At 40.7% G+C, this 144179-nt stretch overlaps 6 protein-coding genes across 6 annotated transcripts in view; 3 read left to right on the top strand and 3 right to left on the bottom strand.

Annotated features, from left to right (window-relative positions):
- Nucleotides 1-18273, top strand: part of slc22a23 (solute carrier family 22 member 23) — a 22189-nt gene extending 3916 nt beyond the window's left edge. Inside the window, exons 3-10 of the mRNA XM_079687109.1 lie at nt 856-1010; nt 11796-11982; nt 12254-12381; nt 13200-13302; nt 13509-13735; nt 14948-14980; nt 15114-15237; nt 16345-18273. Coding sequence (XP_079543235.1) covers nt 856-1010; nt 11796-11982; nt 12254-12381; nt 13200-13302; nt 13509-13735; nt 14948-14980; nt 15114-15237; nt 16345-16765 — 1378 coding nt within the window. The 3' untranslated portion in view covers nt 16766-18273. The remainder of the gene's footprint in view (nt 1-855; nt 1011-11795; nt 11983-12253; nt 12382-13199; nt 13303-13508; nt 13736-14947; nt 14981-15113; nt 15238-16344) is intronic.
- psmg4 (proteasome (prosome, macropain) assembly chaperone 4) lies at nt 18157-20756 on the bottom strand. Its single transcript, XM_079687306.1, has 3 exons — nt 20416-20756; nt 19473-19548; nt 18157-18548 (listed from the first exon to the last, which is right to left on the bottom strand). The coding sequence occupies exons 1-3, from the start codon at nt 20617-20619 to the stop codon at nt 18427-18429; spliced, it is 402 nt and encodes a 133-aa protein (XP_079543432.1). The 5' UTR covers nt 20620-20756; the 3' UTR covers nt 18157-18426.
- Nucleotides 20757-21816: 1060 nt separating this feature from the next.
- On the bottom strand, nt 21817-25712 carry bphl (biphenyl hydrolase like). The gene is made up of 7 exons (XM_079687222.1): nt 25273-25712; nt 23782-23885; nt 23537-23703; nt 22680-22833; nt 22435-22566; nt 22117-22240; nt 21817-22017 (listed from the first exon to the last, which is right to left on the bottom strand). The coding sequence occupies exons 1-7, from the start codon at nt 25353-25355 to the stop codon at nt 21927-21929; spliced, it is 855 nt and encodes a 284-aa protein (XP_079543348.1). The 5' UTR covers nt 25356-25712; the 3' UTR covers nt 21817-21926.
- A 2908-nt stretch (nt 25713-28620) lies between these two features.
- On the top strand, nt 28621-36102 carry LOC307043072 (dual specificity protein phosphatase 22-B-like). Its single transcript, XM_079687292.1, has 7 exons — nt 28621-28862; nt 28965-28998; nt 30677-30759; nt 32931-32980; nt 33493-33567; nt 33900-34071; nt 35314-36102. The coding sequence occupies exons 1-7, from the start codon at nt 28842-28844 to the stop codon at nt 35461-35463; spliced, it is 585 nt and encodes a 194-aa protein (XP_079543418.1). The 5' UTR covers nt 28621-28841; the 3' UTR covers nt 35464-36102.
- Nucleotides 36103-38019: 1917 nt separating this feature from the next.
- LOC307042988 (interferon regulatory factor 4-like) lies at nt 38020-44910 on the top strand. Its single transcript, XM_079687155.1, has 8 exons — nt 38020-38646; nt 39378-39564; nt 39927-40000; nt 40645-40783; nt 40879-40980; nt 41310-41687; nt 42409-42521; nt 43615-44910. The coding sequence occupies exons 1-8, from the start codon at nt 38449-38451 to the stop codon at nt 43777-43779; spliced, it is 1356 nt and encodes a 451-aa protein (XP_079543281.1). The 5' UTR covers nt 38020-38448; the 3' UTR covers nt 43780-44910.
- Nucleotides 44911-49407: 4497 nt separating this feature from the next.
- Nucleotides 49408-104112, bottom strand: exoc2 (exocyst complex component 2). The gene is made up of 28 exons (XM_079687100.1): nt 104039-104112; nt 90246-90395; nt 88151-88327; nt 86378-86504; nt 82570-82683; nt 80950-81074; nt 75024-75104; nt 73142-73287; nt 71606-71687; nt 71411-71513; nt 69858-69976; nt 64206-64319; nt 63703-63827; nt 61243-61311; nt 60966-61123; nt 60725-60846; nt 59256-59317; nt 58833-58913; nt 58141-58200; nt 57305-57366; nt 57160-57229; nt 55553-55669; nt 53878-54019; nt 50925-50980; nt 50720-50842; nt 50357-50418; nt 49985-50044; nt 49408-49910 (listed from the first exon to the last, which is right to left on the bottom strand). The coding sequence occupies exons 2-28, from the start codon at nt 90361-90363 to the stop codon at nt 49817-49819; spliced, it is 2769 nt and encodes a 922-aa protein (XP_079543226.1). The 5' UTR covers nt 90364-90395; nt 104039-104112; the 3' UTR covers nt 49408-49816.
- Nucleotides 104113-144179: the final 40067 nt, after the last annotated feature.

Here is a 144179-nt window from a genome sequence, read left to right as displayed (position 1 = left end):
CTCTTAACTGAAACGTTTTGTGCCAATATTTTTTGTAGATGTGGATATATTTAACTGAAGCTGCTGATGGTTGTAGAGGAAATGTCAAGAGAAACAAAGGAGTTTTCCTCTTGGGACCCTGAATATCTGCATCAAATGTAATGGCAATCCGACTGATTTTGGTTGACAGTGTGGATGAATTTGCTGACTTACAGTGCCACCCCTAAAGACACGTAATGTTTCTACTAGTGTTGCCTCAAAATGTTAATGGCAACAATAGACCTCATGCAAAAAAGTGTATTCTTATACTAAACCTTCTTTCCCTTACTTGTTGTCACTATCAACAGGAAACATTTATTTGTTCGAAAAATGTATGAAAGAAACATCCAAGAGTTACCAGAATATTGTCTTCAGACATGTTGCTACCAAATCATTTGTTTTTAAATTGGAGCACCAAAAACTAAATCGCTACACAAGTATAATCAAAACCCAATCTATCTGCGCTGAACAAATATGTTTATTTGTCATTTAATGATCTGACCCTTCAAGGCACGATGTCCGTTACATTTATTGAGGCCCTGTCTGAAGGCCTGTGAACCCCCCGAGATGCCTCGTGGGAAAAAAAGGCCTTGCATTGTGATTGGGATCAGTAACCATGGAAACAATGTAAAGAAATGTGCTGCCCTAACAGGCCTCAGCTCTGACCTGACCCATTGACCTACTGACCCCCCTTGAAGCAGGATGTCGGCAGCATCTGAAGCTAACAATGAGGGGGGTGATCCCTTTCATAATAAAAGCTTCTTTTTTTCTCAGTTTGTGACAGATTTGAAACACTTTGCTACATCTGTCTTTTTCTTGCTTCTCTCTGTTTCTAAGGTTTGGTCGACACCCGGTGTTGATTATCTCGGTGCTTTTCATGCTGGGGTTTGGTGTGAGTGTTGCGTTCTCTGTAAACGTCACCATGTTCAGCACCTTACGCTTCTTTGAGGGTTTCTGCTTGGCGGGCCTCGCTCTCTCCCTCTACGTGCTCAGTAAGTATACGCTTTCTCCTCCTTATGCCTGTCTGCTTTTTATTTCTGCTTTCCAGCTCCTGTCTTTCCTAATTCATGCTCTGTCATTTCTTGTTTTTTATTCAAATGAATCATTATTTCCCTAGAGTACTGTAGGGATTCCTGGAAGGGACATAGAGGAACACTTTTTGTTTCCTGTCTCTTGCAGAACTTTAGAGAAAAAGGATTGTGTCTTGCCAGTAGCAACAACAATACCTACGAACTGATAAGGAATCTCATTACTTTTATCCTCACATAATACTCATAGGTGGTCAAAGTTAACCCCCAAATGTTTTGGGGGTGTTGTTTTTGTAGGTATGACTTATACTAATTGTAGGAGCCAACAAGCTTAGTTAGCCTGTGTTTATTGTTTTTATCATCATCATTATTGCTTACACAGCACACATTTGGCAATTGTTACATGGGTGTGGTTTATAGTATTCAGTACACCTGTTGTATGTCCTGGGTTTGGGGAAGGCAACGAGGGTGAGCTAGGTTCAGATATGTTCTGTTGACTTGAATGTAGCGACTAAGCTAATAGAAATTGCTGTCTCAGATTTGCATTTAAGCTACCTTATTCTTTAGGGAATATACAGATAGTGGGTTTGACACAGAAGGTAGTAGGGCAGCAGCTTACATGGACTATCACTGCCAAAATATGTTATTCCTATAACCCCTAGTGTTATTCGTCCATTGTTATGGTGTGCGTTGCCTAGTGCTGGATATATCAAACCTATAGAGCCCTGCCTTCACTGTAATGTTATAAATCTACATGGCACTTTGCTTGTGGTTCAAAAAGCGCAAAAAATACATTACAAAAAGCAATGTATATTTCCTTAAATCACAAACCAGTAACATAGGATAATCCACAGACCTTGTTGAGAGCGGTTTCATGTAGGAATTACTTTCTTTCTATCAAACTACATCCTAAATACGTAGATGCACGCTTTGTCTCAGTGCAGTGATACGATATGGTGGTGTAGTTAAAAATACAATAGTTCCAATGGTAAAACAGAGAAGGCAGACAAACTGTCCCTTTAACAGATCTGCTATAATTCTTAAAGTTTGTGGTGCAAATGTGTGCAGAGACAGTAGGTCTGTTTTTCCCTCTCCGTGTAAAACATCTTCCTCTACAGTATGAGCCTTTGCATGATGGCCATTGGCCAAGGAGATGTAAATGACCCAAACTCGCTGATAGCATTCTATTCCTCCTCACCCTCCACCCCCAGCTGCATTACCTGAACTCTCCCTTCTCCCTGCTGCCGTCTCCCATCTTTCTCACCCGCTGCAGTCCTCCTTTCTCTGTCAGGCCAGTAGGGGATTAGTCATACATTATGCGTGAAGCCATGGCAGACTGTGAGCCTGGGCGGTTGGGCGGGTTTTGTCCCTCTCAGCGGGGGCTCCTGATAAATCTCTACTGAACTGCTTAAAAAAACAAACAAACAAAATGGACACCTCCGAGCCGTCTGCCACGAGACTCCTGAGAGTTTAATTTGTGATGTATTCAAAGGAAAGCAAAATGCTAAGAATACTAATAGTGTGTTGAGGCTCACAGGGTGTTGTGAATGTGAAATGAGTGTAATTGATTTATGGTCGATTTGGCAGCTTTTCTAGTATAATTGACAACTTTAAGTGCTTTACAAAAACAAGAGAGCATTTGTAGCCTTTGGATATGATGGGTTTAGGACAAAATTGTATGGGCTTAATAAAGTAAGGAGAATATTTAGCAGTAATTTCTCTGGCCATAATTGAGATTTAAATTGTGATTTGTACAGTATGTACATTTGATCTTCAGCCCAGTATTTATGCTCACTTTACTTTACTGTACGTATATCAGGGGCACATTTCCTCTTCTCCCTCTACAGTATATCTGTCCCTTTAGCACATTCAGTCATGCACACACTTTTCATTTATTTCCGTCTGTTTGTCAAATAACAATATCTGGAGGTGAGGCAATTGTTTTATATATTACTTGTTTGTGTGTGCTTAGGATTGACAATAATGGGGTTGGTAACCGTATGTGTGTGTTGGTCTCTACTGTCTGTGTGAGGTAGCAGATTGTATGCATGTACTTTGAAGTGCTAAAAACGTATTTGTGTGAGCTAGTGTGTGAGGTGTCTGTTGGTTGTGTGAGGTGTAGATGAATACAGTAGACGGTCAAATCAGCTCTCTACCACAGAATGAGTCGCTTTGAAGTAGACTCACACTCTGACAGCAGTTAATACACACTGCCATCGCATCTACAGTAAAGAGACATTTAGAATAACGGCACACACATTTCAATTTTCTAGTAAACGCATCCTGGAAGGCTGAATACATATGAGCTGTGAGGCGATGCAATCCACAATGTTTCATTGTTTCAAACTAAAACACCACAGATACAGAGTGGAATAGGAAACTTCTCACTGTACCTTGTTTCGGCTTTCATTGTTTGCCTGGAGTCACAACAGTCGCTCTGCAGGAGAGAAACAGTCTGTTAGTGTTTTGGCAGTCACACATTGTTTTGTCATGTTGGCTCTGTAGCCATGACTAGTCGAAGTGATTATACTCTATAATTTGAAGTTTTTCCTGTTAATAATACAATACAATACAGCTTTATTTATAGAGCACTTTAAACCTCCAGACCAAGGTGCTGTACAGTCAAATAAACAAAACATACAAAAAGTAACACAGCTCAGCTCACACACCATAAAACAAGTACAAGTAAAAACAATAGACAATTTAAAACCAATAAAAGCAACGCTCTAAAATATGCTAATACGCTAAGGAGAAGAGGTGGGTTTTAAGAAGCGATTTAAAAGCAGGCAGTGTGGCGGCCTGTCTGATGTGCAGGGGCAGATCGTTCCACAGTGTGGCGGCCTGTCTGATGTGCAGGGGCAGATCGTTCCACAGTGTGGCGGCCTGTCTGATGTGCAGGGGCAGATCGTTCCACAGTGTGGGACCCGCTACAGAGAAGCAACGGCCCCCTCTGAGCTTTGACTTGGTTCTGAGCACGTTCAGGATCAGTTGATCCGCTGACCTGAGAGGGCGGTTTGGCGTGTAAGGGTGTAGCAGCTCAGAAAGATATGGTGGGGTCATGCCATTTAGGGATTTAAAAGTAAATAAAAGGATTTTGAAATGATACCTAAAATGTATTGGGGGAAATGTGGTCATATTTCCGTGTGCCAGTTAAAAGCCTTGCTGCGGCATTTTGCTCCCGCTGCAGACGAGCGAGGGAGGACACACTGACCCCCATGTAGAGAGAGTTACAGTAATCCAGCCGAGTGGTGACAAAGGCATGGATTACTGTCTTAACCACTAAAACTGCAAATACTTGCATCTAAGTTGCTATGTACAAATGCTTTGTTACGAGTACAAATCCTTAATTGAATCCAACATTCTAAAAAGGTTTTCAAAATGTTGGTGGAAGTGGGGCACATTTGAACTACTTAACATCCTGTTGGATAGTTCCAACTATTGCAGTATTGAGTATCACGCTTTATAAATGAATCACATGTTTTGTCAGTAAAATCTTAAATATTTAAGTTGTGTACCTCCAAATGGTAATCAAGTACAGTACTGGATTATATGTACTTAATAATGTTTAATTACTGTAAAAGAGGCAACCAAGGAGTGTTTGAATACACATCAGATCCACAGTGTGGAAATGAATCCCTATTTATAGACACTCTCCCAAAAGGCATCTGAAACTCGGATATACTACCTTAATATTTAAAGGGATACTATTATTTATTACAAAAAGGACACATTTCAGTAGTTATGAGCCTTTTCCTTTATTTGCAATAATACGATTGTACTCACTAAGCTTCCAGTATCCCATCCAAGTACTGAACATGGCCGACCTCATCATACGCCTCTGAGATCAGGGCATACTCAGGGTTATGTTGCTGTAAGACCTGGGATGAGATCTGTGGAAAAGCAACATTGTTAAAAATAAGTCCTACAGGGCAAAAAACACGAGCAATCAGTCAAAAACAAAGGTTGTAAATAAGATAGCAGTAGCCAATCCTATCAAGAAAAAACATCCATAACAAATCAACCTCCTTGTTTAACCTTGACAGAAATGCTATGGTTGTTTTCTTGTTAGTGTTTGTCCTTGGTTAACTGTTATGTACTGTATGGTAAGTACCTTTATCCTGCTGCGTTGTGCTAAAATTGGGAGCTGGGCGGGTGTTTACGAAAAAGAGACGGATGTGAAACCCTAAAATTAAGCTTAAAGCCAGCACTTAACGTTGCAGTGTGCTAGACTGCTGAGTGCTAAATAGGCTGCAGCGGGAAGCCGATCAGACCAATAAACATGCAAGTAGCACCGATAAAATATTTGCTGTATTATGGATGATAGTCCAGTGAGCATGCATGTGTGCTACATCTTATCGGGCCCATTTCTCTGCAGAAATACTATTTCTGCCTCCCTCTCTTCTTTCCTTCTGTCACTGTAAATGCAGCACACCATTTCTATTTCTAAAATGCAGCTCTCTGGCCTTTTTCATTTCCCCTGTATGCTTCCCTCAACTCTCTTCTGCCCCATTCAACCCCGTCTCCTCCTCCTCCTCCTCTCCCTCTCTCTCTCAGTACCATTTCATTACTACCAGCACTCTCGCCCTCAATTTCTAATTTTCTCGAGGCTCATTTAAAATCTTTCATCGTTCGGTTATCTCTCTGCAGCACGCAGCCAATAATAAACTCCTCTGGAGCTGCCAGCAGAAGCTTTAGTTTACTCTGCAAATGTGTTGATTTGTGTATTGTGTGCATATTGTGTGCACAGGTTTATGAGTTTTTATTTAGCACCTCAGGACAATCCCCTTTGAGATCGTAGGAAAGAGCTTCTGTGTCCTGGTACCTCGTCCCTTCTTTATCTGCCCATCATCCAAATTCATCTGGAAAACACATTTATATGAATACAAGTGCTGTTAGCAAGTATTAGAACAACATTTTAGGCAATACTAAATGTAACTTTTGATAACACATATTTATTCTCTGTTGGCTCTGAAAGCTGCTTCCTCACAGCAGATCGCAGAGGAAGTTAGTCGGTTCTCAAAACAGTTCTAATGGATTCTGAAAGCTTTAATCATCCATAGAAATTTCTCAAACTATTCAACCCACTAGAATGGAGAAACCGGCTTGAGTGTGCTAGAATTTGAAAATACACAACCGAACAAAATCTGCCACTTTCTTACAGAGCCCCTCCTCCAACACACACGAACGCGCACATGACCAATGAGGGCACAAGATAAGTTTGTGCACAGATGGAAGGCTGACAGGCAGGTAGGCCATCCAGTTATTTTAGCCGGGCTGGCTCAGATAATTGGTCGTGCTTTTTACAGTACCACGGCTTCCACAGATGAAATATTTGTATCTATTTATTGTCAAAGCACTTAATTTATTCATTGCTTTCGGGATGTTAAGAGCATTCCATGGAATATAACAAAAAGTGTTTCTGAAGTGAATGACCTACCCTACCTTTAATCATTTACAAAATGAACAACATGCTGTATTAAAGAATACTTGGAACATGCATTTAAGGCCATACACTCAATTGAAAAATGGTTTACTGAGCAGAAAGAGTATTTTTCTGGGTCAGGGGTAGGAACATTTCTCATAGACTTCTATACAATCAGATATTTTCTCAACTCACTGACCATGTCAAAGTTTAAGGCACTTATGCATTGGCTTTACTCTTTCATCCTTGAGGTTTCAGAGAGAAATAGTGCATTAAGCTTTGTAACTGCTTACTAGACCTGACTGACAATAGACTTGCCTGTTTGGACTCCAAATCATGGAACAATAAAAAAAACGACGAGGCATGATGGGGCAAGGAAATTCTGTCTTGTTATAGTTATCGAGACTTGCAATTTATCACAAAAACGTGTCAGTTGGCTCACATTTCCCTTCAGGGACAAACAAAGCAAGAAGAATAGGTTGTGCTGAGGACGTTTCTAAACATGTTTTTCTCACCAAATTCTGTCAACCTTTAAATTCAGTGTACATCCTATGATTACCAGGGACTATAGTAGCTGTAGAAAGCTTATATCATTTCAGATCCACGTTTCAAGCCATTTGGGGAGTGATCATGTGGTACTCAGGGGATTTCAGTGAACGCAGTTTGCAAGCACCCAGAGGAATTAGGCTGCAGTTGCTTTTACACCGACGACTAAAGGTTAACATATTTTTGTCGTCCTATTTGTCTCTTCTCCTCGGAGACTTTTAGGTAAGGACAGAGACGTACGATTTATATATATATATATATACGCAAGTGTGTGTGTGTGTGTGTGTTTTATGAGCTGGGGGAACAGCTACTGCTGAGTCAGCTGGGGTGAAGTACTGTCCTCTGATGCTGTGCCCTTGTAAAACATCCTCTCTGTTCCCCTCCCTTCCTCTCTATGAAGTCATCCACCTTAAGCAGCTGCAGAAGACTTTGTCATTATGAATGCATTTGTATAGACTAATAAGGCAAAACAAAGTGACAAATGCTCATTATCAGCCATTTAAGGCAACTTGTTGAAACTGTTTTGTCCAAAAGAAGGTCCAATCACAAAGGTACTTACACGATCAGTGATATAGAACAGAGAATAGTCGGCACTAGTCAATGTTTGGCATTTCTTTTACCAAAGGAAGCATCATGGTTTAAGGCAGGGCAATATTTGTCTTTATAGTAAGGCGGTTGGACAGTAATTATTTCATTATGGATTAATCCTTTCATTATTTGGGTTTATAACTCCAAAGGTCCAAAGAAATTCAGTTGAATTTTTCACTTAGATGCAGGAAACCTCCATATTTGATGCTAAAAACAGCATTTTCTGAGATCTTTGCTTAAAAAAAATCAGCATATAAGACTGGTTAGTCAACTGATCGTTGCAGCAATAAACTTATTATTCAATCATTTGTGGATTGACACTACTATTCTTTCTTTCCCTGAATCTAAAGTGCATATTATTACCACCTGCATCCTTCCTACGTATACATCCACATGGTACACACGGACAGACTGTGGTTCTCGCTCTGAATTCATGCTGTTAGAAAGCCAATCGTCCCTGCGCCCTGTTCTCATGCCCCAGGCAAGGTTAGCGAGGGAGCAGCAGTGTGTGGTGCTGCTGTCAGACATTTGTCATCAAAGATTAGTATGGTCATTAGATCAGATGCCTTTTGTTGCATTCTCTTTGTTTTTAGCCTCCCTTTCTTCCATTGTATCTTTTTGTTTTTCACTGCCCTCATCTGCAACTGCTCAGATGGCGGGACAGTGGAGAAGCTGCGTAGTGAAAGAGGGAGGGGGAGGAGGAGGAGGAGGGAGGGTAGAAGTGGGGGATGGTGGCTTTACAAAGGGTGAGGGAGCCACTTCAGCCCTGATGCGCAAGAGGGAAGAGTGGGAGGGGGGGGGGGGGGGGGTGGGTGAGGGAGGAGATCAGCCCACTGGGGGGGGGGGGGGGGCAGTGAGATAATCGGCACAAGGAGAACTATTCTCCCACTCAGCTGGAACAAAAGGTCTTTGCCAGTGTTTGTGTGTGTGTGTGTGTGTGTGTGTGTGTGTGTGTGTGTGTGTGTGTGTGTGTGTGAGTGTGTGTGTGTGTGTGTGTGTGTGTGTGTGTGTGTGTGTGTGTGTGTGTGTGTGTGTGTGTGTGTGTGTGTGTGTGTGTGTGTGTGTGTGTGTTGATAGAGTGGTTCTTGTTTTGTGAGGTAGGTTTGGAGATCAATTGCAAAGCCAAGGTACAGGGTATGTCTCTAGTTGTGTGTGTGTGTGTGTGTGTGTGTGTGTGTGTGTGTGTGTGTGTGTGTGTGTGTGTGTGTGTGTGTGTGTGTGTGAGAGAGAGTGTGTGTGTGTGTGTCTCTGTCTGGTCCTTGCCTATCGACGGCTGTTGATAGCGGCACCACAGAGACACTTCTCTGTGTTGTTTGTCAGAAAGGACGGCAGTGGTGGAAATACAGTAAATTTGCACAAGCCACCGACTTTAGTTGTTAGAACACCATCAAGTGGCCGTTATCAGCTGTTATCAGTTGTATAGACTTGAGGTGGAATGGCCCTACTCTATCTCTTATTTTGCTCAGTAGGCGTTATTATCTCTACGTATATTATTGTTCAAAGATCATGGTACATTTTTTGTGGGTTGAAAGTTAACTTCAAAGGGGCCCTATTATGCTTTTTGTGGTTTCCCTTTCCTGTAGTGTGTTATAGCTAAAAGGTCAAAGTTCACATCATAGGCAGTTTCTCTCCCACACATTCCCCTCACTGCCTGAAACGCCTCCATTGGACGTTGTTTACTTCGGTAACATATTGACATCACTACATAACACTCACGCTTCTATTGGCTAGCGCACCAACACATTGTATGTGATAGGCCAGGGGTCGGCAACCCCTGCCGCGTGCCAATGCTGGCACGCGGCACCGTAACCATTGGCACACTAGGAATAAGTGGAATAAGTGTGCAAAATATTGAAATTGTATTTTCCGATCCTGAACGAGACCGCCGCCAGAGCGCGTCTCCCCGTTACCTGCAGAAGGAAGCCATGCATGCAACGCAGCCCCGCTCTCTTTATCTCCAGGTGACTTTCTGCCGCTTTCCTCCGTGGTGCAGTGCTGATCGTTTCACCACAGAGGAATAAAGCACTTCACTAATTGCAGTACCCACAAGGAGCTGTACAAATGCAGCAGTTTTTGCGTGGCTGTGTATTTAGTTGAAAGCCCAGTGGCGATCTACTCATCTGTTATCGAAATAATACGCTACAAAGGGGCGGACTGGCCATCTGTGTGTTGAACTTTCTTGTCGGCTCCCAGACCGTAGTCGAGGAGGGCAGAAGCAACAAGCTTCAGGTTCAATAACTAACTTTAACTTAAATGACTTGAGAGAGGCGAGCTCTTCTTGGGAGGCTGTTGCATTTATTTAGCTGTTCTTCTGTTTCACAAAATACATCACAGACCTCTGTTTTTCCGCTTCCTCGTTTCACTTCCATGAGCCTAATATCCTAACATGTGTGCTCTGGAGAATCACAGAACGGACGATCGTCCTTATTATTATGCCGTTTAAACCAATTATTTAAAGGTGTTTGTTAAATTCGGCATCATGTAAGTTGCGCTGACAGGTCCACACACTGCTTCCCCGCCCTCCTGCTGATAGTTCACGAGCGTCCAACACCTCAACCCCCCCCTCCCGTTGATAATTCTCGATCGTTGACACCTATGGTTGGCACGCTGATAACAATTTCTTTTTTAAATGGCACTTCATATCAAAAAGGTTGCCGACCCCTGTGATAGGCTAAGAGGCGGGACATCTCCGGTTGGTTGCTGTTCATCATTCCATTTCATCGCCTCTATTTTAATCAAATTGAATACTCTGATCTGGTTCAAGGTTCAAGGTTCTTTATTTGTAATATGAACATAGCTACAGAGTAGTTATGTCGATGACAATCTTAGGTCACAGGCTTCTCCAACGGTGCAACACACAGACAAGGTTTATACCTTGTCTGTGTGTTGAGTGGAGGTGGATACAACACTCCTGTGCAATCCTGTTTTGTATAGTGACAATAATAAGACTTTGAATTCCAACTAGGGATTCGAAAGCGAAGCTGCAAAACTATTATACATACATTCGCCAAAGTTAACAGATCAACATCCTACGTGAACTATGACCTACAATGCATGAGAGACACACACAGTTTTTCCTGTAATACAGGAAAGGATTCTTACCAAGAATGAGCCTCTGGGTTCTTTTTACGTTACCACTTTATACACTAACAGCTGATGGATAGACAGACTTTCTTCTTTCTCCTTTGATGCGTGAAGAGAGGATAAAAGAGATGAGGCAGGTTAGGGATTACGAGTCAGTGTAATTTCCTTTATCTGTTTTGGTTTCTGTAGGGGGGGCTTTTGAAAATATGAACTAAAATTGTACGTCTGGGGCTTGAGAGAACAGAGATGAAGGGATTTCCAGTAATACCTTTCTTTCCGTTTCTTGTAACTTAATCATTCTCCTGTCTTTCTGTTACGTGGAAATCTTTGTCATCTTTCTCTCATTCTCTCCTTCGCCCTGTCTGTGTGTGTTTTCTCTGCCTCGCCTCTTGCTAGTCTTTATTCCTCTGGTGATTCCGCTGATGAATAGGGGGACTTTTCCGTTTCCTTAATGGGGGGAAAGTAATTTGTATTCTGCTCCTGTCTTCCTACTTTCTCCTCTCCCTACCTCCCATCCCTTTTCCTCCCCCTCCTCTTTCTCTTCTTGTCCACAATAACATGCGACTGTACATGAGGCCAGGTTGGCGAGTTTCCCCCCGTCCGCCCGCCCTCCCTCCCTCCCTCCCTCCCTCCCTCCCTTCCACAATGGTCACCTTCAAAAAGACCTTGCCATATGGGCCAGGCCATCTGGACTGTACCATGTCACAGGGGAGGGGATGAGGAGGGAAATGAAAGGGTGGATACAGTAAAACGCTTTCTGAGCAGCTGAACCCTTTCAATAGCTTTGACGTGAAGTGCATCCTAAGTTTATATCGAGGTCTGGTGTTAAACTATAGTGGGTTCTCATGGGAAAGATCAGTAATAGGAGTCTTTAATAATTCACAAAGAGAGGAAATTCAATACGGGCCTCACCATTAAACAAACACATGCATCACACTCTTCCAGGCCATTAAGGCTGCTGTTAGTTCTGATGGTAATCACATAGACACACATAAGGCTTATACATCATTTACTTTTCTCTTCTGGTGCACACACTCTACAAGAATCTGTACTTTATGTGAAACTAAATCTCCCTGTTTCCCTATTCTCTCCGTCTCTTCATTTTTTAGGAATCGAGCTTTGTTTGCCAGCCTGGCGCTTCTCCATGACAATGGTGGCCAGTTTTTTGATGGTGGCCGGGCAACTACTGATGCCAGGGGTGGCTGCTCTGTGCCGCAATTGGCCGGATTGGGATGACTGGCAGGTCCTGCAGATTGTCATAATCAGCCCCTTCGTTCTGATGCTGCCCTACGTCTGGTGAGTCTCGCCCTCTGAGGAAATCCACAGCGGGTGGAGCGCAGATTCTTCCCTCGCTGAGCCAGGCGATGGCTTGTACAGTACACACTGCTCTACACAGAACTGAGCAGCCTCTGCTTCAACTTACAAACAATACTCTCTTTCTTCTATTGTTTATCTTCTTCCTCGCTTTCTGTCTGTTTCTTTTTCTGGCTCTTACACATCTGCTCTCATCCTTCTTTGTGTGTACTTTTCATGTCCTTCCTTTCAACGTATTTATTTCGCTCTGCAGGCTTTTCCCTGAGTCGTTGCGCTGGTTGCTGGCCACCCAGCACTACAAGAGGTCCAAAGTCATGATGCTGCGCATTGCCAGGAAGAACGAGGTTAACTTGACAACTGAGCCCAGTGGAGTTCTTACAGGTGAGGGACATTAAACAAGATGAGTTATACAAAATCCATTGAATACTTGGAATGTATGCACCATTTTGCTTAAAATCACATTTTAGGTCTTCATCCATGTTATGTGATGAAACATGCAACAAACCCAAAGACTCTGACTTGCATACAAAGACCCATAGATCTTCTTTCCGTGTGCAAGCATGTATTTATGAAGAAGCATTTCCCAACTGATTCCATGACGATATGTAATTGCAATAACCCACATACACGCTCTTCAAATAAGTCTGACTTCTGTAGAAGGTTCCCACTAAGGAGCATTTTCATTTAAGTTTAATTCATTTTCCAGAAAAATGCCAGAAAATAGTGAAAACACAAGTTCTAAAAGTCCAGTGTCTAATCTTCAAATCGCTTGTTTTGTTTCAAATAAAAGAACAATGTGCAAATAAATACACTTTAAAATACTGGGCAGTAAAAGATAACATTTATGAAGCTCAACTATTAGATATTGGGGATTTTTATTTATAAATTACTTTTAAAGTTCAAAAGGAAATGTGTTGCAAACATACAGTCCTTAGAAAAAAAGGAAATGTGTTGGATTTTCCTCACTGAGATCTCTCCTTGCTCATACTCCGTGTCTTTGTGATTGAGTACGTGTTTCTGCCTCTCTCAGCAACTGAGTAGACAGATAAATGATGAGTGGCCAAAGGGATGTGCTGTATCTATCTTAAGGCTGACTGACTGCACATAAGCTTCTCTGTGCTGCAGGTCCCTTAGTGGCCGGCCTCTCATTACCTTCTGTAAGGAAAGGTCTGAAGGTGTGCGTTTCATGTTTCTTACAGAGCTGGAGCAGGAGCTGCACAAGAAGCCCCAGAGGACCTGCATTGTCAAGATGATGAGCACCAGGAACCTGTGGAAAAACATTGTGGTGCTGTGTGTCAACTCGTAAGTGTGTCATGGCCGGGCTCCTTTTCTGATCAAAGCCAACATCCGTGGTGTTGAGAGAGCATGATTTACATGAGCTCATCCCCGAGAGGGAAATGAAGACATGCACGTGGGAGTAAACCCCACAGGTCTTCCCCGTGGCAGGCGCATGTCTCAGGTTCCTCCTCCCTGTCCGCTTCTTATTGTCTTATTTGTTGTCTCTGCAGGCTGACAGGTTATGGGATTCACCACTGCTTCGCCCGCAGTATGATGGACCCGGAGGCCCAGCCAATTGCTCTGTGCCATGCGGACTACTACACTATGGCTGGCATCGCCGTGGCAACCTGCCTGGCTGTTTGCCCCGCGGTGGGGTTGATGGGTCGGCGTGGGGGGCTGCTCACCTTCATGATCATAACAGCCCTGGCATCGCTACTGCAGCTGGGATTACTCAACCGTGAGTAATCACAAGTCCCGCTACACTTAGCTAGCATTGCTAAAGTTTTACCTGTGCAGTTTATAATGATAAACTCACTTCAATTTGGGTTGGTTTTATTTGTTTAAACAGATATAAACGAAAGGCAACTTCTAATTTTTAGCTGAAAATCATTGATTTGTATGACTACAAGCAGCGAATTTGCATATTAGCTGTAGATAGCTAGCTACAGTAAATTATGGTAAATAGGTTAGTTGTTGCACAAACCTTAGCTTTAACATCTGTTTGTTTTTGGCTAATTTGGAAATTGAAAACCGCACATGAGAAACTTAACTTCTGACTTGATGTCAAGATTGATAAAGTCATGCTAACTAGATGGCACATTTTGTGTAAAAATTCTGCATTCTACATTGTACTCTAATTTAGTTCTATATCCTTTCAAGGAAACATCAGTATAATATTAGGCTGTTATCTCTTGCTAACATAATGTGATGTTGATTGTAGAGAATACACAATTTATATGAAATTGAAACTTGCATCTCAGCAAATACATTTGTAGTATGAGGAGTAAGCAATGAGTTTAGCATACATCTCAAACTAGTAGCAAATCAGAGCTGCTAAAGTAACATTGATTACAGGTTAGCTTAACACAGGACCGACTCCTAGAACGAAGTTTCTTCTATAATAAGCCAAAACAAATGATACTTACCTAAAGTCATGCTCAGCTTAGGAATTGGAATGTAAGCTAGGTTGCAAATGCAGACAAGCAGCTAGTTAGATAGGCATGCTAAGATTAGCATTTTACCATCAACCTGAAAAACACCGTTATTCTGTTTTGACAAGAAAAAAACCCTCAAAAGTGCTCGGGTGGTGGATTAGTTAAAGTGTCATTATAATTTGGCATAGTGACATTTGAACTCAATTCAGTTCAGACAATCCTGAAAGTTATGTCAAACCAAAAAGAAAGCCAAAATGCAACAGTAATGTTAAGTGAACATGCACATTCCTGTCATTAAAACAGTACAGACTGTATTTGAACTCTCACACTAATAGGAGCCACTTTGTGTTTTATGACCTACATATGCAGTACAGTAGTCCTTATTTCAGACTTCAGTGGTAAACTGTTCAGATTCCTCCTGAAGTCCTCTTGAGTCAGCACCGTGCTGCTCTTTGTGCTTACAAATGACATGATTTCCTCTTTTCTTTTCTCCAATGCTTGCCGATGTAATCCAGTATTTGGGAAGTACGGCCTTCGCCACGACACAGGTACACTCACATCTAGTTGGTTTGTGATATACTGTAGTGCAGAACGTGTCTGTACCCCTGGCTAATGATAAATTAGCTTTTGGTTTCATGTTGATATTTCCGGATAAACATTATCTTCTCCTCTTCTCTTCAGTTCTGCGCGATACCCTGAACAGGAAATTCTCTGTGGCTTTCTCCATCATCGGCATGTTCTCCTCTCATGCAGTCAGCACACTCAGCATATTCTTTTGTGCTGAAATTACTCCTACCGTCATCAGGTGAGCCTGGACGGTCATAAACATGAAAGATAACACTCAGGGGAGCCTTCTGCTGTAGGCGAGCTCAAGGCTGGGTCTGAAATCATTTCTTATGAGTTACTCATAGTGAACCATCTACTATGCACCATTTTATTTTAGTGTCCAAATCACAGGGTCACATTTTTATATAGCAACCAAAAAATTGGCAACAGTTAAAGAAAAATGTAATAAACATTTATGTATGAAACAAATAATACATTCATTATTGTAGATATACAGTAGACCTACTGTGTGGCAAATGATGAATGACATACCCTTTTTAAGTAGATTTGAGTATGTTGTGTGTTAAACACACATGTAGAATTCAATCAATTCAACAGTGTGAAGCCAAAGCTTAACTGATGTCTGTCAGTATATATGTTGGTACCAAATGTTGATGTACATTTTTTTTTTTTTTTAAACATACTGCGACAATTACTATAAAGTCCATACTGGGTATTACATTACTCCAACGGAATCTCCGGGCAGAGCTCTTGTTCTCATGTTGCACATTGGCTCCATCTTGTGGTGTAGTTTTGACTGACAGGGGTGAGTTAGTTACCAAAAGGGCGCAGTATGCTAACTAGTTTGTACAAACATGTCACATAGAAAGAGGAAGAAGTATGAGAATGAAAAAAGAGAATATCAGAGAAAAAGCCGAATATTGTTATCGAAATAAATACCTTTTTATAAATATGAGATGGCAAAGGAACGGTAACAATCTAATTTAACATTTAAAAAATATTTTTGTAATTGTTCTTGACAAAAGAAAAAGGAGACTTAATATAATACTACTTTTTTCAGTGCAGCATTTCCCTTATGTGGTGCTCACATTATAGTTTAAAAATAAACTTGACTTAATAAAGTCCAGGTTGAAACTGATTAAAACTAACAAGGGCACTTGATAGAAAAAAAAGTGACATAATTAACATAAGAGGCAAGTTCATGAAGAGATTGTCGGTTTTGAAAATATACAAAAAAATGTCAGACAATGGAGAAGGGAGGTTTCAGGGCATGTTTGACACTTCAACGGTTGTACGTTTTAAGTCCTGTCAGATTACCTTGGTAACAGATCCTCTCTCTGTGCAGGGGTGGAGGACTTGGCCTGGTCCTGGCCAGCGCCGGCTTCGGCATGCTCACTGCGCCAATCATGGAGCTCCACAACCAGAAAGGCTACTTCCTGCACCACGTGATCTTCGCCTGCTGCACCCTGCTGTGCATCATCTGCCTGCTGCTGCTGCCCGAGCCCCGGGGCCAGCCCCTGCCGGAGAGCATGGCGGACGGAGAGACCTTCACCCGTCAAACGCTGCTCCACCCAGGAGAGCAGCACCTGCTTCTCGCCAAGACTGACGGGGACTACTCCAGAGTCCACGACACGCCGCTACACCTCACGACCACTGGGGGCGCTACGGTGGCAGCAGCAACCGCTCTGGCAGCGGTTCCTGCCTCCTACGCCCTGGCCACTGGAGGGGAGGTGATTGGAAATCATGCCATAGCCAATGGAGTGTGAGCAATAGCAATTGTTGAATACTGTTGCTCAAGCATTAACTTGAACTGGAACATTTTCAAGGGAGAAAATTACTTTTCGAATGAACCAGATGAACTCTGTAACGCTGAGATTTGAAACAGTGACGATAATACATTTGTGTAGTTTGTAGTGACTATGATTCATTCAGGAGTTGCCAAAAATATTGTACTGGACGAATTTCACCTGAAGTCAGTGTGTGTTTGATAATATGAAAGTCTTCAGTGGTGATTTGTCTTGCTCTGTGGTCCGCTTTGTCGAGAATGATTTACAGGTGAATGGAGCAGACGCAGGCAAGTGAGAAGAGAAAAGTGGAGCAGACTAGCTTTCAATAACGTGCTCTGTGACTTTTCTGTTTGACGTTTTGACTCATTGAGAGGATCTCACTGCATCTTATAATTCTTTATAAGTTATTTTTGCACTAAATGTCAGAGGCACAATCAAGTGTTTGGGATTTTCGGCCAACATGTTGGAGAGTGGAGACCCAGGGATTGGCTAAACCACTACCACTGTTTTTTGCATGAAAGGGCACAAATTGTTTTACATGTATTTTTCTTGTTATTTGTGGTCCCTTTGCTAGAAGTCCAACGTGGCACTTTGTCCTCAGAGATGAGGTCGGGGTGGGCACTGATTTTTTAAACAGAGCCTACTGTTTCTGGTGTGGGTGTATGATGGTTTTCTCTTGTGCGGGGAACAGCCGGAGACCTCTGCAGAATGTAAGTGTAGCCTGTAGCGACTGCTGAACAAATCTGAGAGTTGAACGGACATAAGTGTGCACATGTCTTATGACGCATTTCAGCATTTTAATGGCTTTATGATGGCTCTGTTGTTTTTAACTAAACAGAGAATGACCAGTATTTATTTTTGACATGCTGCCAAGGGCAATTTTGTTGCTTGAAATACCTCCTTAACTAGCAAATATATTTCCACTCCAACTCATTCCTTGTTCTCTGTACCGTGGTAATGTTGTACTCCTGCTCCTAGGATGTGTTAGCTCTAGCCAGAAAGCACAATGTTTTACAGTTTTTTGAAGTAAACGTTTGTGAAGATTAGATTAGAGCAGTGTGTTCTGCACAGTCCTGGCCTAGTTGTTATTAGTGTACATTTATACACTTTACTACGTAAGTATCCCTTAAGCCTGCATTAAAATGTAAGGTATGTATACATGTACCATTCATTCATAATGTGTGGACCATCGACTTTTATAGAAGATAAGCACATTGAATAGATACACCATTTCTTTCATCCAAATATACGTGAATCTTTTTTAATCACATTTAGTGTCAGTACGTATTTTGAACACCCTGTATGGTTTGCTAGATTGTATGTTTGACAGTTAAACACTCGCAGAAAAAAAAATAACTCAACTACTAATGTCGTTTTCTAAGTGTTATTTTTTTAATATGATGCATTTGTACAAAAAGCCATAGGCCTACATGTTTTGATAATAAACCTCTTAATTTATTATGTCAATAAAAGAACACTTGATGTGATCATCTGTGGTTATTGTGTTGGAGTTTGATGACAGTATGGGAAGAAAGTATGTAAGTCCAAAGAAGAACTAGAAGAAGAAGAAGAAACCTGCCGTTTCATGTTGCCCTCCTTCCTACATGTCCTCAGTTCTACACAAAACAATGTCCAAGAGTTCAGAAGTGCTCAGGAAGAAGCTCCAGCTCCTTTTTGATCCTCTTCTCCACCAAAAGACTGAAGTTGTTGTCCGTCATCGGGAGACTGTAACTCACGTACACTTGCTTTTTAGTTTTCTTTGCTGCAAAACAGACAATCATATCAATTTATTTTCGCTAACACACTAACTAGTTTGCTATACTCTGCAGAAGGGCAGCTAATAGATGACTTGGAGTCTTGCTGAATGACTTCTTTCCAAGAAATGAATGTGCACATTTGTAGAGAACCTCAGTTTCCCACATCTGACGAATGAAGAAACGTATCGATTAGCTGACAAGATCTTATGATTGGACCCCATCAGTGTTTTGCTTGTTTTAGCCAAACATTTACAAAAGCATGCCAAAGGACTTCTGTGTGTTTCCCCACACATCCCAAGAAGCCACAGGTTTTTTTATTTGATTCTGGTTGGTATGGAGATCGACCTGTTAAGACTTGAAACTCACATCTGGAGCCAAGCATAGTGAATATCATTATCACTTTTATTTTTGTCAAACTCGTGTATCGTTTTGTGGTTACAAAGTACATTTACCCAAGTGCTGTACTTAAGTCAAACTAACAAATAATGTTACACTATTCTATAATAAAATAAAGGGAAAAATACTTTCTGTAAAATACTTTTGATACTTGAGGTACATGTTGGAGATAATACTGTAGGCTTGTTCAAGCAGCATTCAGAATGTAGGACTTTTACTTTTAATTGAGTAGTCTTTGACGGTGCTATTTCTACTTTTACTAAAGATATAAGTACTTCTTCCACCACTGCATAGCAGAGACTTTTTAAATCAACTCACACATGAAACTGTATTAACACAACTGCAGGATTTGGAGAACTGTTAACACTAAAATGAATTACAAGCAGTTTCAAATATATGGGATAAAACATTCAAAATATAAATGAATATAACCACAGCTGAAAATAGCGTTAGTGTTTAATAAGTTATTATAACTTTCTCCATTGACAGCAATAAAAAGACAATACATTTGAAGAAAAGTCAAACATAATTACCTAATCTCTGCGCCAAGGAATTTGCAGCAGTGTTAGATGGGTCCCCCATGACTAATGTTGATAAAGGCATCGAATCCTGCAGACAAAAAGCAATGAGTAGAACAGGGTTATTCTCTAGGCAAGACAAAATAATTAGATATCCGACATAAACAAATAATGCTAGACCTTGTTATTATCTGTTTGTCAGCTTTTGTTCCTAAATGTGTCAGCTTTGTGTTTGTAGTGTTATAGTCAGAACTGTACTTTACATGTCATTTGTTAGTCGCTTTTATCCAAAGCGACTAACAAACATTCAGTACTGTGGACAATCCTCACAGAGGCAATCTGGGGTGAAGTGTCTTGCCCAGGGACATAATGACATGCTGATTGCAGTGGGACTTGAACTTGCTATCCCCTGATTCGAAGTCCATCACACTATCCACTGAGCCACAGCCTCAATTTTATGCAGCAGATGTATTATATTATTTAAGTATAATTTATAACACTGATGGAACAATCATATACAAATCTAACGTTTTTAATGCTTAAATAAATCAGTCCCTATATTTACAATGAAATGACACACACACACACACACACACACACACACACACACACACACACACACACACACACACACACACACACACACACACACACACACACACAGCAAAGTAAAAGGATAACAATACTGTGTAGAAAGTACAAAAAAGTACAAAAAGAATATTCCTTTTAATAAAACAATAAGTATTAGAGAATATACATATAACATATACATTTGTAAAAATAAGTGAAGTAAAACATATACAACATTTCTCTCAGATTTTTAGCGTAGTAACCTTTATATACAGTCTATGGTAGTAACCTATTAGTATAACGTAAACTCAAGTACAGTGGCGGGAGTGTGTACTGAAGTACAGTACTTAGTTACATTGCATCCCTGTTAATTAAATTGTCTACCTACATATTTGCTGCTCATGGAGACCGCCAGGTTGGACAGAACCGGACTCGAACCGACCCACAGGAAGAACCCGCCGCTCAGCTTCATCACGTGAAAGTGTATGGACTGCTCCAAAATTTTCTCCGAAAAATTATACACCGTAATTGCCTCAAAAACCTCTCCGTTTTGTGTCTCACTCATCTTTTTTGGTTTAAGTCTATATAACATTGACTAGCAAACATTTAAACTCGTGCTAGCTGCAAACAGAAACAACTACTTCCGGAGGAGAGAAAAACGGCAGTCCAAAGTAATCGATCGCCAATGCTCTCACGTGCAGCACCAGCACAACCGATCGTGACCATAAAACAGTCCGTGCTGAAGTGTGTATTTAAGATTATCCGTAACAAATTGTTGCAAATGTATTATCTTTTCAATTTACACACGGCATCTATTGCACGTCTGTCCGTCCTGGGAGAGGGATCCCTCCTCTGTTGCTCTCCCTGAGGTTTCTCCCATTTTTCCCTTTAAACTGTGGGGTTTTCTCTGGAAGTTTTTCCTTGTACGATGTGAGGGTCTAAGGACAGAGGGTGTCGTATTGTCATACTGATATTCTGTACAAACTGTGAAGTCCACTGAGACAAATGTAACATTTGTGATATTGGGCTATATAAATAAACATTGATTGATTGATTGAACAAATAAAAGCAATGCATTTAAATCCAAAAATGGCAAAATATACTTTGAAATATACAACATTATTTAAGAATAATTTTTGTGGATTATAATTAATGATGCATTAATGTGTTCATCCCTTTGCAGATGGCAAACAACACGTCAGGCTAATTTTAACTACTTTAAATACTGATTTGTAGATTTGTTTTGTATTTTCATAGTATGAATGTGAGAGTAACTTTTTTAAGTTGTAAAGTTGTAAAATAAAAAGTAAATCAAATAAATGTGCTTTATTGATGCTAAATAATCATTGTAAAATAATTTAAATTACAAGTTAATGTTATCGCCTTTTCTTTTGTTTATTATACATTACTTTGTAAGGACAAAATGAACCCCAAAGTTTAATTTTAAAAGATCGTAACTGTAGTTTTGCAATGTTGAAGTTATTAATACGGTTGTATAATTTAGCTTTGCATTAGTGTTTGATTTCCAAAAGAAAGTAGCTGCAGACATTTTACTTTATTTTGGCAAAATCTTTGTAAAGGCAAAAACTAGCAGCTAATGTTACATCCTTTTTTTCCTAAATGACATAGCTTTACATTAGCAAAAACTACATTTTTTTTTTACCGATTACCTAATGTGGGAAATAACTCACACTTCATTCACAAAAAATGTAATTACAGAAATGTTCAATTAAAATATGAAACATTTTTTACAATTAATGCCTCATGAAAACCAAGTATAAATTAAATGATCAGTAACAAAATCAATATTTTAATTTAAATATATGCAATGATATATACGCAACTCTGTTTTTTCTCGACAAAACGGTCAGTGGTTATTTCACAGTGTTAACTAATGGATCAGTCTTCCAGAAAGTCTTCCACCAGCTTGTTGAATTCATCAGTGTACCTCAGGTGGAGATTGTGTTTACCCTCTGGCATCAGGTGTAATCTAGATTAGGGACAAAAAAAAGAATCACATGTTATATTTCCTCATTTGAGGTTTTAGTATTATTGCTGTTTTTAAATGTTTATGTTTGTAGCATCTCACTGTGATCCCTTGATGTGTTTGAGAAGGTATTGTGGGTGGAAGTTGGGCACCATGGGGTCTTTCTCTCCATGAATGATGAGGGTGGGGCAGCTGATCAGGGGCAGAAGTTCCATGCAGATACTCCCTGACAAGACGACAGTAAAGTTAAAATCTTGACTGCTTTCATTACAACAAAACAAAATAAGGAAGCATCTTCAATGTGTTCTCCATGTTTTCCTTGTGCAAAATAGTAGCGGAGATCTTGATGCAAAATGTATTTTTCCCGCATGGTTTTCCGTTTACGTATGTCCTGAATCTGCATCATCATGGTTTCAGTACCTTCGGGTCTTTTTGCATACTGTGCGATCCCATCCACCCAGGCCTTCCAGGTTTTCGCGAAGACTTCTGCTCCGTAAACCTCCTCCATGGGCTGCCTCATCCTCACACTCCACCTGGAGACGTCACGGACCGCTGCGTGTTTCCAACAGACACCCATCCACACATGAGGATACACAGTATAAACAGTTCACACAGTTTGGGACTACATTGGCAGTTAAAGACAATGAGAGGTAGAGAGCGTGTACCCTCGTAGAGCTCCAGGTCCTGCTGGGAAACGAAGGCGTTGGATCCCCATACAACCATCCTGCTGATCAGGTCGGGGTTCTTAGCTGCGGCCATCATGGCGGTTATTCCTCCGTCACTCCACCCCAGGAGAGAGAACTTGTCAAAGCCCAGTGCCTGACAATTAAATGAAAATTACTAAACATTCCTAACAAAGTCCCTACTTTTTTTTACGTTTGATATGCAACAAATGCAGAAATTACAGTGTTTGATTTCAATATTATTCTCTGTCAGAGAAACAGGGAGAATGCATTAGATTTGAGCATTAATGCTTAGTTCTTAGTTATATAATATGAAAAAGGGGTAGGACTTAATAAGTATTTAACATAATAATACTGGGTTTTGTTTTCTTAATATGTTTTCATAATAAAATACAATTTTAGGTTTCTTCTTTTGAGGATATATTAGAGGAGGTATTTTTCGATATAACCTCATTCTTTAACATTTGAGGAAGAGTTTTGCTTATTTTAAGTCTATTAGGTGCAATAGAAAATATATTATGGTATGTTAATTATTATTCTGATGCCACATGGATTTCACTCCACAATCCTGTGGGTTTTTTAGCTGCTGGGACTATTTAATACTGCATTATTTGTATTTGATATCTCCTTTTTTTAGGTTGTCTTTTAATTATTATTATTATATTTTTTAATCTTGCTTTAAGTTTTCCTTTTTTTTTTTTTAAATGGCACTGAACTAAAATGTATGCTCTGATATTTACACACCATCTGTCTTCCAAACATATGATGCTACAGGCTTCTCTGCAAACTTTGCAATTCAGGTGGTAATAATTACAGTATCAACAGGCTGATCAACAGACCTTCATCAGATCCACTGCGTCCTGTGCATCCCTCTCAAAGAAGTCAGGTGGGAAGTCTCTGTCTGGGGGGCGTGACTTTCCGTAACCACGGGGATCCCATCCCACCACAGTGAAGCGCTCCTTATTCAGAGACTTCAGTTGGGGTCCAAAATCAGTCCGAGTGCACCCTGTGGAGGAACATAAAATAACAAAGTTCTGTAAACGATATAAGGCAGAGAGAAGAAGAGGAATGTTTTTGTATTTACCCAGAGCGCCAGGAAGCAACAGCACAGGGTGTTTCCCGCTGCCTGTCTGCTCGTAGAACAGATCCACTCCATTAACACGCTGCCTGCCCAAGGCCATCGACGAGCTGCAGGGAAACACACAGGTAGACTGATTCAGTAATGGTCCTGGTGATGGATAAGAACAGAATAGCTCTCTATTGAAAACGTTGGCTTTCATTAACAGTCACAGAAAATAACAAATATGACAAGAATTACAACAATCATATAGTTCATCTTAGAAGGTAGCTGTACATAATAACATGACAACACTGTCCTTCATGTTTTTCATTGAACTTGAAAAGGTATGATCAGTGGTTTGATGCCATGCACCATTACCAACAATGACAGCTTCTGTTTGAAATGTTCTTGTGATTTTGACAGCTTATTGCTGTACGACATTGTTGTGTTATTGTTCTCAGTCTGTAGTTAGGGCATTATTACAGCTAGGTTGACTCTAATGTGAATGTGATGATTATCTGTCCTGTTTCTCAGCTTGCGACACTACACATCATTGTGATCTGCTGTTAAACAGGAGTCTTGCTGTGAGGATGTCAGGAAGGGGAATGTAATAAATACATGCTGCACAGATAAAGCGACCGAGTACAACATTTAAACAAAACAAAAGTCACAGAGGAAAATGCTTCAGTTAAGACGAAGTCTTGCTGATTTGTGCACTGTGTCAACATGTCCTGATAGAGAATATTCTGTAGGCATTTGGCAGAACTTCCCCTGAGATATTATTTGTTATTGATTTTATTTGTTATTATTGACTGATGTTATTTGTTTTATGATGTAGAACTTGACGTTATTTAAATAAATGTGATAATTTTAAGCATGGCCTACCATTGATAACACAATTGCATCTTCTATATTTTTGGAACTCAGCCCATTTGAAGCAAGGATTGACATCATTGCACTTTTATTTTCTCTATTTCTGAACTGTTATTTGTTAGTGATTTTCTGTTTTTGAACTGATGTTATTTGTTATAGATATATTGTTATATTGTTATAGAACAATACATTTGACCATTTTAAGCTTGGCCTACCATTTTATTGGAGCGATGAGGGACGGGTGGGGCTTGAAAAGGCCCACCTGTTCAAAGTGGGGAATGACAGAAAACGTTTGAGAACCACTGTACTAGAGATGCTGTATGAGAAACCAATGTGCGTTTGGAAAATTGCACAATATAAATCTATTTTAGTAGACCTCAACAATGGAATTATGATCAGTAGAAATGGCCATGACATGGGACCTTTAACAGTGGACATAATGCGCCATCTAGTGGCTTTAAGTCAAGCAAACCTCGAGAGAGATTGTGCTGAAAAGACGAGGAACATGTTGAGTTGCAATTGCAAACCTAGGTTGCAAACAGCAGGGCATTCATTTCCTGTTTCACACTGCAACGCTCCGTGGTTAAAGTCCAGATTAGGGTGTGGATATTAACATGCAAACATCTAACATAATTCCATTACCAGTACGACTGGACAGCTGTCATGGCTCTCTGTATGTCAGTTCTGGGTTTGAAGAAACGTCCTCTCAGTAAAAACAACGCCATTCCTCACGACTCCAGACTGAGCAGGTCTCCGCTGCAGGTCTACAAACGATAAACTAGTTAAAGATTAAACAGAGTCTCTTTCTGACTGCAGTCATGCATTCCTGCACTGCACATTTGTTGTGGGTAAATAGGAAATTGCAGTCAGTTTGGCACTTTCCACGTAGTCTTTTGACATTTAAAAAAAGAGCGAAAGTACGAAAACGAAACGAAAGGCAATACAACGGGAAGGTGTATAGCAGAGGTCGGCAACAGGCGGACCGCGGTCCGGATCCGGACCCAGACGCCGACCTATACAGACCCGGACCTATAATCAATACATTAATAGGGAATTTCAATTTTGACGGGACGATTCTATTTTTAACCGCCGCCGACAGGGGGCGAAAGAGACGAGTGAGCGATACATCGAGAGAAACACAGAAGAAGAGATGAGAGAGCAGCAGAGAGAAGCGGAGAGGAGAATGAACAGGCGTGTTAGCGGCAGACAGGGAGAGACAAATAATTACACATGGCGCTCTCCAAGAAGAGGAAAGTGGACATTGAGAACAGAGCTTTTAACCCTGAGTGGACTCATTCATGTTCATCCTGCCCACTGGGAGCACAGAACCAGTGTGTCTCATTTGTTCAGAGAACGTGGTGCTCATTAAAAGTGCCAAAACGCAACTATGAGACAAAACACAAAGTGTTTGACCAAACATTCCCGAACAGTCAGAACTGAGGTCACAAAAAATAAGCAGTCTCAGAGCCCAATATGATTAGTCGACCAGGATCAAAATTAAAACTAAATATTGTTCCAGGGCAGGCTAACCGAGGCTAACCAATGAGCACCTGCATGTGTGTATGAGAATGGCCCTGACACCATTTCAGCCCAGATCTAAACTGGCAGGACAAGCTCGAGCTCAATTCTCGCACTGAACAGAAAAAAGTGAGTGAGGGACTGCAATATAAGAGGGAAAGAAAGAGAAACTTTAAAACGGTTCAATTGTTATGATGTGTAAAGACTGATATTGTTCTATAATCGTCTGAAACTGTTAAGTCATGATGTGAAACGGTTAACAAAAAAAAAGGGAAACTCAAGCTGCTGCTACACTTTATTTTATTTATCTAAAATTAAGCACTTTTAAGATGCACATATTTTCAAAAGCTATTTTATTTATTTTCTCTTTTATTTTTAAATGCAGCACGAGAGGAACATTACATATATCCACAGTATTTACTGTATATCTGTATAATTCAATGTTAATTGACAATAAATATTTTTTTTTATGAATTGTACTTTCTTTATTTGATTGGCAGTCAGTTGTTGATGACATGCAAACGTTGATAAAGCTGCAGGCTACTTTAATATATCACACTAATTCATTAAGCAACTAAGACATTTTGAAGTTCCGGACCTTTGCATGGGGAGATTTTCTCTAACTGGACCTCGTTGAATTTTAGTTGCATACCCCTGGTGTATAGTGTTGTAATTCATTAAAACATTAGTTGACAGATCGTTGACATTTTGTCAGCAAGAGACAAAAGGCAGTTGTTATGTTCAGACAATAATTTCCACGTAAAGCTCCATAGAAAGCCCCATTTATTAATTAATACATTATTTAACATTGGACGACCTTAACATACTAACTCTCACATTTTTTGAGTAATCTGTTTGCCTGTAAAATTAAGTATACCTTTCTATGGGCTATGCCAGAATACAAATTCATTTATTTAAAGTTTTTCTTTTTGAATAATTTAGATTCCACCATAAACACGTTACCACTAAGTGACGTTCAGGCCAAATGGTCCATAAAAATACCAAGCCTTCTTTAGACCTTTGATAAACAAACTATAATGAACTTAAAAAAAGATACTTAATTGAGATTTGATAGCACTTGCATTGATAATTTGCTGGGTGTAACAAACAAATTGACAAATTGTTTATGTCTGAGGTCATTCTTATAATTGTTTTTAAAAGTATGATTTAATCTTCATCATATCAACTTTAGTGTCTATTCAACACAGTTCCCATCCCCTCCTCCCACATACACGATTACACACACAGTTATTCTCTGACGGAGGTGCTTTTATACATTTCCTATGTCTGTTTATGAATAAGTTTGACCCCACTGCTGTAGATGAGCTGTTCAGACCTAATTCTCTGAGGCAGACAGGAAGACAGATTTTTGTAAACGCCTCCACTCTCTTTTGCCTGTCAGTGAGTCTGACATATGTGCCACACACTGAACCACACACAGTAACACAACAAAAGGTGACAAAGCCGGGCTAAAAATATCTTGATTAACGCGGAAGGATTTGTTGAAGATAATTTACTGGAAATGTAGTGGCAAGTAATTTGAAGTGAAAGTCCACTGAGAATTTCAAATAAATCGGGAATTCTCTATTACAAGATAACTTACTATAGTTTATTAGCAATTCTCATGACATTAAATAAAGATAATGAATTATCTAGCTGATAAAACAATGATAATGTAATACTTTTCCAAGTTATATTTAATAGTAAACTTAATATCTACTAAATATCTTTGAGGTTTTAGAGATGGCAGTGTGTCAACTGTTTAGTCCAACTGCACAAGACTGAAATAAATCAGCAAGTTTTGGATGGATTTCCATGTTGTTTGGTACAGATATTTATGTTCCAAGATGATGAACGCATTGACTTCGGTGTTGAATGCCACGGCATGTGGTCCATTCCTTGACCCTTACCTCTAGAGCCACCAGCTGGTCAAAGTTTTCACTTTCACTGACTTTAATTTATCTTCAACATAGGTTTGCATAAAAATGCAGGAATATAAAAATACATTTGTGTCAAGAAACTTCACTTAAACTGGAAATATAGTAAGATAATTTAAACTGAGAAAAGACACATTAGCTAAAGCCAATAAACGTGGTCTCAACTGTTCATAATTTAATGTACAACGTCAATATTTTCTATAAATCATTGTTAGATCATGAGGTTTTCCAGGGCCTTGCTAAGGAATTCGAAGCAATGAGTCACTTCATATATACCTCAGGAATATTATGTGGAGACTTATTGTGAGTGCAGTAATTTGAGCTTCTTCCACAAGGGCTCCTTGTACGGTGAAGTACCTCAGCAGATAGTGATAGCCATGCCTAAGCCACTGTTGGATCTGTTATCCTCTGGCCCTCAACCATCTTTGTCTGTATGGTATGTGCCCATCCACAGTCCCATGACCCAACTCCTGGTCTAAATATAAATGCCCGAGTAGCACTCCTAAGGTCACATTACGTCATCCCAAGCGACACATTCTCAATCAAGCAGCAGTCCTTGCACGAGCTGTGGATGCGACAAACCCTTTATGATATCCTGGGTAAAAAAAAAAGTCATCAGGGGTGGCTTGATAACGATGGGACACATTAACAGTGAACTTCTGGGGAGAGGGCTTGAGCGGAGCTAAAGATTAAATAAAAAGAATCTAAATTGTGCTCTAATATTGATGTACTAAATCATCGAGAATTTTTGCTGACATGGGTAATGGAATTAATAAGGTACAGTATCAAATCTCTACAAAAAACGATTCACCTTAATGACCTTGTTGTACGTTCACAGCCTCATCTTACTTATTTGACTCAATTTCTAACTGTCTTTAGGTTCTGCCTCATCTGTATCTCGGAAATATCAAAGGTAAGATGTCCTGCCTCCTGTCATTTGAGTCTAGAATTAATTTATTTTCAGGATAATGTAGTAGAGTGTGTTTCAGTTCCTCATACAGAGGAGCATGTGGTGAGATGGTACACTGAGCTCAGTTTCTATATAGTGGAGAGGTCACAGTGTAGGGCAGAATGATTGAAGTATAGTATTTTGATGAACAAAACAGTTTTTTATCAGAAGCCGGAGGAAAGATATTCAGGGCTGCTGAGTACGTGAGGGTTGGTGTGGGAGGGGATGTCCCACAGCGTGGGGGTGTCCCCTCTGCAAACTGTATCCACATCTTTCCATTTGTTTGTTTTTTCATGTGTGCATGCTTGTAATGGTGACTGCTAAAATGAAATATCTTTCAAATATGTACAATTTAAAGTAAACATGACAATTTCAGGGAACCTCTGTTAAATAGAAAATATGACACACTTGCTCGGCATGTTTTACATCATATGAAACCTTATTGTGAGCAAGTGTGAGAAAGTATGAGGAGACTTAAATTGTCCCAGCCTCTTATAGTGTAAGAAGTTCCCTGGTCTGTTATAAAATGACAATAAAGTAACTACAGAAACAGTGAAGTTACGAAAAAGCTGTGATGGGAGTTGCTAAGGTAGTTACTTTAGCTTGCGCAGCAAGCAATTTGCGTTAGCAGGGTTTCTTATTCTGCATCGACCTAATTGTTGGATTAAGCTAGCCTACTGCCTATTGTGTGTATTGTAGTTAAATTATATATCAAAATAGATATGTAAAGATAAAAGCTAGGAAAATATCAAAAAGTAACTTTAGTTTTAACATTAGCTGAGGATATGTCACCAGCTAACATTAGCTTATTAGCTCTCTTGCGTCTATTTTGCCTTCTTTTTCTAGTTACTGCTAATTTGCCATGGTGTTTTCACAGAAATCCAACATTTATATTACAATTATTGTATAAGGTGAAACACCTTTAAATCTTGAGCATTTAGTGACTGTGTTTCTGGCTTCATTGGGCAGCTTCACTGGCATGTGCTCAGCAGAGACAGTTGTTGGCATTGTGTAGCGCGTGAAAATATTTATCTCATGACCAACCCACTTGTGTTCTTGTCTCTTTATGACCTTCATATCACTCGCTTACAGTTACACAATCAGATTGTGTTTACTTTGCAGCTAGCATAAAGACTTATATTGTAGCCTACTCGGTTATTCATCTATGTTTCAATTGTATCAGGGTTTGTTTTGGTTTTGCAATTTGTACAAACTCATATATGTATTGAATTGGGGTAAGTGTAATTAATATAGCTGACAGGAAAGTTCACATTCAATTATTTTGTAAGGGTTGCATTAGCATCCTGCAAACGTGCAAAGCATGAGAAAAAGTTGCTCAAGACACATCTGTCCAAGGTAGAAAACATTTGGCTTCCTTTTAAAGAACAAAATTTGATTAGAAGAATTACTGTTTCTTGCTTCTGGGCCAAGCTGTTGTACTGTTTTAGAAACATTGGTTTTCCGGTTTTTCTTTCAGTTGAAAAAAAAGGGCAATTTTAAGGCCCTATTTGCTTGGGAGAGATCAGGGGAGGGGGGTTGTTGTAGGGTAGAAACTGCTTTATTTAGATCGGATCTGACATGGGGTGATTTGTGATTGGAAGTAAGGAATATTTTAGATGTCGGATTTCTTTGTGCTCTGCAGATGCACGAGACCGGGAACTGTTGGCGCGGCACAACATTACCCACATCCTGTCCATCCACGACACAGCAGCACCCATCCTCGAGGTGAGCTGTCTTCTCTGTGTCTTACTTCGGCCTGTGGGACTCTCTGACCCCAACCTTGATACAGCTATTACGTGTACAACCTCCCCTGAATTTTCTGTAGCTTTATTTCCTCCTAAGAGCCAATATGCTTGGTCTGAAATTATGAAATGTTTGCAGCATACATGAGATACAATTTTTTCAAAATCAATCTTCATCAGGGCTTTAGCCTACAAAAAAATAATCATTATCTATTCATCTTTCAATTAATTCTCCAATGGCTTAGTCTGAAAAATTGTTAAAAAAGTGAAAAATATCCATCACAATTTTACAAATTCTGAGGTGACTTCACTTGCTTCAGTAACTTGAATCAGCTTTTGTTTCAGCTCTAATATGTATTATATAATTGTTGTCCTCAGATCTATCACATTTAACCACAGATTTAGTTGCATTTTGAAAGGATAAATATGAGACAAAGGGTGGTGTGATAAGCTCTACTCAAAAGTCAGATTTTCAGTTCAGATGGACCACTTCAATTAATGTGAAAGTCAGATGGTCTTTTCAATTCTGCACGGAAAGTCCTTTTATCTTGTATCAGTCAGAAGACCTGGAATTCACCAGGTGTCTCTAAATAAGCAGTTTTCTGATTCACTTCAATATTGTATAGGATTCCATGAATACTTGAACATTTGTTTGCCAATTTCAGTCTTTAGTGCAGCTGTGATGCAGATGCAAGCAACCAAACCTTTTTTTTTTTTTCTCACACAAGATGCTTTTAACTCAGTATCTTGTAGTCCATAAAGTCTTGAAAGTGCAACTGTGTTTAAAAAAAGAAAAAGGCTGCTGACTTTTCACAGCTGCATCTATACGTGGCGATTTGTGTGAAGGGGAGAGAAAGGTGTTTCTTCTTGTGTGTCAGGAGCAAGTGAGTGTCGAAAAAGAGGCGATTCTACTGTGAGAACCTTTGACTGCAGAAATAAGAATATAACATTTGCAAAATCTGTTCTTAGAGATATACAGTTTTATTCAGAGATTTTATTATTCAACGATCCATTTAAGTTTAATTTAATCATCCTTTCAAATTGAATGAAATGTCCATCTCTCTCCGTTTGACTTGTTTCTGAAAATCCTGATTTCCAGTGTTTGCTTTCACAACTTTCATCTTTTCTTGTTGAAAGCGAGCATGAGAAGTTCTCAGAGATATCTGTACACTTTCCCCATCCATGCTAGTATCATTGAACTCTGAAGAGAAACAGCAACTTGTGTTACAGTATCACTACACAAACTGGTCAACCACCAACACTTTTTAAAAGGATTTAAGATTGAAATTAAGCCTGAGTCGCTGAACTGTGCTACTCATGATTCAGCAGCTCCTTACAAATCTTTGATCATGATCGTTAGATTGTTCTCACATTCAAAAGCTATTTTTAGCTTTGTGGCATAATAATGACTCAGGTCTGTTTTTACCAGTTTAGCCCAAATGGCCAGATGGGATGGTGCATTTGCATACCTAACAGTCAAACTGCTGACAGATTGATTTCTTGTAAGAAACGGTGATGGTTCCTGCGAGAGGAAAGTAGAATTTGCAATTTGGTGATTTTAAAAACACTGAGTCATGGTCTTGATGAGTTTTAAGAGCGATGGTGCAAAGATACTTCTCAGCATTTGTTTTACATAACCTCACAATTAAACTAATGTAAGAGTTACATGCTGGGTCAATATGTACGTCTGTTAGTAAGTGTGTGTGTCTGTATATGCTTGTGTTTATGTGTTTGTGCGAGTACTTTGTCTGGTTGGTGTGTGTGCGAGCTAACCTGTCTGGAGCACTTCCAGAGCTCGATGTGTCCCAGAGGACTCAGGGGTTTTTGCAGCGGTTCAGTCATAACCGGACAAGGTAGTTTCTGTCCACTGCATGTACCATCAGCTGCCAGGTGCACTTACAAAAACACACACATTACACAAACACACATGAATATCATTAAGTTGTGACCTACCATGCCAGCAGGGTCAGAGGCGCAAAGTTTCAGGGGCCGTCCCATACATTGAAAAACAGGAAGTGTCTAAGACCCCCGAGTTCTAACAGATGACGTATAGAATTCAATGTGAAATCTTCATTTATTAAATCAAAAATGTTTATTTGAAAAAATACAGTTTTATGTTTTTTAAGTCTAAACTCCTCCCCCTTTGCCCTTTAGGAGATGACATACCTGTGTATATCTGCTGCTGACAGTAGGCTGCAGAACCTGTGAGTACTTACACGATATATATATTTATATACACATTTTATATTTTAGGCTCACTGTGTTCGAAAGTAATTCCATTTAGGATCTGATATACGATACGATACGATACGATACGATACGATAATACTTTATTCTATATGATGGTTTGTGTAATAAGAAAATACAAGTCCTACAAGAGTTTGGTCAATTTTCTTTGTGATGTCTGGTTTTATGTTTTATGAATTAAATTATTTTATATTTAGGTACTCTTATTCAGGACATTAAGTAACACACATACAGTCCTATTACTGAATGTATCTAAAATGTATACCAAGTGTATTATGTGTTATACTTGGTGAGCAGGTGCAGTAGACAACATTTGATGGAATAAAAACTGCAGAAAAGATTATCACTACTTAATTAGGTTGAATTATCAATTGGAATTGAATACATAGATTAAACAATGAGTAAAGATTTAAGATTGACTGTTTAAGTGTATTTTGATATTGTGTGTTTTATGTGGTTATCTTACTAGGGTTCAGTACTTCAGGGACAGCATCATGTTTATCCACGAGTCCCGACTGAAAGGAGAGGGCTGCCTTGTCCACTGGTGAGTAAAAATACTATGAACTATGATCTTTTTTTGTGTTTTAGTATGTATAACCTTAAAACTGGTGTTGTTTATGAGGATGTTGGAAGGAAGAAGCACAGATATTAAGCTTACATTGCTCTTTGTTTAAAATAAGTAGTATTGGCCTCAAGTGTAAACTTTTTTTTTATTAAACACATTTTCATTTAAAAATGTACCAAAAAAAAAAGAAATTGTTTATGCTTGTAATATTAATCTCATCAAATGTCCAACATTATACCACAGTATTAAAGGAAAAGGGGTTTCACTACTCTGTAAAGTGAATGTGACCTGTGAGACCTGTGTGCCCTCAGTGTGGCGGGGGTGTCCCGAAGTGTGACCCTGGTGGTGGCCTACATCATGACGGGGACGGGCCGTGGCTGGGTGGAGTCTCTGGCGGCGGTGAGAGCGGCTCGGCCGTGTGCGGGGCCAAACCTGGGCTTCCTCCGTCAGCTGGAGGAGTTCGAAAATACAGAACTGACAGAAGTGAGTGACACCTCGCTAGTGTTACAATAATTAACATTTCATACAATCAAATCCCAAAGATTATTGTTCTTTTGTTTACCACTCTATATACGTATTAATTTAGATTGTGGCGGAGTCTGCCATTACTAGGTGTGATTATATAGTGTACCCATGCATAAGGGATTAACAGTACCCCACCCATTTCAGTTAGTGGTTGGTTTGTCCGTTCTGGGCAATTGAACTTGGAGATGCAACATGGCAGGCTCTGTATGAATGACCTGCTCCCTATGTAGATAGGAAGGGCTCCTTCTAAGATTATAACAACATGATGGTTCTTAGTCTAAGTGACAGTAACAAAAACATAATCATGAATAGTATAATCAATTTTTGCCAATAGACCCCTGTAAATCCTAAACAGTACTCTGTTAACACCTTGCTGAACATTGTTTGATTGCCCTCTTTGGTTGAAAGTTCCAAGACTATTCCACTTTTTTTGGCATTTATGAGGCAAACAGAGGTAATAGGAAGAGACAGGGGGGTGACATGAAACATTTGTCTGAGGTCCCCTGTTACAGTCCCCGGTGTCACTTCTGACAGTTGCAACACCAAACACTTCTGATCACACCCTGTTGGCTGTGGTCAGCAGTGAGTGCTGATGCACCTCTAACCCCACACACGCTTCAGTGCACTTTTACCTCACTGGAGGAAGGTGAGGTCTCAAAAAACTACTTTCCGGGGTCGTTGCTCTATAGCAGACAACAAAAAGGACATTTGAAAATAAAATTGCCAAATATAAAACCAGCCAGGCATGAAACAAACTTTAGCACCGCTCTGAACAGGCACAATCAAATGAGGGACAGAATATCCGACAGTAACAAATGAAATAATGAAACACACTTCAAAGCCATTTATGGTGTTGTCGTCTATACAAAGAGCAAGTGTTACATTGGTATGCTTATCTGATATTCGTAAAGTTACAAAAATTGGCCGATGCAGGCTGCCTATTTTGGAAATCTGATCCAAGTGAGTTAGGAGCGGGTTCAAACACTGTCAAACAATCTGATAAGGATGTCAATTGAACCATGCTGACCCCCTTAAGTTAAATTGCCTACACCACTAGGACTGAAATCCTCCTTTAGAGACCCCTCTCTGTCTTAATCTTCCCTCAATGTGAAACACTTTCCAACTCTTTCATTCTGTCACAGCTGTCAGTTCTTCATCTGACTCACTCCTAAACTCCCCTTCTCTGCTTTCCCCCTACAGTATCGAGCCTGGTGGAATGACCGATACGGGAAGAACTCCTTCAACGATGATGAGGAGGTGGAAGACCTTTTGAACCGGAAATTAAACGGTGGCAGCAGCAACGATACCTTTACAACCAGCATTTCTCCACTGGGCACGAGTAGCACATGAGAGTCTCGTCTTTCTTGAACTCAAGCAGCTGAGGGACTGTGCTCGGACCATTACAACCACTAGGACCAGCTGTTTGCCTCAATCACAGGACCTGCAGAGAGAAGCTACAGCAGAGACACGTTATGTATATATTACATCATCTCATGTTCGCAAAGGAGTCATGTGAGTGGGGGGGATTTTTTTCCGGCCATTATCTCAGTCCCCCCCTTGTCGTGTCGTGTCTTCGCCTCAAACTGTCAAAACAACACGCAAGAGCAGCCAAGCATGACACCAAGGAAATATATGTACATATACAGTCCACAGAGTGAACATGTTTAACAGCGATCTCTCCCCCTGGTAGTTACGTTATGCTGTGTCCTCTACTTGAAAAATGAGTATTATGCGTTCTATATAGACTGTGTTAAAGCTGAAAAATACTGTGTCTTCCAGTCAAACAGTATCAGATGTTGTATTTATTGCAGTTTTATTTACGAATGTTTATTTTTGTTTGTACTTGAAACGGTAGCCATTATAGGAAGGATTAACAGTAAGAGCCTGGTTTTAATTGTAATGTCTAACAATTTATTGTGAATGATTCCCAACCATTTTGGCTTACGTGAATTTACTTTTTATGTAATAAATCATTAACATTACATTTTATTTTATGCACTGTGTATTTCTTTATCTATTTCGAGAAGTGGTTCCTATTTTGCAAGCTGGGAAAAAGGATCAGAAAGGCATAACAAACATATTACTGCTCCACAAAAGGTGAACATGTTTAAACTAATTTGTGGATCATTGTATATATGCTGGAACTTGTCTCAACTGGTCAGCGATAGAAGGCTTTTCTGGATACTTTACTTTACTTAGTTTAATTTAAAGGATAAATAAATAAATAAATAAATAGGATGACGATAGACATCCTGATACATGTTAATGTTAATATAGTACAACTAATATAGTTATATATATAACATCATTACATTTTATGAGGATATTATTAAGCAGGATGAGCTGTTAAATAAATGAAGGAAGGTAAAAAGTACAATTTATCTAAAATGTAATAAAGAGTATAAATAAATAGATACATTTAAATCCTTTTCACCTCTTTGTGATTGTACTATGATTGCTTTATTTTGGATCTAGTTCTCTTAACATTGTTCTTATCTTGTTTTTTCTTTCGTGGCCATTTGGGCATTCAAAGTTGCTATAATGAAGTTATTGCAAGAAAGACTTTCTCAACTACTGTAAATATATTTTTTAAACTGATTAAATCTAATAAACTGGTGGCACAAGCCAAAATGGAACAATTAAACCAAAGTACATTTTCTCAATACTGAACCATTTTGAGGAACCTTATAAGTTGATTGTTACTTATTTTTAAAGGAAAATGTGGCTCTTGGTATTATCTATTTTTATTGATTTAACAGATTAGGAGATTATACAATAAAATATATGCTGATTTCATAAAATATATTAAAATGTTATACGATAAAATACTCAAAAGTGTAATATTTAGAAATAATTCCTTAAATAATAAAAATAATAAATAAATTCTTGACCTGTTGCACTATAACAATCTTTCTTATTGGCAGGAGTGTTATGTTATTAAGTACATGTACTCAAGTAAAAAGTGGAGTAACTTCTAACTTAATTATGCTAATGTGCTTTTACTCCACTATAGGCAAATGTTGTACTTTATACTTAATACATTTATTTAACAGATTTAGTCACTATAGCTTCTTTGCAGATTTAGGTTATTAACACAAAATGTAAATTCACTATCATGTTTTCATATATTATTAAAGATTAAGCCAGCCAGTATACTAGGAAGTAATTCAAATACACCCCACCTTGCAAGTGCAACATTATAGTTATGAACAAAAAATAATTACAATACAATAATTTAATATATATTGTGCTTAAATGACCCATTCTTCACAATGAGTACTTTTAAATGTGGTACTTAAGTACAATTTTATGCCAATACTTTTACAAGTACAATTTCTATTGCAGGTCTTTTACTTGTAAGAGAGTATTCTCACACTTGGTTATTGCTCATTTTACTATACATACTTATTCCGCCTCTGCTTATTGGTAAATGTGTCAGTAATAATGATCAAATAGTATATTATATATATTTTTCTACAACACTGATATGAGTCAATACTGCATAAGGATAAAACATATTTTTGAAAATGTTGAGATCATTTTGGATTTTTGTATTACCCAGGACTTGGGTATGTGTTTTAGTAAAGTCTTCCTCTGTCACATAGGTTGAGAATCGGTGATTTAAAGCGTTAGAGACACATTTGCTATTTTTAATAAAGTTCTTATAAAGCCTATATTGTAGGCAACACCTCTAACTTGATGGACTGTTTTTATTTTGTGCTCACTTTTGGGTAATTGTTTCTATATAATAGTGCATTCTAACTAGACGACACAGTTTCTAATAAACCTATAGCTGTATCATTTTTAATGGTCCTATAAAATCTTCCTGTGGCAACAAACTCATTTTTCTTTCCTTTTACTTTTGCAGCAGGACCACTAGCTACTTTTCGTAAAGCTTTATCGTTTCAAAGAATTGTTTTCGTCTCCGTGCCACGATTTTCCGTGTGTGCGGGTGTGTGACACTTCTGTGTGACTGACGCCAGCAGGGTTTCCCCCGGTGTGTTACTGGAGATCTGCCGCTGTGTGCAGATAAGCTTCGCAGTAGAGAGAGAGAGAGAGGCGGGCGGGCAGCAGGTGCGTCCTCTCAGCATCCCCGCTCTGACCCCGCCCCCCGACACGCGCTATAGGCGGAGGATTTAAGCGGGCCCTCCGTAATGATGAGAGCTTTCTGAGACTGATTGATTTGAAAACTTGACAGGTTGTGAGTTTCACAGATAACAGCAGCTCACCATCAGTTAGTAGAATAGACTCCTCTGCATTAGTTTCACTACACATTTCAGCCCGTTGAACTGAGTTGCAGGAGTTTACAGTGGTCTTGCGTGTGTACGGACAGAGATGAACGTAGATGGGGATTACGTAGGCTCGGTGAGCAGCGGGAACGGGAAGCTGCGGCTGTGGCTCATCGAGCAGGTGGACAGCGGGAAGTACCCGGGGCTGGTGTGGGAGAACGAGGAGAAGAGCATCTTCCGGATCCCCTGGAAACACGCCGGGAAGCAGGACTACAACCGCGACGAGGATGCCGCGCTTTTCAAGGTAAGAGACCCGCATCCTCTGCTGTAAATGCAGCAATAATTTAACATGGCTTTCAGAATAAAAGTATGAAAATAGGCGTTTAAGTTGTGAAAAGTTCTCAAAATATGACTTTAAAGCCCTACAAAAGGGGACTACGAGAAATAATAAATTGTCCGTTTGATACATTTTTTGTTATGGTTATTTTTCACAAACCCTAACCCTTGCCTACAATTCATTATAAAATAATAACAACATCGTATTTTTTAATGTCTTATGATGTCTTCAAGTTTTTCATGTACAAATTGTGTTTTTGGGTATGCAAAAGCCCGAATTCTGCAACGGTTAATTTAAAAGTCTGACAATAACTTTGTTAATTTATTTTATTTTATTAAATGTCTGAAAATAGTTTAAGCATTGGGATGAGAGCCTAGTCAGAATTAGTCGACACAAGTTGCCAGGGACATATGACTTATTTAAAATAGTTGGTTTTGTCTGAACAATTATTCTAACTGAAAAGATTACCCGATTACTTATGGCTATTGGCTATAAGAATGTGGAAAACCCGAACTTCGTCACATTTGAGATATTGAAATTAATCGATTAATTAAAGAGAACTCAATAAATCGGCTAATTATTAGCGCTGAATAAACGTTGTTCTTTAGAGAGCTCTGAAACACTAGACGGTGAAGTTTGTAGTCTCAGGCTTATCTTTTAAAAGGTTTTTTAAAGTAGTCCCGGTTACCTGTGTGCAGGCCTGGGCGCTGTTCAAAGGAAAGTTCCGGGAGGGGATTGATAAGTTGGACCCCCCCACCTGGAAAACTCGCCTCCGCTGCGCCCTGAACAAGAGCAATGACTTCGATGAGCTGGTGGACAGGAGCCAGTTGGACATCTCGGACCCCTACAAGGTGTACCGGGTCATCCCTGAGGGCGCCAAGAAAAGTCAGTCCCACCTCCAACACCTCACATATCTAACAATACAGCTTTTAAAATGTTTATTTATTAGCCACGAGTTACATGGCAATGCAGCATAAATATTAAATTGTAAGAGCTAACCAAACTGGGTGAACTTTTTTGTAAATAAGTGGTAAACATAGTTATTGTAAGTTGTGTTTTTTGAGAAAAAGTTGGAAATTCTCTGCAGTGATTAATAAAGGTCAATGACTCCTCAGTGTAGTTAAAATCTTTTGAAGAGTCAAAAAACCAAACCACCAGTGAAGGTCACGCTGCATGATGTCATGAGATGTGGATTTTCTCTGTAGCCTCTGTGTTTATAGGTTTCTTTTCTTCTGTCTTGTGTTCAGGACCCCGGCAGGAGGACAGTCCTCTGAGTCCAAGTTATCAGGGGCACTCCCCCTACCCCGCCCTGCAGACCCAGGTGATTTTCAAAAACATGCAAATGAGTGGGTTAGAGAGACAGAGGAAGGGAGGGAGAGAGAGTGTGAGAGAGAGGTTTGGTGTGCAGCAGTAAGAGTGAATGAGAGAGCATACTATGCATGCTCCACTGACCTTGGATGCACCAGATGACAGGTTTATGAGTTTCATCCCAAAGTCTCACTGACGCTGCCTTCAAGTGCTGTTGGAAATAATGATATTACAAGTAGAACATAACATAGGAAAAGGACTGGTCTTGTTGATCTGTGTTGTTATTTACAATAATTTTAAATTGTAGGTGGTGCATTTCTAGCTTGTCAAGACTAGCCAAAATAAGGTGATTTTAGTTTCATCGAGAGTATATGTATTTGTTTGAATTTACCAAACATAAATATCAACTTAGAAAACTTTGTTTAAAAAAAAAGTAACATTTTTATTTAAGAGTGGCTCATGATATATCACCCTCAGCTATATGAAAAGGACAGTGTGTCATTGTAAAATATACTAACTGTACTAACAAAAACGGTATTAACATACTGTGCTCCCTAATGCTCTTTCTAAAAAGAGTCATTTATTTTTAACTTTTAGGTGTCCAGAACTGATTGTTAACTGTGCATGTTGAACTGATGTTTGTGTGTGTGTGTGTAGATGCCACAGTACATGCCCACACCAGAGGGTGGATGGAGAGATTACTGCCAGGAGCCGGCCTCCCTGCCCGACCTGCCCTTCCCTCAGTGTCCCTGTCCCCCCCGCAGCCTGCCATGGCAGGGCCCGTCCATAGAGAATGGTATGTTACTCCACATTCAGATGTACGCTCCAGAATTCCATCATGTGCCTTTCTGTGCTCGTGTTGATCTGTTGTCTGTTCCTCTGTGGGTGCAGGATACCAGCTCAGAGCCTCCATCTACTCGTACGGCCCCGCTGACAGCCAGCCCTCGCCTTTCACACTGGACGCCGGCATCAGATCAGCAGAGGCGCTCTCAGGTAGAAAATACTTTAATTTCACTTTTTTAATCTGAAATCAGTAGGGCTGTCGGTCCAGGGGACTTCCTACACTAAGCTAAATTTGATTTTGATGTGACTTCATACCTTATTTAGCCCTAGAATCTAAATAAAGCCACACATTAAGACAAAACAGTTAATACTGGTTTGCTATTTACACCTGGACGTAAACAATGAAAATACTTTAGCCTACTTATTTTAAAGGGGCCCTATTATACTTATCCTCGCACAATGATAAGTTAAACTACAAAACGTGATCATATTAAATGTGAAAAGATTGATCGACCTGTGTCTTCTTCTCCTCCATTCAGACTTCCGCCTGCATGTGTCTGTATATTTCCGGGACGCTCTGTTGAGGGAGGTGACCACCTCCAGTCCGGAGGGGTGCCACCTCACTCCCTGCTCCCCGGATGAGAAGTACTACCTGACGCCAGGAGTTCCCGAGGTGGTGCCTCTGCCTGTGGACAGCCTCTCAGCCCAGAGGAGGACAGATGAGGGTCCCCCGAGCCCCCCCTCCACCCTGGAGAGGGGGGTGTTACTGTGGATGGGACCAGACGGACTCTACGCCCGCAGAATGTGTCCGGGCAGGGTATACTGGCAGGGAGGACTGTCCCAGTACGGAGACAAGCTCAACAAACTGGAGAGAGAGGTCACCTGTAAACTCCTCCACACGCAGGACTACCTGACAGGTGAGACAGGGAAGGGCTGCAACTAGCTTCATAATCATTTAATCTGCGGATTCTTTTGGATTATTTATGATCTATAACAAGTTCAAATGCCATCAAATTTCCTTTAATGTCACAAGCAGTCGACATAAAAAGATATTCAAGTTACAACAATATTAAACACCAGATATTCACATTTAAGAAGCTAGAATTGGAGGCCACTCTGTGAATTTAAATGTAACAGTAATACAGTTCATAAAAGGCATACAATGGGGCTACAGATAAACTTAAATCAGTAAGGCAGCAGTGCAGAATTGAACTTGAAACAGTTTTGTTAATCTGTTAGTCTTAATCGTCTTTGAGGAAAAACTACCCCTCATTTACTGTAAACTGCTTTGCTTAAAGCCATCTAAGAACAAAACTTAAGAAACACTATTCCCCCCAAAATTCAACATTACTATGGTGGGCAAAGTTGTTAAAGTAGTATTTCATGATGAGACGGCAGTCACATGAATTCTTCAAAGACTCATCCTCCCGCCCACATGCTAAGCCAGCCCCAGCTGTGTAAGAGCCTGACAGCTAATTGTATTTGCATACATGGTGTGAGCAGGACTTTCCATTCGAATCACCCCAAAGGTCATGCCACTTCAAGAGAAACCATCCTGAATTCATGTGAATCGATCAATTCAGATGTTTTTTATGTCAACTGATTATAATGTGATATTGTCTATTCTGGGACTTTTAGAGATTCAGAGTTACGGGCTCCATGGTCGGCCTCTACCTCGCTTCCAGGTCCTGCTGAGTTTTGGAGACGACATCCTGGACGCACAGAGACAAAGACAGAGCCTCACAGTCCAGGTGAGGATCCTGCCACCTCCATATTACTTTCATTTTTGCCTTTTTTTAACTTTTAAAATAGGATTTGAAAGTCAGACAGGGGTTCCTTTATAGTCATAATTTTTCCAAAACTTTGAACTCAGTTTCTGAGAGAGATTAGGCAAAAGCCCAGTTCCACATCTCTCAACTCTCCCTCCACATCTGTGATCTCTGCTATTTGTTCAGATGATGGAAGTTAGGACACAGATTTGAAACCCAGAAAAAACCCAGAGAAACAATCCAAAAAGTAGAGCTTCAACCAATTGACTGCTACAGGCCAATAATCAGACTGTGTTCATTAAAGCATATTTCTATTTGGGAGTGATTAGTTGACAAGATATTAAATATTTATTATTATGGAATTAGCAGGTAAATAATGGGTAGATGTATTCATAAGGAGAACAGTCACTAGATGCAGCCCTAATGCTGATTTAAGAGTTACTTATTCCTGTAACAACTCAACTTACAACAAGCCACCAACCAAGCAATTGTTTTAGAAAAGTCCCCTTTCCATTATCCAGGGAAACAGCATTCAATGAGCACAACACCAGAGCAAGCCACCGGGTCTCGGAAATAAAATGAGATGTGGAGTTATTCCAAGGCCTGAACTATATTAGTGTTAAATGTGTTACAAAACAAGATAGGTTACGCTCCATAGTCCCCCTTTTAGATCAAGTGGAGATTCTGAGCTCTGAAAAACGTGAAAGGCCAATTTTCAATTTCTTACCCTGTTTTTCTTAACAGTATTTTGTCAAAAGAAACACAAAATGTAAGATGAATAGTTGTAGTTGAAAGTTCAGGTTAAAACTAGTAAATGGGTTTTTAGAAATGTTTCGTTAGCCCCTGATTCAAATGTATGACACAAACTCACACAGACTTTCATTTTTCTTTTTTCTACTTTCCAATCCATTTTTCCACTTCCTCTACCATTTTTAACTTTAAAAACCTACCTTTTGGGATTTTAAAAATAAGTTGTGATATCTTGATACGAATCTTAGCTCAAAGAAACTATAAGCAATGTAAAATTGTGACAGTTTAACCTTTTTACTGACCTGTCTGACCTTCCTGTTGTCAGGTGGAGCCGCTGTTTGCCAGACAGCTCCTGTACTACGCCCAGCAGATGGGGGGCCACTACTACCGCAGCTACGAGCACCCCGGAGTCACAGACCACATAAACACATCTGAGGACTACCAGAGGACCATCACACATCATCTGCACAGCAGCAGCCTGCAGGAGTGACCTCTGTGGGTTCAGGGACTGTTGAAACCTTCAGGATGCAGCTGTGACCTTTGACACAGGAGACGAGGAAACTGAGACAGGAGGACAAACTTGGACAGTGTTATATATGAAGATAATGGACGTTTAGTGACAGTGCTGCAATGAAGGGTTTTGTGTGTGTGTGTGTGTGTGTGTGTGTGTGTGTGTGTGTGTGTGTGTGTGTGTGTGTGTGTGTGTGTGTGTGTGTGTGTGTGGCTGGAACCAAAGTTGCATATTCTTTCTCCCCTTACTGTATTTTTGTGGCACCATGGATATTTTCCATACTGACTATGCAAAGAAAACTGACAGCTTAAGCGATTGTACTGTAGAAAACTGCGTGATGAAATGAAGTGCCTTAAAGTGATAGTTAGACATTTGGGAAATGTTGTTTCTTGTCAAACAAACTGAGAACATTCTGGAGTCTGTACAGTAAACAGATGAAGCTGGAGCCAGCTAGCGATTAGCTTAGCACAAACACTGAAAACGGGAAATTGGTTAGCCTGACTATCTCTAAAGGTAACACAATCCACCTACAGTACCAGCAACTTTTTAAAGCTCACAATTTATCATGTTATTTTTTATTGGTTTATTCTGAAAGACAATTTAGTTTAAAACGTCAGTTTGTGGGGTTTTGAGTAAGACTGCGTTTTTACACTTGTTTTATACTTACATAAACCTTATAAGGAAATGTCCCATATCAGTGCTTTAAAGGGGATTACTGATAGACAGTTTAACACTTAAATGAGTGAGGCTAGTCATATGTAGTCTTTATGCTAAGCTAAGCTAATCTTCATTGGACGGTAGCTTCATATTTGCTGTACTGAGGTGAGAATGGTGTGGATTTTCTCTTTTGAATATTTTTTTATTGCTAGGAGACACTATCATCACCATTTAGTGAATTATGATTATTGTGCTTGGCTGTTTGTGTGAGAAACTCAGGGAGCAGATTTTATATATAAGCTTTTTCAACTTCATTTGAAATATTTCAGTTGCTATTTGTTATAATGTAACTTGCATATATCAATTTTAAGAAAGAGTTAAAGTGAATGTTTGGACACATTAAATGAACACATTCCTGTTTTCTAAAGAAAAATAAATGGTTCAATTGCAAAATTGTTACGACCTCTGTTCATAACTATGTGAGCTGCTTCTGAACAGGAAGTGTGGTTCATGTGCAGGAAGAGGCTGGTTAATCAAACACGTCTCTGTCACAAACATGTGTGATGACATCACGAGGGGAGGATAGAGAGGAAGAGGTCGGCCACGTTTTCCGCGCCGCGCTGGAGACAAGGCCTTCCTGATTTCTGCTCAGATTACAGTCTGTTTCCACTTTCATGGAAAACAATCAAAATAAGCCAGAGTTCATTTGTCACCACGACCAAATCATTTACAAGAAGAGCAGGGACGATGTCATCACATGATTAGGTTGCCTGAGAAAAACAACTGAGAGGTTATATCTGAAAACCACGTTCACACAGAGTTTATGAGCGGAACATCAGGGTTGCAAGTTATTTTGGATGACGTGATTATTAAGTCCATAACATGTAAGAAAATAGCAAATAAAGGAAATACAACTTTCCAGTCAAATAGCAATGTTATTATAAAACACAAAGAGCAGACAACTATTGAGAATATTGCTAACCTTATATACTTAAATTAAAAATAACTTAAGAAATGTATGGCAAAATATAATAAGTATACATAAAAAAACAACAACTGATGCTTGAATATCTCTAAAAAACATTATTGTCCAGATCTTTTGTTATCCACTACAGAATTTAAAGTCAGCATTCACTGTAGGAGACGACCAAACTGCTTCAGCATTACACAGAGAAAACATTGAACTTGGCGTGGCAGATCATCAGTGGCGTCATCATTCTGCTTCAAGGTTCCATGTGTGGTACCTTGATGGTAACGAGTGGTTATTTGAGTTACTGTTGCCTTTATGATCTTTAACCAGTCAGGCCCTTCTCTGACCTCTGGCATCAACGAGGCATTTTCGCCCAGAGCGCAGCCGCTCACTGGATATTTTCCCTTTTTCGGACCATGCTCTGTAAACCCTAGAGATGGTTGTGATCCCAGTAGATCAGCCGTTTCTGAAATAATCAGACCAGCCCGTCTGGAGCCAACAACCTTGCCACGTTCACAGTCACTTAAATCACCTTTCTTCCCCATTCTGAAGTTCTGTTTGAAATTCACCAGGTCCTCTTGACCATGTATACATGCCTAAATGCATTGCGTTAGGTGTACCTAATAAAGTAGCCAGTGAGTGTACATACTGTATATATATATATATATATTTTTATTATGTACAATTGTCGGTCTTATCTCCCGATGAGATCCAACGCCCCTGCAGATCATGATCAAACAATTTGCAGTTTTTCCAACTACATTGATTATTTCCTGCATCTGTTTTACTGCAAAAAAAGTATTTGTACATACATAAATTGTAATATATATCTTACTATAACAAACTTTTATGTAGTTGTAAGAAGAAGTAAGTGCTTATACATGTATTTGATAATAACTATTCCTATGGGCAACAATCATTTTAGGCTGGTGTATGAACAGATAATAAATAGAAATATAGCTTTAATAATAAAAATGTATCTTTGCTGGATAAGTAACTGTTTTCAACTACTAAAGACCAATCGTCACTTATTTAATCTGCTTATGATCACATTAAGATACAAATTACCATTTCCTTTTTAAGATAATGGTTAGACACGCAAAATAGGTTTAGTATTTCTCAAGAAAGTGATCCAGATAAATGACTGCTTTGTACGTGTTTCTTGCTGATCTTTTTCATGTCTGCTCGTTTTGTCGCAGATGCATAAATTCAACGAAAAACAGTCAATAACAGTAACTGTGAGCTCAACCTAAAAGTATGTGTCACATTTCTCCATTCCTTTTAATTGCCCACTCATCAAGACGGATCAAAGTTTAAAGTATGTTTTGAAGGTATGGAGACCTGCAGAACCAAACAATAAAAAAAACTCCCCCTTCTCACCTCTGTTACTGTAAACAGAAAGCGGATAAGGCTTTAGGCTTTGAAATTATTTTGTGAATGAATCCGTGGGAGGGCAGAGAGCTAAGTTTAGACCTCAGAGAATCAAAACAACTGCTTTCTGCCCTGCACGGCCTTCCCCTAAACGCAGATGGGAAACCAAGACAGAGAAAAGGTCTGTGGGGCATGAATGTAGACAATAACACAAAGTTGTACACCTTAAATGTAAAAGGTGGTGCATTTACATTCTGAAGTGGAGATCAAATGGGTCAACAGCAAGTCCAACTCCTCCCAAGATAAACTCATTTCTTACTCTAAGTCTCTTTTGTGAGGTGTGGGCGTGCCGCTGTCTGTCTCCTCTGCCTCAGTGACTAAACCTACCGCAACCGTAAGTCATTACACCCACCACCATTATCACACTTTCTGTTGCCACCATCTTCATCCTGGATCCAATTACACCCTGTTCTGGTGAGCTTACTGCCTGAATAACGGCTTTATCACAACCCCTCCCCTCCACCCTGCACACGCCCTGTCCTCTTCCAGAAAGCATGAGTTAACCGGCGAGCCTGAGCTCCAGAGATGAATGGGTTCAAGGCTCTAGTTTGAACCGAGGTGCACACAGACCAACTGTCTGCAAATATGCACTGATACAAAATGGTTTTTCAGGGTTGTCTCATCATAAAAGAAAGAGAACCACTCTCACATAATAACTAGAACATGAACACATGTAATGTAATGCAATATGTTGCCTGCCACACACCCCTAGCTCAACAGAATCTTTAAATGAAGAGCAATTTGAAGACAACCACCAATTAATGCTGAAAATAGTTTTTTATAAACAATGATTTGTGAGGAAGTTAAAGAGGTCATAATTCCTTCTTTAACACCTGTGAAAACTGTTAATTCAAGTTCCTCCCAAAATTAGAAATGTATCAAAATTACATTTAAACACATCATAATAACACTATATATTTGACCTTTGACAAGTCATTTTAAAGAGGCGCTATAATGCTTATTGGGGTTTTCCCTTACTGTAGTGTGTTATTTAGGATTTAGTGCATGTAAATGTTCTAACATCTCAAAGTTCCCTCCATGAGGAGTTTCTCTTCCACACACTCTCCCTGCCTGAAAGGCCTCCATTGGACTCCTTTATTTACTTCTGTAACATAATGACATCACTGTGTAACGCTCACACTTCTGGCTAGTGCTCCAACACTTTGTATGTGAGGCTAAAGGGGTCGGGAACCCGCGGCTCTTTAAGCCCTCTGCTCTGGCTCCCTTGAGTTTTGACATAAATAAGAAGGAAATTAAATAAAAGTATTTGTAGGACTATTTCTATTTTGTTGCATGGTTGAACATTTTTCGTATCTTGTATATTAAGGTGATACTGTGACACATAAATAAAAAACAAAACGGTTTTAATTAGGTCAACTAAAATATGCGTCAGATCCTGCTACGTTCCCGCACCAGCGCCTTTTCTTGCAGGTGAATAGCCTGACCCCCGGCTCGATGAGCGAACTATGGATAAATCAAAGAAAAGTATCGGAGGAACACAGGATTTAATTCTGCGTGGACAGAGTTATATGTTTCACAGCAAACGATGCTGGTTTACCGGTATGTTTGATATGTAGAGAGAAGTTGTTAAAGGTGCTGCAGCCTTTACGTATCGAAGAGAAAAACGGAAGAGAAAGACAGCTGATAATTCAATCAGTTAACTCTTTTTAGGGTGCAGCTACTGTATGTGTTTGATTTGTTTCAAAGTGGGTCAATTTTAATTGGATTTTTTTTCCTTCAAATGTGCAGAGGACTAGCCAAGTGCTGAGTTTAATTTATTTTAAAGTAGGCCTGTGCATTTCTTTTTCTTCTCCTTATAAGAGTTCTTTGTTTCTTATTAGAGGTTAACAGTTTTATAATGTAATAAATAATAAATGCAAAAAAACTGTAGTTTTTGTCTATGATATAACAATAAATACAACTTTATAAGCTATCAAATATGTTTTGCGGCTCCAGACAAAACAAATTGTTGGAAAAGGGGACAAAATAGCTCTTTTGGTCAAAAAGTTGAAGACCCCTGTGATAGGCTAAGGGGTGGGACATCTCTTAGCGGGTTGACCAATCACAGCAGAGCCGGCCAGCTAACCAATCAGAGCAGACTGGGCTCTGGTTTCAGACAGAGGGTGAAAAGAGGTGCTTTTTGAACATTAAAGCATGTTAACATGTCACAGTATGGGCATATTATGTCCTCTATCGAATAGAGAGAATTCCACAGGTTTGTTGTTTACAATGTTGCGTTTAGAGATAGAACATGGGGTGTCTCGTGGATGCGTTGATAGTGAGTTTAATGCATTCAGTTTTCTATTGTCCCTGTGAAAATTGGACTGGGCCGTAGAAGACCAAGAAAAGTAATTTTTTTTAATTACGTTGTTTTGTTTCTCGTGAAGTCCAAACTTGCGGAGGCTTTGCACTATAGCAATACAACCGGAAGACATAACATTTGTCACCGTAGTGTCACGCACACCTTTGCCCCGGTAACACTAAGGGGATTTTAAACCAGGCTTGATCCGCAGATAAAGACTGTCAGAAATGGTCAGAAGAAAACAAAGTTTTAACCATATTTTTTGTATTTATTGGGTATTGGAGATGGCACGGTATAAAGCATCAACATCAACTTAGAAAAAATATTTCAGTCTGAGACACGGCGACTCCATCATGGTTACAGTCTATAACTTTCTCGAAACTACCTAGTTAGCCTCTTGCACACTCCCTGTTGAGTAGCCCTATGTGATTAGCATAACCAGCCAGACTGGGACTGTCCTACACAGTAACAATGAAATCAACTCATTTCGTGTCTTTGCGATTAGATGAACATTGGTGAAGCAGAAGTAGGAAGTGACACCGAAATAGAGCGATGAGTAAACCAGTGAAGTGATCAGTGAAAAGAAACTGCCATAGTTCATTAGCTGATCACACAGAGATAAGATAAGGAAAAGTGCCAGATAGAGTGAAAGGAGTTTATCTTTTAACAGGCTGGATACAGGAGGGCTGGAAGCAGGTGAGCTGGAGCTGCATGCTGCTTTTAAACTTGTTCAGCAGCTCTTCCAACAACCTGGTGGGAGAAATAAAAATATGTTAAAGTAATCTTTAAAGCACAAAAAAATATAAATGTTATGAGTAACCCACTTCTTATCGGCTCCGCTGTGTAGCTGAGGAAGGGCGTCCAAAGCCAGTTTGAAGCTGGCACTAGAAACAAGATGCCCAGTTGAAAAATGATAAGAAAACAACACATTGATGAACAAGGGAAAGCAAAAAATACAGTTGTAAGTCTAAGCATGCACACACCTCCCCACATGTATGCACACACACACATATGGGGACACCACAGTGCGTGCACACAGCAGAACCAGATTACTTTCACTTCCTTTCCATAGCCCACCAAGTAACATAAATAGGGATTGTAGTGAGGGATGTGCGACTGCTAAGATTTATGTGTGTGACACTCGCTGCCATAAATCACTGGGCAAATGTGAACGGGTGTGTGTGTGTTTAACTTACTTGCTTTCAGAGTTTAGGTAGGCACCAATGGCGTCTCTCAGAGCACAGAGTTCAAGACGAGCCTGAAGGGGTTATAAAAAAAAAAGAAAGAAAATCAAATGAACGTCTAACTGTCAGCAGTTGGCAGCTTGAAGTGAAATATGGCATTATCAGGAACGACATGGTAAATCCCCCAACCAGTGTGATGGTCCACTTATGAGTCAGGGTCGTACTATGAGTGATAAACGGCTCTATAAATGTGTGTGTGTGTGTGTGTGTGTGTGTGTGTGTGTGTGTGTGTGTGTGTGTGTGTGTGTGTGTGTGTGTGTGTGTGTGTGTGTGTGTGTGTGTGTGTGTGTGTGTGTGTGTGTGTGTGTGGTGTACCTGCAGGGCTCCGTTCTTGCTGAAGGATGATACACATTGCATAAGACGACACATCTCGTCCGCAACTGACTCGACAATTTTAGAAAGAACCCGAGGAACCAGGTCCTTAGACACGGTGAAGACCTGAGAAAGGTTAAAGCATGGAAACTGCTGGTTAGCACAGGGTTTGATCAAAGTAGAATCAACAAGACAAGGTTGTATTTACCTCAGCATGAACTGTGATGATGCTGACCAGAGCTTCCTTCAGGTAGTTCCTTACACCTGAGGCAGAAAAGGGCAAAACATGAACATAAATCCAGATACAAGGGAGGATATTATGCTAAAAGCTAACTGGACGCAAGTTCATATCACCATGCAGATACACATTAGGCTTAAACCCAGAAAATGGGGGAAAGTTAGCAAGTCAAAGAACTGAGTGTCAATCTTCAGGCACATCTACAGTAAGAGATCCAAGGTCGAAATGTCAAAATAAATGGTGTAATTTTACATGTGTAAATTGTAGGGCTGTCAAGTTAACGCGTTAATAACGCAAAACATTTTTAACGCCACTATTTATTTTAACGTGCGATTAACGCATGTGTATTTGTCCTCGGCCCGCCCCGTAGTTTCAGAGCCCAAAGGCTTGACGTTGTTGTTGTTGTTAGTTAGATTGTGGGAGATTCTAGCGAGAGATATGGATACAAAAAAAGGTGTTTGAAACAGCAAGCCAAGCACACAGCTGATGCTGACAGCCCCGCTCCTACCGCTCGCTTGCGGCAGACCACGCTTGAAAGTTTGCCGGGGAGACTTAACATTGTGGAGGACGAGGGGCTGCGTTAGATCATTCGGATCGCATCCAACGTGTCGACTGCACATCACAGCGCATTATTTCGACCCACAGTGGGAACTTCAGTCTCATGCTTTGACTGAAGATGAAGACAGAGGAGCGGTATTTCGCCGACAACTGTAAACAGGCTTGTCTGTTTGAGCAACTGGCTCAGTGTAGAGAAGTAGACAGGGTTGGGAGAGAGTGTAAGAGAGAGAGAGAGAGAGAGAGAGAGAGGTTCCAGGTTGTTGTGTTTCGAATATTCAGGAGAATATTTGTCATTGTTCCAATGATAATAAACAAATATTTGCATAAAGCATATTTGTCCACTCATATGTTGATAAGAGTATTAAAAACTTGAATAATATTCCTCTAAGGAACTTTTAGAACAGATAAAAAATGTGCGATTAATTTGCGATTAATCGCGATTAACTATGGACATCATGCGATTAATCCCGATTAAATATTTTAATCGACTGACAGCCCTAGTAAATTGATGACTACAGCATGTGTTTTGCCCTTTCAGGATGATTCCTAGCTGTGATTGAGGGCATGAATTCAGTTCTGCCGCTCCTGGCCGTTTGTTGCTTTGGTGAAAGGATTTTCCTGACATTTGGATATCTCAAAGTAAAAGGTTTCAAAGAAAGTGATACCAAAACGCAGGACAAGAGTTTTTCTGCCACATTAAAAATGTGCATACGGGAAAACCCAATAACCGAGTGGTTAGTGCAGACGCCATATCGAAGGGCCCGATCAGCAGGTGTCGAGTTTGACTTCTCGCTGGTGAGACCTTAAGCTGTGAATCATTCCCTGACTCTCTCTCCACTATCACTGACAAATAAAGGCATACATTTTTGTATTTCTGATTTTCATTAGCGTTAAAAACACAAACAGATGTTGTGCTTCTACGGTGACATGTTTCCATGCTTCAATGTTCAAAAAGGCCTTTATCTTTCTCATACTGCCTTTGCTGCAGCACCTCTTTTCACCCTCTGTCTGAAACCAGAGCCCAGTCTGCTCTGATTGGTTAGCTTTCCGGCTCTGTTGTGATTGGTCACAAGTGTTGGAGAGAAACTCCCTCTGGATAGAACTTTTACATTTGAGCCTTTGCAGACTATTTACAGGCAAACAAACCTACATAACAAACTACAGGAAAGGGAAAACCCCAAGATGCATAATAGGGCCCCTTTAAAATCAAACATTGTTTCTCTCTACTTTATTATACCAATTTCAAAATATTCGGATTAGGTAAAAAATATTTAATTACTCATTTGATTCAGGGAGAAGAATTTCGTTGTCCACACTGAAAGTAACTTATAATGTTTTCTACCGCACTTTAGGCCAAATAAGGCAATGCAGTCGGCCCACACCACTTTCATGTTTCATTTTACTAGATAACATCTGGTATTGTATTGTATATAGTGAATACGTACGTGTGAATATACAACAGTACGTGGCGAATGGAAGTGGTTGTTCAGAGAAATCTTCAAAGATTTACTGATTAACGATATTTATCAGAAACATTGACGCCACATTCATTCATGATAGAAAGGTTACTCAGGGGGGATGTTGTTATTATTTTGTATTGCTTCATGGTATGTTTGCCTCTGAAAAGAGTGATAAGCTGCACGCAAAGATCAAGATAATGCAAATAAATGGAACTGGAAGTGTATTATTATGACTTTAGTCTGTTCTATGAGAAAAATATTAAAATCTAACATTTAATACCCTCTAACAACCAGAAGCAACAACAGACCGAAAGTAGTGAAACTGGATTTTGAATGCCTTGCTGCAGCACCCACACACCAAATGCAACAAGTGAAAGTATCATATCCTAGAACTGCGGTTTGGATTCCAAATGTTCCTGTTTCACATGCGGCCCAAACACACACCAGCAGGAACAAACCAGAGCCAACCCTACTTTCGTTCATTACAGCCTTTTGTGTGATGATCTGCTGCCCACCTAGAAACACTCACACATTGCTATTGTTGCCTCACATCCTGTGCTAAGGTAAACCACACATACACATTTAAGTTTCACCTGGGTTTGCTGCATCTGATGAGAACAAGTCAAACTCATGTGCACTCCCACAGCACGACACAAAGGCCAGGAGACGTTTAGGGGGACCAGCAGAGAGATCTCAGGGGTGTTTACAGTAAGCCATCAAAGAGCCGTACTTTACACACGACACACAACAACCACAACCACAACAAAAAGGTCAAACCAGAGACATCAAGTTCTCATCCCACAGGAGTGCTAAATTCTGAGATTAATGGGGTCAGATAGTGGTTGCCGCCGGGGATTTTCCCTGTCATCTCAGACGCTCCAGGTTTTATCATGGCGGTGCAGTACCTGTAGGTGTTTGGCAGTCCCTCCAGTCAAAGTACCCAGCGTAGATCCCCGGCTCCAGAGAGCCAGCGATCGGGTCGGCACGTCTCTCGATGTAAGCCTCAAACAGTTTTCTGTCCAGCCCTCGGACTGCGTCCATACTCACCTGGAACACCAAGAAAAAGTAGTGTTACTTAAACAAAGTGGAGATATACAAGTACACAATGTATCTTTATGGGGGGCAGTATCTCAGACTGTATGGTGGTCAGTTCAAATCCCAATCGGACCGAGTATAGAGAGTGGAATGCTAAATGGAGAGGTGCTAGTTTGTGTCCTTGAGCAAGGCACCACCTTCTCTGGGCGCCTCCCCCTCGTGTGGACACCTCTCTAATAATGGGTTTAGGTCCTGTTTTTGCCTATGTTTATTTTGGGCCAATGTGTGTGATGTGTAAATTGAATTTTCCCTCTGGGATTAAGATTAATATTAGTGTATGTCTCATTATTTGTATCGCCAAGTTGAAGCAGGCGATAAAACTGTAGGAATAAATATATACCTCATAATCGATCTCATATGATTATCGTTGTGGTCTTAAATGTCTTAAGAAGTATTGTACACATCTGTCGACATATAACAGATGTGTGTGTATGGCTTGATATGATATATTAAAAACTAGAAGGGCAACAAAGGTAAACCAAGCGAAAAATTAATTAGTGTTTCTCTCTTCTAAAAACTAAAAGCGTTCCCTTTTTTGGCCCGAGCCACAAACCTATACTAAGTTTAATAAAGATCGAGCGGATATTTTTTCGGTAAAACTGGTGTACAACAGACAAACAAACCTACGGAATAAGTCTATACTTCCAGTTGGGATATAGATGGGTTGGTAAAAGTGACTTAGGACTTCTTTAGAGAGCTTTAATGCCTTAGCTCTCTCATTTACCTACTCTTCGACTAAAGCATTCTTACTCACAATATGACAAATGTATCTAAAAAGAATCATATAAAAATAAAAATAAAATGAGAATGCTCAACCATGAACCACCCAAAATGTGTAAAAAAATATGTTTTATTTGTGTTTTTGATTGTTGAATTAACATCTGTATCTGATTGGAATTAGAATAATCTTTGTCATGTTTTGGTAACATCATCTCAATAACATTGACTTGTGCCTATGCATTGACTTGTGCCTATGCAATGAGAGGTGCATAACCTTCATGTCAAATGGAACTGCTTTAATGCTGCCTTTATTTACAGAGTTAATTGCACCATACAGTGAGGCAGCTGTGTGATAGATGCATGATGGGAAATGTAACTTATTTTTAAAACCTCTGTTTAATTAAAACTAATATCAGAATTTCTAAATAATATCTTGTTCTCTAAATACTAATAATTGCTCTCTACACCAATACATAATTGAATCTTTCAAAGAAATCGAGTTAACCGGTTATTACTGGAAAACCAACCGAACTCTTCTTTGCTTTGTGAATCAGCCATTAGTCATTGTGAGAGCGTGTGAAGAAAAGAAAGGAGTGCAAATGCAGAAGTGAGCTTCTAAGACAATGACCTTTACTTTTTTTATTTTAAAGAAAAGAGTCATACCTTCAGGGTCCCTTTGATGTCAATGACAAGCCGACACACTTCTCATCAGCATCATGACACACAATGAGGACTCTATTGGTAAGACACAGAGATTTAACTGACCTGTGTGATCTTCTCGGTGCCTGTCAGGCCGTGTTTCTCAAAGTAGTTCGCCAGGTTCAGGAAGGTGTGTTTCTCCAGGTAATGGCAGTTACTGAGGATGATCAGTAGACGCTGCTCCTATACACACAAAATACATGTTTCTACTTTAATACTTGCAAGGACTCTCATAAAGAATTTCCCAAATTGGGATAATAAAGTATCTATCTATCTATCTATCTATCTATCATAGCCCCTGACTTTAACCATCACAACTACATGCACAACCAAAACCCTAAATCTAACTCTAAGTCTAACCTTACCCTTAAATGACGAGCACAAGAACATTTCTTTTGCTATTTCCTAATGTATCTAGTCTAAAATTACATAATTTCATGATTCTCTTTGAAAATCATAAAACACAGTCCACACCTATTCCACCCACATTCCCCCCATGTTGCATACAGCATGTGTTACAGCCATATTACACCCATGTTGCACCCATGTTACACACATATTGCATTGTTTTACACCAATAGAGCTCGTTATTACACCGTTATTACATTCATTGCCTGATAATCAACTTCGTGAAAATGTTTAAAATAATTAAACAGAATCCCCCAGGATACAGTAACTATTGAACAGCCCTTTGAAGGAGAGAGGATGTCCTTCTTTTCCTTAAATGTCCTCAACTTTATATAAAATATGTACCAACTTCCAACTCAAAATATACCCACTTAACTAGAATGTCTTTACTTTCCAAAAATGTCCTTACTTTTATAAGTGTCCTTAACTGACTAAAATGGACTGATTTTGCAAAAACGTTCTAACATTTTTAAACTTTCTCAATACTAAAATGCAATCACTTTGAAAAAAATGCCTTCTTTTTGCAAAAATATCCTAAATTCCCCAAATCCCCTAAAGTGTTTTATATTATTCATGTTTCGAATGGTCCAAATGCGCATGGTCTAAATTGGTACTCGCGAACATACAGCATAACGCAGACACACGATAATCCATACAAAAGATTAGACACGATCAATCGATCACTGAAAAGAGTGACAACTGATCTGTTTTGAAAGCCACAAATCATGTTTGCATTTGAAGCCAGTTATTTTGAATCTTTAGCAAAACTACAGACGAGATAGGAGACTTTGATGGGCGTAAACTGATCACTTTCTAGTAATTCTCTGCGATTGTATGCGAAGGTTTCAAGTAGCTAAACAATAGATATCATATCATGATTGACACCTCTCTGGTCAGCCGCACTTATTCGATTCAGTCTGTCTTACCCTTGCTTGGGCAGGGGAAACCCCAAACGCACCTCGCTCCATTTCCCTTTACCAGAAGCACTCTACGCCCCGCTCTTCCTCCTACTCCTCGCCCTCCCCTCCTTTTTAACCCCCTTCACTAACATCTCAAAGTAGTTACAGGAAATGAGGACGTATAGGCTTCTTGTCCACAACCAGGAAACAGCCTGATAACATTTGGTGGTTTGAGTGAGACACTCGTTGGTCCTGTTGTGTAAAGGAGAGCGGGCCCACGCTTTGGTGACGCTGCCAGATGTGGGATTTCAGGTGTATTAACCCCAAACAGTTTAAAGGAAATAATAAAAAACCCATCACGCTTACAGATGTTGGGCTGAAGCCCTCGTGAATTCCAGAAAAACGAACCGGCGAGGAGAGGTCCACTGAAATGTTGCTGCACACACAGAAAATATTTATTCAACATGTTTTCAGAGTCAAGCACACTATAATATATCATCCCAATACTTACTGAGATGCATCAATATCTCCATCACTTTTAGTGCTCAGGTGCTCCAAGCAGTTTATGAAAACCTGCATGGAAAATAAACAGAATTATGAAAAATAGGTGCCATACTCATGTCTTACTGTAGGCGATAAAGATTAAGAGGTGTTTCCATAGATACCGGATATTACTGATAAGATGTAATAGTTGCATGGTGCATTTACACTGTGAAAACAATAGTGTACTACATGTCACACTGTGTTTGTTGAATATGTTCGTAGACAATTCCATAACCCAGAACAATTTGCAAGACAGCTATTTACACAGTTATAATACTCAATCCAATGTCTTTCTATTGGAAAATTGTATATACTTGCTCCTAGTGTCAATCTCAATTTGTATTCTTACACTTGCCGCTAATGTTAATTTTTGAATGTGATTATATTTGTATCTTATTGTATCTTTCTGTCGGTCTATCGGTCTATCGGTCTGTCTATCTATCTATCTATCTATCTATCTATCTATCTATCTATCTATCTATCTATCTGTAAAAACATGTTGTGAATTTTGGAAATGATTACATCTACCTTCGACTTTTGGACTTCAAGACACTCTGAAAATGATCTAACAAGTCAGAAGCACATTTTTAAGTGCTTCTGCTATTTTCTTTAATGCATTGACAGCCACATATGTAATTACCGTAATGTTCTCTCAAGTGGCCCATGATTTCACAGTACGAATAAGAGCTACAAGTTGGTAGACTGCATAGCAGGCTTTCAGGTTGGCTTCACGTCATTAATGTGATGGTGAAAACCTCCATGATTTAACCATATTTGTTGTTGTTTGCTGCTGATAGATCTTACCTTCATGATGCCCACACTGAGCTCTGTGGCCTGATCCTGGACCTGGTCTATCTGCAGCACCTGAACACAACACAGTGAGGCACATCAGGAGAGTGCTAGTATCCTCTTCAAGATACTTAAAAATCAGACAATTGTTTGAGTGTTTTATTGGCATGTTAAGCAATGTGATCTGCTATCCCTATTTTTTAATTGTCCCTATAACAGAGCAGTATCATGACTGTTTCTTTGTCAGAGCACAGTTTCCTTAGGTTGCTTTGCAGTTTCTTTATTAATTATAGGACATTGGTGACTCAAATCATAATCAGGACTGCTTTGCCCACTGATCATTCTCCATCTGAGGGAACTAGACGGGCACCTAAAGATGAATGACTGCCACAAATGCAAATACTAAAGATACAATCAGAGCTTGTTTGCAGTTACATCTCCTTAAATACAGCTGCAGTCGGGATCGCAGAGGATTAGATTGAGCAGGCTTGACAATGTTATCGCTTCCGTTATTCATTCTCTTCTTCGACCCATGCTCAGTGGAGCAACGGAGCAGACATATTGAGTATGAGCTATTCAAAGTGTGATAGAAACAAATGATTATGTTTACATTCATAAACAAAGATTCAATGATAACCAATGAGTTACTTGAGTTAATAATAAATACTTGATAGTATTTGCTTGCTGATTGCAGGTGATTTCCTCACATTCATTTCTCCTTGTTTGATCTCCATCGGCTCTTTGAGGGACAGCAGCATCAGGATCATGCACTGCTCAAACTGGGAAGGCTGCAAAAAAACATGAGAACATCGACATAGTTTACAAAAACTAACTCCTGAGAAGAGGCTTACATTTTAATCTGCATGCTAAGTAAGGATGCAAATACATTATGTGGAAATAAAGTGAAAAACGGAAGAAACGCAAATGATATTTTCTTTAATCGTCAGATAGAATGCTCTACTAGACACTCACATTTTGGAAATGTCATGTTTTTGAAGAGAAAAGGAACTAACAAAGCAGCTGAATAGAAATTGAATTTTGTTTTTAAATGTGTATCCAACATGTAGATAACTTGAGTATGTATTTTATATATTATTATGAATCTGCTTTATGTATTTACACATCCTTACCAGGCTGGTAATTCCCTCATTATCCACGACCCAGTCCTCCTTCTCAGCGAGCCTCTTGACATCTGACACACAAAAAGCACAGATATAAAAATGAATATGAAAAATTATTAAAAATGTCTCCAGATAGAACTTTTTTTTTTAATATATGATTGCTTTCACAAAGGGACAATAGAATCAAAACATTTGAATTTATTTTCTGAGTGAAAACCACCAGATGATATAAAAATAAAAAGTTTCTTGACAACACCACAATTGGATGAGTGTGTGCGGAAAGTTAAGTGAAAACCAGTCACTCTTCTCAAAATGACCATGACCAACCACAAGTGAAACCGAGCATGTCTGGTTTTAGTCTCATAACACTTTCTCCGTTACAATCCTGGAAGTTGTGTGAGGTAAAGGTGACAGTTAAAGTCAATGACCTCCAAATACTCCAAATAGAGGAAGACAGCAAGGACAGATCTGTGTGGGTTTTTGCAGAAGAAGATCGATTATATAAATCTTCAGTTTGGACCGTGTCCCAATTCAAAACATCTAAATATTTGATACAGTGTTTACTTTATATATAATATTACATACTAATGGTTAAACATGTACAGCTTTTTCGCTGACACTAATGTGCTCCACCATTCTGTGCAAACAGGACATAATACAAAACATACATCAACCAAATAGTGACTTCAATATGACACAGGCATTACACTTCACAAAAGAGAGCTCCAAGTGTTCCTAAAAAAACACATTTATTCTTTAGTTTCCCAAGACCCTCTTGTTTTAACTGTGGTCAACATTTATCCATCCGGTTTTGAGTTTTCTAGTGAATTAGTAGGTTGAGTATAATTTGGACAAAGCTCTTGTTTTTTATTGTTACGTTTTCTATTTTAAAAACAAAAGCCCAATTAATAGAGCAATTAAATTGTTTTCATGTAGTGTTTAAGCACTTTTTACAAACTAACATGATATAGGTGCACAATCAGCTGCTTTTATGCTTATATGTAGAATAGAATAATATGGAATACAAACAAAAAGTGTTTTTTTATACTGTCATTAATAATGATCAGAAATAAAAGGAAATAAAAACCAGCGATAAGGACATTTAAAAGAAATGCTATTGGTGCATCTCCAAACATGACATGCGCATCAGGTCATTACTGATCATTTGAAAAATCGTGTTAGTTTTCATGAGGATCACCAACCATCTGTGTTAGAGCCACTTTTACTTTAAGATCATTATGGTTTGAATATTTGGCTTATTAACATAAGGCTTTAGATTAAACTATTTATTTTTTGTAAATTACACTAGGGTTTAAAAGATGTTAATTTAGATGATCAATAAGTTCATTCAAGTTTCCCTTTTTAGCTGTGAAATGTGCGCTGTCAGGGAGGATATGCCATGCATGTCTATATATGGCAGGACACATTTCATATCCTCTGTTATCCATCACTGGTCCAGCTCTACCAGCCTCCCTTACCCTCAGTGGTGTGCAGCAGAGTCACCATGAGGCAGTGGACCCTCAGATCCAGCAGCAGATCCTGGATCACCTGCAGCAGGTCGTTAGGGATCTCCAGAGCAGACATGGCCTCGTGACAAGCCCTGGACGAGAGACAAGAGAGGCAACAGAGAGGGGTCTTTAAATGGTGCGAGGGGCATGAGGTTAGAAATACTCCTGCATCTAACCATGTGAAAGCTGGACATACTAAACATATCCCAACCTGACGGTGTGTATGATCTGTGTGAGCCAGGCTCCAGTCAGCTCCGTCTTGTTCTCCCAGCCTCCGTAAAGACTCAGATCCCCCTGTGGCAGCGTGGTAGGGAGGAGAGCCCCCCGAACCAGGTTCACCAGCCGATTGGTCATCTCCTCGATCATTTTCTAAACATACAGTGAGATGTACAAACAACAAGGTTCAGGTGTCTTTTTTTGCAAACCAAATGCATGAGTCAAAGGCTCAAAATACATTGTTTGTAAACAGTCAAAATGAAGAACCATACTTTAAAATCATTTTGCCTCTGTCTGGCATTCTTCTTGGACTTTTCCACCTGCCCAGACTTCTCTCCAGTCTGCAGGAAGAAAAAAAAAGAAGAAGAATTGGTTAATATATCTGAAAATAGTAAATGTTTTGGCATTTACTTGAAGTTCTTTTGTTAGACCAGTAAAATAACAATTCCCTAAACTTAAACACAGTTTGCAGGCTCCCTGAATGTTCTGATAAACATTTAATAAGAGGTTCAAAACAAAATGGAAATCCCTTAAAGATATATTAATTGATGCTTGTAAGAAAAAGCTGCAGTTGGGTATCAAACACAACTAGAGAATGCAATTCCTGAAGAAATTGCTAGTGGGAATTCTTTATGCTGAAAAGCTGACGTTAAACTGCTATGCTGAAATGTAATGTGTAAGAAGAAAGTGAAGAATTTAGATTGAAATGATACATGAACACAGGGGGCTTGAATGTGTGATGAGAGAAGAAAAGAAAGTGAAAAGGCTTGGAAAAGCAGCAGAATATTTGAACTGCCAACTTCTGAACTAACTTGATGGCGAAGGATCTGTCGCCATGGCAACGGCATTTGACGAGACCCCATAATACGCTTAGATGCGTTGACGGCTGCATCGTTACCAAACCTGTGAAGTTTTGGGCTGTGGGCGAGGGATGCGTTTCCATGGAAACGGCATATGGTGAGATCTCAGATTTGGCATAGAGCTGTTGAAGCATGGACCGGTGATATACAAGTGAAGATTGGGGGACGATTGGACCGTGTCCATTGGACTTACAGCGACATTGTTTTTAATGGCGAGTGGTCTGTCGCCATGGCAACGGCATTTGAAGAAATCTGAAAACGGTCCCGTAGATGTCTTCACGGCTGGACTGTTAGCACACATGTGAAGTTATAGCACTTTTTGACAATTTTCAGAGGAGTTAAAGGGACATCGTGTTTCATGGCGAGTGGGCTGTCGCCATGGCAACGGCATTTGATGACACCCCATACTACGCTTAGATGCGTTGATGGCTGCATCATTACTAAACCTGTGAAGTTCTGGGCTGTTTGGAGTATTTTCACTGAAGTTATGAGAAAACCGTGTTTCAAGGCGACCATTGTGTTGCCATGGCAACGGCACTTGAAGAAATCTCAAAACTGTCCCTTAGATGTCTTCACGGCTGGACTGTTTGCACACTGCTATCTGAAGTCTGCTGCTCTGAGCATGTCAGTTGGAGTGATGACATCATCGTGTTCCATTGCACAGGTGTTTATAGTTGAGCTAACGAGGTGCCTAGACTTCAAAGGCTTCTTTGTTCTGAATGAGAGATGAACCTCTTACATGTGAACGTTTTGTGGAAGAACCGTAACAGATATCTGTGAAATTTCAAAACGTGAAGCATGTCAAGGAAGTTGAGTATCTGAAGTGTAATTTTTGTGTAGTTTCGGGTTAATAATGTGGCCTTTTTGGCAGTTTAACTAAAGGTGTGCGGCTGCTACCGTGAGGAAATATCTGCCTGAAATTACAATGGGGTTTAATGGAGGAATGTTGAACGTTTTTGTCACTTCATGCCCTCAAAAAGCATTTTGTTTAATTATTTTTGCTTAATTATTTGTCATTTTTCAAGCTATGAGATGTTTTCCTACATTTGTCATGATAAATTATGTCTCAGGAATGTAGGGTTTGGTAATTATGGCAGTTTAAAAAAAAAATATGAATGCGAATTTCAAGCTGTCCTCCACTCTAGCTGTGACATCACGCACTCTAGTTAATGTTAAAATGTGAAGAAAACCTCTGAAACAAGGTCTGAAAAAGTTGTTTTACACGAATAATGTCAGAAAGATGTGTAACATTTTAAAGTTGGAATGAGGTTTCTGAGTGAAAGTATGAATGAACAGTTAGCAGTTGAAGTCGCATGAAGATTTGTTGAAGTTGAAGATTTCCTCCATTGACTTCAATGTTAAAAATGTGATGTATTATGGGATGTATCTCTGGAATTATGAAAGTTATGAATGAGAAAAGTAATAGCAATCGATTCCCGACCGAGCTGAACGTTTTGATGTTTGAACGGAGTTTCTGCGATGTTCAATGTGGGAGGAGAAGAGGGCCAAAATAACCCGGCGGAATAATAATAAAAATGTTGTCCGTAGAAGAACAGTTAGTTGGAACAGCATTCCCACTAAAAAAGGTGCCAGTCCACAAAAGAAAAAAGGCAGTTGACAGTGTGTTAAATGGAGAGCCTGCTTGCTGTGGATTTAAGAAAATAAACCATAGCTTCACAGATAAAATGGGAAATACCTAAACCTTTTACGGGTGGAGGGAGAAATCTCAGAGAACATTTTATATCAAACTATCTAAATATAAAAACATGTGAGTGGGAGTTTGTTATTCAAGTCAACCCATCTGTTTGTGTTTGTGTACATATTTCTGATTCTATATCTTTTCTTCACTGTGAAAGCTTCTCAGGCCTTTACCTCACTGAAAAGACTTCCGTTAACATAAGAGATCCAGAGCTTCCAGAAGTTGGGCAACTGACCAATCACCACATCGGAGAGCTTCTCCACAAACTGCACCTGCTGAGGGGTTTCAGAGCGCCAGGCTGGAACACAGAGACACACACACTGTATTATACACACCTCAAAGACACACAGTGATTTTCTATGCTGTACTGGGAGGTGATGGGGGACTTAAAGGGTGAAGAAGCAAACCGCACAGGCCTGAAAATATCACAGTGTTTCTGTAATTCAAAAATATAAAGATCAAGATATTTCGCTTCCAGGCACAGCGGCTGTTTGTACTTTTTATCGGATGTAGACACAATGCACGACTCTGTGATTCCCCTAAGCACAAAGTGTTACAAACACAAACAAACAAATGTAGACAGGGAAGCCCCTCTCGAGCACCAAGTGTGTGTGATTGTGTGTGTGTGTGTGTGTGTGTGTGTGTGTGTGTGTGTGTGTGTGGTTGCGGTGCTCACTGCTGGGCCGCGGTGTTCGCAGGCTGCCCCCCCGCTGTAGAGACGCAGTGTGACCCAGCCTGCCGAGGGCCGACGGACGGGTATCCCCCTCAGAATCCAGTGTTCCAACTCCCACTGAGAGACAACGAAAGGAGAAGAGGGGTGAGAGATGGGGGTGAAAAGAAACACATACTTCAGATATCAAATAAGCAATTTTTCATAATTCCACATTCCTCAATAAGCTCGGCGGGCTTTCACACCAAACAATCCTCCCTGGCCCCTCTCAGCCTTTCTTTATTTGTGTTCTGATCCGTCTCTGCCGCGGCCCACAGCTGAGAGAATGCGCCCTTGTTTCCAGGATGAGGAAACGGAGCCGTGGGGTTTGTGAGCGCAGGGGTGAGGCGGGTTTACTTTGGCCAAACCGGGCTCAGTTACATCTGATCCTCAGGCGAGCACCAGGGATCCACTAGATGGCAACAGGGAGCTTTGCAACAGAGACGAATGAGAAAGGCCTTCTACAACCTCACATTCCTGTCTCAGTGAAGGAGATATATTTACTGTAATGAATCTATGAGATATGTTAACAAAAGAAGGGGTGAAAGTTGACAAATATGAAAGAAAGTGAAACACAAGGGGATCAAACTATGAAAATGAAACTAAGAAAGGTTCGTGCAACGCTGCAATACGCCCACATGGAGCTAGTCTAAACCAAGGGAGACGGATGGCCACATTTCCAAAACATGTGTCTGACACACACAGAAAAATGTTCTGGTGAGTCACCGGCTGAGTGGAGTGTGTAAGCAAGTATTGAGAAACCCCTAAGCAAAGAAGGGAACGTGGTTGAGCCTTCCAGCCTAGAAAATATAAGGAAATTCTCGATTGAGTCAGATGTCTGTAAACAGACGAAGTTTGCTCATATCTCACACTCCACGTTGACACACATGGAGCTCTGCAGTGTGTGATGTTTTCCTCTCTTTACAGGGATGAGAGCTGCTGTTGATCCAGGTGTCAGCTGAACCCCCGGCGTCCTCAGAATGCACAAGTGTATGTGTGAGTGTGTGGGATTGTTTAGGTGTGTGTGGGGCTGATTTATGCGTTCAAATAGTTCATTATATTGTTTCTTGCTAAAAGTCTGAAGGTTAAAATATGGGAAGCGCTGTGTATGTGTGTTGAAGATGTAAAGACAAAGCGCCTCGGCTCACTTCCTCATCAGGTCCGATGCTTCTCTGCAGGTTCGGAGGAGTTCCTGTTCCCCAAGGGGTCACTGACCTTGACCACACACACACCTGCTTTCTTTCTAAACACACACTCACCTCACTGACTCCTGTTTGAATTAGTTATTTACCATGCTACAGAATATATGACATAGATTTTCACTGGTTTCTACCCAAAAAGTAGAATTATTTTAAAATGTTATATTTTAAATCTGATTTTAAGTACTCAAGGCTTCAAAGGTTGTTATGATTTCCAATGGTAAACCAACATTTTTCTATAGTAAATAGTTACAGTTCTTTAAGGTGTTGACGGCTGAGGAAATATTTGGGGAAAAGCAAAAAATGGGGATAAAATAAAAACTGCAGAATCCCTTCAAGAAGAAAGCAACACAATTCCCAGTATTTGCCCTGCTAACTGTATTTACATTTTTTGATTTGAGCTTTTGTCTTGAATCAAGTTGTATCATAGTTTTCTGAGCTCTTTCAGAATAAATTAATAATCTGACACTTAAACATATAATCTATCTCTTAGAAAAAATACAACCTTAAAAGGAGCATTATTATGTTCATTTTCAGGTTTATATTGATATGTTCCCTCTCCTTAGACATGCTTACTTGCACAACTGTTAAAAAAGGTCTTTATTGGTTTCATGCTGCCTGTGCTGCAGCACCTCTCTTCACCCTCTGTCTGAAACCAGAGCCCAGTCTGCTCTGATTGGTTAGCTGGCTGGCTCTGTTGTGATTTGTGAACTGCATAGCGATGTCCCGCCCCTTAGCATATCAGGAACAATATGTTTGAGCGCTATATAAGACTAATAGTGATGTCACAGAATTGAAAAAGGAGTTCACTGGAGGCGTTTCAGGCAGGGGAGGTGTGTGGGAGAGAAACTCCCAGGAGGGAACTTTAGGATTTTAGCCTTTGCAAACCGTTTACATGCACAAAATCTATATTACGCACTATTGGAAAGGGAAACCTCAAAAAGCACAAGAGGGCCTCTTTAAAGTAAAAAATACACCACCCTGCTCTGATAAACATACAATGACCTAACTGAAGAGTATTCATTAACACGTTCACCCTAGGGTAGTACTGAGTCTAAAATCACAACCGCATGTTTGAGAGTCAGAAGTACGAACACTAGAATCCCAGTAATTGTTCACTGACAAACCCATTTTCCTACGAGTAAAAGGTCCTGCTAATTGTATTGATATTGGCAGATGGAGCGCAGTTGGGGAAATAAGAATGATATAATTGAAGGGGGCAGAGTCAGATTGCAGCACCGGGGCACGATGGGACTGTTTAGACATACGGAAGCAACTTGTGCTGTTATGTTTCGTCACAGGAACGCTGGAACTTCAGTCTCTTTGGCCAAACAGAGATGGATAGGTCTATTTCACGTTCATGGCAATTCATGGGGTAATTAATGGAATCATAACTCCCCCAGAACGGCCTATGACCTCATATTTTGGACTTGGAAACGCAGGAGAAGAGAAGAAAAATGACATCAGTTACTGCAGACGTGAATAATCAATCACACAGGACTAATCCGTGCAGCGTGTGATGCTGACAATAGCATACAAAATGGCTTATAAATACACTGAGCTGCTGAATGTGATACGAGAAGGAAGAGGAGGCCGCCCGGAATGGGGGGGAGGCTGTGGGGTACCGGTAAGGGGGAGGAAGAGTGGGGTCGGGGGAATGTAGTGGATGTGGTTTTTTATGATGGTGGCTGTTTCAAGGGCTGCCTGGGTGGAGGGATGTTTCAAGAGGCACAGGTTTCATACTTGGGCGAGAGGTGAGCAGCGGATGGTAAATAGCTACCAGGTGTGTGTGTGTGTGTGTGTGTGTGTGTGTGTGTGTGTGTGTGTGTGTGTGTGTGTGTGTGTGTGTGTGTGTGTGTGTGTGTGTGTGTGTGTGTGTGTGTGTGTGTGTGTGTGTGTGTGTGTGTGTGTGTGTGTGGAAATAGAGGGGCTCTCTGTGAGGTGTGACAGCAGAGGGGACAGGAGACAGCTGGCTGCGGGAAAATTATGACAAGAGTAGAAATGAACATGGGAAACCTTACGTGTTTATGTTTTGCCTTTATGTGGATGAAAATAGTCCTGACCAGAAAGGCAACAGTGTTGGTCAATTGTTTAAACACTTTTGGGACTTTTTGGCCAATAGTTGTGCTGTCTTGTTGCTATTATGTGTGCAATACTCGCCAAGTCCCCCATGAATGAGCCTTAGTCAAGCATCACAAGAAATTACTTTTTAAGTTATCAGCAGACAGAAGTTAAAGGTCGCCTATTATGCAAAATCCACTTTTTCATGGCGTATACTGCCACCCGAAGTCCCCGGCCAGAAGTCCCCGGATTTGGGGACTGGCTTCAGTAGAAGCTGCTGGGAGTCCCAGCAGCTTCTACTGAAGCCTTCCGAGTAAATCGCCAGAACACCTCCTCGTCGGCACCTCCTCATCTCCACCTCTCCCATGTTTTCTTTTGTGTTGCCATAAGTTAGTTTCTCTGCGTTTGTGCGCTGGGCTAATGCTAATAATGCTAATGCGAGCAAATACAATGGCGGCTTCACAAAACTTTTCTGAGTTATACGGGGCGTGGTTTGCACGCCCAGCCAATCAGAAATTGAGAACTACATTATATTGATGAAAAAAGAGTATTATAGGGGACATTTAAAACAATTTCAATATCCGGAAATCAGTTTCTTGTGCCTTGACAACCACTCCAATTACACTAGGGGTCTTTATGCGCGCTGGCTCTCTGTTTCAGGTAATCAGCCTGATGAGCCACAAATTGGCCCTATAAAGGCCCACACCATCCAGCCAGTGCCAGGCTGTTACGGAGCCATTCAGTCAGCCAACAGAGAGGAGCATGCTCAATGTAACTCAACAGATGGAAGTCTGGCAAATGCTTATTTTCATCTTAGAACATGGTGTCCAGTTCTCTCAAATGATCAGAGTCACTTTTCTGCACAAGCATGCAAGTGACCTGACATTTTTGCGTTATTCCACTTATGGACAATTGTCGTCTTTATCAAACCAAGAAACTCAAGACGCCAGCGAAAAGCAGAGAAGAAGAAGACTGCTAACATGGATGCAGATATATTTTGTTGCTGATGTTTTGATGAGTAACACAATATGTAAACAGAATTGTGTTTATTTATGAGAACAAATCTTCACAGGGTAACTTTAAAACGACCTACATTTACATTTTCCTCAAAGTGGCCTCGTGTGGTTGTACCAATGATGAGTGTCCTCTCTCGGCGGCAGAGGTAACGTGACGTCATTGGCAACACCGCAGAAAGTCTAAGGTCGTTGAGGTTCAAACACAGACCGTTCAAACACAGTCACTTACTGCAGGTTTTTTAATGTAAAAGGTCCTTTTCCCTTCAAATCGCTTAAGGTGTCTGAACATAAACAGAGCTTTACCATAGATGTGGCACATCAGGAAATAGCCATGAATCACATCACATATGACATGCAGTCTATGCAGACTATGCAGTCATTGCTGTTTATGCAGTGTCAGAGTTGTAATGTTAATAGAATAGTGATTATATATAAGGTTACATGCCTTTTACTTGTGTATTAAGGTAAATAAACTAACATTAAAAGGTACTTATTTTTTGCAAGAAGAAGAAGAAGAAGGAGGAGGACAAGAAGAAGGTAAACTTTATTAATCCCTTACAGGGACATTTCTATTTTTAGAAAAGTTTGACTGCATTTGCTTTGCATGCAACTTCGCTCCCTGCCACATGCTGCTGTGGAATGCATGAGTGGACAGACCGGGAGGGGGGGGCATCCCTGACATGATAATCAGGATGATATTTAGCTGTGGAGAGGCTAGGAGCACAGCAACCCCCCGATCCATCAAGCCTGAGCCCCGGAAACCACTGTTACCCTTAGCATTAGACATGTTTACGTTCCAGCTGCAGTATGTGAAGCAGCCACCCACTCACAATGTGTTTGTCCGGGTGTCTCTGGGCGTGTGAGTACGGGTGTAAGAGTGTGTGTGGTGTAAGCGTAGTTTGCGAATCGCTGTTCTTCCCTGACGGTTTCACGTTCACATTTTTCTGCTGGCTGATTTAACAGAGGAACGGCTTAATTGGGGTTAATTGTTCCAATCCATCTGTGAAGCTGTGTGTGAGCGAGAGAAAAAGGGTTTGTATGTGTGCGTGTGCAGTAACATGTCAAGCCCTGAAACCCAAAGCCAATGCTCCCTCACTTTCATCTTATTCATACATTCATGAAAAAATAAACATGCAAGCCTGGAGAAGAGGAGGGAGGGGAGGGAGGGTGGTGACGGAGAGGGGGAATGCAAGCAGAGAGTATGATGTAGAAGCAGCTGGATTTCTCTTCTCTCTGCTACCTCCAGACTCATATGACATCCACCAGCCGTTTGATTGGAAATGCTAGGGGCTTTTAATCTTCATGTGTAAAAAAGGCCAGTCATTTGAGTGTGAGTTGCTCACCTCTCTGGCCACTGATGAACTCATTCCTGCAGTTTTGCATCAGCTGCAGGATCCACTTGTGCTGAGCGTAGATGCACTGCCACGCTGGGTCGCCTGGAGCGTGAAGGTCCGACAGGTACCTAGACATGCACAACACATTTAGATTCAAAGAAAAAGAAAAAAAAACACCTTTTTTTATACGGAACCCCTGAGAGGCAAGTGAGGCAAGAAGACAAGTTCAGGTGATCCATTTTCTATTTGTTTTCTCCTGGATTTATGATTTAAGAAAAGGTGAAAGAGGATGGGTTTTTTTCAGGCTCATTGTTTATATATTTCTTCTTCTTTTTTTCTGTGAAAAGATGAAAGACAAAATACTGAGTTAGCAAGTTTCCTTATGTTCAGGGTGTTAAAGTTCAATTAAAACTCACCCGAAAGAACATGAAGGCTTTTAGTCCTCTTTAAAACATCCGTCAATGGTGCAATACAGCCTCTTGTGGCCAACATGAGCCTTACAGCAAAAACATACAAATAAAGCCGGACAAAAAAATACTAATTTCACATGGCAAAACTTTTCTTCCAACCTGGCTTCAAGGATGAAAAAAAGCAACTTAAAAACAATTATGCTGGGTAAACATTTTTGCTGGTGAGTCCCTTTTTTTTAACTTTTATTTTTCTTCAACTGTTTTACAGATAAAGAAAATTATTAAACTTTTTAGCAAACCTTTTTTAAACCGGTCCTAATTTATTTATTTGCCCCTCAGGTCTTCCATACAGGAATTGCTGATAGGTACAGTAGAAGTCATCAAAACACCAATACCAGGAAGATCTTGGCCCTCTGGATTTAATTTGGTGGGCATCACTCAGTGACCTGTGTGCTGTCAGATGACTGACTAAACTGTCACCTGGCTCCCTCTACTGTCATCCTCTGAACCAGCTACTCATTTGTTTCTCATTAGGGGGCATCCTTCAGAAGATTGAGCAAGACCCACAGGCACAAACACACACATGCAGACTAGCGCCCACCATCAAGGGCAAGAGTAAACAGAAGTGGGCGTTCAGAGTCGAGCCTGACGCAGCAGGATGAAAGATGTTGCCGTGTGGTGAAGGACTGGTCTCTGTGATCCTGACAGGTTGGTCTGAACAATAATAAATCGGGGGATACCACAAGTATGAGAGGGCAGAAGGATAGAGGGGGAGGGGGGGGGAGACGCAGCAAAATAGAAACAGAGAAAGAGAACGGGACAACACAAAGCTAAAAGTGAACATTTAGAGTTAAGGGAAACATGTTATGGAGGACGAAGTTCTGGTAAACAATGTCAGGTCAAAAAAATCGAACGGAGTGTATTGAAGGGGGATAAGAAATACGCCTTAATATAGTTCAAGACCAAAGACCGCTCGCAGTGTTTAGAAATAGTGTGACACATGTCAAGAAATTAAAAACTGCCGGATAGTGTTTTAAAAACCAGTTTCACATAAATATAATGAATTATGCAAAAACTAATAGAGCACAACTGTGAGGAATATAAACGGATGGTATTAAAAGCCGTTGCTGTGTTGTGAAGACGTGAAGAGACCTGATGTATCTCTTCTGGTCGTGCAGCGTGGACGGGGTCTGCAGCAGGTTCTCCAGCAAGAGGCTCCTCAGAGCTCCGATCTTCGTCTCCACCTCAGCGTACACTAGAGCGGAGCAGCAAAACAAACCGTTGTGAGATTGTTTTTCACTTTATGTGATTCATTTGTCGAGTCAAAAATGCAAATGACATGTTTACCTTTTTTGAAAACAGGGACTTCAGTAGGGCCAAACAGAGATTTGGCTTTCTCATAGTCGTTGATCACCACGTCGTAATCACCCTGAGGGAGAAAAGTTAATTAAATACAGCACAAGCAGCTTTTTTTCTTTTTCATTTCAACGTATTCATCTTGAAACAACATTTGATTTAAGCCTCTCTCGCTCTACCCTCTGGATGACAGCCTTCCGACTGCGCCTCAAACAAATATGCATACTGGATGGATGCAATCGTGTAAAGGGAAAACTGTATGAAACACTTTGAAGTAATCACTACTAATTGTATCAATATATGTGCTACAAGCAAAATATAAAAATATTACTGACGCTTTATTATTTACATATTTGTTGTGTCTTATCTAGGCCCTGATTTTTTGGGATTATGTTTAGATTGTATTTATGCATCTGCTGTAAGACCACCAGTTTACTGAAAAATGATTTAAAATAAAGTGAGGTGAAGTGAGATGAAGTTACACTTGCAGATGGACGTATAAAAGCTTGGGAAGCTTCTCATGTGAGATATTAGGTTTTATGATGATTGCTCTGGTTTAATAATAAAAAAGGAATATATTAAAAGACTTATATGTTTGTTATGATTGCCAAATTAACTCAAGATTAGTTTCATAAAAACCAAGAGGAAAATAATAATAGCCTCACAGATAACCAGCTCTAAAGGCTATAGTATGCTATAGTAGGGGGGGGGGGGGATCTGAGACTGCAGAACACATTATCACCTCCTCCTCCACCACCCAGAGAGCTGAAGGCTTTCCCTTCTTGACGAAAGATCATATCTGATATCTTACTACACACAGCTTGAATGACACCATTACAACTGAAGAGGTGAGGAAAGGGAAGCTATATATATATTTTTATACATGAGCTGGTATTAATTTGTACATACGTGGACTATGTGAATTAGGGGTATGCATTTTTGGATTTTTAATGACTCAAATTGGTTTATTGTTGGTCACAATTCTAGAGAAAATCAACCCAGTACATAGGGTTGCCTTTTTTTAGGATCTACTCTAGTCTGCTGTGTGCTGACAAAAACTGTGTGGGAAATGAAGGCACAAAGTGGACTAAAGGGTGAATAGGGTTATGAAGCTTTTGATACATTTGAAAAAACTTATGAGAAAAATAAGCATTTTTTTTGTGCTAAACTTGCATAATAAAACCTATAACCTAAATATTTTTTGTATTTTTTAATTATTAGTAACTTCAAGTATAACTAGTACAATAAATAAAAATGCTGCCTGTTTATTTATACAATTAGTAGGCTTAGGCAAGCTGCCTTTTTATATCTCAGAAACTCAATTTCAAAAATAAATTGTACGCTGGTATTTTGTGTGATTTTTCAATGAATTACACACTAATACTGGTGTGTAGGTTTACTATCAGTCAGCTGCAATTATTAGAATCTTTTAAGGAAAAAACATTTAAGAAAAAAGCTTTTTTGGAAATTGTGTATCCTACTTCTTACATGAACCATATTTCCCCCCATCCTTAATGTGGATAGTACCTTTTGAATATTGCGTTCAATGTTGAGTGGCAGGTTGAAGAGAAACTTGAAACGCTGCAGGACGTTGAGAGCATTGCGTGTGGAGTCAGCTTTGTCTTTCCGCCCCAAGACCTCCTGGAAAAGAGTATCTGCAGTATCGCTCGCTCCTACGAGGAAACGCAGAAAGAGTGAAAGAATGAGAGGGAGCCAGAGGAGCAGGAGCAAATGAGAAACCGGGATACTAAATAAATAAATGCTGATACCACATTTCCCTTTTAATGTCAGTCTCTGGTTTTCTTCCTGCTCTTTGTGTCTGACACAGTAGAGGCTGAGCTGCTAAAGAGAAAGCGACGGCTATCTGCTGGTCGGACAGTTTATTGGGACCTTTGGGCGACTAACCGGCTTCGTGGGTGGCCTTGGATGTGTCGTCAGATAGAAAAAGAAAATACTTCTTCTAATCATAACAAACCCCGCCCCCATAGCAAAACCCCTGAAGGAATAACAGCATGGGATCCAACGGAGGAATTCTTCAATTGTTTTCACTTGCCAATCGTAGTTGTCATCAAACTTACATTCTATTTTGTGATTGGCGCTGAGTTTTTAGGGGTGACCGGTGGCCTGGGCACTGCAAGTCTGAGGATGAAAGCTGCGTCCGGCCTCAAGGCTTATTTACACTAGACTCCGGGAAAAGGACCTGCTTATTGACCCTCCATTAGGGGAGTCACATTATCATGTATGAGATGAGAGGGGGGGAACACATGATCTGCTGAGGGATCTGCTTGTAATAAATGGGAAGCTCTACAAAGGCATAGACAGAGTAATTCATAGATGGCAAATCATGGTGTGATAAGCTTTGCAGCACAAAGACTGTCTCTTCTCATAATCGCTTTGCTCATTGAGTTTTATTTAAAATGTCAAGGACTTACTGTAACATTGTCAAAAGATGTAACCTTAGGGTTTCTCATTTGCAAAAAGGATTACATAATTGATAATCTTAACTGCAAACAATTGCTTATGAATGCAATGATGTCACAGACAATGTGCATGAACACAAACACACACCTTCATTTCAAATGTTAGGCTGCTAGGGCAAACACTGTTGGCACTAGTGGGTTCAACTTTATAAAAAAATAACCAGAACTCAAGTTCCATGGCCCCCTACTAACATTCTCAATCCTCAGCAAATGGTAAAAGAGCACTGCCATTCACTTCTGAAACTGATTTTTAACAGAGAACGGGATTAAAACCTCCCCCCATGATGATGTGACATGATGAAAGGGGGGCGAGTTTGAGAACGGTTGAAGGATGCACTTAAGCTGCTCTGAAAAAGCCAGTAAGCATTGAGTTGAGATTATTTGATCAAATGTAAAAGTTTTGTATTCTTAAAATAGTCGTCCTAATATATCATAATTAATTACCTGTAAAATGTACCTCTCTTAATTCTATCATGCGAATAAAATAACATGTTTGGTTAACATGAACAAAAACTAGTTGAAAGTAAAACAAAATAGCCGAAAGGGTGCAATGATTTGGAAGTTATAAATAAATGATAAAGAGTGTACAATATGTGATTGTCAACATAACATGCTCTGCTAATACATTATGTTATTTTTTTAACTGAAATAAATAATGGGTTCCTTATCATTTAAATACTACATTTTTCATACAACTCGATCTGACTGGAAAACAATTAAACAACTTCAAATATAACAGAATTTATAATTTCCTCTGAACTCAAATTGGATTTGATCAAACCAGCTTTTGCTACATTAGACATTTCATTGTCATTTCCTATCAATGCATTTATTGACACATAAAATGGGGATTTTAGGTGCTTATCAAAACTTGAAACTGTACATTTACAATTTCTCGTGGTGCTTGACTCTAAATCAAAGATGCTTACTGTTCAGGATGTTTTCTAGTCGTTGGGTCATGGATCCCTCCACTCTCTCTGTGCCATCAGACTCCAGCCTCTGGTGGATCGCTGCAACACAAACATCAGTTTGATTTTGTATTGTAAAAGACTGTAATGGACAATATACAGTTAAAGCCGCGGAAATAAAACTTGAGAAAGAATAGCATTATGCTGATGTAGGAAGTAATGTAAGAAAAAGTGGAAATGGTTCTCTACGCTATAAAGCAACTCACATCCGGTCTCCTGAGATAGGAACATTTTCAATTTCAGGAACCGAAAGTAAAACAATAAACAGGCCCTACCCCAGTGATAGATGGGAGATAACCTCGCCGGTTCTCCGCCTATAGATGCTGCTATTGAACCTAACCCCCCCCCCCCCTCTCCTTCGGCCTGTTCCCACGCAGTAAACGACGTGACCCCTTCCCAGCGGTAACTGTACTGGATCAATTCACCTCAGCAGAACTATTAACAACACGGTTTTGTGGTCTTGGGACATTTGGAGCCCTTTGACCTGGAGGTAATGAGAATCTAAAATGTTTCAACTCTCTGAAAAATAACATTTGGGAGAGCAGAGCAGGAGGTCTAGATGCCAAAAATGACTTGAGGGGGAAAGAAAATCTCTGAAGGCTTGTATCCATCACTTAGCATGAAGAGCTTGACGCGGGAGAGGGACTTTAAAACGAGGGAATGAGGGGAGAAAACAGAGAGAGAGCAAAGAAAAGAGGCAGTGGTGTGGCTACCCCAGTGAATAAATAAATGGTGAGCAGTATTGGGCAGCCGGGCGCTGAGAGCTGCAGTGTGGGTTTATTGACAGAGTGGAAGGGAGGTGGAGACGGCTTAGGAGACCTTCTCCTACATACTTGGGGAGCGAATCAAATATGCACCGGGTAGACATCTCAAGAATGAAGTTAAGAGACAGAAACATGGGAGAAAAAAAAAGAAGAAATCCTGAAATTTCTCTTTTTTTCCCGTCCCTACCTTCCTTCTTCTCTCAGTTCTATAAATGCTATAAGAGCTTGGACACAGCAGAAGGAGCGGGAGGCAAAGTAAAGGGTGGGGGAAGAGTTCTGTAAATAAAGATGTGGGCCCAGTCTGACAGACAGAAGCCTCAAGGCAGGGACTGAGGTATTCCTAAAACACGCTGTTCAAACATGCCATTGGCTAATCAGTACGGACGGCGCTGGCCTTTTCGTGGACCTCTCGCTGCTCGGCGACCGGTACAAAACGCGGCAGGTTCAGATAAAGGCACGTAGACGTGGGAGTGTGTATGGGAGAGCGCAGGATTGACAGGGCTGAACACACAGGAAGACACACACACACACACACACACACACACACACACTGCAGGTCTGCTTCACGTCTCCGCAATACCCCCCCTGCCCTGCTGCCAGCTGTGTGTCCTCTGCATCTGTCACACACTGGAGGGCCCATGACGTCACTGCTAACCTAAACATCAGGTCAGAGTCCGGATAACACACGCAGCCCGAACCTGAGGAAGAGCTGCAGCGCCCGCTTTCACTTCCTGGAACCGTTTGAGGGAAGACGAAAAAAACTGAATAAGAATAAAAATACAGTGTCCCTGGATTCTAAAGCTGGAGATGTTTTGACTCCTGCCGGGGCCGGGGGGCTCAGGGAATAGGCCCTGGGAATATGGCATTTTTGGAACCCGGTAGCCGTTCTGTTTCCTGCATCACTGGGAGACTTCCTGTTCGCACAACAATGAAAAACCTCAAATTTCAACATTTTTAGTAGAAACAACCCTGGACTCCCTGACAGACTGTCCGTCAGTCAATCAGCTCTGTCTACAGCATGGCTCCGTGTGTCACTGAGGCTCCATGCACGTCTCTTTCAACAGCCTGTGGTGGTTCACATGGAGGGTTTACAGAAAAATATCCCTCATGCAAACAACTTTAATATTGGATTTGACAGAATATCAACCAATGGGGAAAGAATCTGGCCACTACAAAACACTGTGTGGACTCAAAACTAGCTTGAACAACTGGATATAATCATTTCAGGAATTCCACATATAGTTGCTTGAAACATTATTTGACTAAATAACCACAAGATAACTTTCTACCCGCAGTAAATAGTAACACCTGGCAGGTAAAATGGCTAGAAATTCAGAATTTCCTGCTTTTCTCAGTTTTAAACACAGTATATTTTACAGGCCAAACGGTGCATCTTGAACTTTACTTAAAAGCTATAATGAAATAAGAATATAATGAACTTGTAATCAGGGTTCTAACCATCAAACTACCTCAACTATGGTTATACAGAACTTGAGTCTTTTATCCAAGTTATGAATGTGTATGCAACCTTTCCATTTTTTTTAAACAAATAAATGGAGCAGAAGGACTGAATTGTTAAATGAGATTGACAAAGAAACTGTATTTAGGCAGATAGCTTGATAACTGATCTGCCTTATAAGTCTGCTGATTGGCATGAGGTCCTTTGCCTTAATAACAAAATGCATGCACTGTTAGTTCCATATCGATGCTGAGCTTTTGAGGCCATGCAACTTTACAATGCCATTTTAATGGGCCCTTTGGAAGCTTTTAGAATACAACCCAAGCATCAAGAGTTGGCCCGAACTCCCAGTCTTGTTTCTGCAAGTGCTAACAGATCGCTCTGTCATTAACAACATTTGTGGTTGTTATATGAAAAGTTCTGCAGTTCATAGTTCATTAGAAAGACACATGGGATTTTTTTGCGCTATTTCTGTTGGATTTGGTTAGCTGTACTTAAGAGCAATTAAGAAGCAATTAGTGGGGACACGAAATAGAGGGGGGTAGGGAAACCCCACGGTTATTGAAGTCAGAGTCCTGCTGTTTGCTCTAAATATTTTCTAAACGCCTCATTTCTTTACCCCGATTTGGCTTCTCTGCCTTGTTTCCACCTTCCCAGCAGCAGCACACTTGCATTAAAAAGTAACTCCAGACTTCTATTAAGGTCATCAATAAAAATCTCACATGCAAGCGAGATTGAAAATAAACAGGAGAGGAGAACGAAATGGTCTTGATGGTGATTGAGGGCGCTGGAAGCACTGCAGCTAATGTTAACATACAAAGAGAACACACAAGCACCCTGTACATTTCACAGCTAATTTAAAAAAAAACGTTCACAACTCCGGTGAGGTTCATTTGGAATAACTAATAACAACAGAGACCTGCCAAGGGCCGCTGAGAGACAAAGAAAGGATTCACAGTTGCTCCGACAGCAGCTGTGCTAACCAGGCCTGGCAGTGCGCTGGCTGGCTTCGAGCAACGTGTCGGCTGGTATGTCGGTTTGGCTGACCATGCACAGTATACAGAATATCTCCACTTGAGCTATCCATTTGGGGCCACCACTTCTTTTTTTCTGACTGAGAGCCAAATGTTGGCCGAGAAAGGATGTTGCAGCGCTGTAATGAGTCACGGTGAGAAAGCAGCCGTCAGGAAGTTTAAACATTAACTTTAAGTCGAGCTGCTGGTCTGGATATAAGAATGTTTTTAGTGGAAACTACTTTTGAAAAGTGGGAGTTGTTTGATAGGCGTGGATAAAGTGAGTCTGTGCTTCTTACATAGCGTCTGTTCATTTATGTTAAGGTCTATTTTGTGTTGTTTGTAGCGTTATTGTTGATGAGCTAGCAAGTTGGTTAGCATTCATTTAGTGTATCTGGCGTAGTTAGATAGAGCCTTTAATGACCCCAGTGATTATGTTGAGTTGCCACAAAGACTATTTACTCATGAAAGGAAAAAACAAGCGGAAAGCATGTCAAATGTTGAAATTCGTAAATCAACATTTCACTCTCTTAACACTTTACTTGTGTAATATCTAGGGATGGGTATCGTTAAGGTTTTTAACGGTACTACTAGTCTTATCGATACTGCTTATCGATCCGGTACTTTTTGCTATTTTTTTAAAGGGAAAAACTTGTAAACCTAATTAACATTGCTTTATTTAAATGTGAAATAAATAAAAAATACATAATGATGTTATTATATTGCACTGTACTTGAGTAAAATGTTGAGGTACTTGTACTTTACTGGAGTATTTCAATGTTTTGCTACTTAGTACTCCTACTCCACTACAGTTATTGAATACCTTTAGGTACTTTGTAGATGTGGATGAATGATGAGAAATATAATCAAGTGTTAAATCAGACTTTAGTTCCACCTGGAGTAAATCCAGAAGCTACCCTGCAGTATACAAAGTCATTCAAACTAGCTGCACCTTTACCAGCTTTGAGAACACTTTCATGATCAATCATTATAAAACACATCATATATCTTATTCTGAAATGGACCAATCTGCACAATGACTACTTTTACTGTCGCTACTTTAACTATATTTTGATGAGAATACTTTTCTACTTTCACTTGAGGAACATTTTGAATGCAGTACTTTTACTGCAACAGAGTATCCCTACACTATGGTACTTTTTTACTTAACTACTAGATCTGAGTACTTCTCCCACCTCTGCGCACCTGATGTGATAACGTTAGTCGTAATTGGGGAAACAGAGCAGCTGTTTGTCGGACTGCTCGTGTCAACGCGTTTACGCGAAAAAACTAATGGCAAACGAGCTTTGTCCACATCGAGCCTTGTAGAGTGTCTCTAATGCATACTCTCTGAACGCTCCGTCCCCGGCAGATCTCTGTGTGCCGCTCCAGCGTCTGTTAGCCCCCCCCCCACACAGAGAGACACAGGGAGATCGCTCTTCTGGAGTGAAGAGAGCGGAAATAATGATATTGCAAGTTAGAAACGTAAGATGCATTTTGACAGACAAGATGGAGACTTGGGGGGAAATATGCTGCATTTTGAATGTCCGATACTCCACCATTAACACCTTAGTCCCGTCTCGTCTCGTCAACGAAAACTAAATATACATTTCGTCATAGTTTTTATTATCAAGAATCTATTTTTAGCTCGTCATCGTCTCGTCTTAGTCATGTAAAAAAGGTCGTTGACGAAACATTTTCATCATAGTTTTCGTTGACGAAATTAACACTGGTTGTCTCCCCACCTTGTTTAGCTCAAAGTGTTCCGAATTGAAAAAATAGGCGATGCAAATTAAGTGGGGCATATTTTACCCATTTTATATAAACGTCAACAGGGCGCATGAAGCGTCATCGTGCACTCTTGGTTCACAGGTCGTTTAAGTCCATCCATACTGTATTGCTTCCTCATCCTGTAGAGACTGTACATTTCCCATTAGGGGCAGTGGGCACACAGTAGGCACGCTCAGTCTGAACGTGAGAATGACTGCGCATTGTTCCCATTGGTCATATTGGCTCTGTTATCGCCACTATCAGTCCTAATACTCTGGCCTGCATTGTGTTGGGCTGCTCCGTTTATTTAGATTCAGCCACTAACAATGAAAACATTGCCTCTCTCCCAACCGGGGCACAAACATACGGAAAGCAATAATAATAATGATGGAGGCAGAAAAGTGTACGTATAAATAGTAAGGGGAAGTAACTGAGCGGCTATGGCGGGAAGAGAGAGTAAACAGACAAAAGTATGAATGATGAAGCGAACAATTGATTTGAAGTACCTGGCAGAGCGACAGCAGTCAGTCTCGGCTACCTTGACATCATTTTGGCCTCATGTGTGTTTGTGTGTGAGATTGTGTGCGACAGGTGAGAGCTGATCTTATTTTGAGTAACGCGAGTTAGCCATGTTGAGGTTGGCTCGTGTAACTATAGTACAAAGTGGAGGGTTTTCCCACGGTAGCCAAATTATCCTCTTTAATCAACCGCTGCTGAACCGCGTGTGGAGGGGGAAAAGTCCCAGGACACGCACGCACGCACGCTTTCCAAGAAATCAAAAGCTTGTTTATGAGCAGAGATGAAGAGTGATGATTTGAAAAGTTTGTGCAGGCCATTTGGTACGATTCCACAGCACACAGAAATGTGTTAATCCCTCTCACCTGCCAGAGCGTCCTGGGCCTCAAAGAACGTACTGAGGCCTCCTTTCACATACGCCAGACTCCCCTCGTTCTTCTTGGTCGCCTGCTTTTTCAGATTGTTGGCCGCGAGCTTCAGCTGCTCAAAACTGAGAAAACAAAAATGATGACGCCATTATATTAATGCCAACAAGCTGTGATTGTTGTCAATCATTTCGTCATTATTCTAGTTAAATGAGCAACTGTTAAGTCTATAAAATGTCTCATAAACTTAAAAAATGCTCATGACAGGAGTCCAATATCACATCTACAAACTGCTCCAATTTACAATATTAAACTGAGAAAAGCATAAACTCATCATATTTAAAAAAGAAGCCAGAACTCACAAATCCACAATTTGACTGGATAACAATAAAGCATTATTCAAATAATGTTGATTAATTTAAAAACGATTGGTCGGCTAATGCCTTCAGCACTACATTACAATGATGGCATTTTGCACACACGTTTTTATCGTAGAAACACAATCACACACACATTTGTTGGCCAATGTGAGTACGTGTGTAAGTGTCCCGAGAGGGGTTTCCTCCGCAGGAAGAAACAGTAACCCTGCGAGCTCCAAACAGAGGCCCCTGGTCCTGCTGGATCCTGGGGTCTGGGTTACTGGAAGGCTAAGCAGGGGGAGAGGAAACCAGGAGAGTCCAAAATAACTCTCCTCTGCTCTGACATGACAGTCAACTGGGCTGGGGGGTCCGGGTCAGCACGCTGCCTTGTCGTTGACATACCTAATTGCTCTGTGAGGGGCCAAAAGACCATGTGAAGATTCAGCCGTAATCTGGGGCGTGAAAGCTTTGAGTTTTGTGCCCTCCGTATATTTTGTATACTTTACATTTTAACATTTGGCATTTCTGGCCAATGGTCTAAAGACAAAAATATGCAGTTTACTAATACAGAATAAAGAAAATAGAAAAGCTTTCACCGATCAATTATTAAAATGATTGCCAATTAAAATCCTGTTGTATAACCACGTATTGATTAATGGACTTATTGGAGTTCTTCTAGGATCTATAAACCTCTTTTCAACTTGTTATACAAGGGAATGTCTCCTCATCACATTCATTTACGTGCCACTGATGTCACATGCCAGCAAGAAGTGCTTCTAAAAGAAACATATAGGATATACCGCCACTATACAGCACTAATGCACTTAGCCAAGCCACGGGGAATTTGTCCTTAATCTCTGTTCTGCCTAGTCACTATTACATTTGAGGACACTATATGATGCAAGCCAATCTCTGGTGGTTATTGTGTGATACAAAACCCATTATTTACGAGAGCTCTTTTTTGTGGGACTGTGTATTGGCAAGAACTTTGCAATACAATACATATCATGACACAGGGGTGACGATTCATGATATAGCATAACTGTGAGCAAAGCGAGATATTGCAATTTTAGATATGTAATTTGACCATTGTTTTCTCTTCCTCTTTTATGCAATAAGAACAGTTTGATCTGCATTTGCATTTATCACAGACAGTCCCTGTAACATCCAACAACTTAGCACTATGTTGATATTATTTTTTAAATAATTTTTAAGCATTGACTAACTTCGTTGCAGGGAGGGTGATGACATGAGGACTTACCTGGAGCCTGTGTGGTTCTCTATGAGGTACCAGGTGGCAGAGAAGTTCTCACTGGTGAAGTCTCCACTCATTCCTGGAAAGGTCACCTCGATGTCTTTCTGTGGGATCTTGCCTCTAAAAGAAGACAGATGAACAAAGGTGAACACAGAAGAAAGGCAAACATATAAAGTGCTGCAAAGTACAAAAGTAGGTTGAAATCATGAACTGCAATGAGACTCATACAGAGAAAAATAAAAGTATTGATGCAAGACAACAAATAGCGATTGAGCAGGGCTTGAAAAATTGTATTGTGTAACTTGTGTGATTCTTTTTTTGTGTGATGTTGGGGTGGGTGTTCTCCAGCAGGGGGCAGTGTGCAGCCTGAAAGGCCCCAGGCTGGGAGAGCCTGGCGTGGGAAGTGCAGTGTGTGACGCCTGGGCGCCCCTTGAGGACCGAGCCCTCGTTAGGGAAGTTTGATCTCTGCTAATGACCCGTAGCCTACACAAACCAACCCCTCCACCCCCCCAATCACCACCCACATACACACCAACTGACGTACGACTAGTACAGAAAAAAATTCTTAGATCTGTTAAACAAAAATAAATACGTAATGTGGTTAAGATGGCAAACTGGCAAATGTTGCATAAAGTATCTGTATCAAATAGTTTTTTGTGTGATTTAAACAATTCATTGCTTTTGAATGGGATGAAATTCATGTTTAAGAAGAATTCTAAATGTAGATGATTAGTGTTTTTTGAGGGGAATACAGGTCAATACACAAATTGCTACTGGTCTTGTTTACAGTCAAGCTCACTAGATAGCACTGACAGACTGATGTTGACATGGATATGTAAATGAGGCTAGTTGAGGATGCTCTTCAGGTTCCTTATATTATTCAATGCCACTTGAAGGCTCTTACATGTGTTTAGTTTGCAGAAGACACTAAGTGAACAGGATTGTTGCTTTTTGACTGACGAAGTTGAGAGAATTATTGTCATCAGCTGCAAAGACTGTTACTTTAATGGTTTCTGTATCCTGAGGGATGCAGTCATTTGACAGGCTGTGTCCATGCAGTGTTTCCCCTATATACAAATAGTGGCGGCGCAGAGCCGCTGCTAAAATATATATTTTTGCTTTATATTTTTTAATTAAAATAATAATAAGTGGCGACCCTTTTTCATTTTTGATTGTTTGTTATGTGGATTTGTAGTATTTGTGTTACTGTATGTTCAATAAAGGTGTATTTTTGCTAAATCTTGAGACATTGCCACTGTATGTACTAGGCAGGGCCGATTTTTGGCATATGCGACATAGGGCGCCAGATCTGGGGGGCGCTGCGCTGGTAGCTCTGGGAGGGAAAAAACATTTTTGACCGTTGGCGCTCACCCTCATTTCCGGCCTTGATGTAACAACATTCATAATTAAGTAAATGTAACACCCTTTTCACCCCGGTTACACTTTTAATTTACCCTGTACGATGGACGCTGTAAGTGATGAAAGTGGGGGATGTTGGCTTATAAGGCGCCCGCAGCTCACAGCCAAAGTGCGAGCGTGGGAGCGAGAGAGCGAGCGAGGGAGAGAGAGAGGGCACACCGGTACCGGCGCTGTTGTTATTAGAATCTGGTGCTAGCTGAGTTAACGGATATAAGAAGTAGATGTTTCTACAACCAGGGTGGAGGAGAGCTCTCCTGTCAGACTGAGAGGCTCAGTGAGGTTAAGGACTCTCTGAGTATTTAGATAGTTAATTTTAGTCTAAGTTATCTCAGTGGGTCTCAAACGTTTTGACCACAAATTATGTAAACACATATTTCCAAGGCACTCCTTTATAATTATTAGGATAAATAAAAACAGGCTTGAAATCATTCCAATGTATACTATAGGACAGTAAACCAAAAATATTGTTTAAAGTTGGAGAGATACAAAAATATGCATTTAATATGTTAACTAGGTAAAATAAGATATGAATGAACAACAAAAATAAAGTGAGTTACATTTATTTGTTATTGGCTATGGTAGGTTATTGGTTATGTTCATATACTTATTTGATTATTAAAATGTAAACCGATCTTTTTAATATGGGTGTTTTAGAGTTGTACCCCCTAGATCAGGTGTCTAGTAATTCTGCTCAAAGTGCACCATTTTACTTTAAAATGTTCCAAGAAATCTTCCGGGGGGTGCATACCCCGGGACCCCCCTAGAGGATGTGACGTCCACCCCCCAATTCAAACATGTTCATAAAATACTGAATACATTTGAAGCAATTTTGACGTCTAACCCTAACCCTAACCCTATGTGATTAAGTTTCTGTTTTTGTAGTGTATTGTCTTTTGTGGAGATTTTTCATTTAATCTTTATATATAAAATGTCGTCTTGGGCAGCAAATTGTCTAGAACCGGCCATGGTACTAGGCCTCAAGAGGCTTTCTTGTGCTGGCAGACACATAGAAACAAATTGGCGGGGCGCATTTTGCACGTGCACACACTCAAAAATATTCAAGCGCTCCACGCTCACATTATGCTGGGCCCACGTGCCTTAGCACCGCGGCTATGACTCCATCCTAGAGGAAACACTGCCATGTGTAAAATTGGTGCAATAGCAGCGTAATTAAAGTGTAATATGGGTAAAACATTGATGTGACATGGGTTTAATATTGGTCTAACAACAGTGTAGTATGGGTGAAATAACAGTGTAACACGGGTATGATATGGGTGTAATGCGGGTGTAATGATGGTGTAACAAGAATGAAATAGGGGTGAATTAATGTGTTATGTGGGTGTCATAATAGTGTTATTTGGATGCAATAAAAGTGTAATTAAGGTTTAATATGGGTGTAGTAATGATGTTACATGGGTATAATAAGGGTCTAGTATGGGTGTAACATGGGTGTAATGTGGGTGCAATAACAGTGTATCTCACATATATTTCCGAAGCCTAAATGAAAGATTAAAAAATAAAACTAGGTTTTATCGCAATTCTTGGGAATAAGTGTCACATCAGAGGTCAGAGGGAGAGAAGACTCCACTTACGCTACCTAGCAGACCTTATTGTGTGTCATTATTGCCATCGTTTCGTAGTTAAGCATGTGGAAATATTTAGTAACAAATAAACTCCACGGACAGACGTTATATTTAGGCCAAGTATGACGCTACAAACAGCTGGTGCAAACATCTACAGCTCAGCAGTGACATCACTGTGCAAAGATGCGCATACGAGTGATGCTCTTCTACTTATAAACAGCTTCTACGATTAGATGTTTTAAGTAGTATTTAATCCTAAAGTTCATTCGTATCAGATCAACACATTACTGTCAGAAAGAATTACGATGACGTTTTATCCTGGATGCAACCCAGAGAGACGAGTGAGTGGTCCGGCCTGTTTATGGGGGTCTCGTCTCTGGCCACGAGCGGTCACTTGCCCCCGGCCCCTCTTAGCCAAACAAACACTAACAAAGAAATGCCAGAACCTGACTACGAAAACTATATATTACAACTTGTTCTCTCCCTGCCAGGCGCGTGGGAGGCCGCCCCGCGCTGCCTGCTGCCCGGCCGCATACAAACATGTGTGCGGGTCGCTGCCTTAGTTCTTTCCAAATCCCTTTCTATCGTCCGCCGTCCTCTCTGCTTTATACACAATTATTCTGTTTCCACTCCCTGTGAGCAGCGGTTCAATCTTTGCTGTGTTGGCATAATATTTCAAACGGCCGCATATGGGGAGAGTTTGTTTCTGTTTAGGGATGTAAACCATGACTCGATGACTAGAGCGCGTGTGTTTATGGCGGTGTGATTGTGCCGAGGCATTTTTGTGTCCGTGCGTTCGTGTGTGTCCGTACTTGTCTATGTCGATGCCCAGTGGATTGCTGGGTCTCAGGGAGAGGGGGGAGATGCCTTTGTTGCGGTCGGTCCTCATGTCGTAGTAGTTCATCTCTTCCACCCACACAGCAGACTGGTCCAGGATACCTGCGGGACACGAGAGGCGTGTCACACGTCAATGGGTTTAACAACGCATCCCAGATGTGCCCTCACACACACCCAAATCTACACTCACTAGAACATGCAGATTAATGCATGAGAATATATTACACATACTTTTTATTTTATTTTTGTTTTAGCTATGTTTCTAAATATCAAAATGAAATTATGTCTTCTTTCCTATGCACATATACAGTATGTCCAATTACATAAGATTAGAATAGATACGATTATATACATTATACTTTATTCATCCCAAATTTGGAAATGGTTTTGTAACAGCAGCATGTTTAAAAATATAATAAAATAAAAAGTAAATATATACATAAACAGTAGAAAGATATCTAAAGACGCAGTGTATTTTTAGTACACAACGTAAAATATACAGAAAAGCTCAAATCAAATGTAAACTGCAAAGTCTTTTTTCTAACATGTTCGTAGGTTGTGGTAAAGACCACAACCTACGAACCATAGAAAAGAGATCTATGGTCTCTGAAATAGCTCGACACACGTTAGAAACTACATGCAACACACGTTGCATTTAGTAAAACTCTAAAAGAATTAAACAAGCTATTTGAGAAACACGTTCACTTGGTATGAACACAATAGAATAGGACAGGCTTTTAGTTAGGTTCTGAGTTTAAATGTTCATTTAGTTTTTGAAAGAAAATACATCAAAACACTTGGAAAATCACAACTGTGTTGTTTTTTCCTCTACCGTGTGAGTGTGTAGATGCTGAACTTGTCCTTTCAATGAAAGCAATCCGGCTTTGTTATAATGGTCAACGTATTGGCTATCATTTCCTTATGAGAATAATAAAGAATGATATACACTACATTTCCAATAATCTGTCAATATCTGACAGCCCTGATAAATATCGTGCATGTTCACCCATTTATTTACATAGATGCAGGGTTAAAAAAAAGTGTGCACAGACGTGCATCAAGTCATAGACAGACACATACATTTTCTATGTTGCACACAAGTCATGAGTGGCTAATAATCTGTGCAGTCAGATGTATTGGAATTAGATTGTTAAAACCTAAATAAACATTGTTAACCCATGTTTGAGATGAGGAGTTTAGATTAACGTGAAATCATTTTTCTATTTGCCTGAATTACATTTATTTGCAGAATTGTATTCTGTACATTTTCTTGTAATGTATCTGTGCGATGGTGGTGAACACTTTATTTATATGTTTGTGTTTTGTCTATTTGAAAGACATTTGTATCAGAATGGAGCCCACTGTACTATCCCTCATTTGTTGCTTTCCTATGGGTTCTGCAATGTTGGCTTGTCATTTAAAAGAGAGATTATTTATTTGTTTATTAGTTGCTTCTTTGGTAATATATTAATATATGTTTCCTATGATAATCAAACAAAGCCCTGGTTTCAGCCTTCAATAATTGAAACATTTTACAATATAATTGCTTGCCTTTTTCTGTTTTGAACTGTTAGATAGGGGGGATAGTGAATATGTCACCTTGAGCTCTAGGACCTTTTGACATGTACTTCCCATTAGGCTTTTGGTATTTTATGCACTAAAGAGTTAAGACAAATATTCTTTAGCTGCAGCCGTAGTTGCAGCTTCTATCTGCTTTACTGTCCAGGCTGGCGAATGAAATGTCTTACCAATCCTCTCTGGCCTGAGCAGTTTAAAAGAGACAGTGGAGGTGCCGAGACCCCCGGACTTGGTGGTGACGATGATCTCCCCCTTGTCGTCTTTGGCAGGCCCCACGCGGCACACTATCTTGCTGGCAGACATCCACTCTGCTGTCAGCAGGCAGTTATGGCCGCAGATCGACAGACCTGAGAGGGAAGAGCGGAGGGGGAAAAGGTGAAAAGGGTGAGAGATACAGCCACAGTGTGACAGCACACATAAACACTGTGTAGCACCGACACACACACAGACTATCTGAAACAAGAGGAGCTCACTCAGACAGAATTGGCGTCTATCAGCGAGTTTAGTCAAACTGTCACCAGGGGGTCAAAGCTCAAGTTGGGGTCAGGGTGGGTGTGGGTGGCCGTGACCTTCCTTCCTCTCACTCAGCTGCTTTAAGCTAACGTGTGTCACTTCAGCGCTAAGTGGCCCATTACTGGCACAATGTGCACTCTGCCCCTCACATCTGTCGTGCTCTTTTTAAAACCCTCTTGAAAACTATTTGGACACTAGAAGAGAGACACGGGATTACGGTTCCAGCGGAGGGGATTCAAAAAGCGTCACTTCAGAACACGATGAAAGCTGATTGAGAAATAGCCCATAAAAGCGTGAATAATATGCCAATTAGGGCCCCATTTCCTGCCTCTGTTCTCTACTGGCCACTTTGTTTGAACACATAAGCACTCACACACATTTGTGCATATCTAATTGTCGAATTCCAGGCCCCGGGGACACTCATAGTCAGAAATAGCCCTGTATCGCTGGCCAGAGCGAGGCTTTCCAAGCATGGAGCGGTGTGTGAGTCCTCTGCACTGCCCCCCCACCTCCACTCAAACCAAAGAAGTAAAGTAGAGGAGGAATTGGCGCACATGAGGGGAAATATCGGCATGGGAAAAGTGTGACGTTCAAACACATAATCAGAAGAAGATGGAGATAGTCCATCTGTGTGGCTCTTAAAAAAAGACAAACTAACAACATCTTTACTTCTTGAGTTTCTCAAACTAGGCATACAGTATCTAAATATTTACAGAAACAAGAATGCTGTTTGTTGCACACAGAGTTGGCAAAACTGTCACAGAAGAAGCACTTTTGAATTACATAACAGGATAATATCTTATTATTTTATTTTGTTGGTCTGAAGGAGTTTTGGTTGAGTTTATTTTGTCTTCGTAAAGTGCTGGAAGATTTTATCTTTGAATTGATTATTTACAAGTAGAATAAAAGAATCTCAAGTACAGATGATGTATCTCAAATTACTGTTGCATAAAAAAATACATTTAAAAGATTTTACAACTTTTGCTTTGTGTGAACTGAATCTTAAGTTACTTTTCAGGAGAACCGAACTGCCTCCAGAAAATACTTTTAAAAAATGTAAACAGCCAGTTTAAATGAAATGATTTATTGCTACGTATCTATAGGTGTAAAATACAAAACAATTATTCTCTACGAAAATGCTTGACTCTTAACTTACTTAATTTTAGGCAGTATTTTTTACTGAACTTATTAAATTGTTAAGAAAAGAAAATCTAAATGGACCAGTGGAGGATAAGAATCAGGCGTCCTATCCACTTACGTATCATATAAACAAAAATAAACGTTACACCAGCCTGTTTAAAAAAAGGGGCCTGCTGTGGTTTGTTGATGGGTTCGTTAATAAAACCAGTTAATACGACTTAAGTTACAAAATACTCCACGCACCACAGCAGAAATTCAATGAAAAAAATAACGCTGCTATATTCACTCAACATCAGTGTCCATCTTTTATAACAAAAGCAACCACAGAGAAATAGAAACGATAAAAATCATAACCTAAGATTTGTCATATGCGATAAAACTAATAATTTTTCATTCCAAATTGTTCACGTATTATATGGGCCGATCGAAATAACATCTATATACTGTATATTTATCTTGACTTGTAATACATACATACCTAATTAGAAATACAAAGAAGTATGAAACAATTTTTTTTTCATGAATATTACTGAAGATAATTGAACTTAAAGGAATGAAATAAACGAATACATTTAACCAAGGCTGTGCTGTGTGCGGTTATAAAAGTGTTACCGATGAGGTCGGGTGGGCCCGTGCCCAGGTTCTCTCCACGGATGGTGACTTTGGTCCAAGCCGCACCCTCCTTGGGCGAGATGCCCGTGACCAGCGGGGGCTGGCGGGTGCGAGACATGGTGGCCTGAGGCAGACGATCAGCTCCTGGACCTGGAAACAGAGAGGAGAAGGGAGCATGCATTAGAGGACTACATTATTAAGTTGTTTCTGAGGATTTCTGCTCGAAAAACAGTAATCCCAAAGAAACAATAATCCCTTAAACTGTACAATTCTGCATTAATATCTTGTCCATACTAATATACCACTGTTTATATTTTAAAATACATGTTATATATTGACGTTCCATTCTCATATTTTTACTTTAAATTCTTATGTTCATATAAATATTGTAATCCTATTTTATTTTGTATATTATAAGACATTTTACTTTAACTTCCTATTTTTGTATACATTTCTTTATTTTATTTGTATCTTGTTATTGCACATTCTTACTCCAACTTCTTATGTTTTAATAAATATTGTATGCTTTCTTCTTTCTTTTCATTCTAGATTTTTCCCCAGGATGAATAAAGTATTCTGATCCTCTCTGTTTTAGAACAGTTGAAAGAACATTATTTAATTCTCAGGTGACATTTCCTTCCATGTAGAGTAACCTAAAACTCAACAAACACACTGATATTTCACTTACTATATGAACATCTAATAATGAAAACATTTATAACACAATAATCAGAGTATCAATGTAAGTCTATTAAAAAACGTAATTCAAGTTTTTAATAATCAGTAAAAAATAATTAGATATTTATAAAAGAAAACGTTTGCATGTTGCAGACTGACATACAATAAAAATCAAGGCAGTGAAAATAATCACTAATGATAACTCCAGAAGCGGAAATAACTTCTGTGGATAAACCAATAAAGGATAATAGCATTGTCAAACCGTGACACAAAAAAAGTTGACGATATTGTGCTATACCACCACATCTTAAAAAATGGGATATAAGAAGAATAGAACCACGACCCCGTAGAGATAATAAATATGGTAAAACATCTTTTTTAACTAAATCAACAGACAGCCAGATATTAAGGTTTTTAGAACTGACTGGGGCAAGCAAAATTGGAGCAAATTTGGCTGGCAGCTCGTGTTAATTTCCCGCCCTGTAGGTCTCCAAACAATGTATGCATTGCAGCAGTTATCTCTCAGATAATAGGAAAAATAGAGAAGGGAGCCAAGAGCGAAGGAGCAGACCGAGAGCAGGGAGGAAAGGAAGAATGTAAACCTCGCAGCGAAGGATAAATAAACCTGGCCTCTCCAATCATTCCACATGAGCCCACACAATGCAGAGCAGATTATGGTACCAGCGAAGGAGCACCCATGGAAATCAGTTCATGTTGGGGCTGATCAAATGAAGGGGAGGGAAAGAGTCCGAATGCAAAAATGAAAGGATGTATTTCAGCAGCACAGATGTTTGTTAATAAATGACTGCCAGGTCTGAGAGAGGCTGACCGATCTGGACTCTCTGAAGCTGCTTGAGAGAGGCTTCCGCCCTTTTGCTTCACAGCCAAAACACGCTCTCCACAAACAATGCAGGAGTTCACACGGACTGGACCTGCAGCACGTTCATGGTGGTAACTGGCCTAGTATCAGACACAATTGTACAGTTGTAAGAGTCCATTTCAATTTGGCACAGAATTCAAAAGGACCGAACCAGGGAAGGCGGGAATATTTAGTAAAGTTATATGGTCACCAGACACTGGGTGTAGGTGGAAAATGTTAACCTCAATCTCTCTGAGGCCGTCTTCCAAGGGTTTGGTAAAGCCAGCAGTCAGAAAAGAAACAGGAAAACCAGAAAGGCAAACCTTGGAAAAGCACTGTTTGATAAATTGTAGAAATTAAGTTAGTCAACTTCAAACTTAACATCAATTAAAAAAAATATTTTTTTTTGCTGGAATTCTGTCTGTTCCATCAACCTCAGAAATTGTGAACAATCATTTTTATAAAAAGCGGGAACAAATATTTAATGAATCAATCTGTGGTAAATTCATTGGCACCTATTCGTACAATCGTTTCCGTTTTGTTTTTTTATATTAAATATCTATATTTGTATTTATATTTTGAGTTGTTTCTCAGAACAAACAAGATATTTAAAAGACATCATCTTGGACTTGTTATTTTTCGACAATTTATTGACTGAATAATTAATTCATTAGTCTAGACATTCCTTAATGGATAATAAAATCAAGTTTGTAAGTCCGAGCCCTCTGACACCATAACCATCTCATGCCACATGATGAGTTCAAATAAACATCATTGACAACATGGTGGGCTTTACATTCAGTGGCCAATTTATGATGTACAAAGTCTAATACACCCATTCTGCCGTATTGTAAATCTTAGGTATAATCTGTAATCTTGTTTAACAGTATGTTCAGTTTTTAATAGTAGTTGTTAATCCAGAATTTGTTTTAGCATTAGGATCATAGTTAGTGACAGTGTCGCAATGGACTGAATATAAACTGAATTATATTTTCTTCCCTTTAATGTAATGCAGTCCATTACAATACCACCTTTAACCTTCAATAATAAAATGCAATTTAATTTGTACCTTTTCAACAATGTCAATAAACATTTTTATAAACCTTTCGAAGCATCTACATTTATATCAGAGCTGCGGTTTGGATATGTTCTCAATTCCACAAAGGCCCTCTTAGTGTAGGCCTTAGTGGAGTAAAGAAAACATCTTCTTTCATAAGTGTTCAATAGCAAAGATATACTTTTATTTTGAATAGGGGTCACAACAAATGTAATTGTGGTTCTGGAGCCAAAAGTAGGTACGCAACCTCTGGATAATGAGGATTATTATTGTCCTTAAATTGAATAATTACCAACCAGGGTTAGGGTTAGGGTTAGGGTTAGCGTTCTGGTTCCACAAGGTCGTTATTTATCAATTTTCTAATATTTGGATCATTGTAACCCAAACATCTACAGACTTCCTTCAGATTTTCCTTATTGTGTCTTTGAAATGTTTTGAAATGGGTCACTAGGATAAGTGTTCAACAAAAAAAGTGAATAATAAAAAGTCAAAGTATAAACCTAGAAACCCCTGAGAGAAGGAACCTTTCCTGGGAAACCTTTCTGCCACGGGGCCACCCTTCATCACCCTGACATCCCAGAGTTAACGAGAAAACTCCAATGGGATTTACCTCATGTTGTTTCTGCTGCCCTGCGCTTTTCAGAGGAAATGGACGGGCTATAGGTCTGACATGACGAAGATAAGAGGTTAACAGGACTAAAACAAGAGCTGCATGTATCCTTCATCAATCCCACATGTTTAGAGTGGGAGCGGCAGAGGGCCAGAGGACAAGATCTTCATTTTGTACAAGTCTGATTCCAGGAGTGTTTCTAGATTACCCCCCCTTCCTCTCAACTTGGATATACACGTGCACAAACACACAGATAGCTGGCCCCCACATAGACACACTTACAAACACACATATATACATACATACATACATACACGCTGGGCAGAATGACAGCTCAGCTAGGTTGCGTGCGAGGGGCCCGAGCTGGTGTTGTGTGGTCTGTGTGTATGTGAGTATGTGGAAGGATCTGCGGAGAGGTCTGGGCAGTGTGTATAAATGTGTATGTGTATGTGTGTGTGTGTGTGTGTGTGTGTGTGTGTGTGTGTGTGTGTGTGTGTGTGTGTGTGTGTGTGTGTGTGTGTGTGTGTGTGTGTGTGTGTGTGTGTGTGTGTGTGTGTGTGTGTGGTCTGGGTGTGTGGTCTCTGGCGCGGGCCTGGGGAGAGCCTGCTGACGGCTGGGATGAGAAAAGAGCCGCTGTGTTTACTTTACTCTGGGGGCTGTGCATGGACACGGGAACACTGCCCAGACCCCTCTCTATAACGCCGGCGTGCACACACACATGCACCAAGTCACGCAGAACCTGAGCGGACACAAGGCAAAGTAACACACCACCACACATATAAACTAGGCAACAGAAACTATAACTTTACACAGACCGGGGACAAACTGAGGGAATTTTTCCTTTAAGCATGAAGAGCAAAACAAAAGAAACGTTTCTGAAGCCCCAGCTTGAAACTCATGAGGAAGGCAGTTTTCCACAAGAGGGATGAAGATATCAACCGCTAGGGGGCGTCAGAGGAGAGAACACCCCACTCTCTTCCAACATGTGTCAAGACATGTCTTACTGTGAAGGCTACATTTAATCAATGACAACACAAAACCAGGTTTGCTTGCTCGATTCTCTTCCAACCGTGATGCTGTTATCTCTCTCTCTCTCTCTCTCTCTCTCTCTCTCTCTCTCTCTCTCTCTCTCTAACTCTCTAACTCTCTCTCTCTAACTCTCTCTCTCTCTCTCTCAATAGGGCTAAAAAGGCAGGTTTGTTTTCCTTGGAGGCTCCCTTACAAACAGCAGGTTTGGCTCTAATCTGTGTGGTGGAAGTCTGAGGCTTGGAAACTTCTTGCAGCGCTTGCTAACAAGTGAGAACCCTTCCTTGGCCTTGTGCTGCAGCACGCAGACATAAAGGAAAGACTTTACATTAAAGCTCTAAACAAATCTTTGCGCAACTTTGCTGTTACTTTGAAGAAAAAAGCAAATAAAGATTTAATTATATGATACATTCAAATCTGAGAATAGCCTTAAAATAAATTGTTGATTGCAATTAATGAATTTTGATTGTAAAACAAAAACATTTACTAATTTAACAGCATTTTAAAGGTGGAGCCATTCTAATCAAATACATTTTTGACAATTTCAGCGAATATCTCCTCAGAGCCTAACAGTGCAATGCACTGGAAAACAAATGCGGTGTTTATACACAGCTCTGACTCTGTCAATGGGACACAAGCAAACAAACCAATCCATAAGAGCTGTAACAAATTAATCATTTTTACATTTCAAGCTTCTATTGCGGTTTTTCAATAAAGCAGGAGGAACGTTTTTGAACTAAACAAATGTGGATTGAAGCAGATTACTTTGTAAAATAAAGACATGATGTGAATTTTTGGGAATGATCACATCATTTTTCTTTTTGAAAGAAATGTTCACTTTTTCGACTGAGGGCTATGACAATGACAGAGATGATGACTGTGTGTGTGTGTGTGTGTGTGTGTGTGTGTGTGTGTGTGTGTGTGTGTGTGTGTGTGTGTGTGTGTGTGTGTGTGTGTGTGTGTGTGTGTGTGTGTGTGTGTGTGTGTGTGTGTGTGTGAGAGGGGAATGGAAAACGGGTGTTGACTTTGGCACAGAATGTTTCTGTTAGTTATTAATAATAACAATAATAATGCAGATGATAATGTCCTGACAGGATGAGGGTATTTGTTTTGGTGTTTAAAACCAACTAGTCTACCTTCCCCCTCTACCTTAAGTTAGCATTTGCTCCGAATCAATCATTAGTATAGAGAATTTAGCTACAAACGATCAGTAGGTATTAACAGAATAAATAAACATTAACAAGAAAATGTCCATGATTCATAATAATAACAATTATTATTATATAATATCTTTGCCATTTTTTTGGCAATCAATTGCAGATTGCAGCTTGTTCAATATTAGGATGTATCGCTTATCTCAGCTGTTTATCTTTGTAAATGTAGCAATTGGGTCTTTAGACATCGGAAACATCAATCTCAGCTTTGAGAAAAAGGGTTGGACACCCGTTTGACTTGAAAGAAAAACTGTTGGATTGATATTAATCTACTTTATCAAAGACTATAGCCATGTATATACTATTCCTCTTCATCTTTTCTATGTCTTGTTTGTCTCCACTCTCTAGAAGGTAAAACTTAATTAAAACATCTGTCCTGGACAAAAGGAATTTGAATTATCCTCCAAAGAATTGACCAAAATTGCCAGCAGGTTGGTTAAAACCCCCCAAGTCCTCAAGACTCTGACCTTTGGATTTCCACAATTTCAAAACATGACAAACTCTCTGCAGCACCACCGACATGTGTATCCCTCTCACCTGCCGCACTATATCAACATGCAGCCACATGACTATCTCATGAATAAGGCGTTCATACCTTAGATCATACTGCTGAGTTGAAAGGTGACTCGCATATGGCAGTGATTGGCAAGTGTGTGTGTGTGTAAGAGAGTGTGATGGGTTTAAATCACACAAAGGGACCCATTTAGACAGCTCATCACCCTCGGCCCCTCCGTCTTCCATCAGCTAACTCACTACCCTGCGACGCGACACACACACACACACACACACACACACACACACACACACACACACACACACACACACACACACACACACACACACACACACACACACACACACACACACACACACACACACACACACACACACACACACACACACACACACACACACACACACACACACACACACACACACACACACACACACACACACACACACACACACACACACACACACACACACACACACCATTTCAGTCCGAGCTCCACACCATTACACAAACACCAGAATCCATCAAAGATCGCCCTCTTGAGTCCTCTGAATGGACAGAGCGGGCCAAACATGGCTGTGACTGTGTGATCACAGGCGGGGTAAGGCTCTGAACAATCCTCCACAGTGTTCGCTCACACCCGCGTCGCCACATGCATCTAAGATGTGGAGAGGGCAATGTAGCCAAATTAGACATAATGTGTGTCAACTGTATCATATTTCAAATAAATGGATTGTAAATGATAACATGAACTTTGCAGGTTGTGTTGGAGAACAGATGAAGCCTGCGTCTGATCGAGTGGTGCAATGAAGTGATGATGTCTTTGTGTAGGCCGACCCGGAAGTTAGCATCCTAAGGGCTTCCTCCTCAAAAGCCAATGCGATTTTTCCAATGGGTTTTGGAATATTGCAGAAAATCGGATCTGTGGCTAAGACCTATTTATGACAAGTTTTGTTAACCTGAATAATATTTACCAAAAGCCACTTCATAATGGTTGGTAAATGCCAACGCCAGAAGTAAATAACTAATTTTAGGCTATCAACTACTACATCATGGTCGAATGACTTCAAGTCAACATCGCTAAGCTAAAGGCAGACCCGCCTTCAGGGTGATGAGGTTTAGGAGTCTCCCAACCCACTCATTTGCAATCGCCGTTTCTAACACAGGGTATATGCAGGAATCCTGAAGTCAAATTTAATACATTTTAAGACCATTTCCATACATTTTAAGACCTCAACGCCACCTCGAATTCCAACTGGTTACATTGGCAACACACTTTACCTCACATTTACTATATACAGTATTGATTGTAAGATAGCACAACTAAACCGCTTGTGATAACTCCTTATCATAATTCAGATAGAACAAGCACAAGAGAATTAATTGTGTGACCAACCCAATGCAAGGTTTATTAGAAAAAGAAACCATTAGAAAGTAGTATTTGATTTAGGCATTGTTCCCAAGAGATGCAAACTTGCATTTCCTCATAACGATGTTGTTAAACAACCGGCGTAAACAGACATTGGCGCGCTATCAAGCAGTGAGCGTGTGATGTCCTGTTCAGATGACGTCAAATCCAACGGGATGCCATAAATAAACTACACAGAATCCCACTACCAGGGACGTGCACAGACATTTGGAGGGGCTATTGCTCTAAACTTGAAAAAGGGCCTCCCCCCGTAAAACAACATAAGACCTTTAGAGGGGCAGGTCAACCAAAAAGGTCAAACGGGCCATTGCCCGGGCAACATTAGCCCGTACCTGTGCACGTCCCTGCCCACTACACACCTACGTAATGATTACATTCAGGCAGACTTTAGAATGCAACCTCTTTGGACAATTGATATACTTATTGAAAACAAGCTGCAAAATGTAATACCTTAGAAAATGCCATTTAATACTTTTTAATAGCCTTAATTTTCGCTAAATTGATTGATCAACTTTTAATACTTTTTAAGACCCTGCGGACACCATGTAACACGTAAATGCTCAAGATATTTAGAAGTATGATCTTTAATCAAATATTTTACGTTTTAGAACAAAACAAGGACATCTTGTAAGCTTGAGTTAACCACAGAACTTTTTTCCGGCATGCAATCAAAAAGTAATTTAAAAAACATTTACTGGGAAGTAGGAAATGAGGGAATCCAGAAGTGCTTAAATAATAAATAATTTCCAGGTTTAGAACTAATTCCTGCAACACTTTACGTCCAGTCATCATCTTTCCACAATGACTCAGCATCTCCTGCACATACATGCGGTCCCAGCGTTCACCGAGTGTATTTCGTGACAGGGAAAAGGATAGAGCGATCAAATGTTTGCCTCTGGCTCACTATCCGACCATCATGATGGCTGCCCGCAAGCTTTGTTATCTTTAGGGCTGTCTGTTTGTTTGTTTGTCAGTCTCAAGTGCTTTTGCAGATTTAGGCTAACGAAGTGAAGTCCCCAATTTCCCATATAAAAATCCTGGAGCAACAAACACAAATATGAAGTGTAGGCCTCCAGATGCAGGAAGATGTTTTCAGAGGATTAGGAGACTGGAGACAGATGGCTTTGCCCAAATCATGTGGCGAAATGGAGAGATTTGAACCTTTATGAGCCGGGGATAACACTGCTGCTTTACATAAAAAAAAACATCAGCAGCGTGAGAAACATCTTCACTGTCACCGTCAGGGATTATACTGCAACACTGTACGTCACATTTATGTTGGCTTGCAACTACTTATCTACATTTTCTATTATATAATTCATCTATTACTTATATATTTTCTTTTGATGCATTGTTTTAGGGATGCAAAAGATCTGCAGATTAGCTTGTATTAGGGGTGCACCGAATAGGAAATTCTTGGCTGAAACCGATACCGAAAATAGGAAACAGTTGGCTGAAAACCGAATGCCCGAAAATGATTAATAGAAATATATATATATATATATATATAGAAATATATATATATAGAAATATATATATATAGAAATATATATATAGAAATATATATATATAGAAATATATATATATAGAAATATATATATATAATGTATACATTTTTTACCAATGTTGTTCAGCTATCTGATTATGGAAAAAGACATGATTATGGCAAAACTTAACTTAAATAATAATCACTATTATGGGTCCATAAAACATTTATTCAGCACTTTTGAATGCATACATTAATTCCAAGTCAAGTGCATTTTCTTTTCTCTGTAGGATAACTACAACAAAGTGCATTCAGAACAAAGCCAAGGTGCTTTAAAACTGCATAAACATCTAGGCCAGTTGGCCTACACCAAAATAGTGTAAATAAAGACTGTAACAGCCAGGCCTTCAACAACAACAAATGCACCTATAAGTTTGGTAACCTAACGTGTTGTTGTGATGACGTAATCAAAACGCGGCGACAAGCACGGCGCGCGACCATGCTCGCGGCTGGCTCACAGCCAACATGTCTGCCGCTTGGAGATATTTAAAAATATCAGAGAGAGGCGCGGATTGCGACTTCTAAAACGTGTTCAGCTGACATTCCTCGAGGGGGTGTAACTGCAAAGACTTTCACCACTTCGGGATTACTCCACCACTTCAAATCAAAACACCCGGACAAATATGGGGAGTATGATCAACGTAACCCTGTTCTCTGACATTCGGCCGAAAGGGCCTTTTTAACCATTTTCGGCCGATAATTTTCGGTGGCCAAATATTCGGTGCATCCCTACATTGTATGTTTAAATGTTTGTTTTTTAAAGCTTCAAATAGGCAAAATGTGACTAATGTCCATCACAAATTCACAAAGCTCAAGCTGGAGTCTTCAGTATTATTATTTTTTGGGCCAATAGTCCATAAACCTCCAAATATTCAATTTACTATCATAAATTAACCAGTACACTTTAACAGTAGTTGATTAACCAAAAAAACTGTTGTTGAATAGTAATCAGTTAAAGGTGGGGTAGATAATTTTGGAGAAACCAGCTCGAGTGCGCTAGAATTTGAAAATACACAGCCGGAAAATATCTGCCACTTCCTTACAGAGCCCCTCCTCCAACACACACGAACGCGCAAATGACCAATGAGGGCACGAGATAAGTTTGTGCACAGATGGAAGGCTGACAGGCAGGTAGGCCATCCTGTTATTTTCATCTGCCGGTCGAGCTTTTTACAGTACTACGGCTTCCACAGATTACAAATTTTGTATGGGTTTATTGTCAAAGCATTTAATATATTCGCTATCAGGATGTTAAGAGCATTCCATGGAATATAACAAGTGTTTCTGAAATAAATTACATACCCCACCTATAATTAATCATTCAATTTAGTGTCAAATTGTGTCACTCTATTATGACTACGCCTTATTCTTTCAATAACTTGGAATTTGGCAAGGATCTACATTAAACAAGCTGACTCATCACTGAGCTTGTCTCTTGAGCTTTGCTGTGACCGTGTTCCCAGCCCAGACCCCTCTGTCTGTCTGTGTGGGTCTGACTGGGTCACAGAAACCATCCTGTGAAAACCAGTGGCCCAACAAGCCTGTCAGCAGGGAGGAGGCTACCAGGTGAGGCAGACTGCGGAGAGCAGAAGGGGGTGAGGGAGAAGTGCCGCTTCACAAACAAGGCTCGGCCTGACCCCCGCCGCTCGATTAACCCCGAGGTCTGCGGAGCAGCGGCGCTGAGGAAAAAGCCTCAAAAAACACAACCCACCACATTCCACCAAAGCAAACAAGCAGGGCCACCCACATTTTTCAATTAGAGCCCCAGGAGGGGGGGGGGGGGAGGGGGGGGGGCAGGAAATGGATCAGTGTAGCGTTGCCCCCCGCCATCCCCCAGCCAAGCAGTGCTGACTTTGGGGAAGAGAGGGAGATACACAGTAGGCTCTCACTGAAAGTTGTTAGCATGGATGTCGACACACATGATGGAGGAGCTCAATGACAACCTATTCCTGCGACATGGCGCCTGCCTGCAACCGACCTGTCAATCAATTACTCTCATTCACTCTCTCACACAATCAATCAGTTGAACAAACACACATGGTAAGGGTACTGTTTCCTCTAAAAAGCCTATTTAAAGGAAGACGGTTACAACAATATTTGACAAAAGTACACAAGAGTAGTTATTATAGAGGCTTTGAGTCTGTTCTGTTTGAACAGTGTCTATCACAACAGGGACGACTCAAGGTTTTTAAGGTAAGTAATATCTTAGCCTAACCATAGCTGGAACAGTACTTTCTTGGATTTTGGAGTAACATAGGCTTGAAAACAAAAGAAGCTGAGCTCATGTTATTGCTGCTTACTGCAACTATAGTTGGTTTGTATAAACAGCCACTTTTAGGACATGACAAAGACATTTTATTTAAATGTGATCAGCCTGACATTATTACAGTGCCTACAATTAGCTGTACGATATGTCATTTTCTTCCTCTGCAAGTTTGTTGGCACATTTTTGTTTTTATTTAGTGTGCATCGTTCCTGAAATTGCAGTGGATTCCTCCTAATGGAAAAGTGTTTGCACCTTTCGGCCACCGTACGTTTTCCATTACCTGCAGTCTAGGTAGACCTGCCATGGTTTCATAATGAACCCAACAATGTATATACTGAACGTATGGGGTCCGCAAAGAATGGTCTGTGGTTTTAATTTGCCCATAAAGCCTATCTGTTTTTGATATACAATCACCGGCCACTTCATTAGGCACACCTTGCTAGTACCGGGTTGGATCTTTTTTTTGCCTTCAGAGCTGCCTTAATTCTTCGTGGCATTGACTCAACAAGTTGCTGGAAACATCCCTCAGAGGTTTTGGTCCATATTGACATGATAGCATCACTCAGTTGCTGCAGACCTGTTGCCTGAACATCCATGATGCAAATCTCTTCTTCCATAGGATTTAGATCTGGTGACTGTGGAGGCTATTTGAGTTCAGTGAACTCATTGTCATTTTGAGACAATTTGAGTTTTGTGACATGGCACGTTATCCTGCTGACGGCAGCCATCAGAAGATGGGTAACCTGTGGTCATAAAGTGATGAACATGGTCAGCAACAATACTCAGGTAGAATGTGGCGTTTAATCGATGCTCAATTTGTACGAAGGGTCCTAAAGTATGCCAAGAAAATATCCCCCAGACCATTAAACCACCACAATGTGTGTGCTTTGTAGGTATGTTTACACTTAAACATACATATCATTCCTTTAGGGAGGACTGATATCCAGTTTGAAAAACAAACCCACAAATCATTTCCATCTTAACAAATAACTTGGTTGGGTTCAGAGAATAAATCGTTGCATGACGTCAGTGATAAAAGGTTGGAAACTGTTTTACTTAGCAGGATATAAAGTGAACAATATAAACCAGTAACTGTTCATCTAAAATCTATGAAGCAGTGAGAAGTGATGAAAAAACGATGTTACAGTAATCTAATGTTTATTTTCACCGAAGTGCCTTTCTGAGTCACATGAGGTCACTTGATGTGATCATTTCTTTACTTTCACTCTTTCCCATCTGTATACATGAAACGTTGTTGCAAGTCTAAGCAAGGTGTTGAGTCTGCTTCATGCTCTTTGTTTTGATAGAGTACTTCAATGACAATCATTATCTCTGTGTAAGGGCAGTTATTAAATGTGTTTACATTAGAATGGATTGGACATGTGTATAGAAGTTGAAATCATACCACCTGGCAATGAGTAACCCTGCAGGTTCTCTCAAACATTCAACACATTTACTCATTTTCACAAGGACATTTTAATTGCTTAACTCAGTATGAGGGACCGGACCATGGTTAAGTTAATTTTAGGTATGATATTATGAAAAACATTAACTCAGGTCTTTTTACTAAGTTAAACACTTTTTGATCTTTCAAAGATATTTCAATAAACCTATTTTATTTTGTATAACTTCCATAACTCAAAACAATACCAGATCATATTACAAGCATGACCTCTTTGTATTTAATTCCACTTTCTATTATGTATATATTTATTTGGAGGATTCAGTAGTTTCTTTATTAAAAGGTCTCGCCTACATGTCATGTATTACATCTACTGCACTGGTAAAGTTGGACACACCTCTTTTTATTATATGTTAGACCAGCTTTTTATTTGATTTTTCATAAGGGCAAAACAGCTGAATTTCAACAAAAAAATAAATAGAAAAGCAAATGAACCTAAACAAATAAGAGGTGCATCCTACCAGTCTATATTCTGTGTTCTAAGACTTTTCAAATAAAATAAATTACGATTATATATTCCTATTCCTTGTTTAGTGTAGTCATAATATCTAGTATGGAATAATACTTGGAGACAGGCAACATATAGAAGAAAAAAGGGGAAAGAAAGGTGAATAGAGATACATCAATTGTACGTTTTAAAATAAAGCATTTATGATAAACACTGATCAGAAATAAATATGACTTGAATACGTTAAACGCTTCAAAGAGGTCTTAAGGTGTGTTCGCCTCGCAAACAAAACAATACATCATAAAATAGACTGATTTGTCAATGGAGTTTGGTGCAGCTAATCATATTGCCCATTTAAACGGTACAATATAACAACATTATAGACATTTCCAGCCACTTTCGCTTCCATGGACATTGAATGAAACACACCAAACTACCCACTAGTGATGTTAGAGAAAGGGATATCTGCTTTGTTGACATATTTTCCATCTGACGTTAGCTTAGGCTAACGTTAACCTGTGTTTGCTAGCAAGCTCTTCGTTATTCCGGAAGGGTTTACTCTGGCTGTCATTTATGTTCATTGTAATCTTACAAACCGCTTACATGATCACATTTGCTACCAAGAGGACTTTGACTTTACCTTGTGCATTTAGGAGAAAACAGGATAGAGAAAATGCAACTTACAGTTTACAGTAGCACCGCAGCGACCGTTTCCTGTATCACGTGACTACTTCCGGCTTTCCGTTCAAAGCCAACGCCTTCAAAATAAAACATAAACATTTCTGGTTATGATTTTTGACCTGTTCTACTCCTCCTGAAAAAACTATCACACTATACATTTAAAAATAAATTGTATACTCTGTGTCATACTATAAATAACACATTTCTGAAAGTCTGAAAGAAAAAAGCAAAATGGAAATAATGATACCAGTAAGCTATTTATTTAAAATGAAAAAGTAACTTAAACATTGCATTTGCTACCCTTTTCACATTCTCTAAACTTTAGTCAATCAAATTGTTTTTATACAGCCCAATATCACAAATATCCCAACAGAGCCAGGAGGTTGTTCAATCTGTACCCACACCCTCTGTCCTTAGACCCTTGCACTGCAAAAGGAAGAACTCACTAAAAGAAACCTCACACTCAGCGGGGGAAACAAATAGAGCATGGTAAGCAACTAAGTATATTTACTAAAATAATGTATTCATGTAGAGTTTTTTGGTTATTGTAATTAACTTAAATATATCTATTTACATGTTACTTTACATTTATAGTCCACTTTAAACATAATATTTAATTAATTTATATATGCTATATAAATCTACTATGCATAATAAACAGTTTTGCCGTTGATATATTTAGCAATTTAATTTGATATTTTGTGCTGTGAACACTTCCAATGCGTAGAGAACTATGGTTCATCTGATTTCTGCGCACAGATTAAATATTGAAGAAATTATGTTGTATGTCGTTTGTGTGAGAATTCTATGTCCCAGTGGGAGATTTGCTTCTTTCCTCTCCTCTCTTTTCACGGTGCATCACAGAGGTATGTCCACTTGTTCTGGGAAAGGCGCAGCATCATTAGAAATGCAACAGAGACCACCCAGGCACACACTCGAACACTGATACCATTACATTTATCTTACCAAATTGTGCAGGGCAGAAAGAATGTCCCTGATAAGGCAATGCCCAATCCCCAGGGAAAACATATTGTCCAATTAGACGGGGTAATCTGATAATTGAGGGATCAAACTGTGACTTGGGAGTTTGCACCGATGCTGATGCAACACAGGGGCTGTTTGACTGCATAAACACCAATTTACAGCAATGGCGGTGGAAGATTTTGATCGTAGGCTCTGTGGTACAGCCCTTGCCATTGGATAAGAACATCAGTGGCACTGATCTTATTTCACCTTCTGTGTGTGTGTGTGTGTGTGTGTGTGTGTGTGTGTGTGTGTGTGTGTGTGTGCGTGCGTGCGTGCGTGCGTGCGTGCGTGCGTGCGTGTTTGTTTGTGTGTGTCATCATGGCATAATGTAGTCCCGGAGACACCTACTAAAGTGTAAACTACCACAGAAGCAGTTCTTAGTCCTTTCTCAGGACTGTCTCGATTTGAATGCAGATTTTATCACAGCCATAGCGTTACGACTGTTCAAGATACAGTCGCAAAACCTTACAGGTGTGAAGTGAAGATTAAAATAAAGGTATTTGAAGATGGGTGTGGTCGGAGCACACTACTATACGCCACTGGCCTAATTTGAAGCTTTCACTGGATTTAACAGATTCAGAAAAATAAAGGCAGGGTTAGTAGGAGGTTAGTAAGTGTAGAAGGGGCTGGAGTGATCCCATTACAATATGGCCTAGTATTACACTGTGTCTTCTTTATTTGTTTAAAGTTTAAGTGTATTACATTAGTGTTAAAATGAAAAGATGTGGTTTTAATAGATGTTACATGCACAGTTATTTTTGGCTAATCCATTGTAAACCACCATTTGTTTTCCACTATTTACAGTCTTCATGCTAAGGTAATTGTCCGCTGGCTGCAGCTTCATTTTCGGTAAAGAAATATTTGTGGCATCAATCTTCAACTCTTAGCAAGAGAGCCAATAGGCATATTTCACAACATTTCAAAGTTTTCCTTTAAAAAACGATTTTCATGTCTGACATTATTCCTAACAAGTGAGGAACACGTCATTGCATGTTGTGTTTTTAAATAGCACAGGCTTTCTGAGCAGGTGTCCCAGGTGCTCCTGAGGGACAGTGCTGGTGCCTTGATCCTTGCTGTGACCCCCCGACCCTGTGTAATGCACATCCCGTAATGGCACATGCTGCGCTGCCACCATTGCTCATCCCTGAACCCTATTGTTCATTGTTTGTCCTCTCCAGTTTTTTCCCATGGGCCCCTGGCCAGTGAGAGGAAAAGGTCACTGTAAATATTGCGCTGAAATCCTCCCTCCCTCCCATAGAGCTCCTGAAGATGGAACAGGCGACCAGTGGGTGAGCACTTCCTTCCTGCACAGGGCATTTCAACTGTAAGACATCAAACAAGTATGAGTCCCTCAATGTCAAAGATTGCTGCATTGAGATCATATGTTCAGTGTTGACATTACAATAACCTGGGCAGGTTTCAGCGCTTTGCCAACAACAGCAGATACCATAATATCTACATATGCGGCTCCATCGGCCATCATCGCAAAGGTCTAATTTATCAAAAGACTAGGCTGAACACATCAAATATGTCCATGTTTTGAGTATAAGAATGTAAATCACACATTTTCAAAATCTGCTTTTATGTCCATATTTTTAACCTTTAAATAATATATTTTTAATGACTGAGCATGAATCCAATCCATGACTGTATTTTATATCATAAAATACATAAAATGTGGATTCCAAAGGAAATTAAGTGAGTCTGACCAATGTGAGGCTAATCACTAGCCTGTAGCAATGCTGTTAATATAAGACGGGAGATTTTAAATAAACCCCTGACATTTGGGTTTGTTTTGCTTCTGAGTGGCGCTCCATCTCCCGTTGCTCCACTTTCCCGGAGGAGTTCAGTTTCCTGGGCTCACATTTTGGGCTCCGGAAATTCAGGACTCTGCCAGGCTTAGTTTAGGAAAGCATCCAGATAAACACAATGGAGTAAGGAGATTTAAAGGGGACAGACGGCCTTTCAGTCTGAGAGCTGACACTTTGCCTGACACACTATATGACTTTGATTAAATTCATTATGTCAACAGATTTCACAAATCAGAATTAGTTGAGTTGTAAGCAATTATATTAAGTTTAAATAAACATGTTTTAGGTTCAATATTATTACTTTCAACTTACCCAATACAGTTATGTGAAATTGTTAATGTGATACATTTAATCAAAGTCAACGTTTCAGTTTTTCAGTGCACAGTGTCTGTATAACATGGGCAATAAATGTATGGAGAGTAGAAGGAGTAAGGGAATGATTAGAAATGTGGGCAACAACATAAAAGTAAAGCCATGCCACTAATGTTTTTAAAAGTTAATCAGCAACAGCTCTATCGGTATTGTTGTTCATCTGCATATTCCACAAAACATACTGTCAAAGGTTTTCACCCAAAAAAAAATCTCCAGGAAAAGAGCTCAGATGAAACTTTTCAGGCTAAAGCAAGGTTTTCGGACTGGCTCCAAGTAACAATGAAGACACAAGACCAATGTCCAAGGTATTATCTCTCTGAGAATAAGTTTATACCTTAAAAAAAACACACAGCGTTGTTTCAATCACTGTTTTTATAATATCAATGTTGAAAGACTCCATGACAGGAGTCCAAACTCTGTAATTCCCCTCAACTTTACAGGGAGTTTTAGCAACTTTCAGCTCATTGTTTTGGTTTTTTGGACGGCACCTCATTTAGGTAAAAAATAATCACTTTCAATTTTTTTTCTGCCATTTTCTATGATTATTAGTTAATTGGCAAAATTTGACATGTGAAATGTAAAGAAAACATGTCATGAAAGTTATTGATGATATTTCTGATGGAACATTGTGTGGCATAAGGTTGTATTGGGGGAGTTTGTACCCAGTATATTTTCCTCAGCAGTTCTAAGATTCTCGCTATGCCCCTTCAGTGGACTAACCACAAAGGCACTGGAACATTGTTGCGAGAAATAAAATGTTCTGTTTCTTCCATCCTTCTTCAATGTTTTTAGCACCAAAAACGAAATTCCAAACCCCCAAATTAAACCAAAACTATCTAAATGGATTAATACGAAAGAAAAAGTGTGTATGTGTATTTGTATGTGCATGTGCATGTGCATGTGCATGTGCATGTGTGTGTGTGTGTGTGTGGGTGGGTGGGTGGGTGGGTGTGTGTGTGTGTGTGTGTGTGTGTGTGTGTGTGTGTGTGTAGTTTGGGTGAACTGACCTTTTGATTATTTCGACACAGGAAAGATTGGAGAATTCCTAAGAACCCCAAGAAGAAGAGTGGGTGTGAGAGGGTATAAAGGGGCATTTTCCCAAATATGTTCAGGCTTTTACCACCCAGGTTAACATAACATGTTCTTTGCCTTCTCATAACACCACTCTTTTGCCCCCACCCCCCCCCCCCCCCCCCCCCCCAGGCCAGACAACAGGCTACTGTGTATCAGGAGGCGAAGGACAGGATCGGCCCTGAGAAATGTTGAGGAACACACTCTGGGAAAAAGTCTAGAGAGTGAAATGAAAAATCCACAATGGTGCTGAAGTCTAGCCAGAATGACACACATATTATCTCCCAAAAGTAGTTGTGGATTACCGCCTCATATTTTAGTGTTACATCCCTCCCCTCGATTGAGTAACATGAGTTTGAGAGGAAACAGATTTCGTGCACAGGGGCCAGCTGAAGCCATCGAAGCATGCTACATGTTTGCTCCGTCTTTGATGATATGTGACAGGTCGGAGTGTGTTCATAACTGTTTGTGTTTATAAACAGGTGGACTTGGTTACAGCTGGGGGGTTATTTGTGTGTTTAATGGGTTCGAGCCAATCGCAATCAAGGGGAGAGCATAATAAAATCCGGCCTGATGTTAAACGCGGTCAGGATCTGTTTTGTATCGTCATTGCTCAGATGATTCAATTTTTTATTATTCTGATGCTGCCATATTTTAATTGTGATATAATATGCTTTTTATGACATTCCCAGTGTAGCTACATAACCTTTTAAATTGAATGATCCATGAAATGGAGGTTTATTATCTTCAAATAAAAACTTTATTTATGGCAGGGGTAGTTGGTATTATTTTTTGTATTTACTTGCACCATTATTTCTGTTTTTCTGTTTTATTGTGTTGCACTGTTGGTGGAGCCTGTGACCTAAGATGTTCATCGACATAACACTGTAGCTATGTACGTATGGCAATAAAAGCCTTGAACTTGAACCTTGAACCTTTAATTTCCCATGCAATTCTGTTTTATTTTCTTTGTTAAATGTCTTGTAAGGGTTTTTTGGTGGTTAAACAAAGAACATTAGCATATCAACCTTTTTAGATAATACATTTGATTTGAGTTGAATGATAATCAAATGCTGACTAAGAGAGAAATACATGAATGACATATTTTACATTTTATAAAGTTATATCAAAAGATAAGAAATTAAAGTAATCCATCCAGTTAATGGAAAATAAAATAATGGACCAATTTCATAACTAAGGCATTAAATGACACGTCAGTGGTTAAAAATACCACATGACACGCACTTAAAATAAAAAGGTTATATTATTTTCCACTGTGTGAAAGGAAGAGAAGGTCCTAATCTAAATGAGCCCACTAAGAGCACATTTGGGTTTTCTATCCCACGGATCAGCCTGTAAGGATTTAACACTCAATTGGCCTCCGTTTATATTAAATAGACTTAATGTGCAGCTCACAAATGGTTTAATAATATGTCTTCATTTCCGTTGCTAAGTCAATGATAGTAAGGATTCAGGCGTTGGCGGGCAGCCTCACTGAGTCCTCAGGATTTTCCCTCTTTGTGTACAGTGCAAATATTTCCAGAAGAAAAACCCATTGTGGCTACAGCCCAGAAGGGGGCGCCCAAGAATGTCATTTATGAGCTTTGCCTCTCCTCTTTGGACTTGTTTGCGGAGGAGGAGAGCGAAAGATGGACAGTAAATGAGAAAAACACTGAAAGTTTTGCTCAGAGGTGTTTCTAACAAGAACCCTATCCGTGCTCCCTGAACGCTGGTTCCACGTTAACAGTAGAACAAATCTGCACAGGGGATAGATAAAGGAATGAGAACCCCTTACAACACAATGCAAACAATCAACTACCACACCAAACCCTCCAATTAAAGTGGTTATTTCTGGTATGCTATACAAGTGACGATACAATTCCTCAGTTTGGCAAGATACTAGGAACTTCTTTTACACCCTTCTCTACAAAACCTTTTTTTTTTTTCACAAAATCTTCTCATATGTTAGAAGTTATAAAAACACAACCAAGACTGTTGCTGTATAAAATACAGACTACAATTCTCAAAATCCAGATTTACATAAGGAATATCTGAAAGATCAATAAACAGGAACACAAATGTAACCGGAAACAAATCTCCAGCTTTGAGTCTTTAGACATATTTTGTGGGTTTCAAAACTCTGGCAGCTTAATATCCAGCACTTATAATAATATACATTTTATTTGAAATACATTATACAATACAGTATAATATAAATCATTTAACTTAAATGGCACTATGAATAGTAGGCTTAAAAAAAGATTTAAAAAGATATAAATATATTACATTCGATTAATTAATCAATGAATTTATGCGATGTAATGTAAAAGATAAACAATCAGAGTTATGCATTTCACCAGGCAGGTAACAGTGACAAAGTAGGTGCCTGTATAAAGATGAGCATGAAAAGCTGAAACATTAAACTAAAGCTGTGATCAACCAATCACATAGCATTAAGTCAGAAAAAAATAGATTTTGACTGTTTTGGGGGCATCACTGTATGTATAAACATTAGCCCGTGTGGTAATGTGTGTGTGTGTGTGTGTGGGGGGAGTTGAAGCAGAGAGGCTGTTTGTGGTGAAAACAATGAGAAAGAAGACACAGAGAGGAAGCTAAACACAGGCTGTTCTTTGAAGTCCAGAGCAGAGTGATGCTATTGTGAGCAGGTTATTAACCAACACAAACACAAGTTACATTATAGCCGAGGACATATCTGATCATCTGATATAATGTGATATATGATATAATATCGTACAAGTAGTGCAGATTAAAAGTAATATGTCATGGAGGCTATAAATTGTACTATTAATGGGTTGGAGGCGGCGAGAGATTTCCCGTGTTAAGTGGATGAGGTAGCGTGGCATACAGGAAGGGAAATAGCATGTGGGTGGTGGTGGAGGGGATGTAAGGAGAACTATAGGATTGTGTATGTTGGAAAGGTGCGGAGTGCTCAGCAGTGCAAATTGAGGTCAGTTTCAGCCGAGTAGCCTTTTAGCTTTGATCCCTCAGCTGAACTGGATGAAAGACATCCTGCTTCCCTCGCCAAGAAGGGAGGAAGGAGAGGCGAGCAGGGGAGGACCTCAGTTTTCTACCTGACAAATATGGCTTGATGTAGAAAAAACTGTTTCCTCTAGCACACCAATAATATTTCTTTTTTATCAGTCTCGCCTCTAGTCTTCCTAACTCGCACGGCTTTCTGTAATTCAACCCCCTTCCCCTGTTCCTGTTAATATAGATCCGGATGGAGTTCATCAATCTTTTCCCCCTCTATCTGTTCTTCCTCCCTCTATGTTCTTTTCCTTTACAGTTAGTGCATTCAAAATCTGAACTTTGATCCTCCCATGACCTGTCAGACAGCAGACCCGAAGCCTGGAGCTAACTTGCTGTTTGCGTGTATGTAAGGCCTTGCGTGTGAAATCTGGGGCGAAAGCATCCGAGTTCATGTCAATCGCTGTGCGTGTGATCAAAAAATAATTACCTAATGGGATTATGTTGTTTAGACTTGACTCATTGTGCCACTAATGTGTCTCAGCACTGTGCAGTGTGTGCCTGTATCGACAACCCACCGCTAATGTGGATTTCTATGACCAGGTAAAACTCATGCTGAATTCCTGTGTCTCCAACACAGAGCTAATTATTCTAGGAGACTTTGATATCAACTGGATTGACAAACAAAATAGAAAGAGCTTAAAACGGATCATGGATAAACACAACTTAATACAGCTAATGGATCAACTGACTAGAATAACCAAAACCTCTAAGACTATTATAGATTTATTATTTATAAACAAAGCTGACAGAATAGTTAAGACGTACAACTTACTGACTGGTCTTTCTGAACATAATCTTGTTATTTTTGCCAGGAAACTCACAAAAAAAAAAGGTTCATGGTCACACCTAAAACCCCTGCCTTGGGTTCACGCTTCATCCCCAAAAACCTGAAACAACGTTTTATGGAGGCAGTGAAAATTATTGATAGGGTAGACACTCTCTCCTCTGAAGACATTGGTGAAAACAGTAATCTGTTTATATCTAAAAATGAACAATGTAGTGTCTTACTTTTCAAGAAGAGGGTGCCTTAGGGACAGGAAGGAACATCATCTTCCCTGGCTGAATCAATACTGCAGGAATCTCATGAAATCTAGAGACCAACTATTAAAACAGAGCTTGAAATCCGGACTATCCACCGAAAGACAGAAATTCACTCATGCTCGTAACAAGGTAACATAAACAATAAGACAGGCCAAAACAAACTTTTTCATCAATATAATTGAAGGTGCAAAAGGTAACAGTAAAAAGGTTTGGCAAACCATAAACTATTAGGTAAACATAAGAAACAGGAAAATAATGCTCTAGAATTAAAAATCAATGATGCCCTGATAAAAGACCCTGCATGTAAGGGCCTAGCCTGCATGTTGATGTTTTTGTTATTGTTCCTTTTTTCATTGTTGTTTCTCTCATTTCAGTCTCAGGTATCCTGCCCTTGATTGAACTCCACCTGCTTCCCTTCCCTAATTAGCCTCACCTGTGCCCCATTATCATCTCTCCCTCTATCTACTTGGTCTGCATCCACATTCCCTTCAGTGCCAGTTCGTCTTAGTTATTCCTAGCGTTCCAGCAGTGTTTTTCCTAGTATCTGATTCCACTGATCTCCCGTGTACCGAACCATGGATATAAAGACCCTTTTTGCATCCTAATCCTCTGTCTCTGAGTCGTGCTATTGAGTCCTCCACTTGTGTTCATTCAGTCGTTACAGTACGAACTTGACAGAACCATGGACTCAGCCGACTCTGAGATTTTGCGGTCCGCTATTCGATCCCAGGGAGCTCGTCTTAACCTGCAAGATGAACAACTTACCACTGTCTGCCAGGGAGTAAGAGAATTGTCAGAGCGTCATGAGGGTTTCCAGTCCTCCATCGGCAGCCAGGTTTGCCAGCTGGCAGATCAGATCCAGCAGCTGGAGGCACATCCCGATCCACAACGCTCTGCTACTCCGCTTCCTGCGTCGGATCCGGCTACAGCTCCCGTTCCTGTTCCTGCCACCGTGCCGACACCGCTGCCTTCGGTTCCTCACCTCTCCAAACCAGAGCGTTTTTCCGGAGACTCGGATAACTGTCGTGCGTTCCTGGTCCAGTGTGGGTTGCACTTTGAGCTGCAAGCATCTTCCTTCCAGTCTGAACGGGCTAAGGTAGCCTACATCGTTTCCCACCTCACCGGCAGAGCGGAGGCGTGGGCTACGGTGGCGTGGGCTCGAGATTCCCCAGTCTTTAATTCCCTGAGAGGTTTTACAGAGACTTTAAGCAAAGTATTTGATCACACAACTCCAGGCAGGGAAGCAGCGAGAGCTCTAATGGATTTACACCAGAGAGGGAGGCGTGTCTCCGACTACGCCGTGGAGTTCCGCACTTTGGCTGCAGACAGCGGCTGGAATGATTCATCCCTCTTCTACGCTTTTCGCCATGGGCTGTCTGGCCCCATCAAGGACCATTTGGCTCCTCTAGAGCACTGGTTCTCAACGGGGGCGGTACCGCCCCCCAGGGGGCGTTCAGAGAACATCGGGGGGCGCTGGAAGCAATATTTTTGAAAGGGGGGCGTTGAGGTGTTCTTGGGGGGCGTTCACGCATAATGTATTTTTGTCATGAAAAACGCTGGCCACAGCGTCTTTTCCTGTACAAAAAGCAGCTGTCAGCATCTTTTGTTGCTATAGGAAACCACAACTCTGCTTGCGATTGGTCAGCTGTCAGCAGTGTTATTACGGGTACGTTCGTAAATGCACGAATGGTCAGTCCGCTCGGACAATCCGTCTGTTCGGTCAGAGCACCCAGCTGTGAGCGCTCAGAGCGCAGCGCTCTGGACTGTGGAATGGGGACGCTCGGAGCGCTCTGAGCGCATTTACGAACGTACCCTACAAAAAGCAGCCGGGAGCGGACCGGAAGTCGTTGTAATTTTGGGATCGCGACTGTTAATAATCTGTGTCACTTTGTTAAATTTTGATATGTTTTGATATGACAAATTCCACTAACAGATTCGAACAAAGTGGTCAGTTTATGAAAATAATACCCGTTTCTATGTCTACTACGACATGGAAGAGCTGGCTAGCCAGGCTGCTTCACACAGAGCTCTGTTTGTTCAAAATTACAACGACTTCCAGTCCGCTCCCGGCACGATGTCTTGTCATGTCACCAGCTAGCCCTCTAGCGTTTGCCGCCATATCGTGACACTACCCCCTGACCCCCTAAATATTAGCATCATAAAACAACAAAAATCATATCAAATCAGCAAAATGGCCACGAAAAAGATAAAACGCAGACAGTACTCTATTGAATATCTTAGCTATGGCTTCATACCGTCTCCTAACAATGCACAACTCCCAATGTGTTTACTTTGCGAACATGTATTTTCCAATGAGGGAATGAAACCCTCACGTTTAAAGGAGCACCTTACCAAGATCCACCCGGATAAGGCAGATAAGGAGCGTCCGTTCTTCCAGGCCCTCAAAGAGAAACATGGTAGGAGCACCATCAGCAGTCTCTTCGCTAGGAAGACCACCCAGACTGACAGCGGGCTAATAGTGTCATATAACAGCTCCTTGCTGATAGCCAAATGTGGGCAGCCGTTCACAATCGGAGAGAAGTTGGTACTCCCTGCCATCAAAGAGGTCATATCTACTGTGATGGAGCGTGATCCCACACAGGTGCTGAAATCCATCCCACTCAGTAATGACACCGTAGCACGCAGGATTGATGAAATGGGCGCTGATACAGAGGAGCAGCTGTGTGCCATCCTGCGGGAAACTCCATTCAGCCTTCCGCTGGATGATACAACCACTTCTGACAACAATGTTCTGTTGATGGCCTATGTCCGCTATAGCACCTCCAACAGTCAGGAGATGGCTGAGGAATTTTTATTTTCCAAATATCTGGTCACAGACACCAAGGGCCAGACCATTTTTAATGCACTGGATGCTTATCTACAGGAGAAGTCAATCCCGATCAACAACATCCTCGCATGTGCTACTGACGGTGCTCCTTCCATGGTTGGCAGGTACCGTGGCTTCACCACTCTGCTGAAGGAGCAGGTCCCGCATGTCCTCACAGTCCACTGTGTCTTGCACCGCCAAAACCTTGTGGCCAAATCTAAAAGTCCACCTCTCCACGAGTCTCTCAATGTTGCAGTAAAGGCAATAAAAAATAAAAAAGCCCACGCCCTGAATAACAGATTGTTCCGACAGCTGTGTCAGGAAAATGATGAGACCTTTGAGCCTCTTCTTCTCCACACTAATGTCCGCTGGCTCTCAAAAGGAAACTGCCTTGCTCATTTTTGTGAGCTGTTTGACAGCATCGTGGAGTTCCTGGAGGAGGTGGATGCAGCTCTCGGGGAACAGGTGTCATCCAGCCGCTGCGACATCATGTACCTCGCAGACTTCTTTGGCAAAATGAATGAAGTCACGCTGAGGCTCCAAGGAAAAGGAGTTACTCTGATCCGGAGCAAGGCGGCCATCCACAGTCTCACCTCCAGGCTGGATCTCTACCGGCAGAGCATAGGCAGGAGGCAGTTTGCTCATTTCCCGCTGTTGACCAAGGTGATCTAGCCTAGGCTACTAAATAATGCTAATAATAAATAATACATGTAATAAATGTAGGCTACTCTATGCAACACTATATTTGTGTTCCTGGTTAGTATAAATAACTTATGTTCTGAATGTATTATGAGAATAAAGAAACATCAATTAGTAAACTAATTAGCAATAAAATAACCAGTTTAAAATCGGATGGTAACATTCTGCACCGATAACAATTTCCTGGTTATACTCATTGCAGGTGTATGAGGCTCTTACCGATGAGCGCCTCCTCATTTACACAGACCACCTGAGGATGGTGAATGCCGACTTGAAGATCCGCTTCAGAGATCTTTTGGACCTCGATGTTCCCACCTGGGTGGTGCAGCCCTTTCAGGCGGACGTGGTGGAATGCGAGCCAGCAATACAGGAGCATCTCATCGACATCCAGAGTGACGATGAGGCCCAGGCTATTTTCCGCACCTCTGGCTGGGGCAACATGTGGATCAAATACTCTCAGCGTTACCCGGCTCTCTGGGAGAAAGCGAGGCTGCTTTTTCTGGCTTTCCCAACCACATACCTCGTGGAGCAGGGATTCAGCCAGGTCCTCCACATGCAGTCCAAGTACCGCAATCGCTTGAACTTGACGGCCTCAGGTGCACTGCGACTGAAACTAAGTTCTCTGCAACCCGCAGTGAAGAAACTGGCGGAGAACCACCAAGCGCAGGGCTCACACTAACCTTCCCCCCCCCGCAATTTGGCGAAATGCAACACCTTTCCGACCGGTTAGTTCTGTAGGCCTAATGTACAGTTTTGTAGCCTACTGTTTGTTCTGCACTGGACATGTGTGAAATTGCTGCTGTTCCGTAGCAGTCTGTTTGTATTCTCTGCTCTTGTCTGAGTTTGTTTAACACTGATAAATATCATTTTTATTCACATTCACATGGCTTTTCTGTTCTCTGGTAAACTAATGATAATGATATTCCAACTGCCCAGTTAAATCAAATCTATTGTTTGGCATTCAGTGACATGCTTTTTAAATGATATAACACAGAATATTAGTCAACATTAATATTCAGGGAAGAAAATAAGTCTACTTTTTTTGATGGGGGGCGGTAAGAGACCTGGATAATGGACAGGGGGGCGCTGGCCCAAAAAAGGTTGAGAACCCCTGCTCTAGAGCTTCCCTCTGACCTGGATAGTTTCATTGCTATGGCAATAAGAATTGACACTCGCCTCGTAGAGAGAGAAAGGGAGAAGTCGAGAGCTGTGTTTTCTCCGCCCGGCCAGAGAGGGCAGTCTCAAGCCAGTCCTTTTTTCCCCAAGCAGCGTTTCCAGACGAATGGCTCTCCAGCGCCGCCTACTGCCCAGGAGGAACCCATGCAGTTGGGAAGCGCCGCCTACGGGAGGGGAGGTGCATTTACTGCTCACAGAGGGGTCACTTTGTAGCCAGATGCCCAGTAAAAGACCAGGCTCATCAGTAAGTAGGAGGGTCCTGGTGAGCCGAACTGTTTCCTTTTGTCCCTCTCTTACTCTCGCCTCTGCTCAGCTAATTACTGCTACTCAGACTTTGTCTCATGCTGCTCTAATTGACTCCGGAGCAGATGAGAGTTTAATTGATTGGAGATTAGCCAAGAGACTTGGACTTAATTTTGTTCCCCTGTTGAGGCCTATTGTAGCAAATGCTCTGGATGGACGTTTATTGTGCCGAGTCACCCACCGTACTCGGCCCCTTCAACTAATCATCGCTAACGGCCACACTGAATCCCTGAGTTTTCATCTTTTTAACTCCCCTTCACACCCTCTTATTTTGGGCTACCCATGGCTGGCAAAACACAATCCCTACATAGACTGGTCCACCGGGAGAGTTTTGGGTTGGCATAAGGATTGTTTGGCCACATGTTTCCCTTCTGCCCCTGCTCCAGAGAGACCTCTGTCCTTCATCCATGTGACTGTTGCCCTGACTACTGCTGTCTCTACCCCTCTCCAAGCTGCAGCAGACTCTGATTTTCCGGATCTTAGCAGGGTGCCCACCTGTTACCGGGACCTGAAAGAGGTTTTCAATAAGACTTGTTCTTCCACCCTGCCTCCCCATCGAGCCTATGACTGCTCCATTGACTTGTTCCCTGGGACTTCTCCCTCTATGGGACATCTCCTGTCTGGCCCCGAAAGGGAAACAATGAAGAGATACATTGACTCCTCCCTTGCTGCCGGGATAATTCGGCCTTCCTCCTCTCTGGCTGGAGCAGGCTTCTTCTTCGTCGACAAGAAAGATAAGACTCTTCGTCCATGTGTCGACTACAGAGGGCTAAATGACATTACCATAAAGAACAGGTACCCCCTTCCTCTTATCTCTTCAGCATTTGAACTATTACAGGATGCAAAGATTTTTACTAAACTTGATCTTCGAAATGCTTATCATTTGGTAAGGATAAGGGAGGGGAATGAATGGAAGACTGCTTTCAACACCCCTTGTGGCCATTACGAATACCTCGTAATAGCCTCCAGCTGTTTTCCAGGCTCTGGTTAATGATGTTCTCTGTGAAATGCTCAACCAGTTTGTTTTTGTCTACCTCAACGACATTCTCATCTTTTCTCCGGATGAGACGACCCACATTCAACATGTCTGCCAGGTGTTGCAGTGTCTCTTGGATAATCTACTCTTTGTGAAGGCAGAGAAGTGCGAGTTCCACGTCTCCATCGTCTTTTTCCTGGGATTTGTCATTTCGGAGAACAGCATTCAGATGGACCCATCAAAGGTCAGTGCAGTCACTGAGTGGCCTACACCTTCCAATCAGAAACTCATGCAACCATTTTTGGGCTTTGCCAATTTCTACAGACGTTTCATCAGAAACTATAGTTCTGTGGCTGCCCCACTGCATGCTTTAGCCTCCCCCAAAGTGAAGTTCCAGTGGTCTCCCCTAGCAGAACAGGCTTTCCGGAGGCTTAAGAGGAGCTTCACTTCGGCCCCTATTCTCACGCTTCCTGACCCACTTTAGCAGTTTGTGGTCGAGGTTGACGCTTCAGATGTGGGCGTTGGGGCAGTCCTCTCTCAAAGGTCGAAGAAAGACAACAAGCTCCACCCCTGTGCTTTCCTATCTCGGAAACTCTCCCCAGACGAGAGAAACCATGAAGTGAGTAACAGGGAGCTGTTGGCAATTAAGGTGGCTTTGGAGGGGTGGCGCCACTGGCTGGAGGGAACCAAGCACCCTTTCCTAGTCTGGACCGATCATAAGAACCTTCAGTACATCTGATCTGCAAAACGCCTCAACTCCAGACAAGCCAGATGGGCCCTATTCTTTACCCGATTCAACTTCACCCTGTCATACCGTCCCGGTTCTAAGAACGCTAAAGCTGATGGCCTATCCCGCCTGTTTGATTCCGATCCAGCTCCTCGCACTCCCTCGCTAATCATTCCCCCCTCTTGTGTAGTGGGGGCAGTCACATGGGACATTGAGGAGAGGGTCAGGCAGGCGAGTGCTAATGTTTTGGTTCCTGACGGTTGCCCACAGAACCGGTTGTTTGTTCCTGACCCTCTTCTCTCACAGGTCATCCACTGGGCACATACTTCCCTCCTCTCCTGCCATCCTGGTGTTCGCCGCACCATGTTCTTCATTAAGCAGCGGTTCTGGTGGCCCTCCATGGAGAGGTTGGTCAAGGAGTACGTGGCGGCCTGTTCAGTCTGTGCCCGGAACAAGACTTCCCGTCAGCCCCCTTCTGGTCTTCTGCGCCCGCTTCCAGTGCCACATCGCCCCTGATCTTGTTGGACTTCGTCACAGGGTTGCCGCCGTCTCAAGGTAACACCACTATTTTGACAATTGTGGATAGATTTTCAAAGATGGTCCACTTTGTCCCACTGCCTAAGTTGCCATCTGCCAGAGAGACAGCAGAGGCAGTGTTGTTCCATGTTTTCCATCTCCATGGTTTCCCTAGGGATGTTGTGTCAGACCGGGGCCCACAGTTTACCTCACAGTTTTGGAAGGCTTTCTGCTCACCCATCGGTGCCACAGTCAGCCTCTCTTCTGGATATCATCCGCAGTCTAACGGCCAGACGGAGCGGCTGAATCAGGAGCTTGAGACCTGTCTACGCTGCCTGGTGTCTCAGAACCTTGCCACGTGGAGCATGCATCTTATTTGGGTGGAGTACACACACAACACTTTGCCTAATTCTGCTACTGGTCTCTCACCTTTTCAGTGTGCCTATGGATACCAACCGCCGTTGTTCCCCGACCTGGAGAAGGAGGTCAGTGTTCCATCTGCCCATGCCCTCATTCGCAGATGTCATCGCACCTGGAGCCGGGCCCGCCAGGTGTTACTTCGGAGTTCAGCCCGTTATAAAAGGATGGCCGATCACTGACGTATCTCTGCTCCTGCCTACCAACCTGGACAAAGTGTGTGGCTCTCTACTCGAGACCTGCCCCTTCGAGTGGAGTCTCGCAAATTGGCTCCTCGTTCTGTGGGTCCCTTCCCGGTATCAAAGATCATCAATCCTGTGGCAGTGCGGCTTCGACTACCTCGATCCTTGAGGGCCTATCCTACATTTCATGTGTCACGCATCAAACCGGTTGAAGTGAGTCCACTGGTTCCCACCTCCAGACCCCCTCCACCCCCCCGGTTTATTGATGGTGGACCTGTATATACTGTGAAACGCCTCTTGGCAGTTCGACCTAGAGGCCGGGGACGTCAGTACCTGGTTGACTGGGGGGGGGGGGGGGGGGGGGTACTGTAAGGGCCTAGCCAGCATGTTGATGTTTTTGTTATTGTTCCTGTTTTCATTGTTGTTTCTCTCATTTCAGTCTCAGCTTTCCTGCCCTTGATTGAACTCCACCTGCTTCCCTTCCCTAATTAGCCTCACCTGTGCCCCATTATCATCTCTCCCTCTGTCTACTTAGTCTGCATCCACATTCCCTTCAGTGCCAGTTCGTCTTAGTTATTCCTAGCGTTCCAGCAGTGTTATTCTTAGTATCTGATTCCACGTGTACCTGACCCAGCTTCGTGTCCTGACCCGGTCCCTGTCTACTCCTCGTCTGTTTTGTTAGCCTTATTGACTAATCTCCCGTGTGCCGAACCTTGGATATAAAGACCTTTTTTGCATCCTAATCCACTGTCTGAGTCGTGCTATTGAGTCCTCCACTTGTGTTCATTCAGTCGTTACACTGCAGTGTTGGTCAGCTCACTCAATGAGTATTCATAGTGCTTTGGACATTATAAAGTTCTTCCCGCCATCTGAGGTCTCACCTGACTGTGGATACACACCCCGTTTTTGACCTGGAGGAAATCACAGAGGTTGAGGTAAAACATATAATCTTGGGTTAAGAGGTTCTAAGGCTAGGGATGCAGATGATTTAGACACCAACTTTATAAAAACATATATTGACGGTCTAATAAAACCAATTACTATTCTAGTGAATCAATCTATCAACACGAGGGAAGTCCCATCGTCCTGGAAAGTGGCCACGGTGACACCAATTTTTTCATCTGGGGATAATGCAATGATGTCCAATTATAGACCAATCAGCATCCTACCCTGTGTCTCTAAGATAGCTGAGAAATGGGTGTCAAAACTAATCACCAAACATTTAGATAAAAATTTCGCTCCACTCAATCCAATGCAGTTTGGTTTTCGTGCTCACCATTCCACTGAGACAGCTAACTGTGTCTTTGTGGAAAAGGTTAAATGTATGTTGGACAAGAGCCCATATGTAGGTGCTGTCTTCCTTGATCTCAGGAAGGCTTTTGACACTGTTGACCACCAAGTATTCCTTACAAAGCTGACTCATTTAAATATTTCAGCAGATTCAATACATTGGTTTAAGTCTTACTTATCTAACATAAAACATTGTGCTTTGGCCAACGTTGCCAATTCGCCCTACCTGGTCAACCCTCTTGGGGTTCCACAAGGTTCCATTCTTGGATCATTACTGTTTTCTCTGTACATTAATGACTTGCCTAATGTATGTCCTGAGTTAAATGTACAAATATATGCCGATGATGCGGTCATCTTTGTACACGGGAAAAAGACTGAAATAATCTCATCCTGTCCCTCAAATTCTTTGGACAAGGTTCAACACTGGCTGAACAACATTTGCTTACAGTTAAATGTAAAAAAAAACAGTATGCATGATGTTCAGTAAACGACCAGTCAAAATCGAAGGATCTATTGTGTTTTTAAACGGATCAGAAATAGAACTAGTCTCCCAGTTCAAGTATCTTGGACTCACACTGGACTCGAACTTGACTTTTAAGAAACATATTAAGAAAGTATCCAATACTATTAAATTCAACTTGCAAAATTGTGAACAAATTAGACCTTTCTTAACTATCAATGCTGCAAAGTCAGACCTCCACTGTATGATTCTAACCCACATTGAATACTGTTTTACCAACTGGTCGTTTGCTTGTGCCACAAACCTGAAACCCATAGAACAGCTGTACAAGAGAGCTATCAAGGTGTTTGACGGAAAGCCATATTCATACCACCACTGTGCCATCCTTGAAAAACACAATTTCTTGAGCTTTGACAATTTTAAGTCTTTTAAAAGTATGTGCTTTATTTATAAATGTTTACATGGACTGGCCCCCCCTCCTTTAGGGGAATTCATCCACAAAAAGACACTGGACGCTGCACTAGGTCAGAAACCAGAGGAGAATGTGAAGTCCACCGTAGACGGACCACTGTTGGACAAAATGTCCTCTCCATTAAAGGCAGCTCATTCTGGAATAGCCTCCCAACTGAGATACGGGATTGTCCCACTCTCAATAGCTTTAAAGGTCAACTCAAAGAATGGATGAGAAACAAACAGACGTGCGATCACCGCTAAATGCACTTTAATACAGGGGTATATTCTCTTGTACTTTAGTCAGCTCTTGTGTCTTCTCTTGCACTTTACATGTCGTTGCTGCTATATTGTATTACCATGTCATAAATATGGAACATCTGGGAATTGATGCCAATCAGGATGGGCCGAAAACTTTCATTCTTTCAAATGAGGAGCAGGGGTCTACTCCACTGGTTTCCGATTAGGAATCAGATTTTATAGAAGTTTCCAAAATATTATGATGAGTTTATTGCCTTGGTAAACATTATCCCTTGTGTTTTTGGTCTCCGTTTCTAGGTTAATGTCTTCTTAAATACATGTTCAATTTGTACATTATACCATTACAAGTAAAATAGATGGCCAGAAACCAGGATTGTTTTGGTCAAAATGACAAACTGAAGGTTTTAAGAAATGATACTTAATGGTGATATTGACCACTTCTTTGTGAAGTAAACAGAATATGGATGCAATGGTTTGTGGTTTTGAGCATTTATATCTATGATAACATTGTACTCACCAATGGTCATTTTTAAATCTGTGAACATAGGGACATCACTACAACAAAGACCAACAGGGCAAGAAACAGTCAACTAATCGAGTTTTAGACAAACTTAATTGAGAAACAAAACAGAGAATAGGTGGCCAAACATCTTTGACCTAGAGTATTTATGGTAGTTCAAGTAACACAGACAACACATGTAAAACAAAGATGGAGAAGATATAGAGCTATATTATTATCTACAATAAGAATAGAGCCCTAAAAATAGCAGCCAATCTGAAATCCCCCTGGGGAGCCATAGACTTGGCCTTGACACTGATGTTGGTTGTGGAGGTGCACATTTGCATAGACATTATAGACTGTCTGGACAGCAGACACACAAATCATGTTAAAATATACTTTGGCCAAGATGATGATTGGATGATGATTGGATGATTGGATGATTAGAAAGTCTGAAGACAAATCCAAGTGAAATCATTGAACAACAAGAATACAGCCATGGCCAACAATGCATTCCAACACGTTCTCACTCCCAACCCGTCACATGTTGACGGTCGGTCAGGGCCCCTCCCTGTCACTCTATTACGGACAGGGTACCCCTTGAGAGTCAGTTTTCAACAGGCAGGGCGTCCCATTGACTTGCATAGAGCTCCCTGAACGTTGGTAATAGACGAGTTGGGATCGCTGCGAAATGCTCTCCGCAGATCCATTCTCACAGCGTTTATTAACCTTTTTCTTACTCAATATCAAGCCACACTTATTGTTTTTACTTCTTTATTTTAATTGAATAATGTAGGACTTTTGTTGCCGTCAGTTATGGGGAGAGTAGGGGCTCAGAATACTGAAATCTGTATTGTTTCATCGTTTTTTCCTTCTAATTTTGTATTCTTTTCTAAACCACACACTGTTATTTACTCAACAATAACACATATTTATCCTTATGTTTATTTATTTGTTTGATTAATAAACACAAGTTGGAGTCCGTCAGGACCGAGGGTCGGAGCAGCTCATAGGTTCAGATTCAGATTCAGATTCAACTTTATTGTCATTACATAGTACATGTACTAGTGACGAAATATAAGTTCAGGCATCTGACCAGAAGTGCAAAATAGCAGTGCAGGAGTCTACATAATGAGAATAATTATACATGGAATTTTTATAAATAGAATAATTATAAATAGGCTATAAACAGATGAATATATACAGTGTAAACGGCATTGACAATAAAATATAAAATAAACTGAACAAAAATATAAATGCAACACTTTTGTTTTTGCTCCCATTTTTCACGAGATGAACTCAAAGATCTAAAAAAAAATTATATACACAAAATAACCATTTCTCTCAAATATTGTTCACAAATCTGAAAAAATCTGTGATAGTGAGCACTTCTCCTTTGCCGAGATGATCCATCCCACCTCACAGGTGTGGCATATCAAGATGCTGATTAGACAACATGATTATTGCACAGGTGTGCCTTAGGCTGGCCACAATAAAAGGCCACTCTAAAACGTGCATTTTTGCTTTATTTTGGGGGGTCTGAAAACCAGTGAGTATCTGGTTTGAGGTTTAGGGTTAGGGTTCGGGTAATGTTTTGAATCGAGTGGCCTGTGTTCGTCGTCCATAACATACGCCTGCCCATACCATAACCCCACCACCACCATGGGCCACTCGATTCACAACATTACCCTAACCCTAACCCTAACCATAACCATAACCCTAACCATAACCATAACCCTCACACCAGATACTGACTGGTTTTCGGACCCCCCCAGGCCCCCCCCAATAAAGCAAAAATCTTTGAGTTCATCTCATGAAAAATGGGAGCAAAAACAAAAGTGTTGCGTTTATATTTTTATTCAGTGTATATACACAGGTGGATGGTGGGTATGGGCTTGAGTCTATCACCGGGCAGAGTTCAGTAGGGTAACAGCCCTGGGGAAGAAGCTGACCCTGAACCTTCTGGTCTTGGACCGGAGGCTCCTGAGCCGCCTCCCAGAGGGTAGGAGGACAAACAGATAGTTTGCAGGATGAGAGGTGTCTTTGAAGATGTTGTGCGCCCTCTGCAAACACCGTATCCCCTGGATGTCCTCGATGGCAGGGAGTGGGACACCGATTATGCATTGGGCGATTTTCATCACCCTCTGCAATGCCTTCCTATTGAGCATTGTGCAGTTACCATACCAGGCTGTGATACAGCTGGTCAGGATGTTCTCAATGGTGCAGCGATAAAAAGTTCACCAGGATCTGAGGAGAGAGGTGGTCTTTCTTTAGTCTCCTCAGGAAGAAGAGACGCTGGTGAGCCTTCTTTACTATGCTGGTGGTATTGTTGGACCATGAGAGTTCATCGGATATGTGGACCCCCAGGAACTTGAAGCTAGACACACGCTCCACAGCCGTTCCATTTATGTGGATGGGAGTGTGTGTGTTGCCTTTCGATCTCCTGAAGTCCACAATGAGTTATTTTGTTTTTGTTGTGTTAAGGGCCAGGTTATTGTCAGCACACCACTCAGTCAGATGCTGAACCTCCTCCCTGTAGGCTGTCTCATCGTTGTTGTGGATGAGGCCGATCACCGTTGTGTCGTCTGCATACTTGATGATGGTGTTTGAACCATCTACAGGGGTACAGTCGTGGGTGAAGATGGAGTAGAGGAGGGGGCTCAGCACGCAGCCTTGTGGGACACCGGTATTTAGGCTGAGGGTCATGGAAGAGAGATTATCCAACCTGACATGCTGGGGTCTGTTGGTTAGAAAGTCTAAGATCCAATTACAAAGGGGGGCGTCAATGCCCAGGTCGTTGAGTTTTGTGATTAGTTTGGAGGGGATGACGGTGTTGAAGGCTGAACTGAAGTCGATGAACAGCAGTCTTGCATAGGAGTTGTTTTTTTCCAGATGTGAGAGGACGGTGTGAAGTGTTATGGAAACAGCATCTTCCGTGCTCCTATTAGTCTGGTATGCAAATTGATGGGGGTCCAGTGTCTGTGATAGGCGGGATTTAAGCTGTGCTAGGACCAACTTCTCGAAGCACTTCATGAGAATGGGTGTAAGTGCAACGGGACAGAAGTCATTCAGGCCTGCTGCAGCAGAGTGTTTGGGCACTGGCACTGTGGCGGTGGTTTTAAAGCACGTGGGGACAACAGTTTGGGCCAGGGACAGGTTGAAAATGTCCGTCATGACCTCGGTCAGTTGCCCAGCACAGGCCCTGAGAACGCGGCCTGGGATGCCATCGGGTCCAGCAGCCTTGCTTGCATTAATCCTGCTCAGTGTGGTGAAGACGTCAGAAGGTGAGAGTTTGAGATACTGGTGGTCTGCAGGGGGAACAGCCTTAGTGGCTGTCTCCTGGTTGTCCCTGTCGAAGCGAGCATATAAATCATTAAGCTCGTTGAGGAAGGAGACGTCGTTTGACGGGAGAGAGGGGGTGGTGGGTTTGTAGTCAGTGATGGCCTTAATCCCCTGCCACATTCTTCGGGGGTCGGGGTTATTGAAGTGCTCCTCAATCCTCAGTTTGTACCAGTGCTTGGCCCTCCTAATGCCCTTCTTTAGGTGAGCCCTGGATAAACTGTAAGCCCGTTCGTCACCTGATCTGAAGGCGATGTTACGTGCTTTCAGTAGTTGGCGAACTTCTTTATTCATCCACGGTTTCTGGTTTGGGTACGTTGTAATCTGCTTCAGAGTGGTGACACTGTTGATGGTAGTGCGGATGTAGTCCAGTACGGAGAAGGCGTAGTGGTCAATGTCTGTATGTGAATCCAAGGTGGCCTGGGTGGCAAACACACTCCAGGCTGTATGTTGAAACTTGTCCTGTAGCATAGGGTCTGCCTCCTCAGGCCATACCTTGACAGTCCTCACTGTGGGTTTCACACGTTTTATGAGTGGTGTGTATGTGGGGTAAAGGAACAGTGAGAGGTGGTCAGACTGAACCAGGTGGGGGAGGGGGATGGCATTGTATGCATTGGCCATGTTGGTGTAAACATGATCCAATGTTTTGTTACCTCTCGTGGGGCACGAAACATGTTGTCGGAATTTGGGGAGTACAGTCTTCAAACTGGAGTGATTGAAATCACCCGCAACAATGAAAGCTGCCTCAGGGTGTGCAGTTTGTTGTTGGCTAATGGCTGTGTGCAGTTCTTTCATTGCAATTTTAGCATTAGCATCCGGGGCTACATATACGGCTATTACTAGGATTGCTGTGAACTCTCTGGGTTGATAGAAGGGTCTGCATTTAATAAAAAGATATTCCAGATGAGCTGAGCAGTGACTGCTGACAATAGCAGAGTCTGTACACCATGCTTTGTTTACATACATGCACAGCCCACCTCCCCTGGTTTTACCGGAGTCGTCAGCTGATCTGTCTGCTCTGAAGAGGTTACGCCCAGTTAGCTCAATGGCGCTATTGTTGGGAACGCCGCTGTTTAGCCATGTTTCCGTGAAGGTCATGATGTTGCAGTCCATCATCCGTTTGTGGTTGACGATGCGTAGTCGTATCTCATCCATTTTGTTTATTATAGACCGCAGATTGGCAAGGAAAATGCTGGGTAGGGGGAGCCGATGCGGTGTTAGCTTCGGCCTAGCTCTTAGCCCTCCTCGCTTCCCCTGCCTTTGTTTACGGTCTCTACACCGCCTGTGGGCACTTCCGCTCGGCGGAGTAGATTGAGCAGGCTTCCGGAATGATACGGAGATCATCTGTTAAAGAGTTGGAATGGCATAGTCCAATGTCCAGGAGTTGTTGTCGGCTGTATGAAGTTAGTGAAAGGCTGTTCCGAGTGAACAAACTTAATAAAAGTAGACAAATAAATAATATTTTGCTAAATCTAGAGAGACGCTGAGCCTCGCGTTGTGCACGCGCCGCCATTCTGCTGAGTCAAAACCAGTCTTAAAAGTAGTAGTTGCTTTAGAGAATTTTACACCCGGAAGTAAGTATTCTCTCCGCTTCGCTTGGACAAACCTTGTGATAGTCCTCAAGCTCTGTGATTGGATGTTTGAGTGTGCGCCGAGGGTTACGCCGAGCGTCGAACAGCACTCTGAAATGGGATGGAACCACGGCAGACTGACTGTCAAAACTGGATTTGAACGGGTCCACCCCATCCCCCCCCACCCCCACCCTGTCCCCAGAACTATACATGCTGGCTATTGTGTGTTTCGCAACATGTTCTATGGCACGTCTCTACTGGGAATTTTAGTTTTAAAAGACGTTTTCGTATTTCCCATAATAAGAAGTTGCCAGTATTAAACTGTGTACATCCCTGAAGGTTTATTGCAGGGGTGGGGAACCTTTTTCCTCTCAAGGGCCATTTTCAATTTTTTCAACATCCTCCGAGGGCCGTACAAATTATTTACCGCTGCTTAAAAATACTAAAATCACAGCCCATTCATTTGGCCTTTCTTTCATGCTGTGCAAAGAAAAAGCAACCTCTTAATCCAGATATCTTGCCATGACTCACGTATGCGTGCACGGTTGTGGCATGACCACCAAAACAGAAATATATGGACACAAGATGTGTGCAATTTAGTTTCCTATCCATGTGAACATGATTTAAAGTGGGGGGGGGGGGGACCTAACCTCCTCTAGGGAGGTATGGGGGCATGCTCCCCCGGGAAGATTTTTTTAAAATGTTGAAGTTAAAACCATCAATCTGGTGCACTTTGAGAGCAACATTAAGAGATCTATGGATACATCTCTCAACACCCATATGAAACAGAACTGAAAGGAGATTTATTTTTCTTTATGGATATTTTACAAATCACTCCCCTTTCAAACTGTATTCTTGTTTATTAATAACAACTTTTTTTTACTGTCATATAGTATAGTATTTTATACCCGTTTACTTTGTTCTCTTATTTTTTTAATAACTATAATGATCATATAAAGATGTGCCTTTACCTCAATGGTTGTAGAAAAAGCTTCTTATTTTCGTTAGCATAGCTAGCTAACCAGATGCTAATAACAACAAAGTTATTGACTGTATGATCAGTGTGACAGATGGACAGATCGCCACTGGGCTCACAACTAAAGACACAGCCACGAAAAAACTGCTGCATCCTCCTTATCTGAAGTACCGGAGCCGTGCTCTCCGTCAGAACTGCACTGTTACTAACTGTAGGCTATATTTGTAGACTTGGTATGGTCTTAAATGTCCGGTTAGGATGTATTAGAACGAAATCTAAAATGAAATTTGTAAATAAGCCATCTGTATGTAAAAAAACCACCTGTATGTAAATTGTAAATAAGCCATCTGTATGTCAAATATGTCTTATATGTCTTAAATGATATGATGAATTGGAAATGGGGGACCCTGATGTAAACAAGACGAAAGTCTTTCTCTGGTCTGCATCCCCTTAACAATTGTATGTTTTGAGCTGTACTGTACTGTACCCAATATACAAGCTGTTAATAAACTTTTCAATCAATCAATCAATCAACCCCTGTCAGACGAGACCATGAACGAGACATATACCACGTGATGACACGTTAGGCTCGTGTTGTGTTCAAGGACCCTGATCTTGGCCAGGAAAAACAGGCTCTCGCTTGTTTAATTATTTTGCGGTCTAGATTTCTTTTTTGCATGTATTTATAAATTACATCGAGGGCCGTATCAAATTGTCTCGCGGGCCGTATACGGCCCGGGGGCCGGAGATTCCCCACCCCTGGTTTAGTGGATAGGAAACACTCAAATGTAAAACATATAATTAATAAATGGGTGATAATAGCTTGTGCCCATAATGGGCAGCATTAAATACCCACATGACAGCTAAGGTCAGAAGAGCTTTATTTAACAGCTGGTCTTATGTTTGTGACCCCTCCTGTTGTTAATTGATAAGCCTGAAACACGCACTTGTCAAGGTTCGGAGGCAAATTTAGCAAATATGGCAGTTGCCATCGATCATCTTAAGATAAGATATACTTTATTGATCCCAAGTTGGAAACATTTGCGTTACATCAGCATGATTGTGTAACAGTTGTCAATATGCAGTGGTGTTTATTTGTAAATCATTTAGTATAATCACACAAATTCTGTGTTTTATATTGAATAATTCTGTGTTCTTTATTTATTGAATGTTCAATACCTGACAAGGTCGGAGATGAAAAACTTGGGTCGCAGGTTCCTCAACAGTGCATTACAAGACATCTATCAATATGTGTGTATACCTCCACCTTTCAACTGTCGTATTCTGCACATTTGTTACACTATCTACATACATCTTATAAGAGTATAATACATCTGTATAATATCAGTTAAAATAAGTGCTTAAACATACAGTAGTTAACATTGCAGGAAAGCAATATATTAGTACTTTGTCAGGCTTAATATTTATACCCCCAAAGCTTTTTTCTTATTCAAAATAAGACCTTAACCTAAAGTATTATTTAATGTTTAAATAAAGCCTTATTAGTTTGTCTGTCTGTGTCTTCTATTAATATCTAATAATACAAATAATACATTTCAATAACGTGCTTTAACCACCAGGTGTCCCTTTCTATCAGCTTTGCACCGTTATGGTGTACATATACCAATATACCGATTGGATCAAATATAAAAGTCAGCCGAATTAGTATTGATACTGCGAGGAGACTTATATTGTGAAGAGAAATTGAAGATTTTGTTTAATTGCTGATATATTTATGATCCACGTCACATATTCAGTTTCGGCGGCAGTTCTTCCTATTTGTCTAGAAGTCTTTTCATCAGGGCTCTATAAATAGCGAACTAAGGCAGATATGTAATATTTAATGCAGCCGAACTGTGTATTACAATGCCGTTATGTGATGACCTTCAAAGAGAAGAGCAAGCAAACTCAGAATAAAGTATTATTTTTTTTTTTTTAAATGTTTTCGGATTTCACATCAACAGGAAGTCCGGTTAACTAAAATGTCAGTGCGGAACAATACCCCAACCCATAGATCCGTGGGTGAATAATGTCAATCACCACATTAGACATATCCCTTCACACTTACATTTTAATTTACATTAGTATAAGTATTTCATGAGGCCTTCTAAAATGTTTTTAAATATAATTAGGGTTGTAGATGAAGAGTTTGTAAATTATTGCGTTGCCACAACGGCACGTCCATTAATTCCACAACCACACACATGGATTAACATCGATTTAATACATTAATGTAGCCTTTGTTTCTGCTAAAAGAGGTGTCAACCAGCTGGGGCAACAAGAAAATTGGCGAAATCGAGTGTGACTATTAAAAAATAAATAATTATTATATTAATATTGACAATAACAACCGACCGTCGGGGAGCGTTCTCATGGCGTCTATTATCAACGCTATGGGAGGTCTATGAAGGTCTATGGGACGCCCTGCCCGTTGAAAACTGACTCTCAAGGGGTACCCTGTCCGTAATAGAGTGATGGGGAGGGGCCCTGACGACCGTCAACATGTGACGGGTTGGGAGTGAGAACCTGTTGTGCATTCAGATGCCCCTTGTTGGTAGGGGTGATTACTGAGAGTTGGAGCCACAGCTGGAGTGAATACATGATAAAATAAAAAATGTCTTCTATGTGTGAAAACGTACTGTTTTACCTTCAAATGTTTACTTCTAAACTGAACTGAACTGCTAAAACAATTTCATAACATTCATCTGCTACTTAGTAATTATGTATCTATTATCTAATATATAATTCCAATAACTTGTATATAGACTCGTATTGCACTATTCCACTTTACTTTTCTTTTCTCACATTTTTTTTAAACTATTTTTCTTTTTGTATTACTTTTAATATAGTATATTTTAATATTGTTTTAATATTGTCTGCTTATCTGTATTATTGTGTTGCATTGTTGGAGAAGCCTGTGACCTAAGATTTTCAACGACATAATTACTCTGTAGCTATGTTAGTTTGACAATAAAGAACCTTGAACCTTGAACCTTCTATGTGTTTATATTTGATGCTGCTGTAGGTTTTGGCAAGGTCTGCCATATTTTTTTAAATTTGTATTCTCAATGGCTATCTTGATTAATTAAACGTTACATAAACATGAAAACATGGTTGGTGAACATATTTTATCATAACAAATGTGAAGAGAAAACAACCAAGTACAAAATGCTCTTACCTCAATTGTATTTCTCTTGTCGTCTTGTCGTCATGTCTTATTTTGCATTTTCTCTTTGTCTTCACCTTTCTACCCTGAAGCTGAAGTACTTCAAAGTGTTTCTTGGCACTGGAAAGAACTGACAAATATGGAACATAAATGACAGGATGGAACTATACATTCAAATACAATAGAGCTCAGGAACAAAGAGGATTAATAGAGTGCCGCTTTCCGGTGTTCCACATTGGACAAGTAGAACGTAAATGTCCTGTTCTATCTTCATTTATTTGTTCTGGTCATAGTAGAGCTTGAAAATTAGGAAACAAAAATGAACAGTCATCTGGAAAGAGAATGGGGCAGTTGAATTCAATGAATCACAACCAAAAATATGAAATAAACATCAGTACAATGTTAGGCGAGTATGAGGACTGTGCGTGCTACTGTATGTTGAGGTCTATTTGAGAAGTGAGAGGATGCACATTTATCTGGGATATAAATGGAGCAATAACCAAATCTTGAGAGATTGTCACGATTCTTGTGTTATGTCATGTTTTTAGTTTTGTATATCTTGTTATGGGTGTTTTTCTGTTCTCCCTGTCATGTTTTCCTCCTTGTATATTGTCTGGTCCTTCTCCGTGGACCCTTCTCACTTTGGTTAAATGGATTCCTTGCGTCCCTCACTTGCGTCGTTTCCCTGTGACTAGTCCCTCCCACCAGGGAAGCATGGAGAGATGCAAGGAAACCACGAGAAGCAGGGAAATGAGTTTTAAGAGCAATGGAACGTCCTTTCCTCCGGAGCGTCACGTGAAGCGACGTCCGTTTGTGATGACGCTGCACAGCTGATCGTCTGACAGCAGCCAGCTCTGTCCCCGTTATTTCCACACACACCCCCGCCTCTGTTAGTACACATTTACTGACACAAACATTTGTATCATCTGTTGTAGACCCAAATAAATAAAATAAAATAAGAACTCATTCTCAAAAAAGATAAACGCCATTCTTAAAATGTATAAACAAACAATAGTTTGATTAATATTGATTAGAGTGCACATAATAAATTAAATAATTCAGAGAAGAAAAAGAGATAGCCTATGTTATCTATCAAAACCCAGTTAGATTAACATTCATTGGATTGCACACTTTGTTTGTTTGTTTGGATATGTAGCAAATTAACATTTGAAATAGCATTTAATGAATGACTGAATGGAAATGACGATAAATGAAAATTTAAAACGAAAAAAGCGATCATGAAAATGTTTCCAAAAAATGAATACAATTATTTTTGACCACTTTGTTGTTCAGATATATCACATATTTGTAACTAAATGATACATTAATTGAAACAAAACACGGTATAAACTGAGGAGTGACTCCCGTAAGGTTCATGTATTTTCTTCACTCTGCTGGGAAACTGCTCTCATGTCAAGAAGCATCAGATCAGTGCATGCAGTGCATCGTCCAATCAGTGATCGATACACAGTAAGGGGGCGGGACGAGTGTCTGAGGATTTCATCGGAGGATGGTCTGGTGGTTCCTCGATTATAGCTCCTCCATTACTGCTCCTCGCTCCTCGGTCCTCCGGCAAAAATAAGGCCATTGGGACGCTACTCAAGATGGCGCAGACAAATCAACTTCCGGTGAGACCGAGACCGAGGAGTGAGGAAATGAAAAATAAGAGAAGTGAGAAGGGCCCCCTGTGTTTTCCTCCCTGTCGTTAGTTTCCCTGGTGTGTCTAATTGTCTGATTGTGTTCACCTGTTTCCCTTCTGTGGCCGTTTGTCAATCGCGAGGATGCTTGCTTGGTAGCACATGTCTTCCGAGTCACTTCCTCCAGAAGCTAGGCAAGATTCCTTCCTGACATTCGGAAAAAGAAGAGTGGAACAGGCTAGCAAGTGTGCAGGTGTGCGTCATATGAGAGGGCCCCGCCTTACATTTTCTGCCACAGATTTGGGGAAATTGGTCCGTGCGCAAAGCATTGTGGGGATTTGAAGGACGCGAAGTCTACCCATGTGCAGCCTCGAAATTACCCCCAAACCAAGGACGTGGCCTCGGTAGAATTCCAAGTATGCTGGAGATTGGAACAGTCCTTCGGCAGCACTCGATGACGTAGTATCCTTGAAATATTGGCTTGGAAGGCAGTTTCCTCGCGATTGAGAAACGGCCTGTGTCTCCTGTGCTCATCAGCACCAGCCCCGCCCCTGATTGTTCCCACCTGTGTCTTGTTATCCTGTGTTTAAATTCCCCTGTCTCCCATGTGTTCTTTGTCAGTTCGTCTTGTCTCTTGCCATGGTCAGGTCTATGCTCTTTTGTGCTCGAGAAAGTTTTGTTCCTCACCACGTGAGCAATTTTCTTTTTGTTCTCAATTTTTTGTCATCTCAATCTGAGATTAGTTAGTGACCATTTTTAGTTCATTGTGTTTTGGAAAAATAAAATATCTTACCAATACTTTACCTCTGTCTCCTGGGTCGTGCAATTGGGTCCTACCTAGTGATGGCAAAATGAAGCTTTGAATGAAGCATCGAACCACTTGGACAATTGTTTCGGAAATAGGTTCATTTCTCGAAGCTTTAGTTACAGTGACCTCTCCTGGCGAAGTGCAAGGCTGCAGTGGGTTTAACGTATCTTTGCCTTGAAAAATATTCAATACACACACACACTAAGACTGAATATCATGTTCTATTTGCAATTAAATATTGATAATTGTGTGTATTGGGTTATTGAGAAGAGACTAGAGAGTGCTGGACATTTTTTGGGGCGGAGAGGGCCCTTTATCAGTTATTAAAGTATTAAAGTTGAAAAGCAATGATTAAAAGTTTAACTATTCCGGGCATTGAACCAGTTGCGCGGAGGATATCGCCACATCCTGGCTGCCGGTTCTATCCACTGGGCTATCTATTCCTTAGACAATTGAAGTGTTTTTATATTACTCATTGTCTTTTTGTTCACAACTTCTCCACATTTCGTAGTGTTTCACGAGCCAGAACGACCTATTTTTCTTCCTGGTTTGCTCTACAATGATCCAATTCAAATGCAATACCAGCAACAACGCAAACTACGACAACAACCCACACATTGCGCATTGTTTAGAGCGGTTATAAAGTGTTGAAGCGCTCAAATTTGAACCTGTTTCAACCTGTCACCGGTCAGAATCGAGACGAGGCAGTGCATTGAATCGTGTGATTGGACCGCGAACCAGTGAGTTCATTAATTCACAAAATGAAGCAGTTGCTGCTTCGGACGTCACATGTCACGTGATTTGAAGCAAGCTTCGAAACACTGCTTCTATGGAATAGGAAGTCCAGGGTTGAAGCTCCGTTCGAAGCTTCAGTGTCAAACTGCCATCAGTCCTACCTCCTAAGTGTCTGAGTTCGTAACAGAGATAATCTGCATTGATTTGACATTGAGGGAATAACTAGGTGACATGGCACCCATTCAGTCCAAACTCTTTCATCCTTTGTGTGGGAACACAGAAAATCTTAAGTAAGAGATTATTTGAGAAGAGGCTACACTCCTCAGATATCTCTTTAAACCCGGATGCCCCCGTTTAACATTTAACAACCTATTATCATATTGTCATATCCACATATTGGGAAGAAACTCAGCTAACTGACGATACGAACCATTTTTACCGAAACAAAACACAAGTCTCACAAGAAGCGTCTAAATGAGCCCTGAGTGAAAACGCACTTAGGACAGAACTCACGGTATAAATACTTTATTACTTATCGGATCTGCAGAAACAAGATATCAGATCAACCTGTTAAGCACTGAGCCTGTTTTTCAGGTCTCAGCCTAGAAAATGAAATTCCCAGAACAAATGACCATATCTTCCCTTCTAAAAGGGTTACATTAATAATCTTTGTTCTCAAAGTAATGATAGACCTGTGAGTTGGATGTAGAAAAGTTAGAATCAATAGCCTATAGATGTTTTTTATTTTAAAGAAAATTCAGATTGAACATAAAAAAACTGTAAATTATAGTGTCCGTCCAAAAATATGTTTTTACTTATAGTGAAAACTACCCTTGAAAACACTTTTGGGGTCATTTGGGTGGATTTTCCATATCTCTGGCCCCCCTTGGTTGATTTTGCTGATTGACATCTCTTTCAAACCATCAGAGCCAATGGAATCGAGGGAAAGTTCCCCATACACACACAGCTTACCAAATAAGGAGTGAGAGAGGCACGTAGACAAACCGGAAGCTGCTCTAACCTCTGGTGGCTACCATTAGCAGCACATTTTTCTTCTCCGATTTTTGCATTAAAATGGAATTATGGATTATCAATAATTTGTCCAAAGTTACAGACACATTGCTATAACCTACGGATTAACCTTCAGCCACGTTTTTTCTCGTTTTAATGCTATTGAACACGACTTTTGATCAGAATAACAGCTAAGGTGAGCATATCTCCGTGTTTTGCTACCTAAAGCTACTCGTGTGTTGTCTGTATTTGCTTCCCCTGTCACGAGTTCTGATCGCTCAGTGTTGATCCTTATATTTATATAATCTGTGGACTCTCAGGGTGTTATCTAAGCTCAGTGTAGCTAGAGTTCTGTGCTAACGGCCTTAAGATTGTTTCGCTCGTAGCTAATTCATAGGCTCGGTGCTAGCTTTGTGGGTTTTAAAAATAAAAAATCAGTTAGCTGAGTTTCTTCCCGTTACATGGATATAAAACATTCATAGTTTATTGAATATTAAGATGCCCTCAGACGCTGTTTCCTGCAGATGACGCGTTTTTCCCCCCGGTATCGGGGGTGCTGTGTAGAAGAGGTTAAAGCTTAGATTCCACATATTCTAGAAGTATTAAGGCCCTGACACACCAGGCCGAAATCGGCCGTTTTCGTTAGTCGGACGACGAAGCGTGCCCTGTCGCCCAAACTCAATTTGGTGTGTCCCGCACCGTCGGCCGTGACACGCCTTATTTGGCCTTTCATGGCCGACGCATGGCCGATTCAACATGCGTCGGGTCGGCCAGTCGGGCCAAATAAATCACTCTGATTGGCTGTTCAGCTAGCGAATCAGTGCATGAGAAGCGAAACGGAAGTGAGGGACGTAAACAAACGCTTTAAGAAGGCACAAATAATGTCTTCCGCAAGCAACACTCCAATGGCTGATATCTCCAGTACCGCACGAGACATGTTTTCGATGGACGAGAGTGAAAATGGAACGCACACACTATTTGTTGTTTGTTTATATCACGGAGTCTGTTCTTCTTCTCTGTCTTCTGGTTGTTGCCTCTTTTGAATGACGAATACACACTACCACGCCTGCTGGTAAGGAGAGTTATTGCCACTCACGCATGCGCAGTTCGTATGTGCTACTTGGCCGTCGGCTAAAGTCTTTGCGGTGTGTTCCAGTGCGACTGTTGGCCAAGAAGCAGGAGACGTGAGGCGAAACAACAGTTGTGTTCCGTCGGGACGTGTTCTTTGGTGTCAGTTTGGTGTGTCAGGGCCTTTAGTATCATCACTGTATGATCATCGCGGCAGGGGGAAGCAAACCCAGACATCACATTACGTAGGTTTACGGAGCAAAAACGGCAAATAGTCTTACCTTTGCTGTTTTCTGATCAAAAGTTGTATTCAATGGCATTCAAACGATAAAAACGCTGCTGAAGGTTAATCCATATGTTAATCCAATGTGTCTGTCTCACTTTGAAAGGATTTCTGATAATCCATCAGCAATAAGCCTAGTTTTCAGTTTTCAGATTATAACATAGCTTTCGGTTTGGGCAAACTGCGTGCCTATCACTCTTACTCCTAATATAACGTGTAGGTGGATTTAGGAACTTCCCCTTCGATTCGATTGGCTCTAACGGTTAAAAAGAGGTGTCAATCATCAAAATCGACCAATGGGTTCCAGAGAAACGGCAAATCCACCCAAATCCACCCAAATGACCCCAGAGGTGTTTCCCCCCCCGCTAAACCTCTCGAAAAAGGTCAAATGTCACTTGTTTTGCATCAATCTTGATACAGGGTACTTATTATATGTTATAGTTTGGATTCCTAAAGCTTTTAGTCTACTATCCCATCATTCAAGGGTGGTTTTCACTATAAGTAATGGGTTTAATTTACTTTTTTATGTTCAATCTGAATTTACTTTAAAATAAAAAAATTCTATATTTATTCTGACTCTTCTACATCCAACTCACAGATGTATCATTGCTTTGAGAAAAAAGATTATTAATTTACTCCTTTTAGAAGTGAAGATATAGTCATTTGTTCTGGGAATGTCATTTTCGAGCCTGAGACCTGAAAAACAGGCTCAGGGCTTAACAGGTATCATAACAGATGTAAGATTTCCTAGTTATACAACAACAACACACGTCTGCAAGGTAATGTTGACTGGCATACAGGATGGAAACATGCAGACAAAGAATGCTTTTTTAAACTATGCTCCATCACAATGCATAACTAACATTGGCTAAAACAATCAAACTATGACGACAAAAGAAAACATAATTTTTAGTTCACTTGTGTTCTCCTCTTATTTTTAGAGCTTAGTCTTGATTGATGGGCAGGTTGACGTTTTACACCCAAATGTGAATATGCCCTGAGGAGAAACGCAATTACAACAACAACAACTGAGGAATGACCCTCTTTTCAGGCAGCCATCTTGCTTCATAGCTTGGCTATGGAATTCCTGACTGCATTGCATAATAATGGGACAAGTTCCAACAGCTGGATCTCTCCGGCTCTATAAACTAATCTTCACTGACAACTTCTCCGCAGCCAGGAAAGCACCTCATTCAATGAACTGAGGAACAGGTTCTTCTATAATGGATTAGTGCTCCGCTGAAGTCTGAAATTAGGTTGTTATGCTGTACAAATAGCTTGTTATTCACAGGTGTGTGATGTTATCCTTTGGTGCATTTGGATTACGAGACAATGGGCCCCTGGGCACAGACATTCAAAAGGCCCCCAAATATTACCTAGGGGGTTTTGCAAACAATGTTGTGGTTTGTTTGAGTGTGTCTTTGTGGTCATTTTGTTTCTTTTTTTTGGTTTTTTAACATCTTATTGTCATTTTAGTGTTTCTTTGGTCTATACTAAACAGTAAGCTATTCAATTTGGAGCACTGCAAAAAAGTAAAGATCAAATTACAATGGACCAATCAAATTCCACTGTGGATATTCTCAAATGGGCCAATCACGCTTATTTTCAGGTTTCATAGTTGTATTCTGTGCCTCTACTGTGCTACTGCTTTAATGTTAGAAAAGTGCTTTAATTTTCTCACACTATCTGAGCTGCAGCACCTCTTTTCACCCTCTGTCTGAAACCAGAGCCCAGTCTGCTCTGATTGGTTAACTGTCTGGCTCTGTTGTGATTGTGATTAACTTACTCTTCATCTGCATTACTTGCACATTGGTCTGCATCATAATCTGCACTATTCTATTCAACTCTGTTTCTTCTTGCAATATTTGTATTTATTTTTATGTTTTTATTGTTTTATGTCCAGAGGAGCACTGGAGTTAAGATTTTTATTTCCATTTCTACACTGTAGTTAGTGTGCATATTAAAGCCTTTGAATCTTGAATTTGCCATCCGCTTAGAGATGTCCCGCCCCTTAGCTTCCCACGTACAATGTGTTTGAGCGCTATCCAATAGAAGCGCGAGTGTTAGTGATGTCATTATGTTACGAAGTAAACAAAGGAGTCCAATGGAGGCGTTTAAGGCAGGGGGGGAGTGTTTTGGAGAGAAACTCCCTCTGGAGGGAACTATTTACATGCACAAAAACCTATATAACACACTACAGGAAAAGGAAAACCCCGAAAAAGCACAACAGGGCTCCTTCAATGGGGGAGACTCCCATTTGTTTTTGGTGATTTTGTGTCTTATTCTGTTTGGTAAGTGACTCTTCTAGTGGCGTCCTGCACGTGACGGCCAGTGGCGTGACGGCCAGCGGCGTGCCTGACACCGCTAACAGGGTCAAAAAGAAGGGTCACATGCACCTTAACCGAAACGAAAATGGCAAACTGGAAATGCAACAAGATTTGGAAACTTGGTAAGTGCTGACGCCAAAATCGTTCATGGAATTGAAAAATACGTGGTTCAATGACAGAATTACACACTACGTCACATTATCCCTCATGCATGCTCAGCCCAGGCAACACCCCATTGCCTTACCTTAACCAAACTAAGTATTTCCCGCAAGTGAGAAAGCTTCTGACGCAGACAACCGCTTGTTGTGTTGAACGTGTGAAACTGAAACTCTGCACAAAGTGCAAACCTGCTTCTCCCAAATATTATGCATAGTTCATATAAAAAAAAAAACGGCTTTTGTGACTTTGAATGCAGAAATGTATTTTTAGAAGGCTGCATATAGTCTAACTAACATTGGCATAACAGTCCATAGGATGGGACAGGAAAGGTAAGAATTTCCCAAATCAATCTAACACTCTGTATTTAATTACCTACAGCTCCAACACAACCTGCTTGTGTTAAAACAGGAAATGGAATATGAGCCATTTGCATTGGTTAATACATTTTATAAGCGCAAAAACCAGAGTATCATCATAAAGATTAATGATTTCCTCAACGCACATCCTTCATGGGGTGACAGCCAGCAGACTATGCTCACACACACACACACACACACACACACACACACACACACACACACACACACACACACACAAACAAAAACAAATTGTGCTCGAAAATAGACACTGGGGTAGAGAATTCCCTGTGTGAGCGTAGGTGTAACTGTCGTTTGGTTTACACAAACGCACCTACACACAGTGACGCATAAGCAGAGCCGCGTTGTATTCTTTCAACACCCAAGGGTTGCCCATCGCGTGTGACGGCTGTGCAGAAGGCGAGTGCACTGGGAGGTTTCTTGGATGTATAACATGTCATCCAACCTGTTTCAGCTCATAATGAGGTGACAGTTGGATTGTTATCAGCGAGCCAAACAAAAGCAGGATTGAGACAGGCTGACACCTCAATGGCCTGATCATTGGCCTGAGATCAGCCCGGCTTTGTGAGCATCATCAAAGAGAAACATGAATCCCAAACTGTTTAAAAAACACAGTGATAAAACTATACATAAAACAAAAACCTACATACATTAATATTAATATGGAGATGGGATGTTAGGCCTGTACCAATATGCCCATTTGATCATAAGATAGTCTTCCTTTCAAACATTTTAAAGAATCATAGTGATATTTTTATTGAAATAAGATAACTATCATCTCTATTGAATTTTGTAATTACAAGAGAAAACCTGACACTGTGTCATTCATTTTTTTTAACAGTGTTCTCCGCATGCAAACTTTGTGTGACGTGATATCCTCAATTCTTCATCTGATGTTGATCGTCTTTACCTTGTTCTAATCTTTTCCTTCAATGCATGTGTTTTATTGGAGTTTGCTATTAAAGATAAGAGATGTTTTGATATAATTGAATTAACTTTATTATATAATTGACAATATATATATTTTCCCAATGGATTTATCTGATGATGGTTGAAAATAGGGACCTATTATAACATTCACAGTGATTTACTGTCAGTTCTCACTCTATGGGGATTTTGGTTCTCCAAAGGTCAATTGAAAATGAGCTTGTGGTTGTGGTTAACAGCATGTGAGGGCTTGAACATAATCAGTGGGATAATAAAAACACAGAGACTTTGAGACCAACTCTAATCCCAAATCATCCTTTGCTGCAATTAATAATGTGTCATCCCGAGCTGAAGTCTTGAGATTCAAACAAGAGAACCCAATCACAATTATACATTTAAAAATGTTATGGGTTTCTCATACACTAAACATGACCTTGTATTATTAAAATTGAAGTCATTAGTTGAATTCAAGCCACTTTATTAGTCCCAGAGGAAAAAAAATGTATTCACTCTGGTGTTACTTACAATTGCAGACACAGGCCAAAATACACAAATGCAAAACCAAACCTATAGACATTCAAAAATGGCCTTGGTTCAGGCACCCGGGAGCTAGCTAGCCAGCGACCAGATTTGTCCACTTGAAACAGCGATCCTTCGGTTCCCAACCAAGTACCTACAGAGTAAGCTACTGATTCTACTCACAAACATTTTAACGTTTTTTCCCGAAATGATTCTGCTTTAAATCTGAGTGGAGAGCCAGCAGGAAAACCAGAGAGCTCGGCCAAAGAAGGACAATGATGCTCATGCTCTATGGGTTAAAGAGGCCTGGAAAACTTTTTTTGGAGCAAATAGCCGATGAGTCAGCTCGTTGGACTGACTGAGGCAGAGTCATGAATCGAGTTGTCTAACTACATGCAGGGTTTTGTTTGTTTGTTTTTCCCACAACAAACATGACTAACAAGCATAAAACCTTGAGATCGTTATTACCTCTACAGATAAATAACAATTCCCAGTGAGGTCATTCAAAAATTCCCCCTTTCACAACAACACTGCAACTCTGGGATTATTTCCGAAACCATTCGAAGGGACATCGAACAGACCATGTGATATCTGATTGAGTCCATGTGTGAATAATGCAGAATAATGTCTTGAGAATTTTGCAGCGAGCAAGTGGGTGGTTTGATGACGTGAACCTGGAAAAATCCAAGGGGAAGGAAGAAGGGTCATTGACGCTAATCAGAATGTATAACTGGACAGACAACCAGTTATGGGAACTGCTGTCTGTAAGGGTCCCCACCATAATGGTCATACATATTCAAGTAAGGGGACTTGTTTGTTTATGAAAAACAGTTCCGTTACTGCGGAGAAAACCACATAATGTTGTGCCCTACGTTCTATAGGTGCCACTCCTCATCTAAACCGAACTGAGTATTTCCAGTAAGTGAGAATACTTCTTATACAGACAGGGGAAACTCCTGACAATGTGTTGACCTTGTTCACTGTATATTGACTGGAGATCTTAGGGGTAAAGGCCAAGCAAATGTGTGCTTTTGCACTTGCATAGATCATGTTTAAGAATGGAAAATATTCTTTTAGTCCTATTTTGTGTTTTATGAAGATCCAAGACAAAAATGCATAAATTAAGGAGCAGAATCTCCTTTTTGCCTTTAGTGTATACGATGGGCATTAAATTGTAAGCTTTGAACTGACGTATGGATTATATTTAAAGCGAGCACTCAAGGCCTCCTTCAGTAATGTAAATCAGCGTGTGTATATGTCCACAGCAGCAGCAGCAGCAGAAGCAGTGTGGGACTACAGGCTGCAGTTAGTGTTTCACCATAAAGGCTGTGTGGTCCTGCAGTCTCCTGCTATTAGTTTGTTTACAGAAGTTAAAGCTGTGTGCTGCTGAGTGCCCGGGGCCAGCATTCCAATACAGTGGCTCATACAAGCATGCACGGGCACACTCTGCATCACTGTTGTCTCTCAATACAATGTACGAACAGCACGCCCAAACCCCCTTTAATACGACTCTCTTCTGAAACAATCCATCCCACTTTTTCACTGCACACAACTCCTCTTTTTTCTCGCTATTTATCCTCATTTCAGTAATACGATGCTACTCACTTTGAAATATAATCCACAGAATCATCTCTTCATGCTGCCAAACATAAACACACAATGGATGGAAAGAGGTGGTCTGGTTCATGCAGTCTGCTCCACTGCAGGTGATAGCTGTTGGATGTTGAAATGAGCCGTTAAATGTTTATTTGAATGTACAGGTGAGATGGCTCGCGCTGATAATGAACCGCAGACAGGGATAGTTGACTTGTGTGCAATCAATCATACACAAATAAGTAGTGATCCATTTACTGCGACCAACTGTCAAATGAAGAGTTCACCCCAGAAAAGACAAACTTGATTTATGAAACTTTAAGTTGATTGATGAGATGACATACAGCTCTGGAAAAAATGAAGCGACCACACATTTTTCTTAAATCTTAATCTCTACATGTAGGGCAGACATTCACATCCAGTGTATGTTGAATTCCAACTGTTATCAGTAGTTTATAGAATAAACAAAAATAAAAATTAACTTTACTCAAAC

The sequence above is a fragment of the Notothenia rossii genome, assembly GCF_949606895.1.
Source record: "Notothenia rossii genome assembly, chromosome: 1".
NCBI classification, from domain to species: Eukaryota; Metazoa; Chordata; class Actinopteri; order Perciformes; family Nototheniidae; genus Notothenia; species Notothenia rossii.
Note: the sequence above shows the minus strand (reverse complement) of the source record. Positions and strands in the feature narration are given on the sequence as shown.

What these genes read in the sequence shown, in the direction of transcription:
- LOC307043072 (XM_079687292.1), top strand. Translation starts at nt 28,842, where the DNA reads ATGGGTAATGGAATTAATAAG. An exon ending in TGGGTAATGGAATTAATAAG is followed by an intron (nt 28,863 to 28,964) that starts GTACAGTATCAA and finishes AACTGTCTTTAG; the next exon opens with GTTCTGCCTCATCTGTATCT. An exon ending in GAGGGCTGCCTTGTCCACTG is followed by an intron (nt 33,568 to 33,899) that starts GTGAGTAAAAAT and finishes GTGTGCCCTCAG; the next exon opens with TGTGGCGGGGGTGTCCCGAA.
- bphl (XM_079687222.1), bottom strand. Translation starts at nt 25,355, where the DNA reads ATGGCGTTGTTTTTACTGAGAGGACGTTTCTTCAAACCCAGAACTGAC. An exon ending in ACAGCTGTCCAGTCGTACTG is followed by an intron (nt 23,886 to 25,272) that starts GTAATGGAATTA and finishes GTTTCCCTGCAG; the next exon opens with CTCGTCGATGGCCTTGGGCA. An exon ending in AAACACATCAAGGGATCACA is followed by an intron (nt 22,018 to 22,116) that starts GTGAGATGCTAC and finishes TCCCTAATCTAG; the next exon opens with ATTACACCTGATGCCAGAGG.
- LOC307042988 (XM_079687155.1), top strand. Translation starts at nt 38,449, where the DNA reads ATGAACGTAGATGGGGATTACGTAGGCTCGGTGAGCAGCGGGAACGGG. An exon ending in CCCTGAGGGCGCCAAGAAAA is followed by an intron (nt 39,565 to 39,926) that starts GTCAGTCCCACC and finishes TCTTGTGTTCAG; the next exon opens with GACCCCGGCAGGAGGACAGT. An exon ending in CACGCAGGACTACCTGACAG is followed by an intron (nt 41,688 to 42,408) that starts GTGAGACAGGGA and finishes TGGGACTTTTAG; the next exon opens with AGATTCAGAGTTACGGGCTC.
- exoc2 (XM_079687100.1), bottom strand. Translation starts at nt 90,363, where the DNA reads ATGTCTCGCACCCGCCAGCCCCCGCTGGTCACGGGCATCTCGCCCAAG. An exon ending in GAGAACCACACAGGCTCCAG is followed by an intron (nt 81,075 to 82,569) that starts GTAAGTCCTCAT and finishes TTGTTTTCTCAG; the next exon opens with TTTTGAGCAGCTGAAGCTCG. An exon ending in GCACCGAGAAGATCACACAG is followed by an intron (nt 54,020 to 55,552) that starts GTCAGTTAAATC and finishes TTGGTGTTCCAG; the next exon opens with GTGAGTATGGACGCAGTCCG.
- psmg4 (XM_079687306.1), bottom strand. Translation starts at nt 20,619, where the DNA reads ATGTTATATAGACTTAAACCAAAAAAGATGAGTGAGACACAAAACGGA. An exon ending in TCTCCATGAGCAGCAAATAT is followed by an intron (nt 19,549 to 20,415) that starts GTAGGTAGACAA and finishes TTTTGTCTGCAG; the next exon opens with GATTCGATGCCTTTATCAAC. An exon ending in TTCCTTGGCGCAGAGATTAG is followed by an intron (nt 18,549 to 19,472) that starts GTAATTATGTTT and finishes TCTGTTTTGCAG; the next exon opens with CAAAGAAAACTAAAAAGCAA.